Source organism: Rhipicephalus sanguineus, chromosome 2 (assembly GCF_013339695.2).
Source record: "Rhipicephalus sanguineus isolate Rsan-2018 chromosome 2, BIME_Rsan_1.4, whole genome shotgun sequence".
In the NCBI taxonomy this organism is placed as follows: domain Eukaryota; kingdom Metazoa; phylum Arthropoda; class Arachnida; order Ixodida; family Ixodidae; genus Rhipicephalus; species Rhipicephalus sanguineus.
This window is the reverse complement of record NC_051177.1, coordinates 187018288-187162466: the sequence shown is the minus strand read 5'-3', so window position 1 is coordinate 187162466 and position 144179 is coordinate 187018288. Positions and strand designations below refer to the sequence as shown.

The 144179-nt window shown below is 45.6% G+C and overlaps 2 protein-coding genes across 4 annotated transcripts in view; both read right to left on the bottom strand.

Annotated features, from left to right (window-relative positions):
• Positions 1-47676: 47676 nt before the first annotated feature.
• LOC119383925 (uncharacterized) lies at positions 47677-121435 on the bottom strand. Of its 3 annotated transcripts, XM_037652199.2 has the most exons (11): positions 121196-121430; positions 119011-119065; positions 111497-111609; positions 108018-108057; positions 103793-104806; positions 94369-94616; positions 90364-90421; positions 66102-66319; positions 51049-51139; positions 50200-50347; positions 47677-48057 (listed from the first exon to the last, which is right to left on the bottom strand). In XM_037652199.2, the coding sequence occupies exons 1-11, from the start codon at positions 121323-121325 to the stop codon at positions 47836-47838; spliced, it is 2337 nt and encodes a 778-aa protein (XP_037508127.1). In that variant the 5' UTR covers positions 121326-121430; the 3' UTR covers positions 47677-47835. The 3 variants fall into 3 exon arrangements, with proteins under 3 accessions (XP_037508127.1, XP_037508128.1, XP_037508126.1); XM_037652200.2 differs by lacking the exon at positions 66102-66319 and having other exon boundaries at positions 47851-48057; positions 121196-121427; XM_037652198.2 differs by lacking the exons at positions 47677-48057; positions 50200-50347; positions 51049-51139 and adding an exon at positions 60450-62001 and having other exon boundaries at positions 121196-121435.
• A 22518-nt stretch (positions 121436-143953) lies between these two features.
• LOC119383924 (N-alpha-acetyltransferase 40) overlaps positions 143954-144179 on the bottom strand; it is a 14825-nt gene continuing 14599 nt past the window's right edge. Inside the window, exon 4 of the mRNA XM_037652195.2 lies at positions 143954-144179. This exon is cut by the window's right edge and continues 1573 nt beyond it. The gene's annotated coding sequence lies outside the window, so the exon portion shown is untranslated.

Sequence of the window (144179 nt, the reverse complement as noted above, 5' to 3'; positions counted from 1 at the left end):
AATGTGTTTGTTCTTTTTCTGGCATCATTGCAGTGTTGAGACATATCTTTGCAGTAAGTTAGGCATTGTGTCCAAATCCATCACTGTGCCAGCCTGGCACTTAATTATGTATGCATGGGTCCCTTATTTCCATTCTGTGCTCCAAGCCCTTTCCTTCACCCATTACTGTAGAACTGTGGCATTTAGGTGTTTCATCTGGCAACGCTAATTGTTGTTACATTTTGTGCCATTTCTTCGAGTACCCATGCCAGTATTTAGTGCATTAAGTGAATGAAGGAACATGTTATGCTGCTGCGCAGCTGCACACTGAGCAGAACAATGAGATGCAGAGCCATGAGAGAAAATATAGAGAACATTGTCACGGTACAACGCGAACACAAGACAGTGAAAAGTTCTACAAGAGTAGGACAGCTTCTTGACACAAAAAAATGGCAGGCACAAACATGTCTAACAAGACAGAAACTTGGGCTAGTTGGTTGTCCTTCATGATGAACCAGCAGCGCAACCACACACGGACAGAGGAAAGGTACACGAAACACAGCACTCTGTTGTGTGCCTTCTTTCCTATGTCCGTGTGTAGTTGTACTGCCGGTTCATCATGAAGGACGAACATGATGTCTTCGGCAAAATCCCAAAGACCCACTAGACATTGATGTTCATTGATGTCCCCATTGTCTTTCTCACCTGCAGAGCACACGCGTCAATACATATACAATAGGGTGCATCGTAAGAGTTTTTCACCTATATGCTCTGTTGTTGGAGTAATAGGGCATTGTGTGAACAAAATAATGAATGTAAAAATAAAATCACCCTAATATGTATGCCACATTCTTTATTGCTCAATTCTCAACCTCCAAGTGTTGCACTTCAGCACCTGTGCACATAATGGCCCCCTAAAGGATCTCGGCAGTAGTTTCTCTGAAATGGTTTTGAAAGCTGTTATTGGATCAGATTAAGAACTGAATCTCATGAACGTATCCTTTCAAAACAAATAAGGGGGCAGTCCACTTGTTATTTTCTAGCCAGCTACCTTAGCAATTTGGCCTTGAACGTGTGCCCTTTCCTTGCAGTTGTGTCCCAAACAGCAGTCAGTGGCCTATCGGTTATCAGTAAAAATTTTCGTTATGAACAGTCTTACAAGTTCAGTAATGCAGCATTGTAATGGATGTATCGTTCTGACATATAGTTTATGCATTCAAAACTCTTCCGTTGAAATTTCTAACCAGTTTCTCTATCAGTAATGACCACAATTGCTATGCAACTCTCGGTACCATCATCTGCATGCATGGATTGATGCATTCTGCAATGCTTTAATCATGCATCTTATCACTGGCCCTGTGATCTCACAAGTCACCTGTGTCCTTCTCTAGACAGCAACAGCTATAAATATTTTGCACAACTTAACCAGTTTTTTTTTCCAAACAGCATGACTTACCTCTATTTGCACAGTCAGTAAGCCTGAACACACAGTGCACACTTTTGTAGTTTGACATATTTTATTTTCAATTACAAACAAAAGTGTGCAACAATGTATACACCAATACAGCGTTTGTAAACTAATAAGTGAATCTTACACTTTTACAGAAACAAGGTAAAAAAACAACTGCGAAAGAGGTGATCAAATAATTGAACAGAACGATTGTTGTTTTTCTACGCTTTAGGCGTTTCAGGCCTTCTCATCTGACTATAATTAATTGATAATGACCTAGCTTGAGTTTCAGCACGCCTATACATAGAAAAAACTCTAGTTTCTTGCAGAGTGCAAGTCAATACATACATGGAAAATTGCACCACATAAATGGCAGGAGCTACCTAAATGCCTTCAATTATAATAACTTTACTTAAACACAATAATATAACACAGAATTGACTAGAGTAACAAAGAAGTATTGCAAGTAAGTGGGCCTTGATCAACGTCATATACGTAGCCTTGGAAACAGACGAAGGGCTTGAGTTGTGCTTCCTGCCTGTTTCTGGCACTTAATTTGCAATATATGAGTAGAATACACAGTGAAAAAGTTCTGTTCTATATCATGAGCTGTGTAGTACACGTAGGTACTATGATTTATCACAAATGTATGACTAAACTAGATACCCTCTATATTAGTAGGCCTGACGTTTGAGGACGCAGCTTTTCTGCAGGTAGTGGCTAATAAAATTTCAAAACATGGGTATCAGCTGTGCATGAACGACAAGTGATATGCTAATACAATGCCCTAATAAATAAGACTTTTCATAGTACATGCATCAGAAATAATATGATGACTGTGTATGTTATACTCCGAGGAAAACTACAAAATGAACAATGAATATGTATATATGAATACACACACATACATACAGTTATTATTGCACATGTCTGCGACAGATTCCAATGCTAGTGTACCTGCTACTCAGGTATCCTCAAACGAGAGAGCACTGAAAAGTACGTGAACATAAAACAAACTTAAATGTCTCTAAAATTTGTGAAAATTCAGCTAGCCAGCAGCCTTATCTAGCCAGCCTAACAATGTAACAAAAAACACACAAGCGAAATAAAGCTGCACACAAAAGAACATAAGTTAGGCATTGTCCTTGAGCTTGTCGAGAATCTTCAGCAGTTTACTGCTTGCCCAGCAACGTGGAAAACTCTCTTCCTTGAGCAGCAAACTCTGAATTAGTCCCAATGTTTGGGCGAAAGCGGACGGGTAGGCAACATCCTTTATGTAATGTACGGTCAAACACAAGAAAAGTGCCTTTTCAAGCGTGCAGTCATCTTTCAGGGTAACGCGCTCGTCCTCAGCACAAAAAATAAGCTTTGTTGCCGACCTCCAAACAATCATGGGCCCTGGCAACCCATGAACATCTGCAAGATACTGAAAAAAAAGTAATAAAAACTAATATATGTTTTATGTTCTGCACAGCACATCTTTATACAAAAAGCTAACAATTGAGAGGTAGTGGATGGATAAATGCCAGCACTAAAATATTGCAAGCTTTAGATGCAAAACCGTGCATAAATTGAAATTTTGATGGGCGTGGTTTGTGCCACAGTAAGTAAAGCAGTTTCAGCAACCCCGATACGCAGCTATAGGTGCCACTGCTTGAAATTTTCCTAATGCATTCAAAGCAGCCACAAGTACAATGTCAGATCTCACAAGTGTATAAGCAAGCGTTTCTTTGTGTTTCGCACGCAATGTTCATATCATATATCTGTTCCATGAAAATTGGTAAAAACAGCAGCCAAATGAGTGTACTGAGACCATAAGTTATGGAAGGCAGAGCCTTGGCTTGCTTCAATAGTAGGCTGAAATGGAGGCCTGAAGCCACTTCTCAATGATGACATATCACAGGTGGTGACAGATAGCATGTGTGTTGGGCATGTCCTTTTGCACTAAACTTGAGTGCTGTAGTGTGACGCTCACAGGGCAAACCTGGAAATACCTGGTTTCTGTTTCTGTTGGGGGAAATGGAAGTACCACAGGACAATCAAAAAGGCCCGAATGGATTGCCTACATTGACTTACATGATTGCTTATGTGTGTACGCCTTTGTACATACAGATGTACTTGAACTATCTTAAACTATTTTAAACAAAGGAATTGACTGGGCCCTATTTAATGGCAGAAAAGGAACTCTGCTACAAACAAGGTGGACGTAGCGACAGAGTCCATATTGAAAAAACTAAGGGCCATGTCCACACTAGGATACATAGCAGTTCCCAGTCATCACGTAAGGTGGCTACACATGTAAGGTGGCTACACATAGGCTAGTATCAATATTCTTTGCAGCACTAAGGAAACAAATTCTACATGGATGTTCTAATACTGAAATTTGACATATAATCTTTCGTTGAGTGAATGATACAAATTACATTCAAAGTCAATGTCAGAGTACTTTAGCAGACTCAAAGGGCCCACTTTGTGTAAACAGATGCATGCAGTGAATGGTGCTGTTGTATATAGACTAATATCACAACTTTGCAGGTCCTTTCGGCTGTCAATGCACACGTCTGAGAGTGGTGCCACCACCTGCTTATTGAATATTGTCTTTCCTTCATTGAAATTAAAGCTCTTTTGCAAAAAAAAAAAACATTCGTGTATTCAAAAGTATTTTGTGTTTGCATATAGCATAATTGGGTGTAAAATTACCCTGAATATCTCCTTTCAACGTGGTCTTGACAAACATGTATTTGTCGTCTGGTCAGACATAGAATAGCTTTTTTTTTTCATATGCTGCGCCAAAAATTGCTGCATAATTGTGACAAAACTGTCATGCGAAAGAAAATTCTTCAATGGAATGAGCTAGCTATAGACTTAATTGTAATTTATCAACTCTCCACCAGAAACAAATATCTAAGTTATATCTGTTGCAGTACCTAAGCGCAGATAAATAGTTGCATTGTTTACGAACGTTTTACTCTCGTAAAACGTTCGTAAACATGTTTTACGATAGTCATGCACGTACAATACTGATTCCGTTTTTGAGCAAGATATGAGAGATAGATCCGCTTCAGGTGCACAATTGTAGATGCTGCTTGATATCTTTCTTGATTCGCGAACCACATAATAGTGAGCAACAGTGTTTCGCTTTCTGACAATTTGCGACCTTCATGCATTTCGAAGAAAAGGTCCGAGCAACAGGCTCTTACGATGCGCCTTTCACAAATCTATAGAGAGTCGTCAGGAGCGGTGCTTTGTTTCTAGCAGCACAACACAAGATTGGGAGCATCGAAATAAACTCACCCAGTCGTGCATGGTTCACGGGGCAGTGCAGTGCCCGCAGTAGGAGCACCAGGCATCTTGATGTGGCACGCCTGGTTCCCCTGGCTGGCGGCTGTACGCGAGCAATCGGATGCACTCACAGTCACATCGCACTCACATGTGCCATCATAACTGTACGCTCCTCTCTGAATGCCTTTGACGTCGGTCGAGGTGTACATCCCACGCAGCAGGGCCTGATCGGCACTGCCGAAACGTTGAAGCACGCCAAGACGATCGCGGGACCGAATTCTCAACGAAAACAGAGAGACCACGCAAGGAGCGGGCGCAAAAGAGACAGACACCGATCGACGCACATGGGAGAGAGAACTGTAGGGGGAATAAGTCAGCAGCGTGAGCAGGGAGAGAACGCGATCAAAGGTGAAAACTTCCTTCGCACGTTGAGTTTGTAGACGATCGGCCAAGGTCAAGGAGGCGCTGGCTGTATATCAGCTGTATCTCGAGTTCACCGGCCGCATTCGGCGCCAACACAGGAAACACTACACGACGTCAACGTGGACTTCGAGCCTTGAGCACGCTCGCTCGGCGCTGTTGGTATAAGTTTCCCTCTCGCTTCTCGCCGCGGCGCCGATCTCAATTTCCCGCACAAAACAACGGGCCCTGTATAAGCGTTGCGTCCGCTCGAGCCATTTTCGCGTCAGTAAACACCGGGCTCCATATAAGCGTTGCGTCCGCTCGCGGCCGCATATAGCGGGCCCAGCCCGTCACCGCAGAACTTGTCACGCTTAATGGCGATTGAAGGGCCGCTTATATGGAGTACCTTGTGGTGGAATAAAAATGGGCCGTTTATGTGCCGGACGTTATACGGGACTTGAATAAGAGTGTACTCTCCTCGCGCACGCGCGCAGATACTGTGACGTGTCGCCTGACGGCGCTAGTAGTATAGAAAGCCACGCGCTCCTGTGATCGCTCTCAAAAAGATTGCGACTGCACTAGGCCCATTATAGCGCATATCTTCCTCCATCCTGACAGAACGCCATGGTTGACACAGGCGCAGATATTACAGAAATTTAAAACCAGCCGAACACCTGTCTTTTAATATCAAATTGGCGTTCTGCAGACTACTGCCGAGCAAAATGATATCATCAGTCGATATCATTTGACGGGAATGTCGAAGAATCATGGTGCCATACCTTTAACACGATGGAAGAAAGTGGCGAAATATTTTCATCACCCTCCCTTTCCATGCTTTTCGATAAGTATGCCTCTACTAGCGGTCCAAGCACAAACTTCCTTTGACCAGATCAGAGCCGACGAAACGTATAACTATTTTATTTTCTTTATGTTGTGTGCCCGCCATTAGCTCATTATTACGTGGTTAACCTTCTGGGTGGGGCCTACGGCATTTCTGTGTAACGTCATGCGAGGACAAACACAAGAAATATTAAAGCATTTCTACGCCTGTGAAACATAAGTAAACAGTGGCGCTGGCACCACTTGCCGAACGCGGTATGATTTCGTTCTTCAAGTTTTTCTTTCATTCAGCTTTCTTTCTTATTTATTTCTCTCTGTATTCTCCTCTCCCCTCCTTTCCCTCCTCCAGCCCTCACATCACTCCTCCTTTCCCTGAATTCTCTCTCCAAGCCCTTGATGTACTCTACTATACATCGCTATGCAGTGCTTTACCCTCTCACCTTCTCTTCAAATTCCTCCTCTCCCTCGCATCACAGCCCCTCCCACTCCCTTTCTTGTCCCACCCCTTTTGTAAGCTACATTGTGCATGCCTATGCTATGCTAGGAACTGCTTAGCCATGCCCGCTGTGTGTGGCGCCTACCAACCGAGTTTTGGCAAAGGACAACGACGCTATTTCAAGTTTAAACAGCCGCGCTGTTAGAAACCGAATCTCCGAATCTCAACAAATCATGAGGTGGAAATTAAGACTGCGTACTAAACACTACATTATTAAGTGCGGATCACTTTAGGGGCCGGGCTGTCATATGCTGTCATCGCTTGGCGTAACGCAGGCAAAACCACGTATAAAAACTAGAAAAAAGAGGAAGCAAGCGAGAAACAGAAAGGGAGAGAAAGAACGGGAAAAAGTCAACATAGAAATAGAAATAAATAGAAATAAAGAGAAAAAAAGACAGAAAAAACTGAAACAGGAAAAAGAAAGAGGAAACCGAGAAGAAACAGGCTCGGCACCACTAGTGCGAGGCTGCCTAATTTTTTTATACCATAAAGCAATCAAAGCTTGTTCTGAATATCCGGGCAGTGTCTTGTATTGATGTGATTAAATAATGAAGTCTCACCGAGCACATTGCTTGTGGCTACTAATAGCAGCTGAAAAAAAATTGGCGAAGCTTCCACTGAGCCGCGCGCAAGGTTTGGAACAGCGAAACTGGGCGATTCTGAAGACTAGGTTGTTTCTAGGCCTTAGCTATAGGCGATGCATGCTGTTTCTAGCTTCCTTCTAGGTCGTTGCAAGGCTTTAGCTAGGTGATTCTAGGTTGTTTCTACGTTGATTCTCAGCATGGAGAGGTTCGAGTTGAACCACAGACAGTCCCCGACACGACACGGATGTCCAAACTCCAGAGAGAGCAACTCGCGCTGAAACCAAACGTTCGCACCTCTCATAGATTTACGGACACGTCGTCGTTGGCGTAGGCATTCCGTCGCTTCGGGGTCTTCTCGCAGCTGCCGTTGCCTTTCCCTTTCCCCAGTATTGTCTCTTTGTACGCACTCGGGGTCATCGGCTCGCCGCCGTCACTTCGCAGCCGTTTCTTGGACTAACTGCTGCCTCCTTCATTTACAGTGGACCCGTGGAGAGTGGTGGGATTTACCTCGTTTCTGTGGCACATACTAGTGGATGATTCCTTGGGCTAACTGTTGCTTTCTTCATTTTTAGTGGAGCAGAAGTGAGTAGTGTGATTTGCCCAATTTCTGTGGCACATACCCGTTTATGATGATGATAGTTTTCTGGCAGGCCGCACACACAAATTACGACTACCTTAAACGGCTTCGCCGTTAATAACAGATAAGCCTAGGCATATTAACTTTTTGACTTGCAGTATAATGCTGTTGGTTGATTTGTGCGCATATGCGTTCGTCAATGTTTTCGCAGGAAGCGTTTTGTAGCGTCAGCTACACTTGCCTAGCCGGAGCCGATTTCGCGTGGATCGTCGTAAGCCGTTCTGCGCATGCGCGAGGATCAGTGATGTCACACAGCTGGCTCACCGGAGCCGGCATCTCATGCGCCCTCCGTCACCGCCGCGCGCGTCTCGCCGCTGCTTGTCTGCGCGTTCGGCAGGAGTGGCGTCGTAGCCGTGGCAGACAAACTGGCGCCGACGCGTGCGCGGACTCCGCCACCGCCGCGCGCGACTCGCAGCCGCCGGTCTGTGCTTTCCAGAGGAGTGACGTCGTAGCCTTGGCAGACGTATTGGCGCCATAGCGCGCAGCTATTCGCCTTCGCTGTGCAGTCGCCGTCTGACACTGCGCTAGAGCCGCTTGATAGCGCCTCTGACTGGCGTTTGCAGGTGGGTAACATCATGGAGAAGGAGAGCGCAAATGCTGCTCAACGGCGCAGAAGAGCCGAGAAGCTTATCTCATCGGATCCCGAAGTAGTTGCCTAGCAATTAGCGGTTCAGCATACGAAGAATTAACAGAAGAAGGCTAATAATCTTAAACATTACGGAAAGCTAAGAATATTCAGCTGAAACTTTGGCTAACGCTACGTATATCTTGGCATAGCCGAGCTAAGCCACTGCAATTTTTTTCAATGACTTGTGGCAAGCCAACGCTACATTTTACATCCATTGCATGATAAGCATGGCAAACTTCTGATTGTGGAGTCAGGTAAGTTTGATCCAACGGTGCTCCGATTTAGCCATGCGAGTTCGGCCCAACTACAATACTCAACACACCGCGCTCATTGTCTCACACAAGCGGGGAATCAACAGCGTGTAATACTATTCGCTTTGGAAGAAAAAAAATTGAGGAGCCCTTGCCATATCGGGAAATGGGGGCAAGCGAAGCACGGCGTGTCCATGCCTGTCCTACTGCTTTCTTTTTACTTTCTTTCTTTCTTTCCGTCTTCGCTTCTTTCTTTTTTGTTTTCTTTCGTTTTTTTCTTATTTTCGTTATGCCTTTCTTTCATCATTATTTCCTTCCTTTCTTTCCCTCTTTCATTTTTTCTTTCTTTCTTTTTTCTTCCTTTCTGTCCACATTATTTCCTTTTTCTTCATTTCTTTCTTCCTTTGCTTTTTTTTTATTTCTCTCTTTTTCTTTTCTTTCTTTCGTTCTTTGTTGTTTCCTTCCTTCTTTACTTCATCTTTTTTCTTTCTTTCTTTCTTCCTTTTTTTCCTGTTTTCTTTCCCTCTTTCTTTCTTTCCTTCGTTCCTGCTTTCTTTCTTTTAGATGCAAAGCATCTATTGCTCGGGGGTATGTCCCTCGGCGTCGGCCTGGTAGTCCGCACTCACACTACGCATGCGCAACTCTCCTCCTTCCCTCTCTCCAACAGCTGCGCGTTACTCTCCCCACTCCTCTACCAGCACCTGCTTGCGCTTCTCCTGCGTTCTCGCTTCTGCTCTCACGGCGCATGCGCTACTCTCCTCCTCTAGTCTTCTTTCCTTCAAAAGTTAGAGCGCTGCGCGCGTTCAGTCCAGCGCTTGCTTCGGTTGACTCCTCTGAAATGCGGGTTCGACATGCCGAAATTCTCTCCTGCGCAGCACCGCGATGAGCGCCAGCGCATGCGCGTCCCCTCCCCCTCTATATCCTCTCCTACGCTGCCCCCCTCTCGCGCGCCTGTCGACCGCGTTCCCCGCTCGCGCCCTGTGAGAATTAACGGCCAAGCTAGAGGGAAGACACGACGCGCATAGTGTTCCTCTTCGCGTTCTACGACGCGAAGTCGGTAGCATGCCCGAGGTCGGTAGCATGCCCGACGAATGCCAACGGAACGCGATCGTGCAAGTGCTCCGGCTTCGCATCGCCTCATGGTCCCCTTTAGCGGGAGATGGAGTAATTTTTTTTCTTTCTTTCCTTCCATGTTGCTTTCTTTCTTGCTTGCTTGCTTTCTCTTTCTTTTCTTCTTGCTATGTTCTTTCCTTCCATTCTTTCTTGCTTGATTTCTCTTTCTCTGTTTTTTTCTTTCCTCCTTTCTGCCTTTATTTATTTCTTTCGTTCCTACTTTCTTCCTTTCTTTCTCTTTTTCCTTCTTTCTTTCCTTCTTTCGTTTTTCATTCCGTTTCTCTTTCTCTTTATTTCCTTCTTTCTTTTTGTCTTTATCTCTTTCCATTTTTATTTCTTTCTTTTTCTCTCTCTTTCTTTTATTTCCACGCATTGCGCAGTGCTCCTTCCTAGCTGTTTCCTTCCTCCATGCCTAGAATCAGACCTTAGCCCACATGCTTCGCAGCGCAACGCTTCAGTTGCTAAAGGCAACTACGGCGCTCATTCGCTCCTATCCAGGCAACAATGCAACGCGGGAAAATGAAACGACAAGTCACTTCGACAAAAGATCCTATTGCCATATTGGAAACGGCTGTTCGACGACAAGCTCACGATCGAGAGAACATCAATTATTCGTTGAGGGCGCATACAAATGCACATGCGCCACTAACCGGGGAGTCATTTATAGCAGCGCAAATGCGGTTACCGCCGCTAGATAAAAATATGTCACTAAATGTGGGTGCAATGGATGATGGAATACAAATACCGGTGCAGTGACTATAAAAACAATTCCATCGTGATTAGTGGCTGTTCAGTGATGCTAAAAATTCGAAGAGCGTCATGAAATTGTGAATGCTTATGTCTGCCGTTTCGAAGTTCACGTTCATCTGTTTCATTGCTTTTTTTACGTACAGCAGCCAGAAAAACCTTCATATGGCCGCGAAAAGAAACTAATCTCCGACGACGTCAGAAAACCCAGTGCCACTATTACCCTTCGTGCATGGAGACCGCTTAGTCCACTCTCAATTTCTTCGGAACTTCTCAATAGCTAAAAGTCATTCAATGAAAGCGTCTTGTGATATCCTTGCAAGAATCGTCCGGCATGCAACTCCCATAAAGTTTTTACAGCGAAGTTGTATACCTCTAGCCGCCAACGGTTCCCTCTCCGTGGTCAGAAAAACGCGTGGGCAAAAAACGAAATGTCTGACGCCTAAACCACCAACAAACGCTCGCACTCGCGTGCTCCTCTGCTAACAGATGCGCACGCTCCTTGCATCTTCACTGAGGAAGGCCACTCGGAGAGGTGGACAGGCATGCCAACAAACGCGTTCGCTGTAGACTCGTGCACAACTGCAGCGCCACAACTAAATTTAGATCTCTGGTTGGTTTAGGGGCCCTTTAGCAAATCAATGCCAACGGCGTATGTTTCTTTCCAACCAGGTATACAGCAAAAAGCTCAGTATTTGTTTCAATAATGAAAAAAGTCACAGTTTCACCGCAAGGGTGAAGCAATGAATGCGATAGCAACAAATTGTAGTGTTACACAAAGTGAGGCTGGCAGCTAACTGTTTTGTATCCGATCTCGCGTAACTACAAAACGCTGGTGTAAGAGAATACGGCCGCTCCAAGGAGAGATGCTTTCCGCATAGTCACTTCGCGTTGAGAGCGCAGTACGTAGAAGCGTATACGAGCAGCGCGCCCCGCTGTGATGGCTTTCGAGATAGCGCGTGCGCCAGCGATCGCGACCGCGCCCTGACATTCAAAGTTGCTCCTCGCGCGACATCCCCCCCACCGCCCTCGCGTCTTTTAAAGCTCGTTAAAGATGGGCGGGGCGTTTCCTGTCTGCTTCGACGGCAGGCCTCACGAGCGGGTGATGTTATCGCATGCACCCTCCAAGCGACGGAAATGGGCCGGCTCGTTTGAACTCTGCTTCAGCCGCGTTCGTCGCCCCCACTCGCGCGCTTTTACGCGCGGTAGAACATAGAATGCGCGGGGAATCTTATCATATACCGGAAGGTCATGACGGCGACGGCAAAAACCCGTCGAGACTGTCCATGTAATTGTTATCGCAATAAAACAGAAAACAAGCATCAAAACCGCATGCTCGATGATAAGGTACATGCGAACGATACGTAAGGTGCCTGAAACCTAATCTTTACCAGGAACGCGCCTCCTACACGTTCTCGGTAAAGATTAGGTTGCAGCTGCTTTGCACTTCACGCGAAGGCTTCAAATGACATCAAACGGCCCTTCCTTCTCCTTACGTGTGTTTCCCGCTTTTATATATAAAATTAGACCCGTCCGCCAACTCATTCAGTTCATTCTAACACTGCCACGGGTATACCGCAGAAATTAAACATCATAAGAACAGCGTGAATACCACGGGTATACCGCAGAAATTAAACATCATAAGAACAGCGTGAATACAATGCTCGAAGAAAGGAACAAATTCTTCTTCCTAAAAATAATTGTGGAACCAATCACGGTCTACCACAGCAACTACAAAGTGGTTATCATTACCATTACCCTAAAGTAATAATTTAACATACCCCCCCCCCCCCCCGTCAGAATTTGGAGATTTGGGGATACAGCTTCTCTGGATATCCATGTTCGCAGGGCGGGACTTTAACAAGTAGGTCGGTTTTTGTGCTTTACACGAGGGAAAATGCTTCAAGAAACCCAGAGTCTGTTTTGCTTGCAACCTTGTTCAGACGTTCCACATTAGTTCTCCAAGTAGTTTGACAGGTGTCTTCCTTTGCTTTTTTGAATCGAATTTCACTGCCTTGAACTTCTTCGCAATAGCTTCAGAGGCGTTTTGTTTCCGGAGAGATTCCGGTAGCAATACAAGCGCTTCTTCCTTGTCAGATTAAAGTGTAATCAGTCTGTTGTCCTACAACCATGTGGGTGGGGAGCCAAGATGGAGGCACAGCCAGAGAAAACGCCCTAATGAGCAAGGTCCGGGCCCAGACTGCCCAGTGGCCCGGAGAGCGCAAGTGCGTCAAGCCAAGGTACGCTCTTCGCGGTCCTCTTCTTCTCGGCAGCCGCCAGTGTCCCTACACTGTGTTATCCCCCCTCCGAAGACAGCGGTGTGTACAGGGGTGAGGTCTGTCGTCTTCGCCCAAAAGCGATGGATTTCGTGTCTGTCAGCAAGAGCTGTCCACTAGTGTTGGTTCCGGCAGGGCACATACCACCGATTCGCACTCGCCGAGCACTCCGTGACCCACTGCGCAATGGCGGCAGCATCTAAGCGTCATCCTTATCATCCTTACCGCCATTCTTGTCCGCGTGCCCCAAGCTCTTCCCAGGCCTTCTCTCGTCTTTCTCGAGTAGCCTGGGCGATTTCAACTTTCTTAAGATGCTCGTGTCGTCCCCTGCCAGCCGTTTCCTCTGTTCGCGGTTGCTGTCGTCATCGCCGTTGCACTAAGTGGCCATGACAGCCTTTTCCCGTGGTTCGCGCCACATCCGACGCCTTCCAGCAACCCTGGATGAGTTCGAGGTCTTCTGGAGGATGCAGCCGCAGTAGTGGCCCTCAGTGTCTTCAGTTTTTTCCGTCCCATCGCTTTCAGTTTCTTCCGCCTTCGCTTCTTTTCCGCTCGTTTCTCTGCTTGCCAACGCATTCTTCATGAGGAGCTCCCCGTTATCACGTCGCTTCATGACGAAACTGTGGTTAACAGCATTGGTGTCTTCGTCCTCTTCTTCAGCCGGCTCATTTCCGTCAACGCCTCCATCCTTTTCCTCACCGTCTGCCTTGTTCTCTTCCTTCTCTTTCTCTTCCTCACCCCCATCCTTCTCGATGTCTTCCTTTTGGTCACGTTCCATATCTGCGGCTGTCTCATCACTGGTACCTTCATCCTCCACGATATCGTCTCCTATATCCTCGGAGTCGCCGTCGGCTGCTCCTTTCCAGTTTTCAGCGCCGTCATCACCTGCTGCGTTCTCCTCGTATCTATCCTCCTCAACGACCTCCCCTTCGCTATTCTGGGACTGCCGACATTTTTGTTCACCACGCTGGGACTCCCCTACCTTCTCTTCGCAGTGCTAAGACTCACTGGCCTCTTCTTCAACGATCTCCTCGTCCACTTCCGCGTATTCCTTGCTGCTCTCCGCTCTCCTCGCCCTCGTCACCGCCGCTAACCTCGCCACCCACCGGTGCCTCCTCGTCGCACGCGTTCTCCGCGTCAGTACCATCATCCGCATTCTCCTTGACGTCCTCCTCGGTGTGTTTCTCTGCCTCGGATGTCTCAGTCTCAGAAGGCATAGAAAACCCCTCGGCAGCGCTGTTGTGGTTCTCGTCGTCCACCTTCTGGTCGACCCCGTCATTCGTGATTCGCGGGTCGGAAGCCCGCGAATCACGCGGGCTTCCGCTTCGAGGAAAGTGGTGGTTGCTGAGTCGAGCCTTTTGAGCTTGTCGTGCCCACTCGGGATCCATCGGTCGCGGGAGGACCACGTTGGGCGCCAGTGTGCGAGCAAAGTAAGATACCCCGTGCAGACGCAGAAAACACCTTTAATTGCCAAGCTGCAGGCCCCGACTGCCCACTGTACCGGTGGGCGCCCCACAGCCGAGCGCGTTCTTCGTTATTCACTTGTTCCCAGCGTACGCCAGCGCACTCACAACCTAAACGCCACATGTTTGAATGGTAGTTTTCGTGTCTTCTTGTGGAGTGCGTTGTTTAAAACACGGCCAACAAAGTTTGTCAGTGACTAAAGCAGTCATCAAAGCTTGCAAAACGGAGAATCGCCAGCACATGTATACAAAGCGCATTTAATAGTTCTTGTGAGCACCAAATAGCATATAGCCTATTGCAACTGACTGAACGCCTCAAATCATCAGGTTATCCGTCTTCCGTCATCACAGCCGTGTGCGAAACACTGCTACAAAAAACGAAAGAAAAACTGATGAGAAAGAAAAATAAAGAACGTTTCACGTGATGCCATACATTAATAGGATATCGCAAAACCTGAAGAAAGTAGCCAACAGGCATCTTTTAAACCTCGTGTTTAATGACAGCTATACACCACTAACTAAAACGACAGCTATACACCACTAACTACGAAGCGTAATTCACTAAGTGCATGCCCGATGTTACACCACATGCTTGAACGGTAGCTTACGTGCCTTCTTGTGGAGCACGTTGTTTATGGCGCAGCCAACCAAGCATGTAATTGACTAAGGCAAGCATCTAAGCTTGCAAAAAGGGGTATCGCCAGCACATGTATACAAAGTGAAACGCAGTCATATTAGCTCGCAAAAAGGGGAACCGACAGCACATGTATGTAAAGCGCATTTAATAGATCTTGTGAGCACCAAATGAAATAATATCCTATTGCGACTGACCGAATGCCTTAAATCATCCTGTTATCCGTCTTCCGTCATCACAGCTGTGTGTGAAGCACTGCTACAAAAAATAAAATGGTCGGGAAGAGAAGCTGTTCAGAAGGAAAAAGTAAAAAGAACGTTTCACGTGATACCACCCGTTCATACGATACCGCACAACGTGAAAAAGTAGCCCACAGGCATCTTCTTAAGCTCATGTTTTCTGCTCCTTGTAAGGTTTGGGTGCTTTGTAATGCCATGAAAAATTGAATTCACTATGTGCACGTCTGATGTTTATCAGATACCATTAAGTTGTGGGAGAGGTCACATTAGACAAACTGGACAATGTTCTAAGGAAAGGGCAAGCCAGAATAAGAACAATGTAAAAAACAGGTATGGTAGCCACTTAGCTGCGGTATGTAAAATATTCGCATGCACAGATGGGTACCTACCCGACACCGTACAACGTAAATAAAATTTATCCGGAGCTGGAATTAAGGACAGTGTGCGATGCATGTAATGGCGTCATGGCAATCAGACACGTGATGGCGGGATGCCCCGCCTCTCTCGCCGATCCCGACCGGGAATGGGAGAAGTGGATGCGGCTCATCAAGAGCGACGAACTGGACGATCAATTAAGGGCTGTCCAGAAGGCCCACGACGCCGCCACCCGTCTCGGACTGGTGGTGCCGACGTGGACGCGGCCCGCCTCGGCCTAAAAAACCGAGCTTCAGGACTGTTTATGATAAAGTTATTCAATCAATCAATCAATCAACCACGTTCAATGACACCATAGATATATGAAGTTAATAAAAAAAATTACACCATCTCCCGCTAAAGGGGACCATGAGGCGATGCGAAGCCGGAGCACTTGCACGATCGCGTTCCGTTGGCGTTCGTTGGGCATGCTATACTCGCGGAAAACTTTTCTTGGCAACGAAGCGAAGGCTACAGAGCCGAATCGCGAGTATCGTACCACTCGTGAGTGTAGTCCCACAATTGTGTCCGTATTTTCTGCGTGAGGTATCAAAAATACTCCTTTATTTTCTACATATGCCGCTTTCAGACAGGACGCAGCTCACACCAGCGATACGCCACGCGGTGTTCTGTCTACCTTGGCACCTAAAGTGCTTAACTTGTTCTTTGCGGAAATTAACACCTTCGAAATCATACGGAGCTGCAACCTTTCTTTTAGGCAGTGAGTGAAACCATGCACATGTGGAAGAACAGCAAATATCTTGCGCTGTTCTTATCAGCTATGGCATGATCATCTACGGCACCTTAATTTTCTTAACTAATTTCTCGCAGACCTTTGACATTAAATCCCGCGGGAAGCGTGCTCGTCCCAGTTTCTGCACCTGCCCAGAAAAACGTGTTTTGACTAGATGAGGAAAGTATTTTTTCAGCGCTGAGCTGAAACAGGAGACTGCAATGGCATTTTTGACAGAAGGCAACTTCGGTGAAGTTTTACAGCGAAAGCTGTTATGAGATCATTTCAACGGCCGTTTTTGGCGCCGTAGTCGTCCGCCGCCGCCGTCGCCGCCGGTGTCCGTAACCACTATCGCTCTAAATAAGAAAAAATTTCCAGGATGGAACGGGGTTCGAACCTGGGCCCTCTGCGTGGGAGCCCAGTGTTGTACCTCAAAGCCATGCCGGTGCTTGGAACTGCCTTGCAAGAAGACGCTATACAGGCTTCATGTCCAGAAGGAACCGCATTAACATATGTAATTTAGTGTGGTAGAAGAGTGAAATTACAACCACGCACCACACAACGCGAATTCTGTAACCAGGCGTCACACAATGCGAATTGCGCAACGAGTGGGCTGTTGGATGCTTCCAACCCATTACAAGGGGTTCTGCAATAATTCTTCATCGTCATCAGGCACAGCACCAACAAAGCGCATAATGGCTTACATGTTTTTAGCGGGTACCACGGCTCTCCTTTGAATGACGAAAAATGGCATAGTGGCTGTTTCCCTACTTCACAGAAATAATGATGAGTTATAGCGTAGTGGGTTCCTCGCAAGTGCACTTGCGTTGGTTGCCTAGGAAGCCCATAAGCCCATCATCCATTTCCTCAGGGTCTCAATAAAGTTCTTCCCTCCTTTCTCTGTCTCTCTTTCTCACGTCAACGTATGTTATATTGCATGATGGGAGAGTGAAATAGCGACCGGGCGTCACATAATGCGAATTACGTAACTGGTGAGCCGTTTAAAGCTTCCAACCCATTACAAGGGCTGAGCCATAATTCTTCATCGTCATCAGTCGTCACGTAAACAAAGTGCACATAATGCCTTACAGATGTGTAGCTGGAACCTCGCTTCTGCGCACAATGATGAATAATGGCGTTGTAGGTGCTTCCCAACTTCACAAATATTTTGATTTATAGCGTATTGTGTACGTTGCTAGTGTACTTGTATTGTAGCCCCAAGAGAGTTTACAACGGGCTCTAGAAATGCCGCTCTTCCAGCTTTCGCTGTGACTGTGCTGCGCTTTCCGCGCAGGCCTGGCGTTTTTATTTCATTAATGTTAGATGTTCGAGAGAAATACTTTGTCATGAAACGGGCAGTTTAGTTCTGAAGAGATTCAAGTTTGTTGAGGTGTGCGCTTGAGGGCTCCAAACTTGTGAAGCTTAGTCACGTTTAGAGCAGACCAGTGTATTGTAGGCTAACAAATTAATAAAAGCTATGCACCACCTTGCCCAGTACAAAGTTTTCTTTAACTGCCTTATAACAGTATAATGAGCATGCGCTTATAGATAGGGTGGTGTTCTATTCCAACAGAACTGATCGAATAACGAAACACTTACCGATCTTCTGCCTGTTGTCACCAATCGGGCGCTTGCATTCGGCTGCGAACAAGTATCAGAGCGAAACTCAGTGAGTACAACCGAAGATTCGTGTATTGAAAACAAACATTGCGGAATTATATTTTAAGGTTTCGCTTGAAAAATTCCGACTTTATTGCAACGTACGCTCTAGCAAGGGTATTGATGTTAAATTTCAACCAACTGGAGTTTCACTGCGTGCCCTTAAACGCAAGAACATAGCTGTTTTCGCATCAAACCTCATCGAAGTGCGGCTGCCGTCACCCTTTAGTGAAGTGACGCCACCCTTCTTCGCGAACACGTTAATAACGCTTGCGAGGTGTCAGGCATGCTACAAGAGCACTGTATGTATTGCGATAAATTCGGCTATTATAACCCACCTCGAGTGTGTATTTCAGGCAGAAACTACAAGTCCACATTGCGCTAACTTGAATAACAATGTCTCTTACCTAACGATCAACGGTGTGAACAATGCATATGACAGTTTACATTCGATTTTTTACAAGTCAACGAGAATAAGGAACGTACTATGCCTCTTATACCGCATAGTCGCCTCCATCCTACGAAATCGTCGTGGTTCACGCGGGCGTAGACTTTGAGAAGTTTATAAGAAGCCAAAAAGCTGTCTTTGAATTTCAGAGTTGCATAATACAGACTACTACTCAGCAAGAATAGCAGTCTCCGTCGATATCGTTTGATCGAAACCGTATTCAGCGCGATGCATAAAATTGTCCATGTCGAACAGTCATAGGCGTCATACCTTTAATTTGTTGATAGGAGGAAGTAGCGAGGTATCTTCATGACCCTTTCGTTCAGTCGCTTCCGATAAGTATGTCTCTACAAGCGGCGCAAGCTGCTACTTCCTTTGACCTGATCAGAGCCGACACAAAGTATGACTATTCCGATTTTTTTATGGTGCGTGTGCGCCATTAGCTCATTATTAAGTGGTAAACTTCTGGGTGTAGACCACGGCGTTTTTGTGTAACGCCATTCGACGAAAAACGCAAGAAAAATTCGAGCCAGTTCTACGCCTGCGAAATCTGAGTAGACTGTGGAGCTGCCAAGCAAGCGCCGCCATCTGGCGTACGCGGTATGAGTTCTTTCTTCAACTTCTTTCTTTCAACAGCGAAGCTCTTCAGCAAATCGTTCCTTATGAGTCGATCGCAGCAAACCATCATCATCTTAATGGGTATGTGCCACTGTGCGGCTACCTGAGAACGAGTACAGAGAGAGAGAGAGAGAGAAACAGAGAGACGGAAAGAAAGATATAATGAAAGAGAAAAGTTCTTGCCGAAAAGAAATTCTTCACGAGGTGGGATTCGAACCCTCGTAGCCTCGATCCGAAGGCGAGCGTCCTAACCACCCGGCTATCCAGGCACGCTAGCAGAGCATAGCATAGCCTTGTATAGTCTAGTGTAGCAAAGGGGTAGCTTCGTTCATGTCCAGGTAACAATGCAATGAGGCAATTTTAAATCACAAGTCTCCTCGATAAAAGGTAACATTGTTATAACAGACACGGCTGATCACCGGCAAGCCCACGATCGTGAGAACATCGATTATTGGCAAACGGCGCTTACAAATTCGCATGTAGCCGGCGCACATTCGAGGACCGCAGTTCCTAGCGCTCATGTGCGCCATGTTTTTTGCGTGCGAAGTCGCCGAGTTGTGTGATTGGTAACAAGGATCACTTGAAAAATATTTTCCTCCGTATAGCTACAGCATTTGCTCGCCATGTTGCAAAAGGTTAGTGGTTCCCACCCGTGCTTGCGTTGCCAGTGACGTAAGATTAACCACACGCGGAACGGACCTAAATGCGCACGAAACATTTGCACGCTATAGAGCCCCCTTTCAGCGGTAGACTCATCCGGCTGGTGTACAAGGCGAAAAGCGTCGCATATGCAGCTTACACCGCAGAGAACCTCCCGCGCGATTTGTTAAAGCATGGAAGAATTCTTCACAGTGGGAAAAAGTTATGCGTTATAAAAGTTCATCAATCAGTTACGGGACTGCTATGTTGAAAGAAAATTTATAACTAAGCTCAGTTGTTGTTTTCACCGTCAGCTGCCCTCAGTGTCTTCCACAGTACAGTTGTATCTGCAATCGACTACTCACACAGATCCAAGGCCTGGACAAGTGAGAACAATGACTGCATACAGATGCCTGCGCAACAGAATGGTAAGCCGACGCTGCAGTTACTTGTCTGCTGATATGAAAACGGCAATGTAATGAAATTCGGATGATTTATTCAGAATTAATCGCATAATGCGACCACAAGGCTCGATTTTTCTAGAGTCTGTGGTGACATTTCCACTACCTTGAATTTTTGAACGCGTAGCAAACTTTAATTACGTAGGCGTCACTGTCTTTCAACTCATGAAAATGCGACCGCCCTCAACGTGTAGAGAATCAGCACCTCCGTGCTCAGCTTAGGTCGTTTAACGTTGCCGCTGCAGATTTTGATAATTGCTTTTCGTTAGTATATTCTTACATCAGTGTACACTTTCTAAGGAATCTTTCTTGAATATGCAATTTTATTTCGGGGAAGTTAGTGTCCATTAGAGCGGAGTCACATATTGACATTTGTAGAATGACTTTTAAACACGCCGCCATCCTACAGAAAGAATACACGTAATGGCTGAACGAAGGACAATGCGCCCGTATTTTCATTTTATTTTACAGGATTCTTGTTAATGTTTATTTGTCGCAAAAAATATACACACATTGGCGTTAGTATATACAGAAGGAGGTCCCATAGCACAAGGCTGAAAGGGGACCTCCTGTCAGAAAATTACATGTTCATAAGTGCAACAAAATGGCAACTAAAAAGCGTTAAGTAATTATTGATAGTAATAAAAACAATGCAAACATGCAATAAAAAATGCCAGCAGAAATGGTAACAAACAACGTTCAGTAATTATACATAGGTATGAAAAGAACCAAACATACAAAAAATGGCAGTAGAATAGGGAACAAAATGACGTTGATTAATGATACATAGCTATTTGTTGCTGTTGTGCTGCTACCACGGACAAAATTTGTTTGCCGTGTTGTGCCGTGCTACCTGAGGAATTGTAGTTAAAAAACACGAACTTTCAAATAATTTTTACCTTACGCATCGCGCACCAACACGACATCTGGAACTTTTTGACACGCTAAGTGAAGTTCCAAGGCATTTAACCCGACCAAGAGAGCCGTTCAACGGATCAAACTGCTTGCTTTTACGTATAATACTACTAGTGGCGTAGTGATAGCGTAAGGGTTCTTCGTAAGGGTTCTAACTAACTGCGTATGGGTTCTCAAGTTTTCGTGCCGTAATGTGGCTATCTCGCAGAAGCAAGATGTGTGGTCGTTCATTCTATAAAAACACATAATGACAATGTAATAAGGATGCTGATTTCAAACGATAACGTAAAGATTCACGATGCCCTTTTCACGTGTAGTTTAGCCGTTTTGATTGCGTCATCATTTCTATAGCGACTCAACGTGAAACCTGTCTGGGCGTCCTTCTGTAAATTCAGGAATTCATCGTCATAGAGAAACAAATGTATATAAATTATAATTAGGGGAATGTTTTCAAATTTCTGCGATGTGAGGGGTAAGCCTAGTTCAGCCCATAGCTGCCTTACTGCGCAGCTGCTCACACGAACACAGCAAAGACGAAGGAAACGAGGCACGCGCGCTCACATTTCTTCTACAGTATTTTCTGTCCGACAATCTTGAAACATATATATCTGATGCCTGCAACGCTTACCAAGTGTCTTCAAAATCATTGCAATTGCAGCGAGCCCCACCAATGCTCGCAGCAAAAACATGCGCTCGCTCCGATTGAACCTGAAAGAACAGATGTATCGCCGCATAGTTGTCATGAAGAAAGTTCGAAACTGTACAAAATGAGCATTTTATTAGTCGACAAAAGAAGCCGCACAGATTACAATGCGAGTGTCGGGTACGGTCGCCCACCCACAATAGTCGATCAGCCAGCGAAATTTTACACAGACGTTTGCTACAAGAGGCAAACCACTATACAGCGTCATCGCCTTCGCTTTCGTTAAGTTCCAGACCGAACTCGGCGCTCGAGCCGTGCGCAGAATCTTGATTAGAACATTCAGAACCTCATGCAGGCTAGAATAAATTTAGGTAGCCGAGCGCGAAGCGACATAACATATAAATGTTCCGGCACCAGAGGAAATGGCGCGGGAGCCATACGCAAGCGTCAGTAAACCTGTACTTTCTCTGTTTCACTTTGCTATATATATATATATATATATATATATATATATATATATATATATATATATATATATATATATATATATATATATATATATATATATATATATATATATATATATGTGTATAATGGGCAGGTTCGGCAACGTGTTAGCGTGGGATTTATGATTGTTAAATCGTAATCGGAAAGGGCCCTCTGTCTGTCCGATATACTGCCTGTTGCACACCGTATACATTCAAGCACATAAATTACATTTTTAGTGTCATAGTCGAAGTCACCTTTAATTTTGAACCGAAATTTTGAAGACGCACTGGTGACTTGTTGGGAAGTGCATCTGAAAGAACAGATGTATCGCCGCATTGTTGTCATGAATCAATCATAAATCCCACGCTAACACGTTGCCGAACCTGCCGATTTCAAAACATGTGCATCTCCCCGGTCACTCTTTTAATAACCTTAAGGTGACGTTACTTGAGTCTCGATTTCACTCAAATCACTCAAGAGTCACCATCAGTGACCGAACTTATCCTGCGAGTTTTCTTATTCTGCAGCACTGTTCCGGGGACGTGATACTTGGGATGGACTTCCTAAGTGAACACGGTGCCGTAATAGACCTGAGATCTGAGTCCAGAACGCTATCCTCAGAAGAAGCTCTGCCACCCCCCACGACGCCAAGAAACCACACCTTAAGTGTGCTCGACCGAGCAGGTCACCATAACACCTCTCTCCACCGTCATTATTTCCGTCTGCACCGAAAGAGCCACCGACTTGGAAGGCGTCATTGTGAGTAACCAGCACCTGTTGGTCAATCAAGACGTTTGCGTCGCAAGAGGAATAGCCGAGCTTCGTGGAGGAAAAACAAAGGTGATGCTCACGAATTTCGGCTACAAATACAAGCACGTGAACAAGGGTATGACAGTCGCCTTCATTGAAGAAATTGTGGAAGCCAGCAATGCCTTCACCCTCGCAGATTTAACCGAAGCTTCCGCGAAAACGCCAGGGCCGGAACCTGCTTTTGACGTCAACCCAAGTCTTCCTCAGCGCAAGCAAGAACAGATAAAATCCCTGTTCCAACGATACAAGGACTGCTTCTCGTCCTCATCATGAATTCGACAAAGTCCGGTGGCGAAACACCGAATTATAACGGAGGAAAGTGCGAGGCCCCTCCGTCAGAGCCCCTACAGAGTTTCGACTCGAGAGCGCGACGCGATAAAGAAACAAGTCGACGAGATGCTACGCGACAACATCATCCAGCCGTCCAGGAGCCCGTGGGCGTCAGCCGTGGTGTTAGTGAAGAAGAAGGACGGGACACTGCGCTTCTGCGTTGATTGCCGGCGCCTGATTAAAATTACAAAGAGGGACGTGTACCCCCTCCCACGGATAGACGACATCCTGGATCGACTTCACAACACGACGTACTTTTCGTCGATGGACCTCAAGACCGGCTATTGGCAGATCGAAGTAGACGAAAGAGACCGAGAAAAGACCGCTTTCATAACACCCGACGGCCTCTTTGAGTTCATGGTCATGCCTTTCAGTCTTTGCTCGGCACCTGCGACGTTCCAGCGCGTCGCGGACACCGTGCTGGCCGGATTGAAGTGGCAGACGTGTCTTGTGTATCTGGACGACGTCGTCGTGTTTTCCTCGACCTTCGACGAGCATCTCCGGCGGCTTGAGGCAGTACTTCAAGCAATCAAAACCTCTGAACTGACCTGAAACCAGAAAAGTGCTGATTCGCGTACGACGAGCTCTTGTTTCTGGGTCATGTGATCAGCAAGTCTGGAGTGCGCCCCGACCCACGGAAACCAGCTGTCATCGCCGACTTCGCGCCACCCACCGACAAGAAGGCCGTGCGCCGATTTATCGGCTTATGCGCCTATTAGAGACGCTTCGTCAAAACCTTTTCACGGATCGCCGAACCACTGACGCTTCTCACGTAGACTAACGTGGAATTCAGGTGGGAATTGACGCAAGTGCAAGCTTTTCAAGAACTTAAACGACGCCTGCAGACGCCACCCATACTTGCGCATTTCGACGATTGCGCCGATACGGAAATACACACCGACGCAAGCAGCGCAGGACTCGGTGAAGCAGTCAATGCGATAAGTACTCGCCGTAATGTTACATGAACGAGGGCTAGCAGCTAACTCTTTTTGCTCCGATCTCACTTAACTCTACAAAACGCTGGTGTATGGCAATACGGCCGCTCCCGGGAGAAAAGCGGTTTTCGGTCAGGTTGCCGTATCAGCGGTCGGAGCGCGAAGCAGTAAGAACACAGCGCTCACAGCGCGTAGAAGGCATACGAGCCGTTCGCTGGGGGATGTCTGCCGAAATAGCGCGCGTGCCAGCGCTCTCTACCGCGCCCTTATAGTCAAAGTTCACAGTTGCTGCTCGAGTTACGCAGTCGCTCTCCCCAGACATCCCTTCCTGCTCCTTTGCCCAGCAATTGACGGGCGGGGCGTTTCCTTCTGATTGAGGAGCAATCGACGGCAGGCCTCGCACTTGGGTTGATGTTATTCCGTGTGACGGAGATGGCCAGCTTGTTTCATCTCTGCTTTAGATGTACGTTCCTTGCCAACGCTCGCGAGCTTTTACTCGCGGGTAGAACATACAATGCGCGGAGCGATGTTATCGATTTAGAGTTTATACGGAACATGACGGCGACGGTGAAAACCTGTCCTTAGTGTCCATACAATTGCTAACGCAATAAAATATCCACGAAAAACCGTCGAAGCGGGCTCGCCTTCTTCTTGGAAAGCTGCATCGTCTCCGCTGAAAAGAGTGCGTTCGTTGGAAGAATAATATAATCCGGCGCCTTTTCCATTGGTCTCGTTCTCGCCTTCAATACCCTTCTTACAGGGGACATCTCCTCGCCACTTATTTCTTCATAAAGCACGCGTACAATGTCAGCACTGTTTGCCGCTCATAAGTCGATCCTGCAGACGGGACGGCGCGGCACGGTACGTCGTACAAAGCTTCTTTCTCGGCTCTCCCCCTGCCTGGTCTTTTCGCTGGGCAATTATCAACGGAAAGCAAACGGCTTCCATTGGGGCAGCTCGCTCCCACGCTGGCGCCCACGAGTTCCGAGTACGCGACCGTTCTCAGAGGTCGGCTTCGGGATTATAGCCCGAACGGGTGGGAAAATGAGGAGAGCAAGCATCTCCTGCTTGACCCCCAAGCGCTTTAGGCGCGCCGACGGCAAAGAAGGGTTGAGACGCAACAATGCACGGTCCGAACGCGGGAACGCGAGGACACGCAAATTGTCTTTCCGGAACCGTCTTGACGACAGTCACCGGGGGTTCGACTCGATGAGCGTGAGAAACGGAGCGAGTGCCTCAGGTGTGCGATACAGATGTATTGCAACCGTGGGAACTCCTGAGAGCGTGGGGTAAAGAGAGAGCCATGATGGGAAAGAGTGCCAAAACGCCTGTTTAAAATGTAAAGGCGCTGCTGTCGAGATTAGGGACAGCCCAGTAGGGAGCGGCTTAATCTGAGGATAAGCAGATTGGATAACAGAATGTCGAGGCGGACCACCAGTGGCCACCTCCCCTTTTTCTTTGTTACCGCAAGGTACTTAAGACTGGACGGAATTCGTTTCCCTTCAGTCTAGGCTGTAATCACTCAACTGATCGATCAGTAAGACTCCGTACGATGCAACTTTCGTCTGGGCCGTAACCACTCGGTGGTCGAACAGTGAGACTCGGTTCTTCGTATGTAGTAACAGTGTTCTAGGCTCTAACTTAAGAAAAGTTAAGTAGAAGAGTAAGATGCTGTTGATGTCTATGTTATCATCAGTGTGCTTCGGCAAGATGTACATATGACTAAATATTTGGCTACAATATACCTTCAAGTTTTTATTACCTCCAACCTGCCTCCTGCTTCATCGACGTCGATCATCTCCTTGACGGGACTTTAACCCACATCAAGGAGAAAACGAACAAGAAAAAAACATAACTGGCGCAGTCTGACAGAGATCGGCGAGCTCTACAGCACCATACACTGGACCAGCCCTGAGAAGACCGAGGAGCAAGGCATCCAACAGCCACCAGCGGCAACGTCGAGACGATCCCACAGCAGTCAACTCCGGCGCCGTGGAGGAGATCCAGGAACGACGGAGCATTCAGCAAAGGGTGAGCAGGATTTCTTGCGTCTTTCTCAAGTTGGCACGGCAGTTTATGTGTAGAGCACATGGTGAGAACACGTGGGGGTGCTGAAACAATGGAGTCTAACGGAGATGAGGGTATGAGTGTGGCGGATATGGATCGGAATCGAGAGCCATCAAATAATGGTAGTCTAAATTCTGATAAATCAGCTGAGGCAAGAGTGCCTACTCAGAGGCAAGAATCGATGCAGCAGGCATCTCAGGTTTTGCCGAATTCAAGTGAGACGAGAACGCTCGAACTTGAAATCCAAAGGCTCAATCTCCAGATTGAGTACGAAAAGCTATTGCAAACTAGAATGAACGCGGAACGTCTCAATGGCACGTTGTCCAACTCTGGGTCGGAGACGGGTGATCAGAGGCGATGGTGTTTCGATTCTGTCCAGCAATGTGCAAAAGTGCTGAAAGGGTTCCGCCTGCCGAGTGACGCGGATGTGCCATTATGGTTTGAGGAGGTAGAAAAACTGTTTGCTACTTACCAAGTACCGTATGAGAGTCGCGTGCATTTGGTTATACCAGCACTAGCTGAACGAGTTCGTTACCTACTGCGTAACCTCAACCCTGAAGAGAGTGCAGATTACGAGGCAGTTAAAGCAGCAGTACTGACGGAACTGAAGCTTTCTCCGGCAGAGTATCTGCAGAGGTTTGAACGTGCAGTAAAGCGAAAGGAAGAGACGTGGGCGCAGTTCGCGTCACGGGTGAAAACTTATTTCTCATACTACCTTCAAGTGAGAGAGGCCGACACGGTAGAAGTGATGGCCGAACTCATGGTTGCTGACCGTATAAAATCGGGACTAAGTACGGAGGGTCTAGAGTATGTGAGATTAAGGGAAGGCGAGGGATGGCTTAGGCCAACTGAGATCGCTAAAGTGCTCCAAACTTTCGAGCAAGCGAAAGGGGAAGGGCGTGCTTCAAAGCAACCAACTGTAGAAATGGGGCAAAAGCCGGCGACACGAGTAGAGAAAGGGGCCCTGAAATGCCACTCATGTCACGGCTCAGGCCATTTCGCTAAAGAGTGCCCGAAGGCTAGTGATAAGGAGAGCAACCCCAAGAAGGCTACCGAGCCAAAGCGGAAGGTACAAAAGGTAATATTAGCCGACGATTCGGAAATTGAAATACCCAATGGAGTACTTAGCGCAAAGGTGAAGTCTCTGAAACACGAGGGTCAAGGCACAAATAAACTGCAGTTAATTCCTGTATCATGTGCAGGTATAGCCGCAGATGCGATTTTGGATACGGGGAGTGAGATAACCGTCATTCGGGAGAGTCTGCTTCCGCGTAGTCTAATAGAGTCGTGTGGCAAGGTGAGATTGGTGTCTGCTTTTGGTAAAACGATCGAGGCAAGGCTAGCTACGTTGCCGGTCAAATTAAATAGCCCGCGAGAGGTTACGGAGCCTCAGAGCGTCGACCTACTCTGCGCGTTAACCGATGAGCTCGTCGAGGGCACAGATTGTTTGTTGACCGAGGAAGATTGTAAACTTTTGTTGAAGGCCAGCAGCCCTCTGGCACCCTGTCGAGCACCGGCCGAGCCTGCTCATGAGGCAGAACAAGCAGTAGAAAAACCAAAAGTAGTGGCCTGCAATCTTACCTTGGAGGAAAAAGGCGTTTTCGGGGGAAGAGGCGCAAATTGATGAAGAAAGGGAGGCGTCGTTAGGCCAAAGAGAAGAGTTCCGCAACTGCAGTTGGGTGACACTACGCTAAAAAAATGTTGGGATGATGCTCGTAGTGGGAAATCCGGCATGTTCATTTCAGACGGACTATTATACCACTGCGACTCAATAGCAGGCACTCGAGTGAGTCAGCTAGTTGTCCCCAAAGATAAGCGTACTGAGGTAATGCACTTAGCCCATGAGTCACTATGTGGGGGGCATCTAGGGCTAAAGAAAACAAAAGCTCGCATTAGGTATAACTTCTTTTGGCCGGGTATGGCGAAGGAGATATTAGAGCATTGTCGTTCGTGCCATGAATGTCAAATTCGCTCAGACAGGCGTCGCACGGATAGGGTGCCTATAACTCCGCTCGCTAGACCCGAACACCCTTTCCAAATTGTCAATGTAGATGTCATCGGACCCCTGGACACACCGTCAGCGAGAGGGCATAAGTACGCGCTGTGCTTAGTGGACCTTTGCACGAGGTGGCCAGAGGTGGTCCCACTGCGCTCTTTGACAGCTAAGGCGACTTGTGATGCACTGATTGAGATCTTCAGTCGCACAGGCGTTCCGGAGATGATCTGCTCCGATCAAGGCACTAATTTTAAATCTCAGCTCACGCAAACGATGCTGGAGAAATTAGGCTGCACACCAAGATTCTCAACCCCAGAACACCCAGAGAGTAATGGAGTTGTAGAGAGGTGGAACCGAGTACTGAAAAACATGTTGTATCATGTCATTCAGAGAGACTCCAAGAATTGGGACAAATTGATCCCAATGGTTTTATGGGCTTATCGGGAAGTTCCCCATGAGGTAACCGGAGTAGCTCCGTTTCGTCTATTGTATGGAAGGAATCCCACGGGACCGCTTCTAATAATGCAGAGGACGTGGACGGGAGAAATGCCGGTGCCCGCAACATTGAGAGAAAACCCCGCTAAGTATTTACAGCAACTCAAGGAGCAGCTCGAGACTGCCGCTAATATTGCTGAGCTAATGAGTGCAACTCATCAGGAGAGTTACGCCAGTGCGTATAATCGCAGCACCAGGCTCAAAGCTTTTGACGTGGGCGACCAAGTTGTGGTTTTCGACAATGATCGGAATTGTAAGATGTCACCTAAATGGCTAGGCCCATTCACAGTGGTTGGACGTGAGCGCGAACATTCTTACCGCGTTGAAACATCTGAGGGAAAGGTGAAAAGTGTCCACGCCTACAACATTCGACCTTACTATGCAAGGGTCAGTCATATTGGGGTCGTCTTCGATGAGGACCATGATTTTGGGGAGGTGGAATATGCTCCACAACCAACCACTATAAAGCGGGAAGAGCTAGTGCTAACGAGCGAGAAGGTTGCTCACCTTGATGCTGACGCGCAGGCGGAAGTACAGGCGGTGTTCCAAAGACATTGCACACTCTTTGACGGCACCCCGAGTATAGCGAAGGTAGACGAACATAAGATAGAAATAGAACCGGGCCACCAGCCAAAAAAGGTGTTTCCTTACCGGGTGCCGGAACTACTAAAGAAGGAAGTCAGCCGGCAAGTTGACGAACATTTGACTTGGAAGTTGATCTACCCCACGGAGAGTGAGTTCGCACACCCGGTGGTATGCGTCGCAAAAAAAGATGGGACTATCCGCATGTGTGTGGACTACAGGGCGTTAAATGCCGTCACCAAAGCGGATGCGTTCCCTATGATGAATCCTCAGGAATTGATTTTCCGAGTAGGCAGAGCGCAGTTCATTACGGTAGTGGACCTTAGGCGCGGGTACTGGCAGGTACCGATGGAAGAAGAGAGTCAGAAATTCACCGCGTTTGTAACGCATGAGGGTCAGTACGCGTGGAAAGTGATGCCTTTCGGGCTAAAAAATTCCGCGGCAACCTTTCAAAGAATGGTGAATAAACTCTTTTCGCAACATCAAATGTATGCCACGGCATACCTTGATGATATTGCTATTTTTTCTAGCACTTGGGAGGAGCACTTAAAGCATCTCGACATTATTCTTAAGGTCTTAGATAAGGCGGGACTGAAAGCCAGTCCGGAGAAGTGTCAGATTGCGCAATCCCACATACATTACCTGGGGCACATTGTCGGTTCAGGGACACATGCACCAGACCCTGAAAAAATAGCAGCGATTAAGAACCTGGTACCACCGCGCACCAAAAAGGAACTACGCAGTCTGTTAGGACTTTGCGGCTACTATCGCGAGTACGTCCGAGGATACGCAGAGGTGACGAGCCCGCTCACGCTGTTAACAAAGAAAGCGGTACCTAATAAGATACCCTGGCCGGAGGAAGCCCAGACGGCATTTGAGATTCTCAAACAATCTTTGTGCGAGGCCGTGGCGCTTAACACTCCAGAGCCATCTCAGCCCTACTGGCTTTTCACAGACGCATCAGCTACGGCGGCGGGAGCATGTTTGGCGCAAATGTCAGCCGAGGGGCAAGAGAAGCCTATCGCCTTTGCAAGATAGATTTACCAGCGCAAAAAAGACAGGACATTTAGGAAGGACACACACACATAGCGCTGCACTCACAACTGATTTATTACTTCGAACGCAGGGCCTTTTTGTAGGCACGCGTCGAAACAACAGAAAGATAACATCGAGAAAAGAAACGGTGGGAACCACGTGACACTGCTTGCCGAAAAGACAATCTACCGACGGTAACCGCGCAGTCGAAAAATTGTTACGCTACAAGGTACGCCCCCGATATGAAAGAAGCGACACTATAATTGATCTTAAAACCAACCGGCAAGCCAGAAAAGCCAAGGCAGCCACACAAGAAAGATAAAAAAAGGTATAAAACGTTAAAAACTAAAATGAAATATAAGAAATGTGTAGAACACATGGTAAAAACTATTGTGTAAAGGACAGGGTAAAAACTATTAAAAAGGTAAGCGCCGTAGGTACCTGACTTCCTTATTTGAGAGGGAAATGGAAGGCCTGCTGACACATTTGTCACCCACCTTTTTAATAGTTATTACCCTGTCCTTTACACAATAGTTTTTACCATGTGTTCTACACATTTCTTATATTTCATTTTAGTTTTTAACGTTTTATACCTTTTTTATCTTTCTTGTGTGGCTGCCTTGGCTTTTCTGGCTTGCCGGTTGGTTTTAAGATCAATTATAGTGTCGCTTCTTTCATATCGGGGGCGTACCTTGTAGCGTAACAATTTTTCGACTGCGCGGTTACCGTCGGTAGATTGTCTTTTCGGCAAGCAGTGTCACGTGGTTCCCACCGTTTCTTTTCTCGATGTTATCTTTCTGTTGCTTCGACGCGTGCCTACAAAAAGGCCCTGCGTTCGAAGTAATAAATCAGTTTTGAGTGCAGCGCTATGTGTGTGTGTCCTTCCTAAATGTCCTGTCTTTTTTGCGCTGGTAAATCTATCTTGATCATGAACCAACTCGCCCAAGCAGCCGTTTTAGCGCCTTTGCAAGCCACCGCTTCTCACCGACCCAGATGCGCTGGTCGACCATTGAGAGGGAAGCGTTCGCAATAATATGGGCCTTAAAGAAGTTTGACTACTGGCTTTTCGGTGCCATAGTAAACGTCGTTTCCGACCACAATCCGCTGTCGTACCTTACAACTTCGACTCCGCACGGGGCGAAATTGACAAGATGGGCGCTGGCTTTACAGCGATATCATGTATCAGTACAACATCGGAAGGGCGTATGTAACGGTAATGCTGATGCATTATCAAGGCTCCAGAATAGTTTATGGAAGCCATCAGAATAACAGTGCCATGCCAACTGGGGGGGACGTGAATGTTCCTGTCCACTTGCTGCTGTATATTGTGGACTGTGTGATTGTGAATTCAAGAAACAGACACTAGTGATCATACTGCTTGAAGCAGCAATGGTGTGTTTGATTGTTTAGCATGTACTTGTATACATTTCTTGTATTCTCTTGTCGTGTTGTCTCGCAATTGTGTTTGATGTTTGTGTAGACTGTTGTATGGTTAGAAAGTCCAGTGACCTAATCGCGGCAGTGATTTATCGTACCACTGAGCGTAGAACAGCCCAGCGTACTCTTTAGGGGGGACGTGTTATGTTTGCCGCTCATAAGTCGATCCTGCAGACGGGACGGCGCGGCACGGTACGTCGTACAAAGCTTCTTTCTCGGCTCTCCCCCTGCCTGGTCTTTTCGCTGGGCAATTATCAACGGAAAGCAAACGGCTTCCATTGGGGCAGCTCGCTCCCACGCTGGCGCCCACGAGTTCCGAGTACGCGACCGTTCTCAGAGGTCGGCTTCGGGATTATAGCCCGAACGGGTGGGAAAATGAGGAGAGCAAGCATCTCCTGCTTGACCCCCAAGCGCTTTAGGCGCGCCGACGGCAAAGAAGGGTTGAGACGCAACAATGCACGGTCCGAACGCGGTAACGCGAGGACACGCAAATTGTCTTTCCGGAACCGTCTTGACGACAGTCACCGGGGGTTCGACTCGATGAGCGTGAGAAACGGAGCGAGTGCCTCAGGTGTGCGATACAGATGTATTGCAACCGTGGGAACTCCTGAGAGCGTGGGGTAAAGAGAGAGCCATGATGGGAAAGAGTGCCAAAACGCCTGTTTAAAATGTAAAGGCGCTGCTGTCGAGATTAGGGACAGCCCAGTAGGGAGCGGCTTAATCTGAGGATAAGCAGATTGGATAACAGAATGTCGAGGCGGACCACCAGTGGCCACCTCCCCTTTTTCTTTGTTACCGCAAGGTACTTAAGACTGGACGGAATTCGTTTCCCTTCAGTCTAGGCTGTAATCACTCAACTGATCGATCAGTAAGACTCCGTACGATGCAACTTTCGTCTGGGCCGTAACCACTCGGTGGTCGAACAGTGAGACTCGGTTCTTCGTATGTAGTAACAGTGTTCTAGGCTCTAACTTAAGAAAAGTTAAGTAGAAGAGTAAGATGCTGTTGATGTCTATGTTATCATCAGTGTGCTTCGGCAAGATGTACATATGACTGTAAATATTTCGCTACAATATACCTTCAAGTTTTTATTACCTCCAACCTGCCTCCTGCTTCATCGACGTCGATCATCTCCTTGACGGGACTTCAATCCACATCAAGGAGAAAACGAACAAGAAAAAAACATAACTAGCACTAATCGTTGAACCTATCATGATTTCGCGCTTGTCGGCTAGAGTCTATTATATATCTACATGCGCGGTCGCAAACGCACGAAATGGAGCGAAATCAGTTAATCGCGCACGATAGTCGTGCGAGAGGAGCAAGAGCGGGTGGGCGGCTGCATGGCAAAGCAGTGTGGGAGACAAACCAGAACTGTTATTTCTCGTACGCGGACCAGTCGAGAGTATGTACCCTGATGATGTCACGTGAATCACTGTTCTGGCATCACGAAGTGCACCAAAAAGACAAGAAACGCCAAGAGAGTATAACGCGCTCGTTGTTTTTGATTTTTTTTTTGTTGTATTTTCAGAGACTGTTAGGGCCCTTTATAAAAACAGGGCGTGCAAACACGGACACAGGAGAGTAGTCAAGACACCAGAAACAGTCCATTTCGGCAGAGCGCATTCAGTGATGCGAAAAAGTGGTGAGCCGTGATGTCACCTCGCTCTTGACCACGTCGCCACACCGAACCCGCCAGCACATTCCTAGCGTAAGAAGAGAGTGGACAAAATGCACAGAAACAGGAACTTTTCAAGTCTGAATTTGCATATGAATGTGTCCCAGATGTTTGAGAACGATGTCGGGAATGCGTACCAACCTTACAGCTGCGTTAGACGAGGGCCCGCATTGAACCTAAATCGATGGCTAACAGGATCGAAAGACATGTGCACCGAAAATCGGATATCTGAGGGCTGTGTTCGTTGCATTGAAGCGCATTCCGTCCCTATCATTTGTGTCTAGAATGTTTGAAAGCTTCGTGATGTCATCATGGCGCTGCAGAACAAGAACCGGAAACAGGGGGCGCGCTTCTCGCCGAGCTCCCGCTATTCAGCGGCCGCTGAAATGCACAGTTCATTACATGGACACATCGAGAAGAGCTCGTCCGGCGAAGTGCTGTATTTTATTTCCATGTTCCCCATTCGAATTAAAAGAAAAGACTAACGGCGGCGCGCCGCAATTATTGCGCGGTGGCGGCGGCGGCGTGATCTTTCTTGGGACTTCGGCGGCGGCGCGAGCGGCGTGACCAAAAAAGGCGGCGGCGGCGGCGCACACCTCTACCTATGCCTCTACTTACAACGTGCCGAAGAAGTTCGACAGCTCGCCCGCCTGCGCATCAAGACCCAGCAGCGCACCGACAGCCGTCGCTGCAATCTTCGACGACGCTTCGTGGAGTACCAGCCCGGCGACCGTGTCTAGGTCTGGACGCCAATACGACGACGCGGGCTGAGCGAGAAGATTCTTCGACGATACTTCGGACCGTACAGGGTACTTCGACGTCTCGGCGCACTCGACTACGAGGTTGTCCCCGACGGCATCACAAACTCTCAGAGGCGCCGAGCTCGACCCGAGGTCGTGCATGTGGTGCGCCTCAAACCGTACAATGCTCGTTAACGCACCTGAGGACTCTAATGTTTGCTTGCTTTATAAGTTATCTTTAGTATTGCATGTATTCATGTTCTGTTTTTAAGCATCGGAACGATGCTTTTTCAGAGGGGGGCATTGCCGCGCGTCTTATTTTTCATGAGTTGAAGCTTCACCCACAAAGCCTGTGGGCAACGCGCTGCGCAGGCCGCACAGCGATGTGTAAGAATCTTCGCGATTGTTTTAGAACGTTCCATTAAGATTGCGCGCCGCACGCGAATGTTCCCGCTTTGTCGTGAGATAACGCCGCCACTAGCGATATCGCTGGAAAGTTCGATAGCGCCTGTATAAAACCCGACGAGCTTGACCGCTTGTTAGTTGATCGACGGACGCCGCTTTGTTCGCCGCAATCCGTGCTCATTGTGCATCGCTTGTAAAGTGACTATTTCGTTTTTTGGCACAAGTTCGCCAAATAAAAGACTCGTTCTTATCCTGCTGACTTCTGCCTTCGTCCACGTCACGACCACGTGACAATATATAGCAAGCTGTCTGATGCCTCCAATGAAATGCGGCCGCCGTGGCCGGATTTCGATCATGCGTGTTAGCCTGTGCGGCGTAGTGTTACCTGTGTGGAATGTCATGCGAGTTCTTGTGCTTAGAGTAAATTATCTTTGTTTTCTAGAGCGTCTCGTGTCTTCAACGACGGTTCAGACAACATCTTCAATAGGTAATCTGCGCTTGTCTCGTTTTTTATCGACCCTGTTTTAGCCTATACGCTGTAAACCAATGTCATGAGTCACCAACAAGGCCGATCGATCACCGTGATTAATTAAATAGACCGCACTCACCATGGAGCATAACCTGCGCCTGCCATCTTCGTCAGCTTCATCTGCCGACACAGATGACGATGATGATGTCCTCTTCGTGTGGCTCGTATCCACACTATGGGGTTGACCGAGAATCGTTAGTACGGAATTTTCAATAATACTTTTAATAATACATAACGATTAAAGCGAAAATACATACAAAGCAGACAGTGCAATAATTGTGTGCTTGTGCAATCAGACAAGACAGCAGACTATCTTCTTCCTTTTTTTGCTTTTCTCTCTCTTTTCTTTAACTCCCTTTTTCCTTTCCCTTCAGGTCTGTCGAGATAAGAAGGATTACGAGGTCCTGGTCACCATTCCCGATTTTGATTAAACTTACTCTAGGCGCACGTTTCGGACCAAGAACAATCAATTTGCACGTAGTTTTGCGAGAAAAAATATACTATTAGCCAAAGCATCATGTACAAATTTTGGCCACAAAGAACACTTACCCGCCAATTTCTCAATTTCTGAAATTTGAGCCCACATAGGGAAGGAACGATGCCCTTCTTTGTCGCAATATTTATTCATCAAATAACAAGTAAAATTCAGTCTTATGAGTAGAGACTAGATTTTAGGCAAATGCCTTGCGCTCCTATGCGCGCCACATTCATATATGAGCATGAATTAGTGGTTAAAAGAGATTTTATAGTGTTTTTATAGTGCTATAAATGTCTATCTTGGGCGATCGTGCCTAAATGCACGGAAATGCCTATAAATACCTGTATCAAAATTGGCGCTTATATTAACACTATTTAGCCTCAAGTATCGATGCCAAGTGCAGTTTGAGACAGTTTTTAATGTTACCGGGCAATATTATCTGTTCGGAACTGTATGGCGTTCAACCTACTCCTCTTGTTCAACCAACTCCCGGAAAACAAAAGCCAAGGCACAGTTCCTGAAGGCACGCTCTCGCGTGCACTCGTCCAAGGAGAACTTGCCGTACGTACCCATTCCGCCAGAGCCCATCGTCACACGTTGGCGGACATAGCTAGAAACTGCTTAGTATTACAACTGCCACTTTTCAGCCATCAAGGTCGGCATTAACGGCTGTTCAAGTGACGAAAGTGCTGCAGTCAGAAAGGCTCAAGCTGCCCTCTCTGTGGATAACCTACGAAGTTGATAACCTGCAAGATAAGGTGCAAAAAAAATTGGCGAAGCTTTCACTAAGCCGCGCAAGGCTTGAAACAGCAAAACTGGACAATTCTGAAGACTAATCTGGATGCTTTGAGGTTGTTTCTAGTCCTTAGCTAGGTGATGCCGGTTGTTTCTAGGTTGCTTATAGGTGGTTACTAGGCTTTAGCTAGGCGATGCCCGGTTATTTCTGCGTTGAATCTCGGCGCATAGAGGTTTGAGTTAAACCACATACAGTCATAGACACGACACGGATTTCCAAACTCCAGAGACAGAACCTCGCGCTGAAACCCAGCGTTCGCACCTCTCAGATCTACGGGCTGCTTATTCTAGCTGTAGCGAGGCAGAGCTTGGTTGTAGCTAGGTTGTCGGGGGTCGGCAGCTTGTCGAGCTCAGTCTTTGGCATAGCTTCTTTCCCCATACCCATTTGATGACGATAGTTTTCTTCTCCATTCTTAGTGGACCAGTGCTCAGTAGTGGGATTTACCCAATTTTTCAGGCACATACACGTTTATGTTTATGATAGTTTCGCGCAGGCCGCGCGGCACAAACCCGCAGACCGCACAAAAAAAAAAAACGCCAGGCCTGCGCAGAAAGCGCAGCACAGTCGCAGCGAAAGCTGGAAGCGCGGCATTTCTAGAGCCCGCTCTAACTCCCTTGTAGCTACTAATACAAGTACACTAGCAACGTGCCCACTACGCCACGAATCATAATTTTTGTGTAGTTGGGAAGCACCCACCACGACATTATTCGTCATTCTACGAAGAAGCGAGGTACCATCTTTGAGGCATTATATGCACTTTTTTCATGCGATGGCTGATGACGATGAAGAATTATGGCTGAGTCCTTTGTAATGGGTTGGAAGCTCTAAACGACCCACTAGTTACGTAATTCGCATTCTGTGACGCCCAGTCGTTATTTAACTCTCGCACCACTCTTTATAACATACGTTAACGTGAGAAAGAGAGAAAGAGGGAATTAACTTTATTGAGACCCTGAAGAAATGGATCATGGCAGCCTCATGGGCTTCCTTGGCAACCAATAAAAGCGCACTTGCGAGGAATCTATTACGCTATAAATCATCATAATGTTTGTGAAGTAGGGAAGCAGCCACTATGCAATTTTTCATCAGTTTTTTGCTAAACACCTGCGAGGGATTATGTGCAGTTTGTTGATGCTGTGGCTGATGACGATGAATTATGACTCAGCCCTTTGTAATGGGTTGGAAGCTTTAAACGACCCACTAGTTGTGTAATTCGCATTGTGTGACGCCCGGTCGCTGTTTAACTCTCCACGCTCTATAACATACGTTAACGTGAGAAATAAAGAGAGAGGTAACTAACTTTATTGAGACCCTGAGGAAATGGATCATGGGAGTCTTATAGGCTTCCTTGGCCATAGAGTTTTCTAAAATCAACTAGAGGGGACTCTGGCGCTGCGATCGTTCAGCCACCATGGGAATGATGGGTAGTACATGGATTTGCCTAGTCTTGGTACTTGGCTTCAAACGCACTTGTGGCTTCAAGCGCACTTGCGGATTTCTTTATTGCTGTGTTTTGGTTTTCTTTCGGATAAAAGAATGGGTCGTTGTGAACTTCGTGACCCGATTTGAATTGGTGAGCCTAAAAAAAGTTAAAGTGGTGAAGTGTAACTGCTGAACTTTGTTTTGCGACAAAGCAGATGCAGGCAACGCGGATCCAAACGGAGCCGAAAGAACGAAGTTTAGACAAATCCGTGTACTACCCATCATTCCCAGGCTGGCTGAAGCGCCAGGCGTTGCAGCTCCCATAGACACTAGCGCCAGAGTTCCCTCTAGAGTATCTATATGAAACTCTATGTCCTTGGCAACTAATAGAAGTGCGCTTGCAAGGAACCCACTGCGCTATAAATCATCATAACTTTTGTGAAGTAGGGAAGCAGCCACTATGCAATTTTTCGTCATTCTGCGGAGAACCGTGGTACCCGCTAAACACCTGTAAGGCACTATCTGCACTTTGTTGATGCTGTGGCTGATGACGATGGAGAATTAAGGCAGAGCCTTTTGTAATGGGTTGGAAGCATTCCACAACCCCCTTGTTGCGTAATTCGCATTGTGTGACGCTTGGTTACAGAATTCGCGTTGTGCGACGCCTGCTTGTTATTTTGCTCTTCTACCACACTGCATTACATAGGTAAATGTGGTACCTTCCCGACATGAAGCCTGTATAGGGTCTTCTTACAAAACAGTGTCAAGCACTCGCATGGCTCTGAGGTTGAATACTGGGCTCCCACGCAGAGGGCCCAAGTTCGAACCTCGTTCATTTCGCGCGATAGTGGTTACGTACACCGGCGGCGGCGGACAACTACGGCGCCAAAAACGGCCCTTGTTGTGATCTCATAACAGCTTTCGCTGTAATACGGCTAGCATTCACAACTTCGCAGTTAAAATAGAGTATACCTGACTCCTTTCGGTGAGTCCTGGCTTGCCACGTATATGACTATCTTTAAAGAGTCACGTTAATTCTCTTATGGATCGCACGACTCTCCGAAGAGAGCATAATGACCTCCAATGAGAGTTGACGTTTTTCTTTAAAGGGAGTCATTACGCGGCAAGCAAGAACTCTCAAAAAGGAGTCAAAGGACTTTTTTATTGCGATATATGGACGCTTTCGGCGGATTTTAGTTTTAGCCGTCGTCGTGACGTGCCGTATGTATCTATATATATATATATATATATATATATATATATATATATATATATATATATATATAATATATATATATTATATACATATATATATATATATATATATATATATATATATATATATATATATATATATATATATATATATATATATATATATATATATATATATACACTGTTACGTGTTGTTGTAGCCAACTGGATGAAGAGGAAGAAAGCCATATGGTATGGGCAGGCATACTGTAGGAAGACGAGGAGGATGAAGTGAAGCTGATGCGCCTGTCGCCGGTTCACGAATCCCCCTTGTGGGTATGAGCCAAGATCTAGGCGACAAGACAAGACAAGACATTGAGGAAAAGAATCATAGAACCACCTCTTCGAAAGCTGGGCCTGGAAGTATCAGAGCCGGTTATACTTTCTTTTGGGGCCACCACTCTGGGATACAGCCACAGGGATGTTTTCTTCACCATTGAGGAATTCATTCGACAGTCTAAAAAAATATCTATCTAAATGCTGCCTGAGTTAAATATTTAATTACCAGTAATTGAAACATCAATTCATTAGATTAGTTAATAATAGCTCCTACGAACGACCTCCTTAAGATAATATTAGTAAAATTCACCCTCTAGTCGGCCAATCCCTTGCATTGGGTATGAGCCATGCACAGAGGACAACAACAACAACAACAACGACGGTGCCATGTTTGTGTTTGAAATATAGTGTTCTTTTCTGTTGTGTGGACGTCGTGTGGTTTCAGCGTTGCAGTTGGTGGCAGCGGTGGGATACAAAGACTGGACGGACTGAAGGATGAACTGGTGAGCGCGATGAAGGAAGCACTGGAGGAACCAGACCGTCGGCAGCTAGCTAGGTTCGAAGAGGTGCTTCGCAAGTTGACGTCAAAGAAAGAACTGACCCACGCTCTAGTTGATGTTTGTCAGACGGTGGAACCTCAGGAGCAAATAATTTCTGAAGAACAACAGGTGAGCCTGCATAGCAAACAAAGAGGTGCCCGTGTACTGCAGATTGCCGAGGTCCAGGACAGCAAGGAAGTGCTGAATGCCGCCGATCCTGTGCTTGCGGTAGCCGCCGACTGCGATTCTACTGATGTGATCATGCAGCAACGGCGTAGTCGTCTGCACGTTAACGAAAAGAAAAACAAGGACAAAGATGAAGATGAAAGAACAGAACAGAAAAAGCAAGACGTCTGCGCAACTTCAACAGAAGGCAACCCTGGCGTGGAAGAAATACAAGTTACGAGGCATGTGAAACAAACCAACACCATCTCCAGTATGGACGAGTGTGGAACGCGTCCAAGTTAGCTGCTGTTCACCCTGCAGCTGTCAGCAAAATGAGATCAGGCACATCTGCTGTTATGAACTGGTCACCGGCATCCACTCAATCGTCTGGTACAGTTATGGGTGATCTATCGCATCCTGGCACGTCAAGAGAGGATAATCATGAAAATGCGGACTCTCCTGAACCACTCGCAGCAGACAGTGCGCAAGTTTCACCCAATATGTCGGGATCTCAAGCGCGTATTAGAAGGAGCACTCGTAAGAAGAAGACACCGCAGAAGTTCAAGGACTATATTAGGTAGCAACTTTTTTTTTTTTCGCAAAAGGGGATATGTCGTATAAGGCGTCACTGCCGACTACGGCGCCAGGAGATGGCACGTGCTCGGCGGCCGCCTCAGCGAAGACGACGAAGAGGAAATAAAGAATGAGGAACGAATGTTTCCTTTGATGTGCCTTAATTGATATGCACGACACAACATGCACTGCGACAAGAAGCTCGTAAGCGTGCCAAAGGTTCCCAATGAATCTTCGCCCGACGAGAAACCTGTGGCCTTCGCGATAGCGGCGACGACCCCTATGAACGCCAACAGAAGGCGTTTTGGCTAAAGCACTCTTATCACCAATCCGACTCGCTGCATACGTCAAGACAGCACTGAAGACAATGCGAAGCGCCGTCAGCAAAGGTCGTACTCTCGAACATCGGGCTGTGATCATCATCATTGCCGTGGTGGTTGTTGGTTCCCAACGAATCAGTCAGCGAAAAAATAGAGCAGGCCGCCGAACTGTCCAGCTTCCAGAGAGCACATCGGTAATGGTCAAGTTTCTTGTCTCCTGCGTCTAATCCTGCCTCAACACCGCAAGGCGATGTTCTGCCAGTTTGGTCATGTAAGCGACACCGACCAGCCTGTCAACGTCCTGTGCCAGAACAACCTCGAAGGCGTGCGCTGCAGCAATACACAGAGGTGGTCAGGACATCTTCCGCCTCCTTGCAGACACCCCCCCCCCCCGCTTCTACCCCGGTGGAAAGTGTTACATGTTGAATGTGGTAGAGGATCGCAGCCACAGTTGCTGGTGTGGCACTGGAAAAGGAGGAAACGAGGAGCAAGAAGATGGAATCATGGTGGCCGATCTTAGTTCTTAAAGTGCTTACAAGGCAGTGATATCCTCTTCGTTGCAGAAGCGCGAACACGACGCGGTGGACACTGTCACCAACGGTCTGTCCATGGACTCAACGTCATCAGTTACATACAGCAAGGTGGCTCTACACCGCAAGGAAAGACCACTGCGCGTGACTGTCCCGTCAAAGCGCGCATTTTTGAACTGCGATCTCCTCATGCGCCATTAATGCGGTCATTAATGCGGTCATTTGCTCAAGTGAAGTGTCAACCTCCTGAGGACGGGTACAACATTATCTTACCAGCTGCTCCGCCACCAATTATCGCCTCTTTCCCCTCCCCCTCCCCCGGTGGAAAGATGTTACGTGTTGTTGTAGCCAACTGGATGAAGAGGAAGAAAGCCATATAGTATGGGCAGGCGTACTGTAGGAAGACGAGGAGGATGAAATGAAGCTGAGGCGACGGTACCATGTTTGTGTTTGAAATATAGTGTTCTTTTCTGTTGGGTGGACGTCGTGTGGTTTCAGCGTTGCAATATATATATATATATATATATATAAACCAAAAATAAAAATATTTAGAAGAAACACATTCTGAAGCTCGCTACGACCCCTCGCTCCGCAGCCTTAGACAATTACGCCATGCGTCAATTTTTTTTCTCTTTCATGCTATTTATTACATATGTGCGTAATTAGCATACATAGCGAACAAAGTACTCAAGGCAGCCTCTAAAAGCATACAGGCGTTACACAGAAAGCAGTATAAAATAACTGTGTCCTAAAATGGTATTACAGCAGTATATATTTCATGAAGAGTGGATACCAGTCCGGTTGAAACTGTAATTGTTGATAAAAATCTTTTAGCTGAAGAGCTATTTGAATGATGAAATGCAACCGCGATGATACCATGTGTTCTGCATGCCTGTCTAGCATGCGACTTTTCCATAAACTGTGCATACCCATTAGTAATTGAGCATGTCAACATGCGTGTTCGTTCGCCAGGATACTAACGGCATAATACAAACGAATGCGGCGATGGGTGAAACGCAGGGGACGCCATACGTGGCGAAATTAAAATTATCCGAGACGCGGGCCATGCTGCATCGTTGCCCGCACTGCGTTTGCGTCGTATCGCTGGCGAACCACGCTAATTTTCCATTTTAGGGTTGTAGCACCGCGCCACTCGTGGCTAGTTGGCCAGGAAAAAAGAAGAGCGTTCCGTGGTTCGTGGTGGCGCGAGCTATTGGGAACGCTTTGGCCCTTGTAGGCGACAGGAGGGAAGAAACGAGACGGCTGAACCAGAATCACAGCATGTATCTTACACCGTGACCAGAATCCTAAGGCTAAAATTACGGCGCAAACGCACAAGACACTCACGAAGAAAAGAAACGTACGACACAAGTGTTGACTAATACCCCTGTCACACGGGGCAACTTAAGTGCACTTTGAGGGAGTGGACTTCGCCGCTAGTGCCATTCGCACGCTGTCACACGGGAACGTTTAGTGACACTCGCTGCAAAGCGCACTCGCCGGCGAGTGCGTTCGCCAAACTCACTTCGCCGAGACGGAGTGTCTAGCCTCTTCGCCTTTAAGAGTTGAACGCGATAGCGAAATCCGGCCCCTAGTGCGCACTTCAACCACTAAGTGCACACTTATTAATGTGTATTGTTACACACACACACACGCACGCACGCGCGCGAATTTTACAGGCTTTCGATCTAAAGCAAGAGTCGCATGGCCTCCAAGATATGCGCCGCGCGCCGGCCCTCTCGGAAGCCATGAAAAGGCGAGACATATTTCTCACAATGCCTCACAGATGGCAGCACATTATCTAGCGTTTGCTGCGTTGGCTTGATATGTTTTCCTCTAGATGGACATAGTTGTCCATTTTTAGAGCTGTTTGAAAGTTCGTGTGTGTATTTAGCGGCGATGGCTGCACTATCCCGGCGTTTTTCGACGTAGTTTGATGGCCTCGCGAATGCGCCTACCGTATGGGCTCGTTTTCGTCGTGACACCTGCCGAACAAAATACGTCGAGACTCCTTTCACTACATGACATTTATGTAGTGTTTTTGTCCGAAGCAGCTGCAAGCAACATCGTGGCTTTGTGGTAAGACACCTGCTTGCCACGCGAACGGCCCGGGTTCGATCCTCATTGGGACCGAAAATTTTATCGTTTATTTTATTTGCTACTTTCTCGATTTTTCGCTCACGGATGATTTTTCGCTCACAACCAACGGTGCCGACGCCGACAGCGGAATTTCTGCGACACGAGCTCTCTAACGCTACCGCGTTAATAAATAAGTTATTATCCGAAGCTGAGTTCATAGCATTTTTGAACTATCGTTTTCTTTATTAGGAATATTCTTATGCATTAAAACATACTATAATACAAAAAACTACTTTGCTATTCTCGTTCTCGGGCAGTTTACAGCCCCGACCGCCAGGGGCGTGCCCAGCAGCGCACGCCGTGCAATGGCTGCAGCCGCCGCGTTTGTACGTAAATTTTATTTTAAGGGCTGGTTATAGCTGTAACACAGTATTACTTAAGAAACATTGCCTGAAATAACAAATACCTGTTGTGCTACTTCAGTACCCATCGCCATTACAATAATTTCCAAAGTGCACTTCCTTTTCTCGTGTAGCAGCGCGCTGCCAAAGTGCCATTCTGGGGGCGTAAGTGCACTCGCTCAAAATGACACTAAACTTGCCAGTGTGACCGGGGTATAACAACTGCTTTATTCTTTCTTACGACAATGCATATATAAGCCCAAGGCAACCTTACCGCACATGCGCAAACAATAGCTCTAAACCAAAACGTGTAACAAGGACGATAGTGTATTAAATACGCCAAGACATGAAATCATATTCAGATGGGTGCAGGGACAAAGAAGTAAATGAGTAAGGACAAGGAAGTGCGTTTTCGCTGTAATTTTAGCCTCAGGAATATGTACCAACTACACCCAAATGAAGTTTTATTTCAGTGACCAGAATCGACGGTCGCAGGGAACGCGAGCCGTGAGCTCATGTGCCACTGCCAAGCGCCGTATTCATTTTCTTCTCTTGAGGTCGCGCGCTCTCCGGTTTCGTTCGGCGCCCAAAGGAGGGCGCTGCAGGGTCTTAGAATAACGCGAGCGCGAGAGCGGCTTCCGTTCTGCGCATGCGTCCTGACGGCTCGCAGATTTCTTGGGTCCCCAATTCTAAAGCTCTCGTGTTTTGCCGGAGTTGGGATGTGCGTCTCCGACTTGTACTTTGACATACAGGACGTGGTCGACCGTACTCGCGCTAGTATCTCTTGAGGGGGAATTTTGTACGTCTTGTGCTATCACCGCAAGGTTTGCGTTGAAGGTATAGACCGCACGAAGGTCACTTTGTTCGCTGCAGCGGCCGCGTTTGCGAAAGGAGTGAGCTGCTAGCTTGAAGGGCCAAAGTACAGGCAGAGAGAGAACTCTTCATTGAAAAGCAGAGAATCGCTGACTTGCTACTCTGCGTCCTGTGTATACCTGTGCGTTCTTTTCGTACGTCCTTCTTAGTGTTTGAGCAGCGAGCTGTGACAGTTGTTAGTTGGCACTCACCTTGTGTGTTTTCTTTTCTTGCGTCTTTCGTGCTTGAACAGCCCGCAGCAAGTTTCTAGCTGCTTGCCGTTCTTCACTGTGACATTCCAATTTCTTGCTATCGCATTGATTGCTTCGCCTTGCGGCGAAACTGACTTTTTTTAAGGCATTAAATTTTCGGTGTGAGTGAGAATCCAACCCCCGCCATCTGCGTCGCAAGCAGGTGTTCTACCAGGGGGGTGAAACTTCCTATACCATCCATGGAACGCATTATTCGCTGGCAGCGCCGGACGAACGCCTGGTGTTTGGGGGCGGTACTAAAACATGGCGGCGCATTGCTGACACGCACTGGGGGACGCCATCTTGATGAGGACTGAGGAGTGGTTGGGGGGGGGGGGGGTCGATTTAGCACCAAATTCAATTGGGATGCACCAGAAAGCCAAATTGAGCGAGTGGAAGGTATTCAGATGGCGAGCACGCGAGCTTCTTCCAGTTGCGCAACCCGCCACATGATCAAAACGGCAATCGTTGCGTTCTGATGGATGAAGGTTTACCCATCCACCTACTTTTGCACCACTTATTCTAAGTAAGACTGTTTTTGTTTAACGTCTACACATGAATTAGACAAGAATAAAGAGCAGAGTTTGTTTGAATGATTTATTGCCTAAACATACCATTCATACAGTAAAAGCACAATTTGAATATTTTACGCTACTGCTGCAACCGCATCCTGATATGCCGTGCAAGCGTAGAAAAACAGAGAGCAGCATGCAGATCGTACCTTTCGTCCGCCGGGATCCTAAAGAATTTTATGCCGGTGTGGCGTGAAGAATTTCGACACCCTCAGCACAGCACGATTTGTGATAACGGCGCGAATCCATTCATGCGTCTGTTTCGCTGAAGCTTGCAAGGGTTTCGCCAGTTTCCTTGAAACAAACCTTACGGTGGTAAAAGCGGCCTTTGGGACGCCGTAGGCCGTAGCACACATGGGCGCGCAACAAGAAACGCCCCTTTTTCGCCGTGAGAGATAGGATGGCGCAGTTCCCGTTTTACACTCCGGGTGGCGCTCGAATTTTCGCAACCTCGAACTGCAACCTTTAGATTCACTTGCGTATTAAAAACTCCGGAGTTAATAAGTAACCTGGTAATTACTATAAAATGGAACAACAACGTTCATTTATGTTCGTATGTAGTACAGCCCCCAAACATTAGGATCGCTGCGGTCACGGGACAGAAAAACCGCGAAGTTTCATCCCCCTGGTTCTACCACGGAGCCGTGATAATGCTTGGGGTAGCTTCGTAAGAAAACGCTATATGAATGTCATGTAGTGGCAGCAGTCGCCTTAACGCATGTGATATTGCGCGGCAGAATCTTTGAATCGCACCAGGCGTCAAAAGATGTGAATTGCGCGACAAGTGCTGGGCTTACCCACCCATCACAAGGTGTGCAGTTAGATATGTGTGTGTGGCACCTTAAGGACGAGTAGCGGGTACATCGCCAATTTGCAAGAGGAAAGATTGTGGAGTATTGGGCACTTCGCAGCTGTACTTGCAGTAGGCATTCTAGGATATTTTGAATCGGCCAGTGTTACGCGCACAAGCGTTCCTTTCCTTGCGGCACAGTTGAAGGCGATGCGCACGGGGCCCGATTACGCTGTGGCGTTCTACTCTTGAAGGCGAAGCTCAGGCGTCCTCCAAGCTTTTTACCTTCTCTATTGCTGGCGTGACGAGAGTGGTTGCGCGGGAGGACGTCCTTTGATACGAATTAATTTTCTTCAGTTCTAACATGAGTATTTTAGTACGTCTTGCCTGCCGAAATGCATGTTGAAAACTAAACACGTGTTTCGTAGGCTAAAATCCAATATCCGAGGTAGATAATCTGCTTGAAAAATAAAAAGTCAGTTTCGCTGCAGGGGTGAAGCAATGAATGCAGGGGTGAAGCAATGAATGCGGTAGTAACCAACTGGAATGTTATACGAAGTGAGACTTGCAGCTCGCTCGTTTAGCATGCGACTTGGCGTAGCGAAACAAAACGGTGGCGTTGGGAAGCTCAGCCGCTGTAGCGAGCGAAGCGACCTTCAGTCTGTCTATAGCTTTAACGCAAACTCTGCGATGAAAGCACGCGTATAAGAGTATGAGCCGCCTGCTGGTCCATTCTAAATCTATACGGCGCGCGTGACCGCGGGCGACCACGTCCTGCCAGTCAAAGTACGCATTTATTGCCGGAGCCATGCAGCCCTGCGTCCATGCAGCCCTCCGTCCGGCACACTCCTATGTGCCTTTCGCGCAATGGAGACGGCCGGTGCGTTTCATCTCTACGCGAGACGCTTCCACCCGCACGCAGAACGTGCGATGCGCAGGGCGATGCTATGGATTTAGACCTTATGGGACACATCACGGCGACGGCAACATTCGCCTGGAGTGTCCACATAACTGCTACCGCAATAATAACCGCACGAAACGGTAGGGAGGGATAGCCTTCCAGTGCTTTCGTACTTCATGGACGACTCCCTTCACTCCATGAAGGGAGTCGGCTGTGAAGCACGACTCCCTTCACTAAATTCGTTAAGGCTGTAATCATGTTTAATACTACACTGTGAGCGGCAAATTGACGTCAACGTCCCACAGCCCAACGACATTTATTAAATTCAGTATATTACAGAAGTGAGACAGTATGCAGCACTGTTGGCGTGTCATTTCTTTTATCTATGTAACACGTCTCAAAGTATGCTTCGATTGTGGCGCCAGAGAAACGCTGCTAAGATTGGTGACATTCTTAAGAAATGTGAAAAGTTCTGATAAGTGACGTGAACAACGTAGGTAAGGCTGTTCGCCCAAACAGTGTGTAATAAGCAGCCACACTTTTCTCCCATCCTTCATTTAATCTATGGTGCATCCGCAGTCTCTGATGACAAGGCACTCATCAATGCAGACCGCGTGGCCGTATTTCACTCTGGAAAACACTTCTGTCTTTACATTTTTTTTTATCTTCAGCAGCTTCGGTGGGTGCGCGTTGTCAGGTAGATCCACACATTCACCTGCGTCCATCCTTACACAGACCCTTGGAACCGAATACATACTTCTGCGTCGCGTTGAGGTAACCTGAAAGAAAAATACGCAAATAATGACACTGAAGATTTAATTCCTGTCCGTTGTAATTCTTGTTCTCCACTATTCATTCTTCACAACATCAAAACAATTCAAAAGAGATCTCTTATTTTAAAGACTGTTTACAGACTTAATACTTGCGCCCCTTGTGCGGAATCTTTACCTCCAGAACAATAATGGTCTTCTTGCATGGATTTCCTTTCTCTAGCCTTGTTCGAACCAAGGCATCGGAACTTGATTATTGCGATAGCAGTTACATGGATAATTCAGGCGCATTTTTGCTGTTCCCGTGAGGTTGAATATATAGTCCAAATCAATGGCACCGCCCCGGGCGTCGTATGTTCTGTGTGAGTGAAAGCTTTCGAGGCGAGAGCTCCCGACAATCGCTGCTCTAGAAGAGAAGCCGTCACGCGAAAGGCGTCACGCGAAAGGATAGAGGAGTAGCAGGGGGGTGGAGCGGAGCTCCATGCCTTCGGCCGGAAACGCGTACTTTTACTTTGACCGACCGGACGTGGTCCTCCGCAGCCGAGCGTGTCGTATCTTTAGAGGCAATCAGTAAACGGTTCGCACCATCGCACGTGTTATGCTCTCATCGCAAAATTCACGTTGAAGCCATAGACAGCACGAAAATCACTTCGTTCGCTGCAGCGGCCGCGTTTTTTAAAGGAGTGACCTTCTAGCCTTACTTCGGATAAAATTATAACCTGTTGCTATCGGTTCGGCCTTTTGGCAAAACTGTGGCTTTCTTTTTTTACATTATTTAGTGATGCGAAAGCATCAAATATGGCTTGTTCAGCAAAAATACCGGCGCCTGCAGCAGCGAAAGGGCACCTAAATTACCAATGGCGGCGACGCCACGACACGTGTGTGCCTCGAAGGAGCAATGCGGGGGAAGAGGAACACTTGCATCAGCGATGAGGTGTTACACGAGGCGAAAGGGTATCGCCATAACGCCACGTCACCCTCGATCTCGCAAGCCTGTGTCATCCGCGCATTCCTTGTAAGCGCAAGCTCTCAAAACTGCGTTCTAGTTTCGCCTCGATGACCGCTATAAGGGAAATTTATGTCAGAATAAATTCGAAACTGAAAAGCGTCGGCCGTAGGGAGCTTGAAACGTACGACCCCGCACTCTGAAGTCGAACATTTTACCCTATGGCGTCCGAGAAAAGAAACCTCGAAATAAACAATGTTATGCAGCTCGCGTCAACACGGAGCCCGTTGTAACACAGGCAGACGACGGTCGCTGCCCACCGGTGGTTCTGTGACGTCTACTGGACATATCAAATCAGATCGGTCGCCGGTGCTACGTATAATGGAACAATGCTACGTAGGATGGAAAGGGGAAGTAGAAAACTCGTTCCGGTGCGCCGCTGCGATCTGTAGCGATTGACATGTTTAAAGTGTTGTAATAAATCACACGCTTGGCGCACACAGCTTAAATCGGTCTGCGAATGATCCCCAAGACTTGTTTTACAGGCTCAACGCATTTGCATAAAATTGCGATAACCGTTTCCGGGTCCATTTAATAATTTCGCTTTCAGTCCTCATAAGAAAAGCTTAGGTGTCCTCGTATATCTATCTATCTATCTATCTATCTATCTATCTATCTATCTATCTATCTATCTATCTATCTATCTATCTATCTATCTATCTATCTATCTATCTATCTATCTATCTATCTATCTATCTATCTGTCTGTCTGTCTGTCTGTCTGTCTGTCTGTCTGTCTGTCTGTCTGTCTGTCTGTCTGTCTGTCTGTCTGTCTGTCTGTCTGTCTGTCTGTCTGTCTGTCTGTCTGTCTGTCTGTCTGTCTGTCTGTCTATCTATCTATCTATCTATCTATCTATCTATCTATCTATCTATTATTCGTTGCCTGCGTCAGGCATTACTTCGCTGCACCGCTCCTAGACGGTGCAGCGCCTCAATCATGGTAAAGCACCTTGTCCTCGGTATGAAGGGGCTTTATATCAATCAGGAGCGCGGAGTAACAAGCTATGGCGCAATGGGTTAAGTACGCACAGCAAGACACATGAAGTAACCCTAAAATGCTCAGAAGCGCAAATGCGCTTTTCAAGACGGCCAGAATATGGCAAACGGCTCACGTTACAAAGAAGAAAGAAGACTTCAAAGACGCACCCCTTTCTCGGCACACTTGCGTGTCCGGAAAGTCGAGCTCCCAGAAGTTTTCGGGCGTCGCCGGAGGAGCGTGGTGGGCCCGGTGGCGGGAACACTTGCGCAGCAGCTCCTTACGCTGCGCTTCGGGTAGGTCCAGCCGCCCGTAGAACTGCGAAAGCGCAGCGTGCTCTTACAGTGCATCTCATGGAAGTGATTGTTTTAAATAATTGAGAGTTTTATAGGCTAGCTCGCCTGAGTACTTCGCAAAAATACCTGCTCATCCGACATATGGACTGCAGTAGCAAAGCTGCTGTAGCGCCAACTTTGATGCGTAGCTTTACCGGGGTGAAATCACGAACCTACTGCAGAGATAGGCCATACTCTACACGAAAGAATGTAAGCTTGGCCGTGTAGATACTCAATTCAGCTTTACAGCGCACACATTACACAGTTATGTAGGCGGCCTCAAGTGGAGTAATATTTAAGAGCGGGAAATATCATGATCCACCAGTAGCACAAAGCTCCAAAGAAAATCCACAGGGATTTGTCAGCAAGATATACACCCAGTTGCCGAAAATTTTGTAAAGATTTCCCCTCTCACTTAGTGCTACAAGAAAAAATTCGCAAAGCATAAAACGCATATTTCTGCAACCCATAAAGGAGCGTCAATGTAGGGAGGGGAGTGAAGGAAGATCCTTCTCGAGAAGTGAGTATCTACAAGACCGAGCGCTTATAGGACAGGGTACCTTCTCTCCCCCTTAGAAAAACCAATGGGTGCCCACCGGCACTGAGAATCGAACCCGGTACCTCCCACATTAGAGGCGGACGCTCCAACCTGTCGACCAGCGCTCCAAACCAGAGAGGACTCACCTCTTCGCACTCCTTGCAGTCGTGTGCCGGTAGCCGCTGCCGATCCGCCTTCTTCCGCACAGGGCTGCTGTGATACTTGAACGACGACTCCCTGCAAGGATAGTCACGTGTTATGTCTCCTCCGACTAGGATTACAACCGAACGTGCTGCACGTCACGCGCAAGGGATGGGAAATGCAGACAAGAACGGCAGAGGGCTAGGTGAGGTGATGAAATTGGGAAATTTGCAGGCATAAAATGAAATGAGCTCGCAAAGGCGTATTGGCGATCATTGGGAGATGTATCCGTCCGTCTGTGAGAATGAAAATAGATTGATGATCATTATGTCGATTGTGATGATGGCGATGATGACGCGATACGAATACCAGGACATGGCATCTGGACTCCTTCAGTTTTAGTTGTATGCACTCGGGCCCGCGGTCTCGGAGCCGGCGGCCAGCGATGACAATGACAAACGACACAGGACAAGACAAAGAGAACGTTCTTGTGTAGGTCTGGGTGTAGTTATAAATCCTGTGCTTAATGCAGCTCCACTACCGTGAAAGCTGAGGAAGTGCGTAGCACGGGCCACCCAGCGATTCCCGTTCGTACATTTCTCACTGCTCTGTTTACCAAAGCATTGATGATGTCAATGATTTGGGTAAGCATGTACGGTTTCACCGGCACGAGCAGAATCTTGTTGGGAAATTCGCAAACTTAGTGTGCGACATGCGCTGTACTTATTGCTGCGCTTTATCGACTTCCTGCTTGTTACAGCAGTCGAGATACGTGTCGTCTGTAGCGAGTTCCATCAGGTTGTTACCCCCTTCCGATGTAGCGCTGGAGAAGTGCCGGTGAGAGAAATCGTGCGCTCTGCGAGGCGGTGGCGCCATCTCTTGCGCGGCGCAAGAGTCACCCGCATGTTTCCGAAGCGTTTTTAGCGATTTTAAGTCAATTATTGGGATTACTTCTTGGTTATATCTCTGTTAATTCTATTATTTTAGACCTCGTTCGTTTATTTTAATTCGGTTTTGAGCATTGCTAGCCTCGTTTTAGGCCTGTATCGACTACTTGAATGTGAGCGTGATGAAGCCACACGAGATTCATGGTTGGACGACACGCCGGGCCTACTCACTTAGAAATACTGATCGGCTGCTTAAAATTTGTCACAGCAGTGGCCTTAGAGATGCAATACTTTACGGTAAACGAACCTGTTCTGATTGCTTTCGCTGGAAACTTATTAAGGCGAAAGCCTTAGATGCCTCATCAAATGCGAAAATTGGCCGTCTGCGGTGGCGTCGGCATCAACACGAGTGATGCAAAAAATCATCCCGTGATGACATCGCCATATGACGTCATGGTGACGTCACAAATCGCAAAAATCTGTGCCGTCATCATGACATCACCGTGACGTCCCTATGATGCCACATAGCGTGACGTCATCGCAAGACATCGTCGCTTCTTCGAAGGTAGGCCGATCACGGAGGCAGTGTAAAAGCAGGTGCAGAAAGCTTTCAAAAGAGGTCAGGGGAGGATCAATACACCGGCTGAGAAGAAAAAAGGAGGTGGCTTTCGTCGTCTTAGGCGAATGCATATGTGAGTTATCTTTCTACCATTCACAGAGTCCTGCCAAAGAATATCTTCTTTAAAGTTCTAGATCACGGAGACAGCTCTGCGGTATCCCCAAGCAAGAGGCGACGTCTTCTTTCTCCGCGATCGTGATCGCTTCGACAATATTCCCATCCCTTGCAGTTCTTAATTGGGTCATTGCATGACCATGGAAAGACAAAAATTGTCAACCACACACCTCGTAGGACGAAGCTGCGGAGGAAACAGGTTTCTCGGAAAGCTTCGCTCTTTTAAAAGGTTCGTACCGGTCCAGGATTCAAACCACGTACAAAAAAAAATCCGGCAGATCCCACGCACCGTGGGAATCGATGTAATGCGAAGCAACCAGCAGAGAGTTGCATACATCGCCTTGTTTCTCTCCGAGGAAAATGAAATCATTTACGTCACGCCATCTAGTTCACTATATATCCCATGTTTGTCACGCATGCATGTATGTACAATCTTTTATGTAATGAAACGTATGTTCTGGTAGGTATATACAATGCATGACCAGTCATTTATGCTCGTCGTACACTTACGTCACGCAATACCAGTTAGAGCACTGCACGGGCCCGGGCCGACCCGAAAGCCCGGGCCCGGCCCGGCACGCGGGCTGGGCCGGGCCGTATGAAGCGTTTTCCGACGGGCCAGGGCCGGGCTCGGGCTTGAAAGTGCGGGCCTGGGCCGGGCCTGGGCTTGAAGCCGCGGGCCTGGGCCGGGCCCGGGCTTGAGGCTGCGGGCCGGGCCGGACTCGGGCCGGCCCGCAGTCTACACTTAAATAAATTTTGTTGCTATGTTTTATTTTCACTATACTGTTATTGCAATGACTTGCCATGTGCCATATAGAAAACATTTCATCTGGTACTACGTGCCCAAACCACGATATGATTACGAGGCACGCTGTAGAAGGGACCGGATTAATTTCGACCACCTGGAGTTCTTTAACATGCACCTAAAGATAAATACACGGGTGTTTTTGCATTTCGCCCCCATCAAAATGCGGCCGCCGTGGCCGCGGGAATCGCACCCGCGTCCTCGGACTTCACAGCGAAACAGCTTAACCGCTGAGCTACCACCGCCGCCAAAGCAACATTTCGATGCATGTACACTCCCGATTTTCCGTCCGATCGCCCGCTACAGAGCGCAAGGCACCATTAATAATCATCATCAACAAGTAACATCCTCTAGCGGGCCCGGGCCGGAGCTGGTCATGAACAAGCGCGCCCTGGATAAGTTTAGTAATGAACGCCCGGGCCTGGGCCGGGCCCGGGCTTGGAACCACGGGCTTGGGCCGGGCTCGGGCTTGGTTCGGTCATGTACGTCCGGGCCGGGCCCGGGCTGGGGCTTCAGAAAGCGGGCCCGGGCCGGGCCTGGGCCGAAAAATCAGGCCCGTGCAGTGCTCTAATACTTTTGGTGTATATCAAGCCAGAGAAACGGCCGCGAGCGCACCGTGAGCGTGGCATGTAAATCATGCTGGACATGAAGTGCATGTCATGATTGTGACGTCACCACTTGCCATTAGTATTCATCATACAGTCGCGTCGCGCAATACCAATATTGGTGTATGTCAAGCTAGCGAAACAGCCGCGAACAGACCATGAGCGTGGCATGCAAATCAAGCCCTCCACGACATGCATGTCATAATTTTCACGTTATCAACTATCAGTTATGTTCGTCATACAGTAACGTCACAAAATACCAGTTTTGGGGTATACCAAGCTAGCGAACCGGCCGCAAGCGCACAATGAGCATGTCATTTAAATCATGCCCTACATGACATGAGGTCATGATTTCCATGTTACCACCAGTCATTAATGTTCGTCGTACAGACACGTCATGCAATACCAACTTTGGTGTATATCAAGCCAGCTAAACAGCCGCGAGCGCACCATGAGCATGACATGTAAATCAGGGCCTATATGACATGCATATCATCGTTTTCATGTTACGTCCTGCCATTTGTGTTCGTGATATAGTCACGTCACGAAATACCAGTTTTGGGGTATACCAAGCTACCGAACCGGCCGCTAGCGTACCATGAGCGTGGAATGTAAATCATGCTCTACATGACATTCATATCATAACTGTCATGTTACCACCTGTCATTTATGTTGGTCGTACAGTCACGGCACACAATACCAATTTCGGTGTATATGAAGCTCGCGAAACGGCCGCAAGCGGACCATGAGCGTGGCATGTAAATTATGCCCTACACGACATGCATGTCATGATTGTGATGTTACCACCTGTCATTTATGTTCGTCGTACAGTGACGCCACGCAATATCAGTTTTATTGCATATCAAGCCAGCGAATCGGCCACTAGCGCACCGTGAGCGTGGCTAGTAAATCATGCTCTAGATGACATTCATGTCATGATTGTCATGTTACCACCTGTCATTTGTGTTCATCATACAGTCACGTCCCGAAATATCAATTTTGGGGTATACCAAGCTAGCGAACCGGCCGCTAGGGCATCATGAGCGCGGCTAGTAAATCATGCTCGACATGACATTCATGTCATGATTGTCATGTTACCACCTATCATTTATGTACATAATACAGTCACGTCACGAAATATCAATTATGTGGTATACCAAGCTAGCGAACCGGCCGCTAGGGCACCATGAGCGCGGCTTTTAAGTCATGCTCTACATGACATTCATGTCATGATTGTCATGTCACCACCTATTATTTATGTTCGTCATACAGGCACGTCACGCACTACCAATTTTTGTGTAGATCAAGCTAGCGAAACGGCCGCGAGCGGACCATGAGCATGGCACGTAAATCATGCTGTACATGACATGCATGTCATGGTTTTCATGTTACCACCTGTGGTTTATGTTCTTCATACAGTCACGTCGTGGAATACCAGATTTGGTACATGTCAAGATAGCGAAACCGCCGCAAGCGCACCATGAGCGGGGCATGTATGTCATGGAGTAAATGACATACGTCATGATTTTCATGTTACCACATGTCATTTATGTTCGCCATACAGAAATGTCTCGTCGTATCAATTTTAGTATAGATCCGTGTAATTAAACGGCCGCGAGCGCCCGGAGACCATGTCATGTAAATCACGCTGTACATGACATGCGTGTCATGATTTTCATGATAGGACCTGTCACTTATGTTTGTCATGCGCTCTTGTCACGTCATACCAGTTTTGGTATATATCAAATCAAATTAACGAAACGGCCGCAAGAGCACCAACACTGTGGCACGTAAATCATGTCATGATTTTCATGTTATGACCTGCCATTTACGTTCGTCATACAGTCATGTTATGCCATACCAATTTTGGTATACATACCATTAACCAAACGGCCAGGAGACCACAAAGTCGTAGGCGGCTACAGATGGATGGATGGATGGATGGATGGATGGATGGATGTATACGCTCAAAGTCGCGGAAGTTCGCTAAGAAATGCTTCGCATTTAAAAACCTTTCCGGGGATTTCGCTCTAACCATCGAGTAGCAGATCGCAGTGCGAGGGCAGTTCCATCGGCAACTCGAACCAGGGACCATTATTACGGCCATCCAATTCTGCGGAAGCCCTTCAGTTAGAATAACGTTCACGAAAGGGAAAATATGTCATTCATCAGTTTCGAAGCACTGAGTTACGTAGGAGCTTACAGGTTGCTGACTTCCACACAGGGAGGTGCTATCATCACCATACCATTAGACTCCTACAGATCTACCGTCGGGCAGACGGGCGCGACGACGAGCAATCATATGGGAGAAAGTACGTGATGGCAAGCGGTAGTTCCTACTATTTCCGCACGGCGCCCTCCTAATTACATCGTCCGCACTCGCAAATGCATACGGAAAAGCCCCCTTCCGTGCGCAAAATTCCAACTCTTTGTGAGGGAAAGCCAACTTCTTGGGGCGTTTCGCGCTCCCTGATGCATGAGGTGTTCTGGCTGTTCTTTTCGATGCAGCCGTATATTTTCGTATCCATTGGCGTCAAAGCAATGTGTTCGAAAAATAGTCCACTACAACGGATAATTAAATTTATCTGAGTTCGATATAGTCCGCCTTGACAGTATGCTGTCAAATAAATATTACAGTGGTATTTCGTTGGGTCCTACCTGGCACACAGCCATCGTAGCAACGGGGCGCGTTATCTGGGCTGATGATGCCGCAAGCACCGTACTCGGCAGAGCTGTTTTGACCTGTTGGGACGTACCACATGGCAATTCGCAACTGTGTTCACTTGTACCCTGCTCAAGAATGCTTTAAAGCGAAGCTGTATACGGCTATGGTTCCGTGTATTATTCCTAAGCGTGAGCAAAAACGTATGTGTCATACAAGTTCGGCGAACTCCACCACCGTTCCACTAAAGATGAAGAAGGGAACACACGGGCGCCCAACGCCAATTAACACCCGTGTCACACAGGCACTCTTGAAAGGCCATCCAGCCGATGGCTTTCGCCACAACTCTATCAACTCAATGGAGTTGTGGTGCGTATACGGTAGCCCTGAACGGCCGCTGGATAAGTCAGACGCGAAAATTATGTGGCTCTGTGGAACTCTATTCTCATTTTCTTGTCACTGAAATTAAATAAAATAAATCCACTTAAAAGCACAAATCTGTCTCATTTTTGTTTGAACAATTTAATTAAGTGTTCATATGTTGCTTTGCATATACGCTTAGACAAAGGGGTGGTGCCATCAAATTTCGAGGCTATAACAAGCCTGTTGTGGGTTTCCTCTGTGTGCAAGGACACTCCACACGAAGGGTCGGACACAGCAAACGTTTAGAATATATTTTAATTCACTTCCAAAATGTACTTAAATGCCCATTCTCCCGATCAAGACCCATCGCTAGCGCGCCAACTCTGACGTAGCTGTATAGGAGGGGCAACAAAAGTTGTAGTGACGTCACACCAGATCTGCTGTAGTGACGCGAGTGACCTCCGGACCTCCGCGACGTACGTACCGGCTGTAGTGAACTAGAATATATTCTAGTTCACTATAGCACCGGCAAACCATCGGTTGCTGCATCACTCGCCGAGTCTCGATCGCTTCCTGGCTAAGTGCGTCACAGACTTGCGTAGTCACGCGACCAAGCCCCCTACACTTCTACGTCACTGCCCAACCTCGGCGCCCAGAAACCGAAAGTTGTCCACATCAAAAGGCGGTATTAAATTATTTAGCGAGAGTACATGAATCTTGGTGCGTGCATCATGCTTCCTGGAGCTGTAGGAAACGCTTCCACAGCAAAGAACGCGCAAGCCACAAATCTGGTGGAACCACCCCATTAAGTTGAGCAGCGAAACTGTGGCAACGCTTGCGCCGCTCAATGTGGCTACCACATACTCTTTATCTGCCATCTACAGATCTACCAGCCCTGCCGGCCGCAGTTCAATAAATGCACTTTCTCCAAAAGATGTCTTTCGGTCTCCCTGCCCACCGTCATATAAGGCTAGCAGTAAGGCCTCTAGAACCAAACAGGCGACCATAGGATTTGGTATCGTTATATTTGAAATACAAATGCGTAACCACACAGGGACAGCGCTTCTGGTGCCCCTGTGTACATTTACGCGTTCGTATTTCAAGTATCGTGCATCACCAACTAGCCCAATCAGCCATTCGTCAAACTTATTTCGTTACTTAGGACGTATGTAGGCCTAAAAAACAACGCCGTTTACAGGTCACGGGACGTTTGCGATGCTCGGGGCGTTGTGGTTCTTAAAGATGTAACACGCCACGGGGCGCGTGTGTAATTTGCAATGCTTGCAGGTGTTGATTCGTTTACACGCCTTGGGACGCTAAAAGGTATCTGCACGTTTGCAGCACCCGGCCGGCTTACAGTATTTGGGACGTTTAGTGGTCTCGGTAAGCTTACGGGAAAATGTAGCGACTGCGGAATTCAGCATACTTGCAATACTCCAGTTGTTCACAGTTCTCGGGCATTTTGCAGGCTAAACTGCCCTACTCGTGACATTTGTGGGTCTTGAACAGCTACAGAACTTTACACGCTTGCAAGTATATGGTGATTTACGGGCCACGAGCAGTTTGTTGAACATAAAACAAACACTTGCAGCTTTCACGAAGTTCCGACCACAAGGCATTTTGTCAGACCATCGATGCTTACAGGTTTTCAGACGTTAGCGGGACTTAGAACGTTTATATAAATTAGGCTACTTACTGCCACACTGTTAACGCAGTCGCCGGGCAGGTTTCAGGGACTGACATATCTGTCCCCCCAAACGAGCCACCAGAGCGCACGCACAGCCTTCATTTTTATGAAAGGGAACACGCGAGCGCGTGGCGAATAGCCAAGCACCGCACATGTGGCGCGGCGCAGTGGCGAAATGTGAACATAAAAGGGAACAGCGGTGCCATTCCTTCTATTGCCGGCACGCCGTCTTACAGTTTTCGTTTTTATTGCGATAGCAATTATATGGAGTCCCGACTGGTTTTTGCCGTCGCCGTCATGTCCCGTATAAAGTCCAAATTGATAAGATCCCCCTCGCGCATCGTATGTTCTACTGCGGGTAAAAGCAGCGGGAGCGACGAACGCGGCCGAAGCAGAGGTCAAACGAGCCGGCCCATTTCCGTCGCTCGGAGGGCGCATGCGATAACATTACCACGCTCGGGAGGCTTGCCGTCGAAGACAGGAAACGCCCCGCCCGTCTTGAACGAGCATGAAAAGACGCGAGGGGGGGTGGAGTTTTGATTCTAAAGGCGCGGTCGCCATCACCGGCGCGCGCACTATCTCGGGGGCCATCAGCTGGTGGCTCGCATACCCCTTCTACATGCTGCGCTCTCAACGCGAAGTGACTATGCGGAAAGAGCATCTCTCCCTGCAGCGGCCGTATTCTGTTACACCAGCGTTTTGTAGTTACGCGATATCGGATACAAAAGACTTAGCTGCCAGCCTCACTTCGTATAGCACTACAATTTGTTGCTATCGCATTCATTGTTTCGCCCTTGCGGTGAAACTGGCTTTTCTTTTACCACTGAATGATATTGCGATGCAACAATCCTCACCGAAAACAATCCTTGTTCGCTGGAATGTTCCAACAAAAGATTGATATCAAAAAGAAAGCGTAAAATAAAGAAAAATACACTCGTGACGGGGGTGTAAGCAGTAGAAGGAACGACATCACTCTCTCCTTTTATTTTCATATTTCGCCACTGCGCCGCGCCACATTTGCGGTACGAGGCTGTCTGCCACGCGCTCGCGTGTTCACTTTCATAAAAATGACGGCTGTACAATTAGTTCTAAGTCCTATGGTGCGCCAGCCGCGGTTGTGGTCCTAAGACCAGAAACCACAGTTCACGAAACAAATAAAAAACAGTAACTTCAGGCTGATACATAAACTTTAATTTGTATGCATACGTCGGCTAGCTACACTGTCATAAAAACAGTAGGGTTTCGCAAATCTCGGGAAACATTACAGACATGCACCAAAGGTATGAGCACGTATCGTACAGGATGAATAACAACACTGCATATGTCCTTTCGATTCAACGGGCTAGTTCTTCAGCCAGAAGTCTTCGTCGTTGCTTAAAGCATTTTCAAAGAAGTAACTTTTTCCGGAGCTGCAGCGCTTGGCTGAGGAGGGTTCCCTCATTCCGTAGAAGGGCTGGTTACATTTCCCTTGCCCGCCACTAGCGAACTGTCCCGTCTCCCCATCGCCTATGTCCGGCTTATATAGGCATCCACCTGGGTTCGAGATGTTTTGGTCTGAGTCAGCGCAAGGAAAGCTTGGGAAAGCGCTGAATCCTTATCGTACCTTCGGCACCGCCGACGTTGTGCTGCCTCGTTGTGCACACAAGCACAGCGTTTGCGTAAAACCGGGAGCTCTAGAACGTTCTACAAGCTCCTGGTCCGCTCGGCCAGTGTTTGCTGCGTGCTCTTAGCGTAGCGCACGCGCTCGGTCGATGCTTCCGTTGGGTGATGCAATTCCACGTTGGCTTTAGGTGGTGTGCGCTTTATTTGGTGTACGCGCACTTTTGTGACGTCTACAGCGGAGACGCTTAAAGCATTCCACACTCTTTTTGGACTTAAGTGGAGCAAGCGTTTGCCAATGGCGCCTCATTTGACTCACTGAAGTGGGTCACCTTCAGGAATTTGAAAGAACTGGGAGTTTGAACGGTGACCGTTGATGCCCATGGTATCTGGGATGCCGGTTGGATATAGTCTGCCAATGGGACCTGGGCCGACGGGACACAATTGAAAACCTTGAGGACCAGAAATGACTGAAGTGCTTGGCAGGAACGTGCAATATTGGATGCCCGTGCCACCTTGATTCCCGGTGGGGCCTCCTATTCCGTTGTGTGTATGACTGACTGACTGAAAGAGGTCCCTCTGTACACGTGAATGGTCTAATGGAAATGGGGCGCCCATCTGGGTTTGCATAATAGGGAAGCTTGTGAGACCTGGGCCAAATGTAGATGGGCCACCTTGAGGACTTGAAAGGCCTGAGGGACTTGCGATACCCGTGGGTCCTCCAATGCCCAAGGACCCATGCTTAACTGTGGAAAGAGGGAGAGTCGTGTAACCGATGTCTGCGGGATCTTTCTTGTCCACAGAATTTAGGAGGCCCGTCGTATCTTGCTTTTTTATTAGCCCTTGGTTGCCCATGAGAGCTTGATTGCTGGCAAAATCTGGATAGGCTGAATCAAATGGAACGCTAGCAGGACCTGAAACGCCTAAAGGACTTGGTAAGGCTGTGCAATGTTGGATGCCCATGGCAGCTCGTTTTCTTGTCACAGCTCGTCCCCTTGTGGCAGCTCGTTTTCTTGTGGAACCCCCTTTGCGCTCGGAAGCTTGCTTGCCTGCAAGATTTGGGCCAACAGTCAGTGGATCAGTCCAAGTACTTGAAAGGTCTAAATGACTTGGAAAGCCCGTGTGCTGGGAAGCCCACGGGTGCGACTGTCCATCAGTGGTTGTCTGCTCCACAATAGAGCTGTTGCTTGGCTTCTTGCCATGTGGTAGTGCAGCGGCGCTTTGGATCGGCGGGTACCGAAGTCTTTTTTTCCAACGAGGTCGTGATCGTTGTAGCCACAACAGACGTGATCTCGAAGAAGTTTCCTGGCCGAGTGCATGCTCTGAGGCCTAAGTGCCACATGCTGCCGAACCACTGGGATGAAAACCGGAGCATGCAGTCTGTCAAGTTTCCGCCATTATCACTACCAGGTTTAATGGTGCGCTGCTGGCATTCATCCTCAACCTGAGAAATGCCCATACACCGATGAAGACCCTCGAAGGCATCTCGCGTCAAAGTGATGAAGATATAGGCACCACCAGAGACCGGCACGTGGACCATGACCCTCACGATGTCTGAAGGCGCCAATCGGACCAGCGTTCCCTTGATAGCCTCGACTTTCGATCCACTTTTCAATTCTTGCAAGCATACAAGAAGAAACAACAAAGTAAGATGTAGGAATAGACAGCCCCACACAGAATCAATTGAAGAGCACTGAAGACAGACAGGCATGTTCTCGCCAGGATCAGTTTTGACCATCTGGCACGCTTTGTGTTGGAAAGAAGCACCGAATCAGCTTTACTTCAAAAATATTTTGTTATATTGCAATATTAAATTGAGCATTAGATAATAAAATGCAGGTCAAGCTTCCATTCGTTCAGTTTGAGGTACCACAGATTTCAGAAGTACTTTCCCACATTTGAGCAGTTCAGGGAAACAAAAGTGCTCATGAAGTTTTCGAGTTAGACAGGCTATCGCATTTAGGATGCACAGTGCTTCATATTTACCGATAAGAACCTAACAAGGTCTGAGAAGAAGCCACGAAGATCTAGAACAATATGATGAACTGGTGCAATAACGTATCTTATACTCTGTTCCAGAAGTTCCGTGCAGCACTGTGGAAGCTACAGGCCTTCTCAACCAATCAGGAGGGCGAGCACATCTAAGTGTATCCTTCCGCGCCCTGTGGTCTGCTAGCGGCGAGCGCTGCAGCGAAAGCGGCAAGAGCGTCTCGGGACACTGTGCAACTGCGCAGTGAGATGAGCTGTAATTGTGAAAGCGGTTAAATATTCTCCTCGGCACCGTAAAACGCGCGTCTTCGAGATACTTGCACGATATCGCACAGGTGAACCAGGCGCCGCCATTTTGACTAAGGAGTGACCAAATCTGCCACCGCGGACTAATCACAACCCAAGACTGGGTCCTCCGCGGCGCTGTGGACGCTCGGGCTGTGCGGACTACTCATAAAAATTTAGACAGTGTCTTACCATTCCTTCGTACTTTATAAGTAAAAACATAACACGTACGAGCCACAACAGCGTTATTTCTTTCGTCATTTGCATCTTATAACACGTACAAGCAAGAACTCTTTCTTCAGTATCATGGAGCCACAAAAATTGTTTTATCCAGAAAATGATACAAAATCGTCACACAAATCACAGCTACAACACGCAGAGAAGCCTTCAAGTAAAAATCCTCCGACGAGACCGCTTGCAAAAGTCATGAGGACAAACAACGGGCTACGTATATGGGGCACTACATCTCGCTTCGCAACAACCTGCGCTCGAGGGTCGTGTAGCCTTGGCTCTGCTGCACGGAACTTCTGGAACAGAGTATAGTTTTGTAACTCCACCTAACTCTTTGTCGTCCTCAGCCACGATTCCCATCTCTTGGTATCCATTCCATCGCTCTAACTGTTCGTCTGTTATCTATCCTTCTGATGACGTGACCTGCCAAGGTCCATTTTTTTTCTCTGATTCCTTAGGATATCAGCTACCTTTGTTTGTTCTCTGATAAACTCTGCTATCTTCCTATCTCTTAGTGTGACTCCCATCATTCTTCATCCCATTGCAAGTTTCCGCCACGTATGTTTAACTGGCAAAGTTTAATGCTTGTATAGTTTCGCTTTAGTGACAGTGGTAAGTTGCCGGTTATGAGTTGACAATGTCCACAGTACTAAATGCATTTCACATTTTGGATGGCCTCAAGTGCTAATTTAGTATCAGTGTAGTTTAAAATGTTCCTTGCCTTTAGTGCCTTTTTAAAGGGACCCTGACACAGTTTTGATGAATTTGTACAAATGCATTTAGCCAGTAAATAAATTCCTAAAGGTCATTTGCAGACCAATTTAAGCTGTGTGCGTCAAGTGTGTAATTTGCTACAAGACTTTAAATATGCAAATCACTACAGATCGCAGCAGCTCAGCCGAACGAGTTTTCAACTTTCCGCTTCCTTTCTAGGTAAAAATCTTCCGTATACATAGGACTGGCATAGGACTGGCAGACGGGGCGATGTCTAAATGAACGATTGAAAGAACATGCGCGAAATGTAAAGAAAACGGCACATGATGGTTGGTTGGCAATGCACTGCAGTTCTTGTGGCTGTGAACCTCTTTTTGCACAGTGTACTGTTGTCACAGAAGTGGTGACAGGCTCACTCATGAGATTATAGAGGCAAAAAGATATCTTCAGTAGGTTCAGCCTGTGTCAGAACCCCATCTGTACACCTTTCAGATAAACAGTCGTGCTTTCTTAGAAAGTAGTGTGTGCAAGTGCGACCGTGATGAGCACAGTATACACATGAGTGGTGTTCAATAAACCTTTCTCGGTAGCTAGCGCCCGTATGTTGTCTCGTGTCTTTTTTTGTGTGTGTCTGTGTTTCCTGTGCTACAAATCGTTTCACCGGCAACCACTCTGATTGGATATGTTCAGCCAACGTCACTGAAACTCCAGGTTGGACAGTGAACGTCTTCTGCCTGTGTTACAATGTGTTCCGTGTTGAGGTGAGCTGCACAGCAGTGTTTATCTCGGGGCTTCTTTTCTTGCACACCATGAATTACCCTAGCTGCGTTGTCTGCTACAAATCTAGTCACTGACGACTTGTAAAGCTGCGACATGTAAGGCATGTGGCGAGCAGAATCATTGCAGCAAGTGTTGGGCTCTCGCTATCCACTCAACGCCAGGATCCATGTGTTTGCAGCTGTAACTTCCCCCCTGAAGACACAACCATATCGCCCGAGTTTATGCTTATCGGCGAGCGTTCTGAAATACTTCTTGTTTGTCCGCATGCTAGGAGTTTGCAGATTATTGGCGTACAGGAAAATAAAATGGGAACGGCTGGTAGTGTAGCGGCACCTAGCAGGGCTGACCTCAGCACTTCTCAGATCTCAATCACTTTGTGATGCGCTTTGTCTCTGGCAAGCGCGTTGCCGTCGCCAGCCACAGCTGCGTGTTCGGCAAATCAAGGAGAAAACACAGTGCTGAGAAAGAGGGTCACATATAATTGCCCATAGCTGCCTTAATATAAGGTGCTTTGCTTACTTTATGGTGCTGTAGCCTAAACGCTTACAAAATTTCAAAAACCGTTTCAGGGTCCCTTAGAGAAAACTCTTTTTTGCATAATGTTGCATTGCACGCGTGGTGCCTCCCTCTATGAGTGGAAGTATGAACCATGTTGACAGCCGTGTGAGAGTGTCTGCCAAAACGAGCGTCGCTCACATCAACACTTCGAGATAACATTTGAGCCGCATCCACACTTTGGCATGTCATTTTCTGAAACGACCACCACCAGGCTGCCACATCGCTTAAGCTGGCATTATGAATTCGTTTACACACTACAAAGAAGGTCGGTCACTGAGATGCCATCTTCTGTTAAAGACGCGGCCAATTTCAAGTCCTACCCCACAGCAACTTCCCGGCAGCTTTTCAACAGGGGCATCTGCGATTCTCTAGCAAGTGACGTCAGACACAGAGCAAGAGGCAGCAACTACAAACAGCCATTACGATTCTGTCACCAAACACAACTTCTGTTTTTGAGTGAGACCAACATTTAGAAAACATATGATAGATTATTATGCAGCAAACTGGGTCATTTCAAAATACTTTGCCAACATAGCAGCCATATGTTCACACTCTTTTGGCAAATATAAATATGAATGATAAAGCCAGCCTGTCCTTTTTCTTTTGTACCACTATTTCTTGCCCTTAAAGTTCTACTCTAACTGGTTATCCGACTTAAATCTCCACATTATAAAGCAGTTCACTTAAGTGCAACTAAGCACACAACTACTTTCAGGCCCGTAGCCAGGAATGTTTTTTTTTTGGGGGGGGGGGGGGGGGGGGGGGGCCACTTGCTGAAAACCTTGACTATTTGAGAAAAACACCTCTTTTTATTATTTATTTTTGGTAGAAACACGTACTTCATCAAAATTTCGGGGGAAGGGGCTTGGCCACCCCCCCCCCCTGGCTACAGGCCTGACTACTTTGTACATTTGCAAATGTATAGTTACTCAGTATCTGCAAGTGGGCCCGGAAAAATGTGAGAAATTATTCCTAAACAGCTACGCATGGCATTATAAATTAAAAGAATTGGCACTGGCTTCAAGGGCACCAGAAATGCTTCTATAAAAGCTGAATAATCCACCGAAATCCAACAACCACCAGCTTAAGCAATTGCATGCGTTAAGCCTGTCACCTCAAAACTTCCCCCGCTTAATCTCCCTTGCAAAATTTGCACACACCACCTAGTCTGGGTACGATGAACTCGAAGTCACCACTGCTGAGCGAGACCTCTGCATAGCCAGTAAGATGCACGGGACCAAGGTACATGTTTGAACAGCCAAAGCTGATGGACCCGGGGACTCGACTGCCAACACCGGATGCTACAGTCGGAGGCGCAACACTGACGACGTCGGTAGACGATAAAGAAGCCCAGGAAATGGCAGAGCCAGAGCTCTGACTGCATATTGCAAGCACATACGTGGACCACATTTCAGTATTACTTCCTCCTGCAACAAGAAAGCTGCAGTAATTCATAGCTCGCAAAGAACAAGCTGCTTTAGTGTATTACTTATCTGTTTAAGAATGTACAACATATCTGTAGTATGACATGTATGTTCATTTATGTTATTTGTTTTATCACTTTTTTTATTATAATGCTTTCTTGGGGCACTTACTGTTGCATATTTTTTCTTTGATCTCAACATGTTATGCTGCCATGCACAGAGGTCAATGGACTTAGTTGAGCCACTTTTAGTCGAGAAACCTTTCTTTCAAAAGGAAAATAAAACTGAACTGAATTATGCTGCATACTGCACCTGCTCTTCATCACTCCACACTCCCTGAATTTCCAGACTGAGCCGAAAAGCAAGAAGACAACACATCTGAGAGGAATGCCAAACAGTGCGCACAATAAAGAAGGAAAGTCACTCGGGGACCTTGCTTAAATTTAAACATCTTCCACAGACACCTGTCTGATTGGATGGATAAATTTTCAATGCCGAACTGGCACCAGCCACAGTTTAAGATGTAATAATATTCGGGGTTTACGTGCCAAACCACGATATGCCTCCATCAAAAATGCGCAGTTCAGGAAGCAGCGTCATTTCTTCTCCAACTTTGGTTTCACCTTTCTATCATGTCGCAAAGGCCATGAGCATACACAGTGGGCAGCATCCCCAGCAACCAATCAGGCAGGGACGGGGGGTGGTTTGAATGTACCACCACTCAAGCACTCAAGGAGGTGCCTCCTTGCCAAGTTTGTCTCTGTGTCTATCAGAGAGGTGCCATAGAAATCGATTACCAGGTCATGCTTCCCAGAGTGCTCAGCAAGAGCGTTCTGCTGTGCTTCAAGTTTCCACATGTCTTTCTTATGCTGGTAGATTTTGTCATAAAAGTTCTTGCTTTCATGGATGTACCTGGCGGTATTATTTTAAACTGTGGCTGGTACCAGTTCAACATCAAGAACTTGTGTTGCTGCTTGTGTTGGAAGGTTATGCTCATTTCCATGGTAGGACACAGTCTCGCTACACTTTCAATAATTTAATTCCCAACGCACCCTTTCCAGTGTCTCCAGCAGCACAGAGTTCTTGTTGCAGAACCACAAAGAAACTGGTGAGCAACATGGGTGTTCTCGCAAGCTTCTGTGCTTGAAAAATGCACCAATCATCTCAAAGCTCTCGCTACCACAGACCCATTCGCTCACTACTGCCGTAGATGCTATCTGTGGCCTCCAGACAGAGCATCCGGGTATTGTGCTGCCAGACTGGTTTGAATAGTGCCACTGGGCAAAATTTCAGTTTGTTAAACCTCTGCCTCCTAAACTATTTTCGAAGAAACATTTCCAAACTAAAAATTTTTTAGTGCTCTGTGCAATCAATGCAATAAAATAACACAAGAAATGAGTTTCAATATTTTCAATAGCAGAACATCGACAAAAATATCGATTATGTATAGGAGAGAGATGGCTTCATTGGATGGCTTGAAGATGGGACATATTACCATGACGACCGCAGCTAGTCCACTACAGCGGGCATGAAAGATGTGTGGACATATGTACTTAGCTCACACAAGCAAGGCAAAAGGTTACGGAAGCCCTAATCAACAATGAAACAAAAGCCTGCCTGCTGCAACATGCCTGGTAAGAAGCAAGGAATGTTTGGCATTAAAACTCGCATCGGAAAGCAATGTAGCCAGCTGTTGGTCACAGTAGTACAATGGGTGCCAAGGGAAAGTAAATGCAGATGAGGTCCCTAAATAGTTCTAGGTGGTGCAACAAAATGCAATCTATTGACACAAGATGGGGAGACATTATCGTTTATGAGTAAGGACTGATTAATAGACTTGATGGTAGTGATGAAGAAAGACCAAAGTACAAAAAGATGGTTGATCCCTCTGTCATAGGTATAACACGAAAGTGAAACGTGTCGTCACAGAAGTAGTTGATTGCTTTAGTGCACTGGTATATCAGAGCTTGTGTAATGTCTATTGTTGTTTGGCAGATGTAGCACCACCTGATGTGGACGCACTCACGTTGACGCCTAGTGGCACATCTCCGTACCGACGACTAACACCCATGATCATGATTTAACCCTTGCGGTAGCTTAAGTTCTTAACATACACGTGGACACCGCATATGGTGAATCCCGCGAAAATATGGCATCAACAAGCACATAATAAACACTGATACTCGATATGCACTCCTCCAAAGCATCGTGAAGCGCAAGGAGAAACGCTATGCGCATTGTGTCTTCCCTCTAGCCTGGCAGTTACTCCTCACAGGCCGAGCGGGCAACGTGGTGCGACAGCCAGGCAAGCGTCAGAGAGCTATTTTTCGATATGGACAGTGATCGAAGCAACATTTTGATTTTTGGAGCAGATTCTAAAGCAGAAAAAATGGTGCTTTGGAGCGGGCGTAAGTGTTCTCTGAGCAGAAAAAATGCTACTTTGAAAATATGCAGAAAAATGCTATTGGTGTTTTCCGAGCAGATGGCAAAATATTTCAAACAAATCCTAAGGTTAAAAGCATCGTTTAAGCACCTCATAAATATTAATATTTATTATTAAACATATTGCACATACAATAATCACTTCAAATTGCAAAAATCTAATAATTAGGCAGATGAATGGTCATTGAACACAAAGTAATATGAGCAACATATATTTAAAATACTAGTGCTTGTGGCAGAAATGATATAAAAGTGATAAACCTAAGCACCAAATTACAAAAATAGCCAGCATTGAAAATTTCAAAAATAAAACAAGCTAAATGAGCTATACACTCAAAATGCCAGTTCTTGTGGCATAAATGAGGTCAAAGCTGATAAAGTGGTAAATGTAATGAGTCACCCATCAAGGTCGTCACAGCAGCAGTTAGTAATCAGTATGATATCGAACTAATCTCACCTGCATTTCACTAAAACAGTCTGCTTGTCAGGTACAAATATACACCTAAATCGGATATATATCGACAGTGCCAATACATGTACCATTGTCAATATGCTAGTATACAGCTAGTACACATGCTGCGTACTAGATGATAGTATACAGCTTGTTTTTGTTTTTGTTATGACTCGCTGGATGGTCACATGGTTAAAGTTCATTGTTTTCAGTTCCCCAGTGCCATTTTGGAGCAGGCTCAGAGCAGTTACTTACAAATATTACACTTTGGAGCAGCATGAAGCAGCATTTCTCTCTTTGAGCAGTATGGAGCAATTGGAGCAGCACTTCGATCACTGTATGGATGGACACTATGAGCGAGGCTGGCGCTGAAGCCACCACCTCGCGGTGTGTTCAATTATACTTCCATTGGAAACGCTCCGAGTGGGACGGTCGCAGCAACGGCGCGTTTTTTTGTTTTGTTTTTCGAGCCTGGTGGCACACATGTCACCACCCCGTTATAAAGGGGACGCTCATAGTATCCATCCATCCATCCATGCAAGAGCACTGTGAGAGGAAAGTGTCAAATGTAGTCTCTGCGTTCATGTAGCCTCTGTTATGTGTTTTGCGCTAGATCAGTGGGCTAAACGCCCGCCAGCCGTCGTCGCGGAGCGAGAGGTCATGGGTTCAACTCCTGTCAACGGAACTTTTTCTTAGTTTCTTTTCTTTGCCGTTTGATGGCGTTCATTTTGCTGACGTATTTCCGTGATGGAAATACGTCATGAAAGTCTTGGTGGACCCCGGCATAAAACACTTTCGTGTTAAATTAAGGCAGCTTCGCATAGAGGTGCCAAGCCTAAAGGAAGTGCACAGTGGGCGGCCTTCTTTGTCTCTCTTTAGTTTCCTCTTTCTTGTGTCCTCTGTTTCTTTTTTTTTTCTCTCATCCCTCTGTTTTTTCCATGTCGTCTTTGCTTCTGTTTATTTGTATTTCTCTCCATGTATTTCTTTGTCGTTCTTGCTCCTTATATCTTTCTCTTTCTTGCCCTTCTTCCTCTCTCTATTTCTTGCTTCCTTTTTCTTTCTATCTCTTTCTCTCTCTTACTTTCTCTTTCTTCCCTTTCTTCCTCTCTACCTCTTTCTTTCTATGCAATGCTTTACTCTCTCCCCTCCTCCTTTCCCTCCTCCTCACCCACACTTCTCTTTCCAGCCACCTTCCTATCCTATACCACAGTCCTTCAATACTTTTTCTAGTCACGAAACTTCGCCATCACGCTATGGGGGAGCTCGATATGGTGCGAAAAGCTGCCGTGCCACAGCACCACCATCGCTTAGAGGCCACTCTTCTCCCGGTTGATCCAGAGAGACCGCAGATGCGGCCAGCACAAGCTGAAAGTGTGCACGTGTACACTGTATCTGTGGTTGCTTTTTGGATAAGGGCCAAGTTCAGATATTGTACAGTTGAAGCGGCATGTTCACATGACGATGCCGTTTCGGTGCTGTGTACCAAGATGCCGTTTCGGCTACAAGGACACTACTGAAAAGGTATCGTTATTTTGCACGCCAAGTGTTCATGGGCAGTTGAAGAACTGGAAGCAAGTCATAACGCAGCAAGAAATGGACAACTTCAGCATCGATTCGAAGCATGTGTGTGTGTGTGTGTGTGTGTGTGCGAGGTGCTTTGATTCAACGGACATCATCCATAAGGACGATTTCACGATAAATGGTGACCCCGTATGGTTGCTGAGAGACAAACCGCGCCTCAAACCTAACACCATTTCCCGTGTGTTCCACGCAGAGTGTCGGAACGGAACGAAAACCGAAAACGAAAAACGAAAAAAACGATATTTTTGACCGGAACAAAAACGTAACCGAAACTTTATCTATTATTTCGTTCCGGAGTAGAACCGTAATTTTTTCAATCGTTTTTCGGTTCACGAGAAAACTTCGCAATCCGGAACAACTGAGGTCATGCAGTGTGAGCATGTCTCAGGGTACAGTATTAGAGCGTACCTCAGGCAGGAATTCCAACGTAAAGATATGTTGAAATTGTCCAAAAAACGAAAATAGTGGCAACCAGACATGTTTATGTTAACGCAAGTGGACTTTTGCGCCCCTGTCACGCAGGCCAGCGGAGACAGGGCATTGTCGGCGCTGAAGTTTGTTACAGCGACAGCTGTTATGAGATCACAAAAGCCTATTTTGGTGCAAGATGGTAAGTTGGGCCAGTTGGATTACGTTCATAATTGAAAATTTTGTTGAAGCACACCAAAAAACAGATGGACAGAAGAGGCTGACAAGGACAGCGCTTGCTCTCACAACTGAAGTTTTATTGGTCAGAAAAAGGTATTTAAAGCGGTTACATGGCTCTTCGCGCATGTGCAACAGAACAGGGTGCAACAGAAACCACTCGTATCGGGATTACATAATAGTCGCTGTTATTTGTCATTTAATATATTTTGCAAATACTAAGTGTCGAGATACGCGTATTCTTTATCGTGCAGAACAATCGTAGCTTGGCTAACACAATCATGTCCCCTCTTTCGAATGTGGTAAGATTCCACTATCTCACGTGTTAGCTGATCCTTGTGCCGAAATATTATTTCTGTTTCTTTGAACACGGGGTAACATCCGCAGTTTCTACAGTGATCTGCAAGATGAGAGTTGCCTGATGCGTATGAGTATCCTGAGGGGGATAGTGAAATCTTGTATTATGTCAGCTTTGCAGAAATCGTGTGGGCATCTAATCAGTGAAAGTTTCAAGAGTCAGGTGGAAAAATTCCAAAAAGCAGGTTACCCGAAACAGTTAATTTTCTCAGTGTGCACGGTCCTAGCCAGAGAAATAGAGGGCAAAAAAAACAAAGATCCAGTTCGGAGACAAATAAGCGAGGGAAAATGGCTGTCATTCCATACGTACACAAGTTGGCACACAACCTAAAGCACATTGGAAATAGATACAGCGTAGACGTGAAGTTTTCGGCAAAAACCAAACTAGCAAGCATGTGTCCACGCGTTAATAAGCCCATAGGTTCGAAAGCTTGCTCCGTAAAACACAGAAACATGTTCGTGAAGTGCGTAAAGGGAGTGGTATATATGACACCTTTTTCTTGTGGAAAAGTCTACATAGGCCAGTCGGGAAGATGCGTGAACGACTGCCTTAGAGAACACCATGCATCTGTTAAGGCATCAGGCAACTCTCATCTTGCAGATCACTGTAGAAACTGCGGATGTTACCCCGTGTTTAAAGAAACAGAAATAATATTTCGGCACAAGGATCAGCTAACACGTGAGATAGTGGAATCTTACCACATCCGAAAGAGGGGACATGATTGTGTTAGCCAAGCTACGATTGTTCTGCACGATAAAGAATACGCGTATCTCGACACTTGGCATTTGCAAAATATATTAAATGACAAATAACAGCGACTATTATGTAATCCCGATACGAGTGGTTTCTGTTGCACCCTGTTCTGTTGCACATGCGCGAAGAGCCATGTAACCGCTTTAAATACCTTTTTTCTGACCAATAAAACTTCAGTTGTGAGAGCAAGCGCTGTCCTTGTCAGCCTCTTCTGTCCGTCTGTTTTTTGGTGCACTTCAACAAAATTTCCTATTTTGGTGCCATAACTGTCCGCCGCCGCCGGTGACAGTAACCGCCATCGCGTGAAATAAGAAAAAAAATGAAATGAGAAACAAATTTCTAGCATCTGATGTGATTTCAACCCACGCATGAAACGCTGGTGCTTGTAACTCCTTCGCAAAAATACTCTATACAGGCGTCATGACGCGCAAGGAATCATGTTAACGTATGTAATATATAGCGTGGCAGAAGAGTAGAAAACAATCTGGCGTCACACAATGCGAATTGCAATGAGTCGGCCGTTGAATGCTTCCAAGGGCTCAGCCATAATTCTTTATTGTCATTAGCCACAGCACAAAGTGCACATAATGCCTTACAGTGTAGCGGGTACCACAATTCTCCGAAGAATGACGTAAAATGGCATAGTGGGTGCTTCGCTACTTCAGAAAAATTATTTATGGCGTAGTGGGTACCTAGCATGTGTACTCGTATCAGTTGCCCCAAGAGACTCTACCATGGGCTCTACAAAGTCCGCTCTTCCAGCTTTCGCTGTGACTGTGCTGCGGGTTCCGCGCAGGCCTGGCGATCTTTTTATCAGAACAGTGGTCTCACACATCATAGAGTGCAGTCAATGATGTGCTCACTCCCTTGACACAAAGCACTGAGCCCACTAAAAAAAATCGTAATTGACTTTTGAGAAAATAAATACTATACTGCAGTGGCTTGTGCTAGTTGGTAGGAATTTGTGGTACAGTTCCTTCCGCTTCTCTGAAGAACGTGGTTTACCCTTGTCCCACTTTCTTATCGAATGTTTTTTTTATGATTACACAAACTTAAAATTTTTGGATACAAAGAAAAACCGTTACGAACCGTTACGGAACACATTTTTTTCGTTCCGGAACAGAAACGGAACGGAACTTTTTGCGGTGGAACGAAACTAAAACCGAAACGAAAAACATTTCGTTCAAACACCCTGGTTCCACGGCCTGCCAGCCTACTTTACGAATTGGAAGTCACTACCACGGACAGTTTGAATGCCAATGAAACCACTAAAATGACCTCGAGAGCCATAGTGTGCAAGAAGGGTTTCGAGCAGTGATAAACAGGCCATTAGCTACTTGTAACAAAAAAAAAAGGTGCAAGATTTCTGTTTCAATGTCTTTTGAGCTCTACGCTACTCCAGTGCTGAGTGAAGGTGAAAAGTATCTGTAATTTCTCATTAGCATTTGCACGGCTGCATTGCCTCCAAAGGAAGATCGCGATTACAATCCTATTAAGTGTCCTGGTTTGCCAAGGAAGTACGGCAGCGAATGCAAACGTGCGTCAATCCTCGTCACCCTGCTCGTGAAACATAGAGATTAAGAAGCACAATGTGAAGTCAGGGGGACATCTTAATATATGTGGTTTTCACTGGGGATATTAATAACAAAAATCGCGTTAGAAAACTGTGTCGCACAATTGGACTGATACGCACGAAAACTAGCAAAGCTTTCGAGGCCTGAAAACGACAACAGTTCCCATCAAGCAAGCGTTTCACTGACAGCTACGATCTGCTGATGTATCTGTTCCAAACAGATTACCAGCAAATGCAAGCTCACGTCCCAGAACATTTTCTGTTACGTAAAATTAGTCCGTAAACACTGCTGGAACGACACGCGTGCAATCGGAAGTTCGGGAAATAACAGTGCACGACCTTGAGCTCAGGTTGTCATGTATTTAATGGTAACGCCGCTGATGTCTCACTCTTTGTAGAGCACATCACAGAAAAGTCAGATTTTTTTTTAAGGACTGTTGGGCCAACTAAAGACAAATTTCGCAGTAACAAAAGTTCTATGCATGTCGTTTACTGGCACACTGAGCCGCCAGCTGAATTTGAGATTGTTTACTTTTTGTATGCGCCTTATCTTCCGTAAGAAAACATTCACAGAAGTTCCAAGTTTAGTTTTTATAATTGCTATGACAAAATAGAATGTAAATATCGTCTAAAAAGAGCGGGGCTTTCGGCTGCGACGTACCAGAGAAGAAAATATGCAAGCGTAGCCTACGGCGGTCACTCCCCTAGCGACTGCCGCTAGCTTCATATTAAACTGAGGTGGCAATTTCATGACGAGAAAAGCTATTGAGGGACTATGACTGTACTATACAAGGCTATGCTATGCTCTGCTAGCGTGCCTGGATAGCCGAGTGGTTAGGATGCTCAGCTTCGGATCGTGGGTACGCAGGTTCGAATCCCGCCTCGCAAAGAAATTTTTTTCACCAAGAATTACTCTTTTTTTCTCTCTCTCTCTGTTTCTTTCTCTTCTGTTCTGGTTCTCTCACCCATCAGAGTTATTCTGTTCCACGCCGGAGAAATCGGGCACACATGTTTTGGCAGCGAAGCAGAAGATGAAAATGACTGAGAGGAAGAAGAGGACGAAGAGAGCGAGTGCCAATTCATGATGATGATATTTTCTGCCCGCACTAACCGGCGCAATGAAAAGCTTAAAGAGCTCTGCTCTTGAAACTTCATGCTCCCGCACCACGTGAACTGGCAATTATAAAAGAGAGGTGCAGGGACAGAGAGGACAGCTCATGTCATAGATGCACAAGCACAGATTCACAAGACAACAGACTGTTGAACAACAAGAGGGGTTAATATTTCAATGTTTAGCATCCCATTCACGAGATGTATGTGTGGTTGGCAAGAAGAGAAGAGGTAAACAAGGATATCGGATTTGTTGCTTGGATAATGCCAACAGATTTACAAGAGTGTGCATTATTTTCTCTAACAGGCACTCTGGTGCTGCGCTCATTACCTGAGAACTTTCCAAAATTTGCAATGTACATCTGGGGTTGACACTCTGCAAGAATAGTGAATCGATCAGCAGTGTCTGAGCAAAGGATGTTGCTGAAGCCAACATTCTAACAACAATAATATCTGGGGTTTTGCATGCCAAAATTAAGATATGATCACGCGGCACGCCGTAGTGGAGCCCTCTGGAAATTTTGAACATCTTGTGTTCTTTAGCGTGCACTGACATCGCACAGTACATGGGGCTCCAACCTTTCACCTCCATCGATATGTAATCGCGGTGACCGGGATCAAACCCACGACTTTCGGTTCAGCAGCCAAGCAATGTAACTACTACAGCACCGAGGAAGGCAACATTTCAACAAAGGTGCTTGTCTACGTCACAGGTTCTTCGCTAAGATCTGATACCCAGACGAAGTGAAAGCTCAGACATCAGTAACCTAGCCTATCATGCCAAGCGTAATGACTTCCAACGCTGGATTGGTTTGACATTTGTTTAAATAAACCTTCCTAAGCAGATCTGAAGCACTGTTAGGCCAAATGGAAGGCTAAAGCTGAGAAGCTATGCACAATGTCGGTGCAAAGTGCAACACATATCAGGCTGTAAGTGTCAAGTGACGGCCTGATATTGCACATTTGTGCAAATGGATTGTGGTTGCTTGGAATGCAGTACTTGCAGAGATGGTTTGCAGCAGTGTGTCGGAACGGAACAAAAACCGAAAACGAAAAATGAAAAAAAAAAACGACATTTTTGACCGGAACGAAAACGTAACCCCAACTTTATCTGCTATTTCGTTCCGGAGTGAAACCGAAATTTTTTCAATCGTTTCTCACTTCACGAGAAAACTTCTCCATCCGGAACAGCTAAACTCACGCAATGTGAGCATATCTCAGGGTACAGTATTAGCACGTATCTCAGGCAGGAATTCCAAAGCAAAGATATGTTGAAATTGTGCAAGAAATGAAAACAGTGGCAACCAGAGATGTTTATATTAACGCAAGTGGACTTTTGCGTGCCTGTCACGCAGGCCAAAGTGCAAAGGGCATTGTCGGCGCTGAAGTTTTTTACAGCGAAAGCTGTTATGAGATCACAACAGCTGATTTTGGCACCATAGTTGTCCACTGCCGCCGCCGGTGTCCGTGACCGCTATCGCGTGAAATAAGAAAAAATTAAATGAGAAACAAATTCCTAGGATCAGATGGGATTTTAGCCCACGCCCTCTGTATGGCAGTTGGGTCTTCCACTAGAGCTGTGCGCGGGCCGTATTTCCGAGCCCGAGCCCAGCCCGGGCCCGCTGACTTTGTCAAAGGCCCCCCCCCCCCCCCCCCCGAGCCCGACGGCAAAGGGCTGAGAGCCCGCCCGGCCCGATGTATGAAAACACAATCCAAATTGTGGTGCAAAAACAGCAAGCAGTCCAACGATTCCGGCTTCAACGAAGTGCGGCGCTTTTGCATTATGTAGCCCGCCGAACTGAAGTTACGTTCGCTGCTTGCACTCGTCGCTGGAATTGCTAATATCCTTTTGCCAGCCTGGCAAGCTTGGGATATCTCTGCTGCTTGTTTTTCCGGAAGACTAAAATTTAGATGGACAGGAAGGCGATTCCATAGAGCGATAATCGGAGAGCTCCTCTTTTGTAACTGCCACATTCTCACCACTGTCACTCCACTCGCTGAACAACTGCAAGCATTGCTTTTTTGTGGCAGGTTCTTCCTCACAATTCCCGCTCATTCTCTATATTTCGGGCTTGAGTCGGGCTTTGCGCCGGGCCCGAGCCTGTCCCGATAAATCTCTAAGTAGCCCGAGCCCGGCCCGGGCCGGGCCCGAGGTGAAAATACGTCGGCCCACCTGAGCCCGGCCCGCAGGCCGGGTCGGACTTTCGGGCTACCCGGAGCCCGTGGACACCTCTATCTTCCACCACGGTGCCACGCTGGTGCTTGTAACTCCTTCGCAAAAATACTTTTACAGGCGTCATGTCGGGGAAGGAATCATGTTAACGTATGTAATATAGCATGGCAGAAGAATAAAATAACCAGTCACCACACAATGCTAATAGCGCAAAGAGTGTGTGGTTTATTGCTTCCCACCAGTGTTGCGGAAATGCCACTCCAGAAATGAAATGACTCCCGAATCATTCCACATTTTCACAACCCCAGGATGGAATGGGAATGAAATGGGGACAATGCTTGGAGGAATGGAATGAGAATAGAATTATGCATTTTTCCGGAAATAGACCACGTTTTCGTCTACGTGCTGTTTTTCAAACTTCAAACATTGTAAGTCAGAGCCTCGAATTTAACAATAAGACATAGCATACCTGTGCACAGGCGAACACAGAAAGTTCTCCTCACCCCATCCATGCTTGCCAGGCGCGCTTCACAAGCGTGATTGCTCACGAGCTGTGCGGCCCAGTGTTCCGTATTCGATGCAAAGGCACAAGGTGCCCGAGCGGTGCACTGTTACAATTGATACCAGCAGGTCTAGAGGGTTTTGTTCCCCATTAACCAGATCTTACGCTTTCTCCATATTCACGACCGCTCCATATGCGTGGCAAAACTGCTTAGTCTTCTTGAACACTACTTTTGCCAGCATAAAAATACGTTACGTCGTCATTTTAGGTCGATTCCACGAAAGATCAAAAAAGGGTGTATATTTGATGTTTCCGATTTTCCTGATAATTTTGTATGTTGTGCACATATGACTGCACAGCACGAAATCGCAGTTCGTTTTCAAATAAAAATTTTTTTCAACACAGCAAAATTCGACAAGTGTCGCCGGTTGACGACGACCATTCTACGAAGAGTGTGTTTTCGTAACTTCGGAACCATGCTGGCAGCTACTCAAGCTATATATTACAAATACCTTTCTTTTTAGCGGAAGTAGAAGTAAAGAGGAAATAGCTCTTATCATTTCATAGAATTCTGAGCAAATTATGTATTTTTAAAAATTCACGAAAAACGCTGCGTTTTTGAAAATCAGTCAAGTTTGGGACGCTATGGCTACTTCTGTGAACATCTTAGCTTGTTCATATTTGCAGTATGAATAGGCCTTTATGTGAATAATGAACCTCTGCATTTGTATTTCTCTAATAATTTTCAAAGTAGTAAATTTTCATGCTCGAAACACCAAAAAGAGAAAAGTGCTCCTCAATTCGAAAATCTATAATAAAAAAACCCCAATCTCAATTTTGTTCAAAGTCCCCCAAAATGTTCTCAAAGGACTGCAGAATGATATTATGAAAAAACATGTTGCATCATTTTTATTAGAACAAAAGCAGAAAATGTCAAACATTGTGTTTCCAGAGCGTGGTGGCTACTGCGTAAAGGACACCTCTAGTAACAAGAAACTACAGTAACACGTCTTTTTTCTTCTCTGAGCTTCGCTAAACAACAGTAATCTATTGTCGGAAAGTGGGAACTGTTTCGTAAAGAAAAAAAGATCGTTCCAGTTAAATGCCATTGCGACACCACTTATATTCCTTGTCAACGGGCGGCACGGACATTTTCATTCCTCTGGATAATTTTTTTTTTGAGTAAATGCGCTTATATAAAAGCAACGAAGCTAAACGCGAAATTTGTGTAGCCGAGTCGATCATGCATTGTAAGAATGTGAGAAATCGCAAATGGCGACAGTTGTGAACGGCGAGTACCGCAGTGCAACCTAAGCACACCAGCCACACATTGTTTGCCAGGCTTTGTCGCTATGCACGAGAAAAAGCTGGGGTGTCGATTGCGTTGGTTACACGATACTTTTTTCACCGCTCGTCGCTCTCCCGCCCGGTCTCTGGGTCTGCACCGTGCGGATCGTGTGGCCCGCGCTACAAGCACTCGTGTAAACGGAGTAGCATGCGTTAGGCGGACAGGTGCAAAGGGCGGCGCGATGGACGCCCGCCTGAGCAGACGACAGCAACGAGTACGGCTGTGCCAGTCAGCCAAACACCACCTGAGATAGAAGTTAAGCATCCAAATTGTGCTTCACTTTGGTGCAATCACTGTCCACGCTCTGAAGGTGGTTATGGGTAGGCGTTATAGCCATGGCCGAGATTTTGTACGGACTGCCTCATGGTGCACAAAAAGAAAATTCCGCTGCAGCAGAATTTTCGTTATGTAGAAGATATCGGATCGAGTCTCTTTTGCGGAGGGTCATGAAGTAGGATGCGCGCTCAATTCAAGAGGGAAACCAGATCTGCCAGCACTGCTTCAAGAGATATAAGGAGATGCAAACAAGCAAACAAAACGTATTTTGCCGTGGCCAGAAGTGCTGCCACCAATCTTCACGTAATCGATTCTTTTTAAACTCTGCATTGTTCACATAAGGTTTGACAACGTACACATTTGGGCCAACAAAAACAACACCTCTTGGTGACCGCTCTCCAGAAATTCATTTCCATTCATGAAGAGACCTTGGCTTTTATACCAATCTCTCAATTCTGGCACAGCACATCATCATAAGAGACGCATGGAGGGAATGCGTTCTTTAGCACTCAAGATATGAATTATACTCAACTGAAATCGATGAAAGAAAAGGAGGCTACAACTGAAAGTGCATACTGTGGACTGAGGGATGTCTAACACTGGCGTGAAGTCGCAAACCACGCGAATGCATTTAATTGGAACGATCTTTTTCTTTACAAAACAGTTCCCAATTTCCGACCATAGAACATTACTGTTGTTTAGCGAAGCTCAGAGAAGAAAAAAGATGTGTTACTGTATTTTCTTGTTACTAGAGATGTCCTTTACGCAGTAGCCACCACGCGCTGGAAACACAATGTCTGATATTTTCTGTTTTTGTTCTAATAAAAATGATGCCACATGTTTTTTCATAATATCATTCTGCTGTCCTTTGAGAACATTTTGGGGGACTTTGAACAAAATTGAGATTGGGGTTTTTTTATTATAGATTTTCGAATTGAGGAGCACTTTTCTCTTTTTGGTGTTTCGAGCATGAAAATTTACTACTTTGAAAATTATTAGAGAAATACAAATGCAGAGGTTCATTATTCACATAAAGGCCTATTCATACTGCAAATATGAACAAGCTAAGATGTTCACAGAAGTAGCCATAGCGTCCCAAATTTGACTGATTTTCAAAACCGCGTTGTTTTTCGTGAATTTTTAAAAATACATAATTTGCTCAGAATTCCATGAAATGATAAGAACTATTTCCTCTTTACTTCTACTTCCGCTAAAAAGAAAGTTATTTGTAATATATAGCTTGAGTAGCTGCCAGCATGGTTCCGAAGTTACGAAAACACACTCTTTGTAAAATGGTCGTCGTCAACCGGCGACACTTGTCGAATTTTCCTGTGTTGAAAAAAATTTTTATTTGAAAACGAACTGCGATTTCGTGCTGTGCAGTCATATGTGCACCACATACAAAATTACCAGGAAAATCGGAAACATCAAATATACACCGTTTTTTGATCTTTCGTGGAATCGACCTTTAACATTAACACATTTAGGATTAAACAATATTAAAACATCACCATTCGTTCAAACATGCTGGCCATGCAAATACTATAGGTAGCGGGAGAACTGCCCCTATGGGAATTAGTAGGGTGGTTGTACTGCACGAGATACGTCATCCCTCGACCTTGCATGGTAACGTGCGTTGCGCACTTTTGCAATTCTTGATGCATCTGATGACATCGGCTTCATGGGGCGTTCATTCTTAACTCGATAAAACTATCAAGATGCCTTTCCTACGTTGAGGAATTACAGGAATGTAATTGAACTTCCCAGCCATTGCTGGAGTGGGAATGGGCTAGGTTTTCTCATTCCGAGGAATTGGAAGGAATGTAACTGCGGCAAGTTCTAATTCCCCGGAATGGAATTGCAATGGAATGGAGGTGCCCATTCCGCAACACTGCTTCCCACCCACTGCAAAGTGCTCAGCCATAATTCTTTATCATAATCAGCCACAGAACAAAGTGCACATAATGCCTTACAGATGTGTAGCGGGTACCACGATTCTCTGAAGAATGACAAAAAATGGCGTAGTGGGAACTTCGCTACTTCAGAAAAATTATGATGATTTGTGGCGTAGTGGGTACCTTGCATGTGTACTTGTATTAGTTGCCCCAAGAGACTCTACAACGGACTCCACAAAGTCTGCTCTTCCAGCTTTCGTTGTGACTGTGCTGCGTGTTCCGTGCAGGCCTGGCGATCTTTTTATCAGAACAGCCGTCTCGCATATCAGAGAGTACACTTGCGATCTCAGAAGCAGCACATCGAGTGCACTCTCTGATGTGCTGCTTCTGAGATCACACTCACTCCCCTGCCACAAAGCACTGAGCCCACTAAAAAAATTCCTATTTGTCTTTTGAGAAAATAAATAATATGACTTTGAAATTAATACTGGTTTGTGCTAGCTGGTAGGAATTTGTGGTACAGTTACTTCTGCTCCTTTGAAGAACGTGTTTCACCCTTGTCCCACTTTCTTAAGAGGAGGGCAAGTAACTACATCACAAATCCAATGTTCTTTATGATTACCCAGGGCTTAAAGTCTCTCTTCATTGGAGGGGGGGCCCCCATAAAGCGGATATATATAACAAACGCGGTGCGCGCTGGCATTCCGAATAATAACGCAGGATTTCTAGATATATCGGTCAAGATCCACTTTCGCGTCGTATGATCCAATTTCGGGCAAAAATGTGATACGTATGAAAACGCATTATTTCCGAGGGATGTTGGCCGGGAATAAAACAAAAATGTATTGAGCTGAAAAACGTATTGTGCAGAACTGTATCAACGAGATTCCACTGTATATAATAATATATGCTATAGATTAAGCGTTAAGAGAGGTGTTTGCGATGATCACAGTGCAGTGAAGCCAACTGTCTCTTCAACTGAACAAATGCTTATGAATGCTACACAAATATATTTCGGGCATTTATTCAACGTGTCAATCCAATCAAGCATTAAATGAAATTATTTTGGGAACGATTCTTCAATATTAACACGTGATATACAGGCTTAAAGATATGTCAACTCAAAGTAAGTAACATTAGTTGACTCACTCGATTCAGAACCTCAGGCACGGCAATGCTATATTTTATTTTCGCTACCCCTTGCCTAATAAAGTGGGCAAATTATATACGTCTCTGTAATTACATACTTGTGATGCACAACTAAAAGAATGAAAATTGAGTGGCAGGCTAAACAGACCATAGTGAACCATTACTGATGCACGAGCAGGTAGCTTCACACTCCGGTGCCTTGTGAAACAGTATGCTGCGCCAAGACGCTCTTTCGAACAGGGTGGTGAACCGTGGTTTCAGGAGGCGTTGCCCGTGCTGTTCAGTGTCTCAGCGAATTGCATTCAGCAGTACGACGATACCTGTTTTCTTCCGTTTTGCTAACACCCCGTCAACCAAACGTTCGCGATTAATAAATCATTATTCGGGAAATTGCAGAGTATAATTTCCCCGCACAAAGCACTACTGCCAAAAAATTCAACTCCAGCACTTGTGAATGGGTACCGCAGTGCCACTGTCGGACTGCCGAGGGGGGGCTGGGCCCCTCCTTAAAAAATGGAGGGGGGGCCGGGCCCCCCCGGGCCCCCCCTGACTTTAAGCCCTGTGATTACCTTAACTTCAAAATTTGCATACAAAAAAAAACCCTTACGAACCGTTACGGAACATTTTTTTTTTTCGTTCCAGAACAGAAACGGAACTTTTTGTGGTAGAACGAAACTAAAACCGAAACGAAAAACATTTCGTTCCGAGACCCTGGTTTGCAGGAGCTTCACAAAAATGTAGCATCCCCTATAGCCCTACGCAAGAGAAGACCGAAATTCTGTGCAGCACTGATGACTGTGGCTCCAGCAACAGTGGCAGTAAGCACAATGCCAGTGAGGGAATAGTGCCAGTACAAAGTTTCAGCGTGTTAGGTATTCCGGTACGCAATGGTGCCTTCACAATACTGGGTGACAATAGTAGCAACATATCAGGACACTTTATCTGACTGCAATGACTTAAACAAGGGTATATATTCCTGAAGTGTTCTACTCGAAAAAAAACATTTTTAAAGCCAATGCATTCCCAATTACACTATCGCCTAAAGTTTCCAGAAGCAGTGAAGTATAAGACACTTGATTACCACAATAGTACTTTAGTGTTTGCTTAATTTATGTCACTCTGCACCACCAGACGGCACCACCACTATGGCCACTCACATTTACACCTCTCATAGCCCAGTAATCGACAAACACCGAGAAGTTATTGCATAAACTATACTGTCCATGAATTCAAAACAAATTCTGTTTGGCTTCGTAAATGTGCTCTGTAACACTATATAGCTTCACCCTGTCAAATGTGCATGCAGTATGTGAGGAGATTTCTTGTTTCACATGCTGCACACATGATGAGTGCAGAAGAAGGATGAATCAAGGTGACTGTGTACCAGGGCTGGGCAGAGATACTCGGGAAAGTATTCCGGAATACAGATATCGAAATACGTGGACCGGAAGCCTAAAATACAGATACTGAGATACATTTGCCTTTAGCGTAACGGGATATTTCGAAGATACTTTTTGCAATATGACGAAAAAAATTATTCCGGAATACAGATAGAGCAATACAGGTAGTAGTAGAATACTTCTTTTTTATTTCAAGGATGCTCGTACTCCGCAAAGGACATTTATGTTGACGATTGTGTTGTTTATGCTAATATAACTGAACACTCTCATCAAGTTAGACTCAATGATGCGTTGCACTCAATTAGTGTATGGTGTGAAATATGGGGTCTGAAGCTTAATACTTCGAAGACGGCAAGTTTTACATATATCAACAAAAAAGAACCCTTAGAATTTGTTTGTACTACAGTAGAACCCCGCTGTTACGTTCCTCACTGCTGCGCTTTCCCGGCTGTTACGTCGTTTTCCGCCGGTCCCGGCATAGCTCCCATAGGATACAATGTATTGGGAACCCCGCTGTTACATCGTAACTGTCGGACCGTTCCCGTATGATACGTCGTGAAGTGCGCTCGGAGCCGACCGAGTGACTACCAAAGAGAGCAGCCATGGTGCATTTTCACGCAGCTTGGCCTCGTTTGACCGCAATATTAGCCGCATGAGAGGCGCAAGCAACAGAATCTTTCAATTGATGCAAAGAAAAGCATGGCCTTCGAGATTCAAATTGCAAAGATGGCGTCTATGACGTAACTGCTCGCGAAAGCAAGGCCTTCGAGATTGGCATTTACCATTGACAAAAGCATAGCCTTTGAGATTTGTACTGCACAAACATGGCGTGTATGACGTAATTGCTTGCGAAAGCAAGGCCTTCGAGATTGGCATTCGCTTCTGCCATCGCGTTGGTGTAGACTCATCATCATCGTTATTTGTCGGAGAACGGGAGGAGTTCGAGCTGGTTGGAGCTCGCATGGTCGTGCGTGCGGTTCGCGGTCGGACTCGCCGCGCCGGTCGCGATTGCGTGTGCTTAGTTCTTTCATGCCTACAGCTGTTGGGTGTTAAAAAAATCACATACGTTGATTACATTTCTATGGATGAGGCCGTCCTAAGCTCCGCGTTTCTATCCATCGACTAGATCGCGGCTGAGCAGCCAATTTTCGTGCTGCTCGTAAGAATTGAAATAAAATTCTGTACCACTAAATATTTTGCCGTTTTTCCTGTTTTTCGGCTCTTACGTTTCCCGTCTCTTACGTTTATTTCCTACGGTCCCTTCAAAAACGTATCAGCGGGGTTCTACTGTATTAATAATGCTTACATTAAAAAACCCAGCAAGTGAAGTATTTAGGTGTTACCCTCACAAACAATTCAAGTTGGGAACCCCATATAGGAAACGTCTGCAACAACCCGCTGAAAAAGCTGGAATTTTCGAAACGTAAATTGCGCCGTACCTCATCGACCGTAAAATTAACATCGTACAAAGCTCTCGTCAGACCAAAATTAGAATATGCGGATCTGATCTGGAGCCTGCATCAAAAATACTTAACCAAGAAAATAGAAAGCGTGCAAAATTTAGCATTGAGGTTCATATACATCGCATATTCGCGTTCTTCAAGCGTGTCCCTTCCTCGCGACAAAATTGGAGAAACTCTCACATCGCAGAACTGTAACTCGCATCACATTTTTATATCAGCTGTACCACGGTCACTACAAAATACCGCGAGAAAGTCACTTAAGTGAGCCCGCCATGCGGTCTGGTCGTACAAACCACAATAAAACAATTAAGCAACCGTTTAGTAATATTAACACCCATCAATATTATCTTTTTCCCCATGCAATTTCACTATGGAATAAATTACCAGAGGAAGTAGTTAACGCTAACACTTCAGAATCCTTCGTTCAGCTTTTAAGTAACCTTTCCTTTGACCTGTAAAATTATTTTACTACTGTGTCGCAGTGAAGGTAGCTGCTTCTTGCGTTCGCTTTTTCATCTGATGCATAGTCTTATGTGTTGCATAGCCTTATTTATACATTTCCCTGATGTGTTGAATTGCTGTATGTACATGTTTTTTCTTACTGTTACGTGCCGAATTGCAAAACACATTTTTTTGCTTATTGATTGTAAACATGTATTGGGCAATGTACGTTGGCCACAGTTGTAATTATTGTTGTTGGTATTGATTCTGTGTATTCATGTACCCACTCCTGCTTGGGCCCGAGTAGGGCCTGCAGTATTTGTAAATAAATAAAATAAAAAAATAAGTGCAGCATCATGGTGTAAATAAAGTTGCAGTGCATTGAAACTATTAGTTTATTTATTTATTACAGTACCCTCAGCGCCCTTAAGGCATCACAAAGGGGGGGGGGGGGGGGCGTGGCTTCCCAAGTGCATAATTAGTAATATTGACATAATTACACATATCAATCGCAATAAAAAAGTACAGTATTTCGCAGCAACAGTAACAAGCATTGGGCACCGAAATCGACATGCTTGATGACAACTAAATGAGGTATGCTAGAAATAGCATAGTTTAAGCAAATCACTCGAATCACTAATGAACACCAGTGAATTGAGAAAAAGTATACATTTACTTTGCACATAAGATCGGCTTTGCCGAGTAGGTTGCTGTGTGAGTTTCTGACGCAGGCTGTATTCTAGACAGCGTCGATTCGGCCGCAGCACAAGACTCGCGAAAGAAAGTCTATCTAGCGCTCCAGACGGGCACAAGTTCGTGTTGTAGTGAATAAATACCGCCTTCATAGCCAGATAGCCCCGGAGTGCGGCGACATCTCTTCTCGGGCCATCAAGATACCGAAACACTTCCTCCCTCACGTGGGTTGTTCTGACCGCTCAGAAGCCCAAGTCGGTCCCCATCTTCGGAATCCTCAGCCGTCTGGCCCGGTCGGCGCCGGGTCAGACGGCTGAGGATTCCGCTGCCCATATAGGCCGGTCATAATTACATATCCGCAATGGAGCCCAATATGTCGAAACTGCACAATCCAAAAATTGGCTTCCTAAAATCACGTTGTTTGGGGGTGAGAGGGTGTAGGCCCTACCAAGTCGCTCCTGCAAGCTCTCTAAACAGACGCGGAAACAGGGACAGCTGCTCAGAGAGCCCCATCAGAAACTACAGCAAGCACTCGTCGCCTAGGCTGAAAGAGTCACTCTTCAATAAAGCTGTCACCAACACCGATGCCACCAGCACCCATTTCAGCAAGCCGCAACAGGCGAAGTCGCCTCCGGCGGTGGGGGAGCCTGATACCACAAAAGACCGTTTCGCACTTGTGATCACTTAGGAACGCACCCTGACACGCTGGAGAGGTGGCTGAAAGCGCGATAAAGATAGCTATCTTCTAGTCACTTCCGCCGCGACTATGGGAACTGCTTTTAGAAGTGCCGTCGCTTTGAGAACTGAACGCACGTGAAGCATTGCAAAGCCTCTGTTCCAAGGCGGTATCCGCGCGGGGGGTCACGAAGTAATGGCTTGCCGCCCGAAAAAAAACTAGGCGAGCTGCACTGGCCTTGAGAGACATTGACTTGCGTCGACAGAGGCTGACAACACTGCCTCCGCGAGTCTACCGTCTGCGGCGTCGCGCGCTTTACCACATGGACCATTCTGTGCTTGGGGGGAAACCATCGCCGCTCTTTCTGTAGGCGACCGACAGCGCGCCTTTGCTTGTCTTGGCACAAAAACGAAAATGAAACAAAAGCCGTCATACCCCCTTGGAAACACGCATAAACTCATTTTCGACAAAAATAAAAGGTAACAAGACACCCGTGTCCTGCATTGTATCGCGATACAAGCGATACATCGTAAAAGTATTTCACTACTGAGATACAAATACAGTCAACTGCCGATTTTTCGGACTCCCTAGGGACCGCGAAATCGTCCGAAAAATCGGGCAGTCCGAAAAAACAAATTCATGCTTTTTTATTCCGCTTAAGTGGTCAAATCGCCACAGCCACGTCCGAAATAGCTTTAATGCCTCCCAGTACAATTATCAGGCATTTCAGTGCGCGCCCAGGCTCTCGCAAATACATTCGGTACCTGCCGCGAACCCTGCTTAACTACGTACGTGCCAACCGCCACTTTTACATCTCGTGATGAGCGCCGCTGATAACAGCAAAGCGCGGAATAGATTACGGCTATCTCGCATGAAGCGTTTCTAAACGATGACGCGGAACACAAAGACTGTGGCGGAGGAGCGGACGACTCGTCCGGCATTCCCCGATGCGTGTGCGCATATGCGCACACACATCGCCGCTGATACGCAGCATTTGCTGCCGTATCAAGCCGATCGTTTCTAGTTGTGTGCAGTACATCGCCAACTAAACTGACACCGTCACTTTACTGTTGCTGTATCGTACGCACGCATTTATCATGAAAGGGTTCGTGATGCGCACTTAGTTCTTGACCGCACACGGGCGCGGCAATGGCGAGCTGGTTTCGTCCGCGAAGGCAACGCGTCTATGCGGCGCACTTAGCGGTCTCGCACAAAGAGGCAGCAGGAATGGCGGCGCGGCGCATTTGGGCTCTCGCCTATTAAATGCGTGCAGTACGCATGCAACTGCGCTAGGCCACGTGCACTACCGAGCAGTTAACTGAAGATGCTTATCGTAAGGGTTGTCAGCGATTAAGTCGTACCGGCGCGTTTGCCAGCTGCCGCCATCACGCCTCCGTGCATTTCCGCTGCTTATCCGTAACATCGCCGCACGGCGCCGCGATAGCGGCCCCTTTGAATTTCTGGTCTGCTTCACCCCATAACGCTCCGGCATTGCGGCAAAGCTGACTTTCGGACTCTGCTACTGTCTCAAACAGATCGACTCGCAATAGCGCTGATTCGAACCTACGAGATGATAGACGCGGCAGAGGTGGGGGCTTCAAATAATGCCTTGCGGACCTGCAATTCGGGCAGAAAGTCCGAAAAATCGGACACCGAAGAGTTTCAGCGTCCGAAATTTAGGACGTTCTTATACATTGACGTCTATGGGGCTGGTGACGGTGCCGCGATAGTGTCCGAATTTTCGAGCATGTCCGGAAAATCGGGCGTCCGAAAAATCGGCAGTTGACTGTACATTTTTCAGATGTATCTCGATACAGAAATACAGATACTCAAAAGTATCTCTGAAATACTATCGCGATACTCTTGTATCGCGATACTGCCCAGCCCTGCTGTGTACTATAAGGTACAACCTAACAAAGCCAACAGATAGTGAAGCCAAGGAAAGAATAGGCGGCATTATTTGTGGTTTTTTAATTGAAGGGTAGTAATTATGACATAATGGGGAATGAAGTAATGTGGACAAAAATACCAGCTAGCCGCCGGTTGGGACCGAACCTACCCTGTTTGAATAACGCATTCAATGCTCTCAAAACTGAGCTATTGAAGCAACCGTTACTCCATCCGCTTTATGGGACATTTCTGCACGTGTAATCGCGGAAATGTTAGCCAGTGCCACTTGTAGCCCTGGCGGCAAATGTGGAGCACCCTTTATTGCCAGATGGCATCAGGTAGCAGGCAATGTTTCGCGAGTGCCTGTATGTTGAAAATAAGGTAGTAGATTTCAAAGTATTTCTGCAGTTCTTTAATCTTTTTTTCTCTTTATAATACCTTTTCAAACATCACTGGGTTTTGGCATTTGGATACATTAGAATACATATGCTGTCCTTGTTCATCTACGACTTATATTCATAAGTCTCTCAAGCAGGCGGTAACCAAATCACATTATGCCACAAAACGACCAAACCTAAGGAGCAGCCAGCCTTTCCTCTGCCGATGCTTGTTGAGCGTGCTAGAAATAGTTGCTACTTGATGTGTTACTTATGCATTGTGTTTACTAACTTTGATTAAAATACTTATGCGAATGGTTTGTATGCAGGTCAAGCAAATATTTATGTGTGTTTCACTAACTACATTATTTACATTATACCTAACCTGCTTTTGTTCCCAAGATATTGCAATTGTTTTATATAATTTAATTTCTAAAAAAAGTCCCATTGCTCTCTGTCTTAGTATCATAATCGTGAATTTATTCTAATTCTGACACTTTGAGCAAATGTGGCATCAGTGAATAGCATGCAGATGGGAACGCAATATAGTGACCTTGTTAACGTGACGCACTTCAGCAGAATAGTACAAAGCCTCTGGTGCGTGGTGGATTGTTGCTCGAGGACCATCAAGCAAACACTTGTAATAATAACTGTTGGGGTTTTACGTCCCGAAACCACGTCGTGGACAGGATTCAATCTCTCAACCTTCGGGTCAGCAGCCGTGCAGCATAACCGCTAAACCATCGAGGTGGGTCAAAGAGTTATCAACAAAGTACAAAAAACAAAAAAGTTATGCACTCACGCTTGGCTGCTGCTGCTGGCTTCTTCAGCATGACTGGCCTCAACAGCCTTGTCCAAATCTGGGACAGTGATGGGCAGACGTGAATTCTACGGTGTACCACTTATGCCACTAATAACACTGAACGGAAAAGCCTACTCTACATTTCATTGTATTCCTTCACATTTCTGTATTTCCTGCATTGCGATATTTCCAATGAATCGCTCACCCCTGCCTCAATTCTAGCATACAGATGGGCATCATTCCCTTAAATAAAATATATAAGTATAACCAGCATGTTCTGCCAGTACTGACATGGAAGTCAAAAACACCCGGTTTAGCAAAAAAGCTAAACAATGCGCTACAAATAACAACATTAAAATTTAAAATTACGAGCAATTAGAGAGGCAGGGTAATGGAAGTACAGATTAGAGAGTGAGTGTAGGCCAGTGGCATAGCGAGGGGGTGTTTTTATTTATTTATTTATTTATTTATTTATTTATTTATTTATTTAAACATACTGCGGACCAACATTCTGGTCCAAGCAGGAGTGGCAAAAGAAAACATCAAGTGAATGGTTACAGCAAAAACAAGAATACATGACTTTGTTGCAAACAAAAGAACACTATCATTCTTACGATAAAAGAGGCATCACGTCTGTGCAACAACAAGATTACAACATATGGGAACGCTAGACACCAACAAGATAATTTTCCAGTGAAGTAGCAAAAAAAAAAAAAAGAAAAGACGAACATGAGAACGCTAAAAGAGGCATCACGTCTGTGAAACAACATTATGACATTTTGGGACGCTAGACACCAAAAAGATAATTTTCCAGTGACGTAACAAAATTTTCAGCGGTAAAAATCTCCTGAGGCAGTGAATTCCAATCTGTGACTGTTCTAGGAAAGTAACTATGTTTGTAGGCATTAGTTCGTGCAAATATGGGCGCCAATGATCGGTCATGCTTACGACGGGTTGTCCTAGCAGTAGCTGGTTGGACACAACATGGTACATTTATTGTAATTTTTCCTGACATAATTTTATGTAAAAACGTTAAACGGCTCAACTTTCTTCTTGTTTCTAACAAAGGAATCTTGTGTAACTGCATTAGTGAACTAGGCGAGTCGAGTCTTCTATACTTGTTAAAAATAAATCTGATCGCCTTACGTTGCACTTTTTCAAGAAGCATAATGTCCTTTTTTGTAAAAGGATCCCATATGACTGCAGCATATTCGAGCTTAGATAAAATGAAAGTTTTATATGCCAAAAGCTTTACGCTTGAGGGAGCATGTTTTAATTTTCTTTTTAAAAACCATAATTTACGGATCGCTTTTGTGCAAATGTCTGTTATGTGTGGTGTCCAAGTAAGGTTGCAGCTGAGAGTAATGCCTAAATATTTATATTTATCTACTTGTAACACTGGACAGTCATGAAGAATATAGGAGAAGATGACCGGCTGTTTCTTCCTCGTAATGCGTAGCAGAACAGTTTTCTCGGAATTCAGCACCATATCCCACCTACTACACCAATCATCTATTGCCATTAGCGCTGTCTGTAAAATGTTTTGATCAGCCGTAGAGGATATATTTTTGAACAAAATACAGTCGTCTGCAAATAATCTAATGCCTACATCCTGGGGTACAACATCGACCAAGTCATTCACATAGATTAGAAATAATAGTGGACCCAGGACACTTCCTTGGGGAACACCAGAACTGACATGGAGCACCGCTGACTCAGAGTTTTTATTGCAACAAACTGCACACGATTAGAAAGGTAAGCAGCTATCCACTGGATAATGAACCTTGGTAGCCCTATTTGCTGCAGTTTGTACAACAACTTCCCATGAGGCACTTTATCAAATGCCTTGCTGAAATCTAAGAACAGTACATCGACTTGTCCTGCAAGATCCAAAACGCATGAAAAATCATGAACGGTTGTGATAAGCTGTGTAATCATGGATAATCCTTTACGGAAACCATGTTGATGGCATGTGAGGATTTTTTTGTTTGCTAAAAAATTGTTTATATATTTAGCTACTACATGTTCAAGCAGTTTACAGCAGGAACAGGTAATAGAAACTGGCCTGTAGTTCGAAACCAGTAACCGGTCACCTTTTTTGTGTATAGGTACAACCCTTGCTTTAAGCCAATCAGTCGGAACCTTACCAGTAGTAATAGACTGGCTGAAGAGGTTAGCTAATGGTTGTGATAACTGCTCAGCGTAACGTCTAAGAAAAGCATTCGGAATTCCATCAGGCCCTACAGATTTTTTATTGCTCAAATTAAGCAGCATGTTCATTATACCCTCACACGTTATTACTAAATCACACTCCGAGTCAGTAAAGTGTCCAGTAGGCCCTTCCCCATCGGACTCAGAGAAAACCGACTGAAAATAATTATTAAATGTATCACAGATAGCCCTGGGTTCTGTTATAAGCGGTTCAAACTTCTCCCCAAAATTTTAACTTTTTTGTGTGTGTATTATATGTGCACACATATAAACACAAGCAAGAACATACAGAAACCGGGTTTACTCATTGTCATTGTACATCCTTGATCGTGGAAGAAGACTGAGTTTGACACTCTTGCACTGTACCTGATGCACACAACTAACGTCTCTGCAATGTTGTGTGCCTGGCTTTCTGTCATGCCCTCTCCTTCTGTTTATCTTTCTTGCTAGTGCCTTTGTGAAGTTCTTTTTGTGTGTGTGTACTTTGGACTATGTAAGTGCATCTGAATTCAGGCTGCTGCATACACACAGTAAGGGGTAAAAATACGATCGATGCACAAGAAATTCACTCGTCAGCCAGTCAAACTATGCCAATGTGTCGCACAACACGACGGGCCTCAATAAATCTCTCAAAATATTGGAATTTTCTTGTTTGTTTGTTTTTTTTGGTAAGGGTATATGCGAGTTGATTTCTATTGAAATTCATGTTTACTAATGCCGGAAATGTTTCGCTTGCTGTTAGGGGCTGAAAAATCGCACAGTGTGCCTGCTGCCATGCTTGTGAAAACGCTGCATTGTCGGTATTATCGGGTGGGGCAACGAACAGCTTTCGGAGTTCTGCAGCAGAAAAGGTCCAATGGACCTCTTCCAAGTCTGAACAGCGCCTCCAGTGGAGGTCGCCAAAATCGAAACTGCTTCTCCACGACCTCCAGTGTTGTGTGCTGTGCACTGGTAGACAATATCGGGGGCCTGGATTCACACTTCTTTTTTTTTTCGAATAATTTGCAAGCTTGCGATGCTAGGTCTCGCTCGGTTCAATCCTGTCGCCGCACTGTGACCACCAAAAACATGGCACGCATCTCGTCACCGCCATCGCACATTCGCAGACTGCCCACCCCGAAAAGGTCCACAGATGACAAGGCCCATTCAAACACTGTGAAGCACGTTTCCAGGTAAAGGTCACAGTTGGATAAGCTGTAGTTGCTGGGAAACTGCAACGGTAGCATACAAAGCAGGTAGTGATGTCACTACACTTAAAGAGCGTTTGAAGAAGTTATCAGCATCGTTTCAATGTTTTGGTACAGAGCTTTTATTTGTATTTCTGTCAATCTTTAATGTGTACCTATATCTAAGCACACAGGTCTCTAGTATTACGGCTCCATCGAAGTGCAGCTTCTGTGGCTGAGATTCAATCCCACGACCATGTCATATATTTTAGTACTTTCAAACAAGCATCACATCATCCGTGAGACATTAGTGCAGTACATTGCGACAGCTCTATTGATGAAAGCGTAAGTGACAGCGATGTTGACAATGAGTTCAATTCTTTAAGCAAACAGGATAGCAATAACAGTGAGCTCGAATGCTAAAAATGTGGTGATGAGACAGTTGCTAGCTACCATAAATGGTAATTTTAGACTTAGTTTCGTATCTTGAGTAAGTTACTGAATTGTTTCATTGCATAAAGGAATTAACTCAACATGGTTCCATCAATACGATAGAAGTAAGCCCCTGTAGGGGGTCGGGACAGAATAAAACTACTCAAAGAATGTCACCTAAAGGACTGTGTCTAACCTTTCTTGATTTCAGTGGCAGCGCCACCATTTTGCAGAGGACCCGTAGAGCCCAAAGCCTTGGCCGTAACTGGCACCTTGAAGTCTCGCAGAAGTTCAGGCTCAACAAATGTCTCATCCAGGTCGATCCGCTTACTCTGCGTCGACAACAGCGAGTCATCCACACGAGTCTGTGACAGTTCCTTTTTCACTGATATGCTGGATGACCTGGTTGCTGGCACCGTACTGCGGTTGACCGACAGAAAGTACCTGTAAGACAGTGAACAAGAAGCATCAGGTAGCACCGGATAGTGTCCAGAAGAGCATTCTGACATGCTACTGTTCACCTCTTCGTGCTTGCAAAATGAGTGGCACAAACTGGGACATACTCATACAGGCGCCACCATCATCCCGTCTTTTTTGTTATGTTTGGAGTGTTGACATGGAAGAATTATAATAATTGTTGGGGTTTAACATCCCAAAACGATATCATTATGAGAGATGCCATAGTGGAGGGCGCCGGAAGTTTCGACCACCTGGAGTTAACATGCACATAAATCTAAGTACACGGACCTCAAGCATGTTCGCCTCCATCGAAAATGGGGCCGCTGCGGCCGGCATTCGATCCAGCAACCTTCAAGTTAGCAGTCGAGCACTATGGCCCCTAGACCACTGTGGCAGGGTTGACATGTAAAAAGGAGTTCATTTCGAAAGATAAAACGTCCACTCACAGAAAAAAAATTTGGACATACAAAGGTGCAATGTCCAGCACCTGTTCATGTTCGTTTTTATGTGAGTTGATGTCTTCTTTTGAAGTGTGCTGCTTCTTCCATCTTCTAGCTCTCCGCCTAAGTTTCTATTGTTTATGTCCTGATTTGCAACTCTGATTAGAGCTAGATTTCAACATACCTGCAACACTTTTTGCAGGTGTTTTGCAGGTGTTTTGCAGCTGCAAGGGGCCCTGCAGCACTTTTTCAGCATGGTCAGAAAACGATCGGTAGTCGAGGCTGCCGAGAACACGCGAGCCAAACATTATAGTGCAGCACGCAGCCTGGGACTCGCAAGAAATTCTCAACGTCAGCTAAATATCACTTCCTCTTCTCTCGAGAAATGATGGTATTTACTCAAAATGACTGCGTCATTGACTCAAGTTCCACGCCATTTTCTGATTTGAACATGGCACGCTCAGTAGTTACTGTAGCCGCCGAGAGAGGCCACCACTTGCTCGCGCGCGCGATTGCACTGAAAGTACATTGCGCGTTCGAAGCAAAGAAAAAGAAAAGAAAAAGTGCTCAAGGTTACGAGGCACGCGTGACGCACCTTCTTCCCTCGTGCCATCCCTCCCTGCTTAGCTTCCAGCGCTTTCGTCAGCACGAGAGAAGAGAGAAAGCAATTACAGCGTGCGACAAATCTTTGTAACTCCGCTCGTAGTGGACGGATTATAAAAATTTTTGAGGAGGTCGATTCATGAGGCAATAAGCTCCTTTAGGGAAGCCATTACATGGCTACTTAGAAAAGTGTTGCAGGGCCCCTGTAAAACCATGCGCAACACGAAAGACCAGACCTTCAAAAGATGACGCATGCAGCACACTGTGCGTTGCCTCTTTAGGTCCTCGTCCTCTGTACCGTACGTGGTTTTAATTGCTCATAACCACCAGGCCCAAGCCCCCCCTTGCACATTTTGCCAATTAGCCCAACAACAAGTATCCTTCAGCTGATATCCCAGGCTTACAAACCGTAACAATGCACAAGCAAGCCTCAGAGCACCCTGAATATTTGAACAGCTTTTTCTACAGCCAGGTTCACTTTTATTTCTACTCTGTCCTGACACGTCATGATGTCACGACACAAGATGGTCAGGTGGAAGCAGGACATTCCGACATTTCAACGCTTCATTCAACTCACTGAATCGTCTGCTATGGGATTAAATCAGCGTTCGCAAGGAGCAGCAGCATAAGAGGTGTCCAAGCAAGATGAGACAAGTGCTAAATACATAACATTCTGCGGCTGTGTGACAACCTTCAATCAAACACCATGTAAACAAACTCCTACCATTAACCCTTTCAAACGCCACCTATGAAGAACTGTCTGTAAGTGCGTCAAACCGAAACAATGTTATTTCAAGGCACTCGATATTATATTGCAACAAAAATAATGCCGTAATACGTTAATTTACGTGTGTTACAATCACCCTTCCTGATTACTTTGTAATTAAATATCTATTTATTCAGAAGTCATTCACGCTCTGTTTTTGCATAAATAGAATTAATCTCAGGCTAGAAATATAGTGCAAATTCATTTTCGGTCCAGTCCATGTTGAGCAAAGAAAAATTATACTTTTGACGTGAGTCGCGGGAAGCTGCACGTTGAACGACTCGTCGAACATGGTAGTGCTTTCAGCAAAGCGATTGTACGCAACAGTGCGCTGCAAAATGAAGTTAAATGAAGACAAATTTATAATGCAGAATGTTCAATTCATCCAAAGCTCAATGTATCTTGCTCTTTTTTAGCCCCTAGTCGATAGAAATAGCAAGAACAAGTGGTGTACACAATTGTGTACATAGCGTCTCAAATCATTAATGTAAATGGTATTAAGAACCCAGACACAGCGCATTACCAAATATAATGGAGTAAATCTAGAAGGCTCTATGCCAACATCAGTATGCAACAAATGTATGCCTCTAGTGAATAATGGATATTTTTGTGTCACGTGTAACTTCGTTATAAAGTCTTTGTGAAGTCTGCCCGGTCAAACAAAAAAAAAAGGACTCTTATGCACGTTGCATATATGCTTCTAATGCCATCCACAACAGACATCCGCCTCCAACTACGAGGCTTGAATAGAAAAACAAATGCTTTTTATTTACATGGTGCATCATGGTTATGACTACCGTAAAATTCCGAGCACACACCCCCTCCAATTTCACTGCTAATTTCAAGTTTCTAAGCCATTCTTGGAAAGTGTCGCCACCCCCCCCCCTCCTGCTCCACACCCCAATCACGCACTGCATCCATGCAACACTGGCTTGCTTGAATCGCATCCAAATAATTTTGTTTAGCAACCCAATCTCTTAATAAGCGTCTGAACTTTTGTAAAAATTTGATTTTTTTTGCCGCATAACGATAGAACTTTGAACTTGGCACAAGACACCCATGATGATTTTGTGGGTCCCACGAGCAAAAGCATGGCCTTTGAGATCTGTATTCCAAAAGTGTACCTGTCACAGCGTACTTAGCAAAAATAAGGCCTCGGATATCTAAGTTTGTTGCTTAGAGCTGTAGGATTTGCTCATCGTCGGGGATGCTTCTATGCCATGCTTCCCGCGGTCTGATCACGTTGCCATTGTGATTCTAGTGTTTGTGAATCATCGTTGTAATGTGCCGCGCCACGAACGAGAGCGAGGTGATGTCTGAGAAAGCCCACATGCACTCCATATTTTTCCTGCGGGTAAACTTTCCTGCAGCTAGCTTTAATTTAGGTGCCGTTCTGGACAAGCGCCTCCCTTCACTTTGCCAGTAATTTTGACTTGTTGGGGAAGGGTGGGAGGGAACGGGGATTGCTCAGAATTTCAAGGTATAATGAAACAAGAGAACAGTTCACCAGATGTACATAGAGTGTTCTGTTCATCAAAAGAGGGAAATGCAGTACTATAACCACACACACCGTTTTAAAGGTACGTAAACATGCCAAGACTGGGCAGACACTAAGTTGCTTTGCTTAACCTTTTCAGGTTCAGTGATTCCAATAGGTGACATTCATAATGCTTGGTGCTCCGGCAACACCGGGCGCATCTGCCAGTTTCTGTTGGGCGGTGTCGTGGAATCATCTGCCAGCGTCTCCATAATAAGAAACCACAGAGTGGCTGCGCCGCAGTCGTTGGCAAAGCTTTCAGACCAAGAAAATGCACCTGTTTCTCTTGTCATCCAGCGCCGAACGGTCAGCAGACCTTGCTGTGCTGCCACAAATTGACGAGAACCCAATATCGGAGCTCTGCGTGCTTAAAAACTTATCCGGACGGCAGCTACAAGAGGTGCACTGCTTCGCAAAGCCGAACCGGCCTAACTGCTGTTCTCTAGTGGCGTGCACTTCCGATCTGAGGTAGGTGTCCAAGAATAGTGTTCGTACCAGAGATGTGAATGTCAAACTTCGAAGATAACCTTGAACTCCAATACATCTCCATTGTATTTCCCACTCATAAACACTCGTCAGATTATCGAGACCACGTTGTCTCTGTGCGACATGTGCAGCGCTGTGCTGCTTTCCTCGGCTCATTTCTTCAGCCACAGGTATCTCTACACCCTCCACAGTTGCATGTGTCGAAGTTTTTTCGAAATAAACAACGCATGGACATGTACATGAGTAGTGCGTCGCAAACCAAACAAAAATACCGATCGCGTGTTTCAACTGCATACAAAGAGAGCGGCCGAAGTGTAATCCTCTTTTACTGCAGACTGGTTGTTTATAATGCCTGTTGTGGGCGTAATTTATTGTGCGGAGTTAGTAAATTGTCATTCTGGTTTTCTTGAACGCTATTCGCCGCGAGATCGGGCTACAGGTGGCAGCACCGTCGCTGCACTAGTGTGGATAGGCTGTTGTCGGCGCGTATACAACAGCACTTCGTTGTGAGCGATTTGACCTGATTTCCGGCAAGCAATATGCGTTGACTGCAGCTTTCAGGTAATGTGTGCACTCTTCATTCCCGAATTAACGCACGAAGTGCACCGAACGTTACTATTACTTGTGAGAGAAGCGCATTCTGCCAACAAACAGGTTGCTCGCCTTCGGCAACAGTCGGCGCTTTCGCAACGAATGACGTTTTCTTGTTGTTGTTTTTTTGTACATGTTTAGCTTGTGTTCCACCTAGTACTCACTGCTGTAGTGCGACTGAATTAACTATTTACTTCTTGTTCATCTGGATACCAACCAACAAAGAGAAAGCTCATATTCCTGCACGATGAGTTCAAATAGCAGTATGTGCACTGCGTGCTCAAATATTCATCCGCATTTCATATTCAGTTCTCCATGAAATGTAGGACAGTTGATGGGTTTACTGAGGAAAGCCAGACAGCGCTTTAGCGCTACGGAGACTAACACGCACACGCTTGTTTTTATTCCAGTAACAGTACACAAAGGTACATGTACAGCACGGAACCTTCTTCGATTGATTACTTGCACGACAGTAATGGAACAGCGGCCCGGTTATTTCCCGGGACCAAAGTAAGTTTTTTCATGCGAATAATGTCCGCTGCCTTCCGTCAATCTACTATAACAACGCAACACAAGCGCCTAAGATAATGTAAAGGAAAAAAGATGCGACTTCGCGTGAAATTACTACGACATAAATGTAAAGTGCGCCGTTTGGATTAATTTTGACCATCAAGACTCTTTATTTTAATCTAAGTACACGGGTGTCTTTGTATACATTTCGCCACAAGTTATAATTGCGCAAGGCAACTCAGTTTTGCGATTTCCGTCATTCCATTTTCTGTTCTGTTTTGGGGACAATTTACGTACCGAAGTGTCGGACGTGACTTGACAGAAATATTTCTCTGCAGTGGGACCAGGACTGTATACAATTAAAACTAGTCAAATAACCTATAAACGACAGTCCTGAAGTTATACACATAACCACAACGCGCAAGGGCATGAGAGCCCTTTTTCTTTTTACCACCGAGCCGCTAAAAGGCTATATTCACATGAGATTTAATACTTCTCATCTTTAGGACAACGCCAAGTGCACTTTGCAATGCGCTTGGACCACAGAGTGGCACGTACACTGATATGAATCTCGTGAACGGAGGGTACAACGACCACACACAGCACTCTCGACAGGTGCACTCAATGATCTTATTACAGTACATATACAGCCGATCAAGGCCAAATGCTTCTTTACATCGTGTTAGGCATACATACTAGCGGTTAAAGTTGCACTGACGCAACGGAACAAACCGCCTTTTGAGAATCTGCGTGACGTACGCGCACATGCAAACACAACGGGGCTAGCAGACGACGCATGGAGCAATCCACATTAGGCGCGGTTCAGCCAGAAGCTGCCAGGCGGCGACTCCGCTCGATCTCATGGCCAATACGTGTGCATTCATTAACGTATCTTTTTAAAATATTGCGCTCCTTGCCTTCGCATGCCATGGAGGCTTGCATAACTGCGCGCTATTGCGAACAGCATGAGAGCGCCCATGATCAGCGGAAAGGTGAGTGCGATGATCGACCAAACAAACAGCTCCATCTACTGTACGGCTTCGTAACTCTTAGCTCCATGTTCGCAGTGCACGCTGACCAAAGAAAGCAAAAGAAAAATAAAAGGGGAGGGATAAGGGGGTGTAAAGCGAAAGGCAGACGTGGCATGCGGACTATGTACTTCAGTGCACACTGCCTTGCGAAGTTTGCAAAGGGATGCCTGTTGGAATCTTCCGATCAAGTCTCATGTGGCGGCACTGATTTACCGCAGACACGTGCAGCAGCGTCTGCGGCACTGCCTACACATGTTTATATACGTAAATTATTGCTTTCGTCAATCTGCAACACCGACAAGCTAATGTTGATCAATCATACTCTCTCGCGCATGTGTGACAGCAGACTCTTAAAATGCTTATATCGTAATATATTGTTCTGCAAGCCTAGCTTATGTTGCAGGCAAGCAACTAAATTGCACGGAGAAATAAGAACTGGGGTTGAAGAACACTTTTGTCCATGCCGGTCATTTCAATACCAAGGCACAGTGCAGATCTTGTTGATGAAACAAGTTAACGTCGGTACATTCTTTTTCTTCGTTCAGGTGACTGATAAATTTGATTAAAAATAGTGTTATCTTGTTCCCAGCATTCTCAGCGCTCCCTCATTGCCCGAACAGCGCACGAAGCATTGGAAAGTCATTGCAGAACGAAGATAAAAAACCTGTAGCTAGCACCTGAGCGGCTGCGATATGTGACTGCTTTTGTTTTCGCACCCAACAAAACATGGCAGATTTAGCTTATGGGATTGTCGACAGAGGGCGCTGTACATTTTGAATATCCCCAACTGGAATCGATTTTCTAGGTCGGTCAGCAACCACTTAGCAAAAAGAAAGCGTTCCTCAAAAACTCACATTTAGATTGCACTTTACATATGGTGCCAAACTGATACCCACAACAAAGCGACGTCACGTGTGAACGAAGAAATTAGAGAAGAAGCGATCACGCTGTTCCTGCATTCCGCTGAGGCAGGTTCTTTCACCGTGCAGGGATAGGGTATTTATCTTAGCTCTGTGTCAAAAATTTGAATTTCGGCTGTTGAGCATTATGCTATTCCATCTAAATAATTTTCAAAATAATAAATTGAGTGAAAATAATCGAAATAATATTAAATGATCATTAAAACTCTTCATTGAAAAGTGTGAGCAAAGATATTTTTTTTTCATTTTTTTGGACTACCATGATCATGTGCATCTCAAAATATAAAGTCCAGTTGCTTACATTGAAGATAATTAATCTGGGCCTGAAAGGGTTCAGTCATACAAATCCACATATGGGCTGCCTAAAGTTGAGTTTTATCGAGTGTAAATTCTTAAGCAGAAGTACTTCAATAATTTTGAAGTGATACTGAACGAAGCTTTTGCTGCTGAAATTTTCAGCTTAATTGAAAGCTTGCGTGCTGAAATTGATTAATGCAACCTTGTTTTCAGGCATAAACTACAGGAAAATAATGAATTTAATGCGTTTTCCATAAAGTGTTGCATCTAGCAACTGCACCATGAACTAAAGGCGGTGACGTTTAACGTCCCCGGAAACAGGTGTGCCAACCATGCCAGCCATTGCCCACATCTCTTAACCTGCTCTGCTCCCACTATGCTTCCTAGAACAGTATGAAGGGCAGCGGCAGCGAAAAATGCTCCCCGGTGGGGCACGTCTCAGCGCTTTTGCGGAAGTGGGAAATAAAGAAGACGTGAAAAGAAAGGGAAGTAGCCGGACACGAAGGCGTGCACAGTGCTTCCACCATGGGGACGCTTGGCATCGCGGCCGTCGATGCGCAGCTCCTCGCAGACTGGCGTGCAGCCGCTGGGTGCTAGCAATCCTCTAAAAATGCAGCCAACTGTCCAAAAATATGTGAAATGAACTCAGCTTATCAAGATAGTCACCTCTTGAAAGTGGAATATAAATGTTTTCGTCACTTTTTCCTATTTTTGCTCAGCATCCTTTCAGGTCCGGGGTTTTACCTATGTGCCAAAACCTCCATATGATTATGAGGCACACTGTTGCGGGAGATTCTGGACTAATTTTGACCACATGGGGTTCTTCAACATGCACCTAATCCTAAGCACTACATGGGTGCTCTTCCATTTCACTCTCATCGAAATGCGACCACTGTGGATGGAAATCAAACCAGTGTCTTCAAGCTTAGCAGCACATCGCATGTGCCACTAAGCAAACAGGGCAGGTACAATTTTCATATCAAATGTGAATCAAACTGTAGAAGTTCTCCCATTCGTACTCAAAATTTATAAACCTTGCACACCCCTTCATAAGGAAGCGCAGGATTTCACTTCTATTGGTACTCCAATTGGCTTATTCTCAAGAAAATTACATCCAGACCTTTCAACTTCACAGTTTTGGTCAAGATTCGAGGCAAACTTCGATTCATGCTAGCATCAGTGCAACGCCAGTGCAAGGTTGTCACGGCCTGATCATCAGTGTGCTGACAAAGCCACTGATGGGTGATTTAAGTAGTAACACTGAATATTTAAGCTTGGACTAAGACACAGACAAGAAAGGGGACTGACACCAGCACATACTATCAACTGAAAGCTTTACAATGTCAAACAACATCTATACTCAAGCAGGCCATGTGTACCTGTCGCACATAGTCAGCGCTGGTGCTGTTCTGCCTTCTTGTCAGTGTCTTAGTTTTTACTTAAATTTTCAGAGATGCATATGCACCAACTAGTTAGTCTTTCAGTCATACTGCAATAATGTCACATTTAAAGGTTCACTTACAAGCACATTTCAACTTCCCAGTTTTCTTTTCACACACTCTATGAGCCGCAATTTGTGGAGCCACAGCTCAGTACATAATTGCAATATTTCCTTATTAATAAGCCGATGTGGCTTGCACAGGGAGCTCATGGCAATTTCGTTTTTAGCCCACAGAATTTTAAAAATCAAAAGCTAATCAATGAGCATTTGCTCATTAGCAGCCAATTATCTCATCAATTGTCACCTATGGCTGCCAATGCTGATGACATGTATGCAAATGGACACCCATTTCGCTTTATAACCAGCTCCGTGAATACCATTACTTAATATTGAAGCATCTGGTGTTATGGAGAATGGTAGACCTGGCTAATTGATAATGGTTCATTGCTTCCGCAGGGTCTGCAAGACAACACTACGCCCGCATGAAATGCACATATACACGACACCATCGAGCAACAACAAAGTTCACTAAGACGCACCTGTCAGACAGCTTGGTCTGCTTCTTTCGCTTTGCTCGACTCGTGGGCTGGACCATGAACACTTCGTCCGGCTCGGTCGGTGATGCACACCGTTTCCTCAACAGCGAAAGTTTGCCACCACCTGGTTGCACTGGCTTGGGAAGCGAGACATCGTCACACACGGTCACGTCACACGCTGTCACATCACTGACAGGTGGGCTCGAGGGGTGCACCTCTTTCACGGCATAACTTGCAAAAGGGTCCGACACACTCTTCGGTGCAGCAAACGTATCCAGCAGACTGGGCGACTTGTCGCCGTCATCCGCCGCGGCCTGCAAGCGGCGACACGGCATTTCTGATAAGGGTCGTGCGGGAGTCACGGTTGACACGGCATTGGATGGTGGCACCTCGTCGATGTCCCACTTCCCATGTGGTGATGCAGGGCGAGCGACTCTGTCCTGTTGGAGAAGACTCGGAGACCCCTCTGAGTCTGCATCGGTGAGTTTGTCTTCCCGTTCGTCTATAACTAGCATGCTCGCTTCGCTGTCAGTTAATTCAGCATCCATTTCTTCTTCCTTCACGCAATCATTTAGCCTTTTCTCGTTTGGAACTTGCGTCGGCTCCACAGCTCCCCTCGACCGAGTGGAATCCTCCTTGCTGTCTTCCTCTGCAACTGCTGAAAGCAGCGGCTGGTACGTTGCGATTTCGGCGTAAGCACAGCCGTCGTAGAGTTCGCATTCCAGTGTCTCTGGTACAGTCTGCACCGTAGCAGGTGGTGGAAGATCCTGGCCTTTGTCATCTGCCGCAACCATGCACCCGACTGCCTCCGGGGCTTCCTTGTACTCGAAAGAGCTCTCGGCGCTGGTAGGAGAGGGAGGCACAAGGCAGCTCGTGTGCCTCGGCGAGTCCTCTTGCAGAATCGAATCCCACGGTTTGGGACTAACTGTGCCGTTGAGAAGCTGCTGTCTGCACTCACTCGACATGCCGTTCTTGGCTGCTCGTAGTGAAGAGCCGTTCACTATGGGGCTGGCATTTCTGCTCGTGAGGAAGAAGTCATGGAAACAGTGATTTCACATGCTCACAGGTTAGGGCAATCGTGAACAAGAATGACAAATCAAGTAATTCTAGGAACAACAAAATACCTTTCTACAACGTCGGAAAAGGATTAATGTAAAATGTCGGCCAATTGATGAAGGTACTCATAAATGAAAAAGCGGGTTTTAATGAATTTTCGCCAGAGGTCATAAGCACGAGTTAGCCAAGGCCATGATTTTCAGTCTCCCACATGTTTTGACATACCCTTTAGTGCCAAATATTATAAAATATCTAGCTTCACTGCTATTATCATGTTTACAACAATGGTATGTTCTGCCCAAGTCACACAAGAAAATTGCACATTATTCAGTGCAAATGGCATACAATCGTAATATTCGTTTATTGTCACACGGAAATACGAATGACATTTAGTCAAAACAATTTCAATCAAATGAGTCTATCGAAGTAATTCTCATTCAATTTGGGACTGAAAGCAGTATCAATGTTCGGAACACACCAAAGAGATTGCCTAAGGCTCTGTTTTTTTCTAATATCTCTGTATATAAATAGCTCATTTAATTTCAAAAGAAACTGTCACTTTGATGCCAAGCTCAAACATTCAGTTCACTTAATAGCATTCGACAGAAATGACATCACTAGTTTCATTAACGCTTTCACTTGGGCCAGTTGATACAAACTTGTAACTTCATTTATGGCTGCGCTAAAAACGCGAACAGAAGAGACGAAATGCACCCGTTGTGTGTACGTCTCTTCTGTTGTCCGTGTTTTTAATGCAGCCATCAATGAAATAGTTTCATTAGCTAGTCATTTTAACAATAAATACATAGTCAACTACAGTTGTGAAAAACTAAACAAAAGTGCCAGTACTGTTCAGCTTACCGAGATTTTAGCTCTACCATGTCTGTTCGCTGAGGCGCACAACTGTTTTCAGAGCTGGAACCCGAGCACATAGAGGCCTCACCTTATTCTCAAGGTATGCAAACAAGGTCACCAGGCTGACTGTCTGCCCATAGCTAACGTACAAATAAAGACTGCAAATGTGGTCAAGTTTACATACAGTACTCAACTTGAAAATAAAAACTTGCATAGTCGGAAAAAAGGATGGCACAAAAGGAAAACAAGGATGAGCACGTGCTCACAGTGAAAGCTTTAAGAATTGCACATTGCAAACGTGCACAGCAATCCCACCTCCTTTTTCTAAGGAAAAATAATGCATCAACCATGCTTGCAGATATCTGCATGAAAGTTACATACAGCAGATTATCGATCATTTGAAACCTGCTCATTAGAACTGAGATAATTTGAACAGCCTGGCTTGCCCCAGCACAGATGTGCTTGAGTAGAGCAAAAATTATCTCGAAATCAAATTGTAAGGACTGCCCAAGAGTTATTTTAAACAAAGCTTATCTAGCCTTGACTGTAAAAGTATGGAGAAGAGGACGCCTTTCTAAGACGAAAGACTTAAGGAGGGGGAAGAGGGCTTCCGACATAAGGAGCCTTATTACTTAGGTTACATTTTGAAAACTTCTGTGTATGTATTTTCGTGGGCTTATATCCAATATGAACTCAGTTTTTATGTATACCATACCGTTAATTTTTATGTTTATTCACAAAAACTTTATTTGATCATGGTTCTTAATGAACTGGCTGTTTTGATCCTGCTAAATGAAATGTCACTGAATGCTACAGATATCAAAAAGCACAATAAGGGTAATTTTACAGCTCTAGCTTTCTTAGAACCAAAGTTATAAAGCTTTAAAGTTCCCATCTGAATGACTGGGAAAGGGCACTTTTATTTCTTTTCTTTTTTTTTATTTCTTAACTTGCCAAAGTGATATCTGGCCCCCTGTTGCACTCACTAACACTCAGTTTTTCAGCGAGGCAAAGAATTATCAAAATTGAGTCTGCCAAAGCTGAGAAAAGCTTGTCAGAAGATTAAGTTTATCAAGAAACGAAACAGAGAAAACAGCAACTAACAGAACGCCATCGGTTGTTGATTCGATATAAAATGCAGTTATGGCTGAAACAATGATCTAGCATACATGAAAATTGGTGAGGTTATGCATCAGTAGTGGAAGAATCCAAAAATAAAATTTCTGAAACCCCAATATTTTTCTAAATTTTTGGTCCCAAAACGCAGCTTTCCCCCTGTGTCTATTACATAGCCCCTTGAGCGAAACGGGACGGGAGAATGAAGTGGTGGAAAAACCCATGTGGCCTACGCCCCTAATGGCATCATCACGTGAAGTCACGTGTTCGAAATTTGTGAAGTCATCAGCTGACATCTTTGCTTGGCCAAAGGTAGGCCCGATAACTGAGGGGCCCCCTTACGAGAAAGATACAGCTGCTCTTAACACAATCAAAATAAAGCAGTGGCGTAAATCCAGGAAAATCGCAAGGGGGGACACACACCTGGCAACGATGGTCATTTTGTTTTTGAAATATGCTTTAGTTTTAATTAAATAGCAATTAAAGTGATGCTTTCAAATGAAATTTAGAAAAAGAAACGAGCATGTGCAGCCAATAGCATACGCGTACGTTGCATGGCGAAGTCGGTTTCTAAGCGTAACTCGTAGGTAGGCTCTAGCATATTTTTAGATATGTCGTACGGGTTGGACCATGAAGTAAAAATGTTAGCGTATTCTTGTGACAACGTGTAAAGGTACAGTTTTTTTTAACTTCGCCTCGATTCGCCGACCGTGTATACCTGTCAGAAATAGCCTCCCACCATTTACCCCTAGAATCTTTCTTGTAAAGCATTTTTATGCTCACCAGTGATTTTCTTAAAGTAACACAATCATAGTCGAGCAGTTGCACTTACACTTCATTGCGAATGGCTTCCAAGAAATCGTAGAGATGAATAACGGTAGATGATCAAGGATTTTTTGTTTACTTCGCACTTCAAAGCCCAGCATAATAAACGATTGCGGAACATAAGAACTAACTTCGGAAAGCTCGTACATGAGAGCTAGTGAAGGACGTCAGATTTCAGAATTGCTTTTACGGAGAGTGTGCAACCCTTACTGCCAAGAAATCCAAATATTATATTTTAAGAATAAATCTCAAGGGGGGACACTTGCAAGGGGCGTCCCCCCCAGCCTGAACACAAGGGGGATAGGACCCCCCTGACACCCCCCCCCCCATTATTTACGCCACTGAAATAAAGCTATAGCAAGGAATGCACTCCTACCTTCCACGAAGCTCTTTCTCTTGCGTAGCGTTTTTTTCCTCTGAAAACACAGTGAAATAAGTGAGGGAAAAGCATAGCACAACTGCTACAAAGACCTCATCAAAACAACGTCATCAGCATCCTCTTTGAGCACCCACAGGGACATCAATGTAACTCAAAACGTCATTGCTTGTTATTTACTTTATCGACTCATGCAGCGTGGCAATTTAGAACAGTGCACAGCACCAAAATGACACACACCAGAAATGGGTGAACATGGCCAGAGCATAAACCACTGATGCGTCAACTGCTGTGAAAAGCTCGTTAACTCGGATTTCATGGCACTGGAAAAACCCTCCGAATTAAGTGAATGCCGAATTATCGAAAGTATCAAGAAAAGAATAAATAAATGTTTAATACATCATTTCACTTTCATTTTCTTGAGGAATACACAAATTCATTAATTATATTGCATAACAGCAGTGCAACAGCCACATTTTTCGTCATTTGCGAATTCATTCACAATGTGAATGTGGCTCAAGAACCTCGAGTCTTAATCCGAAACGTGCTCTGAACCCATTCCTTATTACGTATAACAATGCGATTGTAGATGATGACCACGCCTCTCTGAAAGCCAGTGGCCGTTTCGGACGTCCGCGAGCGCCGTTTTCGCTCCTTTGCATCGCATATTTGCGGCACTTAGCGCTCGGCACGTTCCGCAGTTCGTCCGAATTAACCGGGTTGCGGCCAAATATCACCGAATTAATAAGAGTTTGATCCCATTAAGCAATAAACATGCTTGCCGGAACCAGAGAACAGGTCCTAATTATCAGATTTTCTGAATGAACGAGTGTCGAATTAATGAGCTTTTACTGTATCACAAACACAGATATAATGAAGTAAACAAGATTGTCTTGCCACTAGTATATCTATAACAATTATCAGATAGAACCAGGATATTTTCTTGCCAGACAGACTTACAGCAACTGGTTGTACAGAGTGCATTGAATGGCTATTAAAGGTATCTGTATATGAGTTTACAATGACTGGAAGGTCTGTGGTTGCAGTGATGAAGCAAAAATAAACAGAATACTAAACTGGCCAGTAGGTTCCCGATGAAGGAGTGCAGAGAAATGAAAATGTCTCGGTTAAATTAAAGTAGCCTTCGTTAGGCCCCCTGCAAATTTTGTTCATGCACTGAAAGTTGCCAGGTGATGTCTGGGAAGCATTCTACAGAAATAATTTTTCAAGTCAGTTGGAAAAAATGAAAGTGCGTGTTACCATATTGTCAAGTGGAGAAACATAAGGTCAGAGACCCGCTCTCCCATTGCCTTAGAGGGCCAGTAAACAACCTCACAGTTCAAAATGTCTGATGAAGCGATAAGTGCGCACTTGTACGATGTGAACATGTTGCCGCAAGAATTTCACGAATAAGTGCTGTAATAAGGAAATTACAGGGTATAGAAATACCCACTTCAAGTTTCTCGCTCGTCCTTACCACCCCTCAGTAGCAAAGAGGAGTAGGCGTAGCCCGTCGTCATGACTATGCCCACTTCGTCAACGTAACATGGCGTCAGCAATTATGTCATCATCACAGCCAATGACCGAGCGAGGCTTCCTCCACGTATCACTCGTGTCAGAGCGGCGCTAGGTCATCCTAGCGGCACAGTGAAGGAGCGCGATAAATGCGTGGCCAAAATCACATCACTGCAGGGCCAAGGTGCCATTTTGTAGTGCAGAGGACCAATCAATGAAGTCGGTGCTACGTAAAGTTGCCCATGGACAAGATTAGTACGTCACTTCGTGTATGAGGAGGACTGGAAAGGCGCTGGAAAAGGGTGCCGAAGCTGTCTTTCGAAACTGAGCATTTGCGCGGCGCACAGTGCTGTGATATTCATAAAATGTGATTGCCACGGCTTTCTGCACGAATTGGTGAGTTTGTTTGGGAGATATAAAAAAAAAGTCGGAGCTTGTTTACTGACCCTTTACCTAGCATATGAAGTTTAATCTTGAATTAATTTTTGTACACCACACAGCCATCCAATGGACCATTGTTATAAAAGTTCTCACAAGGCAGCTGAAAAGTAATTAATGTACTACAGAGAAGTGACAGACAGCCGTGTGCAAACAGGGATAAAGCACTGTAAGATTGGGTTATTTAATTAAGCATGAACTCATTTGGACTGATCACTAAACAAACCGCACTCTAAAGTCTTCCACTGCAAATGCCTCTTATGGACAGCTTGACACTGTTACGCTTGCGATCTGTTTCATAGATGTCAGCACCTTCGCTCATTGAAGGGCAAAAAAATCATTGGAGAACTTGACAAATTTTCAAGCTGCAGAGACAAGAATACATGTCTGCACTGCATCTGGCATCTTTACTAAGGAGTGCCTTCTACTTCACATGCAACAACATTATTCCTGCCACTCGAGCTACAGTTCACTGAACTGGCCAGGGCCCTGAAGCAGCCAACACTCCGTGGAGATGACCAACAGCACACGGCATTATTTATTTACAGAACCTGCCGAATTTCACTTCTTCCCTCTGATCTCAACTAGATGCGACCTGCTCTGTCCCCTTCAAAAATTAATGAACACTTTTCCAGCATTATGTTCATCGTAACAACATTACATGCTCCTACCAGTTGTACTCCTACAGCTTACAATGAAGCCAGATTACTTTCAAGTTTAGAATGAGAGAAAGCTGAGCTAGTTTGCAGGCATTCATCATAGAGGAAAGTTTTTTTCATCTTTGAACTCGTATGTTGGTGGTGTTTACAACACACTAATCAAACTTTCCAAGGATACCAGTAAGCTTCTGACATCACTGTGACGTAGGTCGCATTGAAACTTACAGCAATGAGAAGTAATTAAAAAAGAAAAGTTAGTGCATTTGACGTTTCGACGAGGAAACTTGCCTTTGTAGGGACAGTGACATGTTCCCTTGTCGGAATGTTTGCTCCAGTAACAATTCTTGCTCGACAGCTTCTCATGACTTCGACCCTCCATTCTTACCCTGAACTCTAGCCCTGTTTAGGTATGTCAACACGGTTATGACAGTGAAGAATGCAGCAATCAAAGTGGCAAAGCCTGAACACCTTATTGGGTGAACATGTGCCCAGCAAGGCAAGTAACACTTACAGCCCAATGATAGTGGCAAGCATAGTCGTTGGTTGTCAATAATACGATCGCTGGCAGAACACATCTTTTTTACATGAGAGAACATTCCAGGATTATTGCTGGCACGTCCACAAGTTCCAGAGTAGACTCAGCTCACTCGCGTGAAATCTTATCAGAGCATTCAAAAAGCACTTGTGAAGGTTCCCATACATTCTGGCATGACCAGCACTGAGCAATAGCATTTTTAATGTTTAGCCAGTGACACATAGTCACAACGAAAAGAAAGACAAGCACATGTGTCAATTATTCTGCAAGTGAGAACAAAAGCAGCCATCTCGAGAGAGCCCTGAAGGGCCCTCGTAGACAGCCAGGCTTACCAAGCAGCCTGATCTTGGTCTCCAGCTTGTCGATCACCTGCTGGTTGCTGGCCTTGTAGCGCTCAAAGGTGTCCTTGAAAGAAGCACAACGCTGGCAGGAAACATTGCGCAACCTGTTCGAAGGAGACCACCGTCACTTCTTAGAGCTGGAACTACTGGATAGCAAAACCCACTGTGTTAGTGTACATCAATGTATGAGCAGCATTCAAGCCTAAACACTAGAAGCCACATTGTGAGCTAAAAGCATGAGAAAAGCATGCACAAGTTGCCCATATGAGAAAGCAGGGCTTACTAGAGTGAAAAGTACAAAAAAAATAAAAATAAAACAAAAGATAACAGATTTAAAGGTACAGGCTTCCCCGAAATTTCTGGCACACAACCTGTACTAGTACAGAATATAGTAAAAATATCATAAAGGCACGATATCAGATTGAGATGCTCGATGCATTTCACCATGGGCACATGGGCCCTCACTATACTCCATTTCATACACCAGGTGCAACGCTACGGAAGCTAGCGAGACTTCTTGCAGTAGATGCGTTCGCGCCAAGAAACAGTTCAATGAATTTACCACCCGTAATGTGACTTTTTTCCCTCCTAAGGCTGTATAATAAAAGAAGATGATTTGTGCCCAAGAAATAAACGCACCCCGTTATTTACTGTGCTGTCGACAGTTTGTTCTGCATCGTTTAGCGTCTTCTTTTTTTTGTATCGTGGCCTCCGCGATTAGCACTGGCAGCGCGCTGCACGAACTAATCACGGAGGCCAAGCAAAATACACGCGGATTTACACATTTTGCTGGCCGAACTACTTGCATAGCTTCCACAGCGTTGCACCTGATGTATGAAACGGAGTATAGCTGTGCAATAAAAGCCTCGGAGTATGCATAGTAAAAACCTGCGCAGACTGATCTACAGACCGTGACCAGTAGAATGCGATCTACTAATGAATACACGACTATGACTGGGTCGCTTTGTGAGGACATAGACGTTGTTTCAAGCCCTCTCCACAAACGATAGACCTTAAGACTTGACGCAGAAATGTCACCGGCGCACTTATCACGATCACCTCTAGCAAGTATGCTTTTTAAAACATTGCACTGGTGCACTGCAACATTTTTTTTTGTTTTCGACTATTGACAGAACTGGATTTCAAATTTGATGAGACAAACCTTGCAATTAGATGTGTTGATTTTTTAGTTATTTTAAAGACAATCCAAATTTGCTAAAGTTCTTTATGTGTTTGCTAAAAATTTGTTGTACCAAATTTGTGGCAAAAATCTACTTTGTTCAGGGGCATAGCCAGAAATTTTTTTCGGGGGGGGGGGGGGGGGGTTCAATCATACATTATGTGTCTTCGTGCGTCCGTTTGTATGTGTGCGTGCATATATACGCAAGCAAAACTGAAATTTTTCGGGGGGGGGGGGGTTGAACCCCCCTTGGCTACCTCCCTGACTTTGTTAATCCAGAAGATAAATACGTTCGTTTCAATGGAAGCAGGGGGCAGTAACAACAGGGGTTTGCTATATTGCGAAATTCATTATAGCAAGGACTGACTCTAGAGGCAAGTGCAAACACATACAGTGTTCACAGATTGAAACGTGACATCAAAGCTTTTAGTTTAAAGGGGTCATGAAGCACCCCTTGGGCTTGTTGAAAAAACACATCCTGCGGAAAGCTGACACGGCTATGAACTGCTCTGCCAAATATTACAGTTGTGCGCGCCGCGTAATGGCCACAAGCGGAGCGCGAAGTTGCCGTTTCCCCAGGCACCCTCTTTTCAAACAGAGGCCGGTACTCACTCTCGTCGGTGGGCGGGGCGTCTGTCCGTTTACGTCGCGGATCTGTCCCTTTACGTCGCAAGAGACATAGCATGCTTATTGGCCGATAGCCGACGTAAATCGAGAGCGGCGTTCGGATCAGATGCACTTCTTGCCGCGGGGTGCCGCCACTTGCCGGCGCCGCACTCCTCAGTACACGGTAATCGCACTCACGCAAGCGAATCACAGCGGGAGAGCGATCGCGTTTCATGACGCACGCTGACGTAATTAACTTCTTTCCCCCGTGCCATCCCTCCCTGTCTAGCTTCCAGTGCGCTCGTCGGCACGAGAAAAGAGAGAAAGCGCTGGGAGCGTGCACCAAACCCCCGTAACTTCGCTGAGAAATTTTTGCAGCAATCGATTCGGGAGGCAGTACACTCCGATACTGAGGTCATTACTTGGAAAAGTGGTTCATGACCCCTTTAACGTGTGATTTGCGCAATTACTCCAAATAACTGCATCACAGTGCTACAAATCTGGCCGATAAAGGTAACTTTGACTCTGATCTACGAATTCGAGTCAAAATTATGCCTATATGACACGATGACGGCGGAAACAAAAGCATCTGCCTTACTTAGCCCTAAATTGTTGCTTTCCCATCCGTGAACACGGTATATTTGTTTCTAGCATTCTCATCACATCAATGTCGTTTTTACAACTTAGTGGCCCATTTGCATTGCAAACATCTTTTTTTTAAGTATCCGCTTTTCTGCGCACAATTAAAGAGCGGAATGCTTGGCATGCAAGTGACTTCCCATCTAAAGTCATCACATTCTAACGTGTTACATCCTTCTCTGTATCATAAGCTCACATCAGCTGCATATGTCTTCACGAATTCATGTACTTTCATTACAGAAAGAAATTGCTTCTCTTTGCTAAAAAAAAAAGAAAAGAAAACTTGCTAATACAGTGTTTCTGTAACTGCATGAGATTTTTTTCTGGCTATATATAATATTTCCAATGACAGCTCCTAAGACATTGCCATAGTGTCCAGTAAACTGGTGTATTTACGAACAAACCTCCTGGTAAAGACACTTAGAAGCTGCAGTGTTCCCATGCAATTGTAAAGACAGCAGGTGCACTGTCCACTTGATGGAGAGCAGTGGCATAGGCACAAATTTATTTCAGTGGGGGCACAGCCTTATTCCGAAGCGGGGCAGCGCAGGCAAGTGCGGTCGAGTGTCATTTGTGCTTTCTGCATATGCCATGGCAGAAGGAAACAAAGTGATTTTTATGCCAAGCATGGGGAATTGGGGAGATGTTGGGAAGAACGTGCTCATTGGGAACACCAGCAGCAGAGTAGAGAGATGGAGGAAAAGTTGGAATTCGGAGAAAACGGCCCCCACTCTTCAACATCCGCTCGCTGTTTCATCTAAAAGAAAAAAACGCAAATCTACCGATGACAATCCCAAGTAATAAGGAATTCTCTTGATTGAAGGTGAGTAGTTATTACTTCGGAAACTGGATACAAGTCGTCTTTCCAGCAGTTTTCCATTAGCAGATGAATCTGTTCCCATGAAGTAAATAAACATAGCGATAGAATGTTTGAGGCAGAACCTCTCCATAGAAGGGCATTGCCTGCTCATGCATTCCGTGATAGGGTGACACGGGCAACTGCCACGGTGAGTACCCAGGCGCGCTCTACATAATATTTCCACACCTGGGGCAACCTGTTCACATCTGTGGCGTAATCGGTATTTCTAATGATGACTTAAATATTTCACCGGTAATGTGCAAATAGAAAATGCATTATTTATGGCCTGATTAGAGTCGGCATCGCGTGTACCATCACAAACGCTTCTCAGTCACCAGCCATCCCCGAGCAGTGGAGCCACAGCGAACGCATGGAGAACTAGGACCGAGACACAGTTTCAGCGCCGTGCAGCAGTATGTGCCTTTTTTTTATGTAGCCGCCACGGTCGTTCTCATCACGCGTTTAACAAGAGTCTGAAAGTTGTTCAGCAGCAGCAGCAGTTTGCGGCACTGTAGGCACTACAACTATGATGTGAAAAGTGCTCCGCTGGCAGGGATGTGGCTCTTCCAACGAGGGCATGAGGGCTTTAAGGATCTTTAAAGGGGTACTGACATAACAATTGTGGTCTGGCGTTTTTTTGCTGCAATATGTTGCTGGAGGACTATTAGTCCTATCCCGGCACCTCTCTTGCTGTAGCGCGCGACAGATAATTCATTACGGCCTGGTTATTGCGGACCAGTCTCAGTTTCGGTTTGGGAGAGCTCCAAGAACAACTAACGCCATCTAGCATGTGAAATGCACACAGCACTGTTACGCACTTCCGTGCTGCCTGCATCATCTGCTCACATTCTTTCACATGCGGCATGTGCAGCGTGATGTCATTGCCATCATCGCCATCATTGTCACCTGGTGGCAAAGACTTTCTTGAAGCTTCCACACGTTCGCTGCAGGCACGAACTCACGAGAAGCCGCCAAATAAGTAGCCTAGCGCCTCAAGCGTGGCAAATGCACAATGGTGACTATGACGTCATGATTTAGCTGGGCATGTCGGAGCTCAGCCTCAGTGGTGACACCACGGAAGTTTGGGGTTACCTTCGGGTCACTTGAGAGGATGTCAATGTCACGAGGTGCGGCTTATCGCACTGGATCGGGCATGCAAAGTTCAAGATTCATATAATTTACCTTCAAAGCTTTATTCGCTCTTGAGATTTGGTAGATGATATACGGGTGTTCACGAGAATCGATCCCGTACTCAGCCGCGAAATTTTATGTCAGTACCCATTTAAATGTTTCAAGAATTTTCACAGCAAACGTCAGTGTAATAACTTGCAAGTACTATCGTTACAGCATGGTCTACACATTGCACTTGTCTTTTTGCAATGCCTGAGCCTGGTGGGGAGTCCTTTATGCTAAGCTGCATTGAAAAAGCACGATTCTGGAATAATAATAATACTAATAACTGTTAGGGTTTTACATCCCAAAACTGCGATATGATGAGACGCCGTAGTGGAGGACTCCGGAAATTTTGACCACCTGGTGTTCTTTAACATGAACCTAAATCTAAGTACACCGGCCCCTAGCATTTCTCCTCCATCGAAATGCGGCCGCTACGGCCCGAATTCGATCCTGCGATCTTTGGGTCAGCAGTCGAGCACCAAACCCACTAGACCACTGTGGTGGGTCGCAATTCTGGAATACCACGACCACACGAAACATTACAGTGAGAACCACTTTGGCAAGTCACAAGACGAAATAAACAAGAGCTCAAAGTTCTGTCACTACATTCCTTGTCAAAAGAGAAAGGTTTTAACTCTTCTGTCAATGATTGCTTTTATGCAAACGTACATGTAGTTGTTTAATCCTCCTAACATTTTAAATATACCAAAATTGTGTTTTCTGTAAGCTGTGCCCAACTGCAGTTGTTAAACCCTTCGAGTGTTATAGGTCTTATCCTATTGTTCCTATTTCATAACGTCTGTGTCGGTCGAGCAAATGTAGCCCAATAAGTGTTGAGTAACAAGTGCAATGTTTACACAACTGAAATTTGCCCTATGAATTTCTTTCAGCTAAAGTTCATTTATTTGAGCGAATTATATTCAATATCGCAAAGGCAGGAAACTCCTGGCAACTTCACTCCTGCCAATAATGCACTACCTTCATAACTGCTGACTGTCTTCACATGTAATTCATAGTGAAGAATGGCTGAAATCCTAGAATCAAAATATTTCTCACCTGCTGGCAAAAGGTAAGGGGCAAAAAGACAGTATTATGCCAACATGTATAATGTACTGCACGCATTTATGAAACCAAAGTGCCATCTGAAACTATTTTCTTGCAACAAACCTGTACACTTCAGAAAAGTGCTCAGTTGGGAATTTTGTGTGCAAGCCATACACCACTATTCTCAATTAAGAAAATAGATGAGAAAACATACATTTAAAAAAAAGACCCAAGTTTGAAAGGCTTCTGCAGCAACATGTAATTGTAGTATTTAAAAGTAATCAGCCAGATAATTAAAGGGACACTAAAGGCAAATATTAAGTCGACCTTGATTGTTGAAATAGCGGTCCAGAAACCTCGTAGTGCTACTTTTATGCCAAGGAAGTGCTTATTTTGAAATAAAATCACGTTTTAGTGGTCCGCATCGTGTTAGCGCACTTCAAATCACCCGCCTGAAAGCAGTCTTTCTCACGTCACTGTTGCCGTGCCCAACGTTGCCCACCTTTACTGCGCGGCGGCGTGCACTGGTGGCGTGCACCATTCAGGCATCCGGCAACATCACAGGCATGCGGCATTTTGTCGAACTTTCAGTCAAAGTGACTTTCACGACCGTGCAAAACACATGCGGCAGTACTCGATACCGAAACTACCACTGAGACGCGACCGCGTGAGCGAAGCCAGGCGCCGGGCGAAGCGCAGTTCGGCAAAAACAGAACCTTTGAACCACGCGCGCCATTCCCCATAGCAACGCCAAAGAGGTTCTTTTTTCCATGAATCAAACAGAAACGGACAAGCAGCATTTTATTACGTCTCTTGATGCACGGAAGGTTCTTTTCTTATTGCAGCCAGTTTGATTACGAGTGATTATTTGTAGTCGGACTCTCTCACGTCATCGGGAACATTTCCAAAATGTCCCGCTTGCGGCACTCATCGTGTGATAAATTTAGCTTAATTTCTCGGTAAGTAGGGCACTGCTGTTGATAATATCGCCGTTTTAGATGTCATACATTGAGCTTTCACTCTGACATAAATTGCTATTTGCCTTTAGTGTCCCTTTAAGCATTGTTATCCTTCTAATGGTACACTAAGTGTACTAAAGTAGCTAGACATAATACGTCGCAAAATGAACCAGTTTCACATAATGTGCCATGCAAAAATAGCTTCAACGACTAAGCAATGATACTTACCCCTATCAGCGCAGGCCTTCAAAACGTGCTTGAAATGGTGCAAAATGCAATGACAGAAACACAACAACCAATGCTTGGTGCTTGAGAATGACAGGAGGAAAGTATTTCCTTTCTTTTTGTTCCTCCATGTCTGCACACCTTATCGTAGAGAATAATGTGCCTTCACCACCAGAAATACTGCCCACTGAGTCATATTTGCTCCTTGCATGATGATGTTACCTACGTACCAACAACTTTTCAATGTTGCAGAAACATAACCGGACATCAAAATGGCGGCAAATTAAGACAATTAAAAAATACTATTTCAGTACAGTAGCATAAATGTGATACTAAAACGCCAGACCTGGCGACACCAACAATCCTGGCATCGTCACACACAGCAAGATACAACTAGCTCACCTAAAAATAAGGCTACATATCGTAATGTTTATAAAAGTTTAGACAAGAAGGACTGCCGCATGTTTTGGCAATTGCAGACATGGCGTAAACCAGTGTATCACATTAATATGCCACACTTGGTTTACAACAGACTGGCTTACAAATATATGAATTATCGTGAATTATGAAGCTTGGAGGCTAGCCTCAAATTTTTTTGTAAGATTTAGTGTTTCAACTTTCATTTAAGACAACAATAAAAAAATTTGGCATAAATTACTACTTCAAGGAAAAAAAATGCCCTTATACTTCATGTATAAGGGCCTTTTTGATGTGGTTGCCTAGACAAGCCTACAGGTATCCTCATGTCATTCGATTAGTCGTCTGTGAAGGAAAAGAAAATACCACAAAACTAAAAAACAATCAAATTGCCACTCACTCTTTTTCTTTCTCGGAGACCAGCGCAGTCAGCGACAAGACTTGCTTCTGTAGGCCTGAAAATGGTCAGAAGAGATTCGGGACTGCATTCAGAACTGTGGACATGTCACTCTGCATATGACACAAACTGACATAAATATAAAATAATCGATAAATCGGGCCTAAAAGGGGGCATTAATATGATGAACTGTTTCACTTGTATTGGCAGACTACCCTTCTGCAATGCCGAAAAGGTGTTGCCATGAAGAAACCCTTGGCAAGCAAGAAAAGATGCAAAAACAGTAGCTTCTGCACCAGCCCGTCATGTCATCAAGCATCTGCTCAGGCCAAGTTAGCTAGCAAGCCTAAAGGAGTACTGACACGAATAATAAATATTTTTGGATTGTTGTTCTAAATAAAAAAACGCTGGTGTCGATAACCCTAAAAGGAGTATTGTGGTGCCTGGGAATGCATCGAATATAATTTTTTAATACCACTACCTTAAAAAAACGTTTTCGGTTTCAATATCAACGGGGCGGCTTCACAACGATTTGTAAACACTGTCTGACATCGTGGGAAGACGGCAATTCTCGTGACATACTAGCAGCAGCTATGCCATCTGCTGCCAGTCGCACATGGTGAAAGTAAACAATGATGAGTGAATTGTCGTCCCGCTACTCCGAAAGCAATTTCTCATATTTAGGCTACACGCAGGACACAGATTTCGCAAACTCAATGGAACTGTGTTGACTTGTCGTGAGTATGTCCATTGTGGTGGGCCTGGCTTGCAGATGCTGGGCGACGGAAACCTTAAAATCGAAGCGACATATTTTATATATGTCGTCCGACCCCGGTGTGGGGAGAGCGCTAACACTGCCTACCAAAGAAACGAAAAATGTCCCTTTTGCAATGCCTCAAAATCGTGGCAGTACTGCTTTAAAGAGGTTCTACAGAGCCAGAATGGCTAATACATGCACACACAAAAATGAATAACAGGAAGAATAAAGACTGCAATTCATGTCACATCTTGTGCCAGAACTGGGCTAAATAAGCGAAGGAGCACTGACTTTTTGGCTAGTTGGTTTTCCATCACCGATCAATTAAGCGCACGCAAAAAAGGAGAAAGGGAGGTGAGGACAACACAAGTGCTTGTGTTGTCGTCACCTCCCTTTGTCCTTGTTTGCGCGCACTGAAGTGATCGTTAAATAAGCCATGCCATCCATGCTGCTGGGTATGACCAACACTGAAATTCAGCCCTCAGTACAATTCCTGAACACCAAATGAATGGAGAATGAAATGAATAGTCACAAAATATTTTGTGAAGTGCCGCTTCTTGTACAGTATAATTGAAATTATCCAACGAACGTGCATGGGAGAAGGCTAACTTGAAGCATGCAATTAACTGCGAGGAATGGAGCAGAGAAAGTGCAGACATTTATCTAAATTGAGGTCATTACTTTTGTCGAGCGCACCAAAAAAAAAAAAAAATGAGGACACTTTGGTTGCATGTATAGTCCTTCAACAAACATTCTTTGTGGAAAGTATGCATAGTCAGCCCGTCTTGAACAGTCCCACTTTAAGCGAGTTCTTGCAACTTGGAAAACGTGCTCGTTCCTAAGGATAACTCGCCGAACAACTCGAAACACTCACTCAGCAAGTGCCCCTGGCAGGCTGGTACCCTGACCATCCCTGTCGTCGTAATGATGCGATAAGGACCACATAGCCAACAGCGCCAAGCTTACACAGGGGCTACAGCACATTGAAGCTAAAGACATTGCTTTAAATCACATAGCTACATTTTCGTTTCCTTTTTTCTAACGGCCATACACGGGCGTGTGCGCGAAAGTTCCTGTGCGCTGTGTAAAACGATGGAAAGCATTTAGTCCAGCCCTACTTTGTTTTCCTCAATATTCTTAGCCGCTGTCGTAGAGGCAGGAAAAGAGACGCGCAAGCATCAGTTGGACGAGAGGTACAAATGTTGAGTTGACGAAAGGTAAACACAGAACGCGGCTACCCAATGCGCCGGCGCTTTTCACATACTTTCACATATGCCCGAATGTGGTCTATTCCGCCGTACGGCATCAGCATTCATAAAATAAGAATGGTTTAAGCGCCCCTACGATTACTGGCCTCTCTGGACGGCTATGACGTAACAATGCCCGTTGAAAGTTTCGCGTGAGCCGAGACGACGACAACATTGTCATTACCTTCAGTTGCGCTGATGTGTGCGCTGTACACTCGCTGAAGCAGCTCTTTGATGGACGGCTCACCGCATGCTTGAACCCCACGGCGTCCAGGCGAAGAGGCGGCATCGAATAGCTCCATTGCTGCTGGCATTGTTATGTCATGTTTACTCGAACAGCCAGCAACACACAAATTCACTACACAAAATCACGCGCCAAGGACGCGAACGGATAGACTTGGATGCGCTTGGATCGGTGGGTGGATGGATGCTATCTGCGCCATTTCTTTCACTTCAAAAGTGAAATATCTAGGGACTTTAGTCTGTGCCACCAATCTCGAGGGAAAAGAAACATTTTTTTTTGTTTTAGGTCAATTAAAACAACCATAAATACACAGCCCAACTCTCCGCGCCTTACGGCAGACTGACCTTATTTGTCCCATTAATTATTTTTGTCCTTTATCCCCATGTTTAACCCTACTTTCAGCCTGCTAACGGCGAGCTAATTATATTGTCACGTGGTCGTGACGTCGACGAAGACAACAGTCAGTACGTCCGAGATGAAACTGTTTATTTCGCCGAACTTGTGGCCGAGAAACTGAGAACTAGAACTACAGCAATACACGCTGTATAATGATAGCGGCGAACAGGGCTTCGTCCGTCGATCAACTGACAAGCGGTGATGCGCGCCGGCATTTAAAGACCAACTCCGGCGATTTTTTGGCCATGTAAAAGTAATGGTGCTTTAATGTTCCTGAGACGCTCCTGTTACGGGCCCGATAGCAGAAATACTCGGCAAATTGGAGAATAATTTTAAATAAGCAAAAAACGCAACACCGAAACCGAAACCCAACCGGTCTACGTATGACGTAGACGTTGGTACAAACGAACCGGAAGTCGTACAAGGCATGCCGGTCACGCCGGCGCGGAGTATGAACACTGTGACAGCCGGGACGACCAGCGAAGCGCCGGCCAAACCAACGCTGTCTGTCGCCTTCTGCACAGCAGACGCTCGCTGTAGCGGCCGAAGTACCGAAGTTAGCGGTGCATGGAGGAAGGAATACTAAGGAGAGGCAAGTGTGGCGGAAGTGACGTCAGATTTATGGGGCAAACAAACCGGTATGGGGCAAACAAAACAGCAGACGACCCACGGCGTGCTCTCCGCGGTGGTTCGTTTCTGCCCAGATTTGTAGTCCCGGCGTAAACTTTGCGTATTGTGCCGTTCGCACGCAGTAAAATATGTTGCAAGCAGACGTTTACCAGGCTGTTTGTGCGTGGCAGGCCCAAGCGCTGCGTGCTGAAATTCTTCGTGGAGCGTTTTTGTGCAACATTACAGAATACCGGTACGTGCCGTGATCAAAAACGTTCAGCTGGGCGTTAGGCCTTCCCTTTCTCGAAGCCCGATTTGTCGATCTATTGCCGGATTAGCGGTTCTTTGTTCGATCGTGTATATGGAGTGAGCGTAGTAGCTATTCGGCGCAACGCCCTATAGTTGACGTAACTTCACGTCGAAAAGAGGACACCTCTGTATTGTATACGTGATCGTGCACGTAAAGTTTGTAATTTCAGTACGCACACAACAAGCACGCAGCGAGCGCACGCCGCACAACACATACATCACGTAGTCCGATAACAACAACATAAGTTTATTGCCCTTTCGTTGAACGACACAGCCTCTAAAAACGTACGATGCCTTAGGCGCATGTCATGTACGGTGCGTCGGATGCCAAAAACAAAAGTTCACGTGTGTTCTTAGTTGACAAAATGAGTAAGAAGCAACAGAGCGCACATCCGAGAGCTTCGCATGCAAATGCCATGTATTAGTGATCAGCAATGAAGCGAACGTGTACGCACACATGAAAAGTGACACCCGGTACTGCCCGCAGTGCATGCGATTTGCACCGGGTATGCGCAACAGCTGGGCGTTGCGTAGCTTTCCTACAGAACACACACGAGATCAGCATGCGTGAATCGACTGCGCCGCGACGCCGCTCGCACGGCGAAAAAAAAAAAGGCTCGAATCGCGCATGCGCTTGCAAACGACGCGACGGAAATCGCGAAATGTTTCGCTGCTCCTTCGCTAGGAGGCGATGCGGGTATTTGCGATGTGGAGGCTTCACGAATGTGACGTCAGCTCCTCTCCTTAGTTTTCTTTCCTCCATAGCGGTGCCCTCGGCTGCGTCACTTCCGCCGCCTTCCCAATACTGACGTCACAGACGCAATGTTGCCAATAATTGTGGACGTTTGCCATAGAGTTTGCATGGCGTTTGCAGACAATCTTTAAAATTCATTTGCGAAAAATCTGCGCATGTCTCAAGCCTGTAATTTGGCATAAATGACGGAAACGTGCAAAGGAACGTATCCAGCGAATTTCATTGTGATCCATCGACCTCGAAAAACCGCCGGAGTTGGCCAAGAAAGCCTTAAAGGAGTACTGACACGATTTTGAAGTGCAACAAAACGGACGTTTTTGGTTTCCTTGGCATGTGGTGTTAACGCTCTCCCCACACCGCATCCGGGAAACACGTATAAATATTTAAGTTTGATTTTTAAAGTTTTCATCTCCCAGCATCTGCAAGGCAGCTTCACCGCATGGAGAGCCCTGTGACGTTTCAAGTCGGCTCACTTGGTTTGCGAAATCTGGGTCCTGCATGCAGCCTAAATCCCAGAAATCGCTGTCGGAGGCACTAGACGACAGTTCACTCATCATGAACCACGTTCGACTGACAGCAAAGGACAGCAGGTGCATATTTCGTGGGTTGCTGTCTGTCCGTGACGTCACGGGCCGACTTGACACGTCACTATGAAGCCGCCCTCTCGAAACCGAAACCGAAACTGCTGGTTGAAAGAAGTGGTATTAAAAATACATGCAATGCATCCCCAGGCATCAAGACACTCTTTTTAGGGTTATCGACACCCGTGCTTTCATTTAGAGCAACAATCCGAAAAATTTTTAAATTCATGTCAGTACTCCTTTAAATGCCACATCAAATGCGAAGTTAGACCATCGGCGTCCCGCGGCATCGGGGACGAGTGATGCAGACACGGAGGAAGGGAAGCATAGAGTTTCATATAATACTTATAGTTAATTTTAGGAAACTCTATGAAGGAAAGAACTGATGAAAGAGATCACCATCATGTGATGACGCCACCATATGACATCACGATGACGTCACAGATAGCGAAAACTTTTGATGTCATTATGACGTCACGTGACGTCACCACATGACATCATACCTTCGTCCATGCCTTCATCAAAGATCAAAGGTACACGGAGGCAATGCAAAACCAGGTGACGTGCCTCCGATCTTGGAGGCAGTGCACAACCACGTTAGGTGCAGAAAGCTTTCGAAGGGTGGCGGGGCAGAATAAATACATCTAGAGTCACTAGAAAAATTTTCCAGTGACTCTAAGTGCATGTAAAGTCACTGGAACGGGAAAAGTACGACCGTCCTGCCCGCCGCCATATTTCGTCCAGCGCGGCCGAAGCTGCGGCGGCGTGGTGTTAATTTCACGCGGAGTAACGCATGTTTTGCGCATATTGCATGTGCTTTTGTAGCCCTGAATGAAGCTTACTGTTGTTCTCCAACTGATTAGGAAAGAAATTGCGGCAGTTTTCACTTGCCTACACGTGCACGCACGCATACTAACGCGATACAGAAATGTGAACTGCGCGGCATTACGCGCTCGGCTGTTAGCATTAATTAATAATATCTGGGGTTTAACGTCCCAAAACCACGCTATGATTATGAGAGACGCCGTAGTGGAGGGCTCCGGAAATTTCGACCTCCTGGGGTTCTTTTTAATTGCAAAGCATCTCTTAGCGAACTTCTGCGACTTTGAACGTATCTATCTATCTATCTATCTATCTATCTATCTATCTATCTATCTATCTATCTATCTATCTATCTATCTATCTATCTATCTATCTATCTATCTATCTATCTATCTATCTATCTACCCATGTAACACAAAACCTCTAAAAGACGTCTCGAAACGGCTACGGACGGCTATAGACGTCTTGGTTTACGAGAAGATCAAGAATAGACATTTTTGTAAAATAAAGCACTTGCCTCTCAAATATGTCTGCGTACTGTTTGTTACCGTTTTCAACAGCTACGACATAGCCAGAGCGTATTCTGCCAAAGAAGTCCACAACGTCTACTTTGAGACATTTTTAGACATTCTGGGGGAAAGTGCGCGCGCAACGACTATATAAATGATTCTTCAAATGTTTTGTCCACGAGCGCAAAGACGCCAAAACGGCATGTCTAAAGAGCGGTGACTGTCGCTTTAGTGAAAGAAGAGACGCAGAAAACAAAGCCCTCAAAATAATTGGTTTCGCTCCGCAAGGCGCGTTTCTATCAGTAGTTTGGTAAGTATATTCTTTTCAAGCCAAGGCGGCTAAGGCCGCGCAACGCTCGCGCAACAGCGAACGACAACAGAAGCAAACGCAGGCAAGCCAGGCAAGCATGCTACTGATGCTACGCAGTCGGAGACTCGAAACGGGTGTTGTCGAAGCGCGCATGTTTACCCCTGCATTCAAGAACATCTTTTCACTCGGCGCTCCACCTTGACTCAACGTCGATGGCAGATACACATATTGGCAGGAATGTTCACTAAATATTGAGCAATAGGTGGGATTATTTTGTGAGAACCGTTGTGTCTTTTCTGTTGAATGGTGACGCTGTGCTCAGCTCGGTCAAGTGAAGGGTGAGGCTTGTTTCAGAATACTTGTTCCTTCCTCCCCCTTTCCTCTCTTCCTCCACTAGTTCGCGCCAGCCGCCAGTTCGCGGCGGCAGTGGCGGCTCGATCGGCACCAGAGCTAGGCGACGGCCGGCGGTGATTTGCGTTTTGTGTAGCGTTGTCAGCTTTTGTTTGTGAAACGGGCTGTTTGGCATCAAGTAACGGTGATCATACTGTCTGTCGCATATTTTCCATCAGTGTTTGGTGAAACAAGCTTTACTGTGCTTTTTGCGACGGTACGTTCGTTTCAAGAAGCGATTGTTCTGTGCACCACCTTCGTTGCAGCCAGACAAACAAACAGCTAAGAACGTGTGCACGTTCGGATAGAGTGCTTTTTTCGGTAAGTGCAGCTGACCTTTCGTCGTTTTTACTGAAAGGTTTTAGCATTGTGATTAAACTGTGAACAGTTCTTTGCTAAGTTGAACCGCGTGGTCGAACGCGAAACTATAGTATACGCGCCGGTGCGAATCGTAAGCCAGACTGACTCGCCCTATTTTGAGTAATTATGTTTTGCGCGTTACAGCTCGTGGCTCCACGCACGCACGCTAGTGACAGGCCGACGTAGTTTAGGCAAGCATGCTTACAACTACGCCGGCCTGTCGCTGACAAAGTGCAAAGCTTCTACCGTAGGCGCCTCGCCTGTAGGTGTGGTTGTGATTGATTGTCGTTTCTTAATACATGACAGCATTTTATCATATCTGTAATTGGAAATGTTTCTTTAGAGTGACTTGATGATCTGTTATTTGTTGTAAATCCTGCGTAGCTTACTTGCTTTCTCTGTATGCAGCTTTTCTTCACTGCTGTTTGTGCAAGATATTGGGCCCGAGACCACGCCAGCTAATGCGGAAGCCAGTGCAGTTTCTTTGACGAGACTTGGAGTGCATTCATGCAGAATTTTATTTACGTCGCTGCCGTGCCACTCAGCTTCACCTTGTGCGGTCACCTTCCGACGTGTTTTGTGCCACATTTGGTTGTGCTTCATTCATTAATAAAGCCGATTTGACAACATCATGGGATAATTTATTGTTGCGGAGAAGCGCGATTATTTATCTGCGCGTCATCCGCTAAACGTCATTTATGTAGTACAGTATACGTGTTGATCCCCTGCGTACGTGTTCAAATTTATTATAAACCGATGTCTTTTACATGAAAATTGGATATGTATGGTGTGCTGAAGTAGCCAATAATTCACGCGGCATATATGAGCGACCGCAACAACTTGATTCGGTCCGCAATAAACGCGAGTAAACTCAGCGTCGAAAACTTATATATGCAACAGTAGGGACATGCGTGGGTGAACGGGTATGTACGTATGTTAGTGATCTTGCTTGATTGTTTGGTCACTTGCTCGACGACTGACATAGGAAGTGTGAGAAAAACAGAAAGTGCTCTCGCGGGAGCTCTTTCGGTCCCTTCAATCGCTGTCAGGCTGCCGACCAAACATCTGCAAAGACAGCTATATTAGTTTACATTTCGAAAGTCCAAAATTTCGAAAACGGCGAAAAAACAAGAACGTCTATAAAACGTCTTATCTTGGTCTTTTCAAAACGTCTTCTAAAGACGTCAACTAGCGGGACATTAGCACAGCTATCAGACGTCGGATAGACGTCTACGGCTACGGGAATGTCTTGACCAAGACGTCTATTAGCCCTTTTTGATAGCCGTTCAAGACGTCTTTTAGACGGGAAATAGCTTCTTTTGTGTTACATGGGTATCTATCTATCTATCTATCTATCTATCTATCTATCTATCTATCTATCTATCTATCTATCTATCTATCTATCTATCTATCTATCTATCTATCTAATGGGATGTACACCAAATTCGGTATGGCATAACATGACTGTATGACGAATATGAATTACATGTGATAACATGAAAATAATGACATGCATGCCATGTACGGCATGATTTACATATATATATCACGCTCATAGTACGCTCGCGGCCGCTTCGCTAGCGTGATACACATCAAAATTGGTATGGCGTGCGCGTGACAAGAGTGTATGACGAACATAAGTTAGTGGTTATAACGTGCAAATGACGAGAGGCATGCCATGTAAAACATGATTTAAATGACATGGTCTCGGGGCGCTCGCGGTCGTTTAATGAAATTCATATATACCAAAATTGATATGACGAGATATTTCTGTATGACGAAGGTTAGTAACAGGTGGTGTAAATTAATCATGCGATTATATGACATGCGTGCCATTATTTTGATATTAGCACCTGTTATTTATGTTCGTCATACAGTCACGTCACGCAATACCAATTTTGTTGCATATCAAGCAAGCGAACCGGCGGCGACAGCATCATGAGCATGACATGTAAATCATGCCTTACATGCCATGCGTGCCATTATTTTCATGTTACCACCTGTTATTTATGTTCGTCATACAGTCACGTCACGCAATACCAATCTGTAGCAGTCAGTTTTCATGGCCCGCTTTTTTTTTTGGGGGGGGGGGGGGGGGGGCACTTCCTGAAAACCTTGACTATTTGAGAAACACACCGGTTCTCATTATTATTTATGATAAAAACACCTACTTCACCAAATTTAGGCCTACGCGGGCCTGTTAAGGGCGTCAATTTTGCGCCACGAGCTGCCTGGCAATGTTATTGTGCATGAACCTTCTGCGGCAACCGCACGAAAATTGCGATGAGTCTCGATCGGAGAATGGACATGTATACACTTTGGAAGTGAATTAAGATATATATATATTCTAAACGTTTGCTGTGTCCGACCGTTCGTGTACGTGGAGTGTCCTTAGAGCAAACCCACAACTAGGCTTGTTATATAGCCTCGAAATTTGATGACACGCGCCCCTTTAACTTCGTGTAGACCAAAATTGGCATGGCAGGACGTAGGAAGGGCTGACGAATATAACTGACTGATCATAACGAAAATCCTGTCGCGTACATCGTCAAAACCTTTCGTCCAGACACGGGCAGCGATATGCGGGTAACCGCAGGTGATTGACAGTTTATATCTACCCAGGAACGCCGAGAACAGACATTGGTAATTTAAATGCGAAAGCGTTCGAGAAACCGACATCGGCAGCCTTCACCCGACGAATGAAATGTATAAAAATCCAGGATTGCAGCAGGAATCCAGCCCAAGCATTCTGCGTGGCTGTCAGGTATTCTACCATAGAGCCAAACTATGTCTTGAAGCTGCTCTGGAAAAAGACCCTATGTAGGCGTAATGTCGCTGGTTGCGATGCTCTGGCAATCTAATTTTGTAACAATTGCAATAAACGTTACATATATACTCTTGTGGTACAGGCGTCATGTCGGGTTAACGTCACTTATGTCTCTCGCAAGCTATATTCAAGCGTTGATCGACCCCGCAGGAATATGCTAACGCATATTCACATCATCCCACCGTAGCGTGCACTTCGTTTCGATAAAACTGACGTCTCTGCTCTTGTCCAACCATAAGCTACCCAGTGTAGTCGACGTGCCTGGTAAGCCCACGATGTGCACACTACTCCACTACATGTTCTACAAAAACACGTTGATCCAACGCGTAACGCTTGGCTGAAATCGATTCCCACAAGGCGTGGGATCTGCCGAATTTTTGGCTTTCTCTTCTCTTTTCCTTATTTTTAAAGCCCCTCCATGCGTTTTCCGCCGGCTAGCGGCAGCAGACGCGATGGAGGAGCTTTACTTATTTTGCGTGTTCAATATGATCATGCGTCCTGGCATCATGGAAAATGAAACTTCGCGCTTACAGGGAACAAAAACATAGCCTTTGAGACCTGTAACAAAGACTCAGAGATAACCATTTGCCGAGACATGTGTTTATAAACCACTTATTTTACAGATGTTTAAGCACCAAGATATAATAACATTTTAATAATAAAATATTTTGTTTGCATTTCTTTTGTCTAATTGGATAGTAAGGTTACACATGCGGAGTGATTCGCAACTGCGTACTGAAACTTTTCCTCTGAAACCGCTTTCACGGGCTTCCTTTTCCTCTTCGCTCTTTTCTCAGCGTTCTTGCGAACGGCGACATGGTGAGTCGCGCTGTTTTGAATCATATTTAATTATATACACGCTCTTTATAACTGAAATATTTATAGATTGAGAATTCTGAGATACTGTTCTTTAATTTGCTTGCTGTTTCGGCCATCGATGACTTATCTGGCGCCTTGATATTCCCAGGCTGCTCACAAGACGTTCCGGATTAAACAGAAGCTCGCCAAGAAGCTCAAGCAAAACCGGCCGATTCCTCAGTGGATCAGGATGAAGACCGGTAACACCATCCGGTAAGTCCTTTAACGCGTCTTGGTTTTGTCTTTGCATAACTTGTCGACACCTGTAGGGGCTCCGATACCTTTGCTTGCCGTTAGTCATCGTTGGCGGCTATGTTGTGCTGGTCGACACCATGCCTTACGTAAACCACACGAGTTCAGTACGCTGAGCGATGTTCGTTGCGATCATTAGCTGTGCGTCGTAGAAGAAAAGAAAAACGGAATGACAGGGAGGTTAGCTGTGCGTCGTAGCCAACCAAATCGCGTTAAGCGCGTGCGTGTTGTGATTCATTCGGACCTTCAGTGTCGCGTTGGCGCGCTGCTTTGAAAGCACACTAGTTGTCAGGAGTGACTGCCTGAAGGGCTGCGTTTCCTACATTGTTGATGCAACGTTCGTTTTTCTGATTTCATGGTAACCCAACTACGCAATATCCTACCGCCGATCGCCTGCATGTCTTTACACACCGTTCTATTTGTAACTGCTTTCGCTACACTAGTCGCCCACCGTATTATCCGGAGAACAATCTCTTCCAAGCTTGAAGGACACTCTTGTTTTACTACAAGGGGTGTTCAAATGAAAAGGTACGAAACGACACTGTGGGTACAAATGAAGACTTTATTCAAAGTACAGACTATGTGCCTGATCACAACGATCCCATTGATGAACGAGCCGAAGGATTCCTTGTTCCCTGAATTCCTGTGGCCGTGATGAGAGCCAGTCCATCATAGCATCCTTGAGCTCGTCGTCCTAGTTGAAGCGCTTCTCTTTTAGGTGTTTTCTCAGGGGACCACAAGCTTGGAAATCCTAGGCGATGAATGGTGGCCGGTTTAACACCTTTCACTGTCAGAAATTGGATAACAGCCTGCTACTCCTCAATCGCCAAATTTTGTAATGTGAACGCCATCCTGTCCTCACACCGCACTGCCGTGTCATTTGAACGGCGCTCTTTGTAAGAGGCTCTACTCTCCACTGCGCATGCGGGGGCACCCGCATGCTCCAATCTACGGCAGGGACTCCAATCGTATCTCTAGATGTCTCGCTGCATTCTCCCATAGCGGCATAGGCATTTATGTAAGCGGTCATGTCATTACGATGTTTCGTAGCTTTTCGTTTTAACACCCCTTGCATAATGCCTCGTTTGTAGTTAAACCACGCATTCCAAAATCTAGACTTCCCTCAAACAGCACTAGTATTTGTGAACTCGTGACAATGTCCTACATGCCTTATGCTTGTCCTGTACCCATTGTACGCCGTTCTCATAGTGAATTGTATTGCGAGACAGACAAAACGATGAGGGCTATCCTGCGACTAGCACCTTATTAAGAATGTGTGAAGTTTAGGTGTTTAAACAAATTCGGCTGATCTTACGCCTTGTGGGAATCCGTTTCATGCGAAACAATCAGTGAGTAATTGCTTATGCTGCATTTTTTGTCTTTGAGCCAAAGGTAACGAGGCGGATTGATGTGTTTTTCTAAGCGTAGTAGTTGTGTGCCCGTCGTGGCTTTACCAGGCACATAGACTACACTGGCATTTAAAGGGTAACTTATGGTATGACGTGACGTCCGCACTCAGTTTACAGCACTAACATCAGTATTATCTAAATGAGGTGCACTTGACGGTGCGATGATGAGAATATCATCCATAACTTTCGTTAGCGTATTCCTCCGGGGTGGAGCTATGCTTGAATATAGCTTGCTGAATCTTAGAAGTACGAATGTAATGTTTATTAGACTTCTATAAAAGCGGAGCCGACAATGGGACCACAGTTGACGTTAACCCGGCATGACCCCTGTGTCATATACATAATATAAATATGTAATGTTTATTGCTTTGTTGTAAAATTGGATAGCAGCACTGCAACCACCATTGACGTTGCACCGATGTTACACCTGCATAAGGTCTTTTTCCAAAGTAGTTTCGAGATGTCGCATGGCTCTGTGCTAGAATACCAGACTACCATGCAGAATGCTTGGGCTCGATTCCTGTTGGGATCCTGATTTTTATTCTTTGCATGCGTCGGGTCAAAGCTGCCAATGTCACTTTTTCTTCACGCTCTCACATTTAAATTACCGATATCTGTTCTCGCTGTTCCTGGGAAGATGTATAAACTGTCAATCTCCTGTGGCGCATAGACTACCATGCAGAATGCTTGGGCTCGATTCCTGTTGGGATCCTGATTTTTATTCTTTGCATGCGTCGGGTCAAAGCTGCCAATGTCACTTTTTCTTCACGCTCTCACATTTAAATTACCGATATCTGTTCTCGCTGTTCCTGGGAAGATGTATAAACTGTCAATCTCCTGTGGCGCATACCTGCTTACCGTATACGGGTATGTGCCACATGTGTCTGGAGGAAAGGGCTTGACAACTTACGCAACGTGATTTTCACGTTATTCATGTCATGACCAGATAGTCATAGTATTCGTCAAGCCCTCTCATTCTCCCATGCTAATGTTGGTCTACACCAAGATAAGGAGGCAATCACGAAAACACCCAGACGTAGGCGGCTAGATAGATAGATAGCAGGGCTGGGCAGTATCGCGATACAAGAATATCGCGATAGTATTTCAGAGATACATTTGAGTATCTGTATTTCTGTATCGAGATACATTTGAAAAATGTATTTGTATCTCAGTAGTGGAATACATTTACAATGTATCGTTTGTATCGTGATACAACGCAGGACACGGGTATCCCGTTACATTTTTTTTTTGTCGGGAATGAGTTGAGGCGTGTTTCCAAGGGGGCAATGACGTCTTTTTTTTTTTTATTGTGCCAAGACAAGCAAAGGCGCGCTGCCGGTCGCCGACAGAAAGGGCGCCGATGGTTTCCCCTCATGCGCAGAATGGCCCATGTGGTAAAGTGCGCGACGCCACAGACGGCAGAATCGCGGAGGCAGTGTTGTCGGCCTCTGCCGACGAAAGTCGCTGTCTTTCAAGGCCAGTGCAGCACGCCTAATTTTTTTCGGGTGGCAAGCCATTACTTCGTGACCCTCCCGCGCAGATGCCGCCTTGCAACCGAGGGTTTGCAATGCTTCGTGTGCGTTCAGTTCTCAAAGCGGCGGCACTTCGAAAAGCAGTTCCCGTAGTCGCGGCGGAAGTGACTAGAAGATGGCTATCTTTGTCGCACTTTCAGCCACCTCTCCAGCGTGTTGGGGTGCGTTCCTAATTGATCACAAGCGTGAAACTGTCTTTTGTGGTACCAGGCTCCCCCACCGTCGGAGCCGACTTCGCCTGTGGCGGCTTGCTGAAATGGGTGCTGGTAGCGTCGGTGGTGGTGATAGCTTTACTGAAGAGTGACCCTTTCGGCCCAGGCGATGAGTGCTTGCTGTAGTTTCTGATGGAGCGCTCTGAGCAGCTGTACCTGTTTCCACGTCTTTTTAGAAAGCTGGCAGGAGCGACTTGGGAGGGCTTAAACTCTCTCACCCCCAAACAACGTGATTTTAGGAAGCCAATGTATGAATTGTGCAGTTTTGACGTATTGGGTTCCATTGCGCGTAGGTAATTATGGCCAGCGGAATCCTCAGCCGTCTGACTTGGCGCTGACCGGACCAGACGGCTGAGGATACGAGGATAGAGACCGACTTCAGCTTCTGAGCTGACAGAACAACCCACGTGAGGGCGGAAGTGCTTCGGTATCCAGATGACCCGAGAAGAGATATCGCCACGCTGCAGGGCTATCCGGCTATGAAGGCGGAATCTATTCACTATAATACGAATTTGTGCTCGTCTGCAGCGGTAGAGAGACATTTATTCTTTCGCGAGTCTTGTGCTGAGGTCGAACCGACGCTGTCTAGAAGACAGCCTATTTGAGAGGCTCACACAGCAACCTTCTCAGCAAAGCAGATCTTATGTGCAAAATGTGTGCATACTTTTTTCAATTCACTGGAGTTCATTAGTGATTCGAGTGATTTGCTTAGACTGTGCTATTTCTAGCTTAGCTCATTTTGTTGTCACCAAGTATGTCGATTTTGGTGTTTAATGCTTGTTACTCTTGCTATGAAATAGCGTACTTTTTTATTGCAATTGATACGTGTAACTATGTCATTATTACTAATTATGTACTTTGTAACCCCCTCCCTCTGCAATGTCTTATTGGCGCTGAGGGTACTGTAATAAATTAATAAATAAATAAATAAACTGAAAGTATCAATGCGTTGCAACTTTACTAAGAACATTATGGTGCACTTATAGATGTCTTTGCGGAGTATGAGCATCCTTGAAATAAAAAAAAAGGTATTCCAGTATCTGTATTGCTGTATCTGTATTCCGGAATACTTTTGTCGTCCTATTGCGAAAGTATCTCCGAAATATCCCGTTACGCTAAAGGCAAATGTATCTCAGTATCTGTATTTTAGGCTTCCAGTCCATGTATTTCGATATCTGTATTCCGGAATACTTTTCCGAGTATCTCTGCCCAGCCCTGATAGATAGATAGATAGATAGATAGATAGATAGATAGATAGATAGATAGATAGATAGATAGATAGATAGATAGATAGATAGATAGATAGATAGATAGATAGATAGATAGATAGATAGATAGATAGATAGATAGATAGATAGATAGATAGATAGATAGATAGATAGATAGATAGATAGATAGATAGATAGATAGATAGATAGATAGATAGATAGATAGATAGATAGATAGATAGATAGATAGATAGATAGATAGATAGATAGATAGATAGATAGATAGATAGATAGATAGATAGATAGATAGATAGATAGATAGATAGATAGATAGATAGATAGATAGATAGATAGATAGATAGATAGATAGATAGATAGATAGATAGATAGATAGATAGATAGATAGATAGATAGATAGATAGATAGATAGATAGATAGATAGATAGATAGATAGATAGATAGATAGATAGATAGATAGATAGATAGATAGATAGAGATAGATAGATAGATAGATAGATAGATAGATAGATAGATAGATAGATAGATAGATAGATAGATAGATAGATAGATAGATAGATAGATAGATAGATAGATAGATAGATAGATAGATAGATAGATAGATAGATAGATAGATAGATAGATAGATGATAGATAGATAGATAGATAGATAGATAGATAGATAGATAGATAGATAGATAGATAGATAGATAGATAGATAGATAGATAGATAGATAGATAGATAGATAGATAGATAGATAGATAGATAGATAGATAGATAGATAGATACCGTATTTTCCGGTGTATAAGTCGCACCTTTGTATAAGACGCACCCCCTACTTTTTACGACTTTCGAAAGAAAAAATGATATATAAGACGCACCTTTGTATAAGACGCATCTATTTTTAACTCAGTCGACATGATAAAACACGACCCACGCAGATGTATGATAATAATAATATCTGGGATTTAACGTCCCAAAACCACGATATGATTATGAGAGACGCCGTAGTGGAGGGCTCCGGAAATTTCGACCACCTGGGGTTCTTTAACGTGCACCTAAATCTAAGCACACGAGCCTCAAACATTTTCGCCTCCATCGAAAATGCAGCCACCGCGGCCGGGATTCGATCCCGCGACCTTCGGGTCAGCAGTCGAGCGCCATAACCACTAGACCACCGTGGCGGGGCAACCCACGCAGAGTACATTGATTGCGAAATGCGTAGTCACGCACGGCACTGAATATCTGTAAGCAGCAGTTTTATTAAGGCGCAGAAAACCACTATTTATTCTACTGGATTTGAAGCCACATCCTCCGGCACACTGTCAAAAGTTCCGCCTCGGTTGGCAGCATCGCTGGGTTGCCGTTGTTAGCCTCTGAGTAACTTTTACGCAGCATTGTAAGCACCTTGAAGCACATCGTTGGAACTGCCTGTGCTATGGTGGCTACCATACCTTTAGGGCATTACCAGACTTGGCGAGAACACATAAACAACGAACGCGCCGCACGGTTATCACACGATCGTCGGATACCACCTACACACGCATACAAAACGTAAATGGCGACCGGAAGCTGGAAGCTGCGACTACTGCTGGACTGCAGCGGCGTCTCACACGGAAACTGATGATGATGATAATGAAGTGGTACTTTCGCTTTTGTAATATTGTGATATTGTGGGCGCTACAACGTTACAATGGACCGTTGTGGTGCTCTTTTTTATTTATTGCCTCAGTTCTGTGGGCATAATTCTTTGTTTAAGAACAAACAATTCAAACAGTACAATGAGGCACGCGACAGTGGTGGCTTTTATTGCGGCCGTAATCTCCGTGGGTGCCGCGCTGCTTGAACAGCAAGTAGCTGACATCTAAGATCGCAGCCGCTTCATTGTTACAACAAAATTAGATATATTTTTACGAATGCTCTAGAGCTCAGTTTATCGTACTCATAAATTAAATATAAACAAATTGGTCTCGCAGAATCACGTGACTTTTTGCGTATATAAGACGCACCGTTGTATAAGACGCACCAGCGAAAATCTAGGAAAAAAGGTGCGTCTTATACACCGGAAAATACGGTAGATAGATAGATAGATAGATAGATAGATAGATAGATAGATAGATAGATAGATAGATAGATAGATAGATAGATAGATAGATAGAAATGCTCAAGTGCCTTGGGTTCGCTAAGCAATGCTTTGCATTTAAAATTTTTAGAACCTGTCAAGTACGAGTGGAGTTGCAGGGATTTCTCGCAAGCTTTATGCGCTTTCTCTCTCATTTCGTACCAGCTAGTGTGCTGAAAGCTATGCAGGAAGGGGATGACAACGGGGCAAGGATCTACGTCCGTTTGTCAGCGCACTTCGTGACCTTGAGCACTTAAAATTTTTTTTTCTTCAAATGCGCGGCTTACTTTCGGCGTGATTGCGAGCAGGCACGTGGCAGCATCCCGCGACGGTCGTGGACTTTTGGCTTATGGCTTGGTCATTTGAGTTTATGGCATCATTTGAAAAGAGAAGAGGGTACGATTTCTAGCTGACTTTAAGAATTGATTTTAAATTGCAGGCTGCGAGCTGCGGTATAATGTTTGGCTTGCATGTTCTTAGGAGCCTCGACTACCGGTCGTTTTCTGACCATGCTGAAAAAGTGTTGCAGGGCCCCTTTAAATACCTCAGAAATGTCACTTTTATAAATGCAGGAAAACAAGTTCGTGTGGGCATGGTTATCGGTTCCGATTGTTGCATTTATGACACAACATTTTGTTGAAAAATAATTTGCAAAAGTTTATGCAAGACCATGTACTGTACACCTGTGGACACTGGCATGCCCTTATGCAATTTTTCCAGCAAACTACTGCTCTGTATGACACGCTTGTGGGATTCGTTCATGTCATGCCTATTTGTGCAAGCTTTGTGGCATTGGCAGAACCACCAGCTTCCGCTAATTCTTTGTGAAGTTTGCCAATGCAAGCTTGTCAGTGTCTGACTACCCTTCTTGAAAGTCTAACAGTGACACCGGGAAGCATCTGCTTCAATAAGTTACTTTTACACACAGCTGTGTGTAGGTGATATTTGCAACTTGGAAGCCGCATGTAACACTTGACTATTTGTGTAAAGGTAAATTATTAATGAATGCTAGAACAGCCACGGTAGAGGCTAGTTGTTTGTACAGGGTTGACCTCACGTAAGGTGAAAACCTCATTAGTGTTCAAGGCGGTAGAACTAGAATGCTTATTCTACTTCACGAGGGAGGTGTACATTATACGACACCTAATCATGGTGTCGTTAAACACAATAGTGATTTTTCAAATTATGTACTGAGACACATCAGCTTCTATGAAGTATTGAATAGGTGTTCACATTAGATGTGGACAACCGTGTACATATAGTTGAATTTTGCAGCACGCTCAAAAACAGTGCAGGTAGCACAAGTCAACAGGACAGGAGCAAAATTCAGCCATACCTAATGAAGCTAAAATGCATTTTACAAAAGATGGTGCTCAGGGCAAGCACTGCTTTCCTGCTGTTTTCTTTTTTTCAATATGTTGAGATCTTTACGGATTAATTGACAGGTGTGCATTTTGTTTAAAATGCCCGAATGGTTTCCTGGCCGCCTTGTGATTTTCTTGTCCTCTTGCAGCTACAACGCCAAGAGGCGTCACTGGCGTCGTACCAAGCTCAAGCTGTAAGGTGGCGCCCAGAGCGGCCAAGTGTCGGGGGACTGTGATCCGTGTTCTCATCGTGCGTCACTCTCATCGCAACCGTGATGCTGCCACCTGGATTGTCTTGATTGGAAGTAAAGTGCTTGAACTTGGCTCATCATAACCACGGTGTCCTTTATCTGTGTGTTGTATATCTGTTGGGCACATCCAGCAACCTTGCTAAAACTGGTCCGACGCATTAGTTAAGACTCATTCACACCTGCGACTTGGTGGTCACACAACCAAGTTAGGCGCAAAGCAACTGCTTTGGCTCAGTCGTGCAACTGCAGTTACAAACCTCTGAACCAATCAAATGTGCAGGGACAGGACGTCAGCTTATCTTAAGTGGCAGTGGCAATGTGAGCAGACGTGAATTCTGTGTGGCAACAGGTATAGGTCTCACGCAGGTGTTAACATTGATCACCTTGAATCGCTTTTTGGTCGCCATTTGCAAATGCTCGCGCTACCGTTGCTAGTCGCAGGTGCTGTTGAGCCTTTATGGTGCTTGGCTGCCGACCAAAAAGTCTCGAATTTAATCTCTGCTGCAGCATTCATGTTTTGATGGAGGCGAAATGCTAGGGGGCCCAGGCATTGTGCTATGTTGGTGCATGTTAAACCCCAGGTGGTCAAAATTATCTGAAGCCCTGCACTGCAGCGTGCTTTGTAATTGTATCTTGGCTCTGGCCTGTAAACCCTCAGAAATTATGCTAAAACTTTTGAAAATTATGTATGCAGTTCAGCTAGTACAACTAGAGCAAATCATTTGCAGCACAATTTCACAGAGGCACCTTGTATCAAGGAAGCTATGGTCTATTAGACGTTGCCCTTCTCTTGAGCCGTGCTTTTTGCCTCCTCAACTTTTTCAGGCAGTTGGGGCTAAGCTCTGGTTTCTGCGATTTCCGCATGCTGATGGATGATCGTGGCATAGAGTTTCCTAAAATGACCTAGAGGGAACTCTGGCGCTGCGATCGTTCAGCCACCATGGGAATGATGGGTAGTACACGGATTTGCCTAGTCTTGGTGCTTGTGGGCTTCGAACGCACTTGTGGCTTTGTTTATTGCTATGTTTCGGTTTTCTTTCGGATAAAAGAATGGATCGTTGTGAACTTCGTGACCAGATTTGAATCGGTTAGGCTAAAGAAGTTAAAGTGGTGAAGTGGAACTGCTGACTTTTGCTGAACTTCGTTTTGCGACAAAGCGGATGCAGGCGACGCGGAGCCAAACGGAGCCGAAAGAACGAAGTTTAGACAAATCCGTGTACTACCCATGATTTCCATGCTGGCTGAAGCGCGATGCATTGCAGCTCCCATAGACACTAGCGCCAGAGTTCCCTCTAGTAAGTATTGTAGGAAACTCTATGGATCGTGGAGACCATGATCCATACAAAGTGCTCTACAAAGTGTCGCCACCTGGTTGCCCACATTCGGTACAAACGTCAACAGGCCAATCAGATGTACATGTGAGTGCCGTTGTGAACTGCCACATATGTAGAAGTGGTAGAAAAGTTGGTGTGGCAGCACCACTGCTAGCTGCAACAATGTGCCTGTTACATTAGAATAATTTTTGCATTTTATGTGGGGAGCTTAAATCTGTTATCTAAAAGATTTGCCCTAACAGCACAGTCGGTTTGTATGCAATCATAAACTGTTTCAGGACCCCTTTTTAAAAACTTGGAAACAATGGCTGTCTTGACGAGGAACGTCAAGGGGCCAAAATCTAAGCAAGCGCAAGCTCGGGTTGTGTGGCTACCACTAATGCTGTGGCTTGCTTTCTTGGCTGCTTCATCATTGTCTCGTCTTGTTCACTACAGATGTTATTAAATTAGTACTAGTCCACCAAAAATTCCCTGCGTCACAGTAACCCGTGGGCACATCTAAAAGTGCATCATTGTACCACTTCTGATCAGGCATGAACTATGGGATGCTTGGACAGCTCTGGTGTACAGTGATGCACTGGGTGAGTTGTTTCTACGGGCAAGGTAAAAAGTACTGGGGGGTTCCACAAAAGTTTTATCCCATTTATAACACAAGTGAATGTAGTGCATTTGAAGTACAGGCCATGTACCTATGCTATGGAAACTAGCCTTGGCAAACATTAAGTGTCTGTGTATTTGTAGGACAAAGTACTTCACAACGTGCTGGGTTTGATCTCCAAGAAATGCAACATGTGCAGCAATGGTAGCCCACTTTCAAGTGGCAACGATGACCAGAAGTGTGCCTTCTTGGTCTTCATACCTTGAACCTAGTTATCAACATGCTGAATAACAAGTGACATGCTTGTTTGGCACCAACAGCTAGGTAAGGAAGAAATGCAGGACATAAACCACGAAGAGAGGCAAGCAGAGGCAGAGAGCATGGTGCAACAGGGGGCATGTTTTTTTTACAATGACATCAGCTGGCTGCACCAAGTGAGCAAGATAGCGGAGTCTGCTGCTGTCGATTTTATTGCCTGGTTTTTTTTTTTATGTACATCCAAGTTCAATACCTGAACAGAGATGACTGCCCTTTTGAAATCATACTTTGTTTCCTATTGTGAGCCTATTTTCCACTGCAGTGGCACAGATGGCCTTTCTGAGTCATATATTAATTGGTTGGTAGGTTAGTGGGTTCGTCCCAGAGTGACTCAAGCTATGAAAGATGCCCTAGTGGAGGACTCTGTGCAATTTTGACCACCGCAGATTTCTTAACATGCATTGAAATCGCGCAGCACAGGGCGCTCTAGCATCATGCCTCCTGAAAATGCAACTGCTGCGGATGGGACTGAACCCACGTTCGGTAAGCAACCAAGCACCGTAACCACTGAACCACCATGGTGGCGAATAGTTTAATGAATTAGTGCACTTAATGATGCTTCCAATACTTGAAAGTGTAAATTCAACATTGCACTGCTGTTCAGTAGCAGTCCTAAGTACAATTCCTGGAACGAAACAAATGTTTCCGCTACTACAGCGTTGGCTGTTCGAAATCGCCGCTGCCAGTGTCTGCACGGGCCAGTGGCCGTTGCAGCTATCGTGCACACTTAGGTAAAAAAGGGTTTGAGCTGGAGTTGAACCCAGGCATTCTGTGTGGCAGTCGAATGTTCTACTTCAGAGCTTGGAACTTCTTCAGAAAAAGATTCTACACAGATGTCATGTCTGGTGACGAATCACATTGACAGATATATTGTAGTATCGCGTAGATGAGAATCTCGCTAGGTGTCGCACCATGTGAATTTCCTAACAAGTCGGTTGGTTAAAGGGGAAAAAAAGACTGGATTGGGCAATCACAGTTTGATCCCTGCTGAATTTGAAGACCGATGTGGGAGTTCAAAAGTGAACACAAATCACTTTTTTTTTTTGCAAAAAACAGCGGCTGCAGCCGTAGGGTTTCTTGAGATGCTGAGCGAATATGATGTCATCTTCGCTATGGCGCGTCATCTGCAGCAGCAGCACAGCCTCCACGATTACTAGCTCCGGCAATGGTGTGGATGGAGCTAGTCACGGGGGCCACGGTTGAAGATGCAAAACACTTGTTCACATTGCAATTGGCTGTTTGTTATTGTGGCAGATATTGTAATCCAGCTGTAGAGCTTTCAGCGTCTCTGTACTTACTTGAGCCTCGGGTGCTTAAACAGCGCTCTCATAGTTAAGATCAGTGAGCGGCGGGCATGTTCCGTCATTGTGACTCCGTCAAAGGTACCGAAGGTGATGTTCATTTCCACGCCCACATGTTCGGCGCGCTCACACAGGCGGAGCAAGACAAAGTTTTCTTTTGAGCCTTTTAAAGCTTCTGCAACAACCTCTACGACATTGTCGACAATAACGTCGGTCCTCGTAAACCACGAAGTTTTACCAAATTCTAAAACCACTTCAGCTTCCCACCCATTACCACGAAGGGCTCAGCCATAATTCATCGAAGGGCTCAGCCATAATTCATCATCATCAGCCACAGCATTGGCAAAGTGTGCAGCTACGTAGGTGTGCTATTGCCTTCAGACATGTAATGGGTGCTTTGCCACTTTGCCAAATGACAATTATGGCCTAGTGGTACCTTCAAACTGTACTTGGAGTAGGTGCCCTAAGAGAGTCTACAACGAGCTCTACGACAGCTGTTCCTCCAGCTTTTGCTGCGACTGTGCTGTGTAGGCCTGGCGTTTTTTTTCCTTGGTGAAGACCAGTGTTGGCAGTAACATGTTACAAGTAACGGCATTACTGATAACTCGTTACTTTTTTCGCTAACTTAGTAACGTGCTCGTTAACATTTCAGAACCGTAACGGGTAACATACTTACATTAACATTTCTCGGCAGCATGAGGTGTTACGTAACTTGTTACTTTTTATTCCGATTATCCTCGAAGTTTTACACAAAACTCCTTTGTCTTGTAGGCGCCACTTTCGCAGAGCTCGACCTGACAATTTTTGAGGCAATTATGCAGGTTAAAGGGGAAAGACTATATGTGTGCAAATATTTTAACAGCAAAACTGTTTAGCAAATCGTTCCTTGCGAGTCGATCGCAGAAAACTACCATTATCTTAACGGGTATGTGCCACTGCGCGGCTACATGCAAACGTGTTGAGAGAAACAGACAGACAGCCGGAAAGAAAGAAAAGAAATTCTTCACGAGGTGGATTTCAAAACAACGTACCCTCGATCCGAAGGCGAGCGTGCTAACCATTCGGCTATCCAGGCATGCTAGCAGGCCGTAGCATAGCCTTGTATAGTGTAGCTAGGGGATGGGAAAGGGAAGTGAGCGGGAGGAAGAGGGGAGAGAGTAAAGCATAGCACAGAAAGGATTAGAATGAAATGCAGAAAGAGAGAGACGTAGAGAGCATCAACGAAGGAGCGAGAAGTAGAGAGAGAAAAAAAAGAAAGAGGAAGCAAGCATCACGTCATCTAGCGACCAGATACCGCAACACCTGGCCAAGCCGTGCATGCGCAGTAGCTAAGCCAGGCCCTCCGACGGAGACATCGCGTGCAACCTCCGCTCTATAGTGCATAGTCTGGCTGCGTACCCCCGAGGAGGGAGTCGCGCATCTCGAAGCTAGACGTGTCGGTCGACTGGGAGTATGAGCGGCGACGGGTCAGTGCTTCGCTGTCCGCAGTTTGCGCAGCTTAGTGCAAACTGCCCGCATTTTTTTCCCTGGAACTAAGCCCTTTAAGCACTTATTTATTTATTTATGGCTACAATAATTGAGCATCTATTTGTTAGTAGAAGCACACTGCCTTAATTACTGCAAATTTGCCGAGAGTTGAGTGACATTTTCTTTGTAAGCATAGATGAACAAATATATTGTGCTTAATGTCACACTGAGATAAATGGCTTCACCATGTGCCGCAGAGTTAGACGTCATCACGTGTAACTCTACAGGCAACTTCTTTGGCCACTATAATATTGCTGGGGTCAGGCACATTTGTGCAAAGCATTCTCATTAAATTAGTTGATGTAACATCGTTGTTCAGGCTAAAAGTATTATGCGAAATATAAATATGAGCTTTATAACACTGCTGCTGTATGTTCTGCAGCGAAGACGCTCTGATTCAAATTTTTGACCATGGACCAACGGCGCAAGTAACGTGCGTTACATTTTTTTCTGTTACGGGAACAAGTTTCATTGTGGAGTGGGGGGGGGGCGGTAACACGTTCCTATTTTGTTAGCGTAATGAGTAACATATTTAGTTACTTTTTTTTCAGTTAACGCCTACAACACTTCTCATGACAACAGTAGTAACAAAAGCAGGCAAAACACATGCATATTATATGAAAGGTACTTCATTCAAAGCTGTACATGAATGGTACACAGATAACAGTTGTTGCTTACAAGTGCAGTGTCCCATTTTTGGAAAGATGTCTTTTTATTGACAATGAACGAAAAAAGCACTGTGCTGTCTTTGTGGAAGACAATGTATTTACATA

Bases quoted from the DNA above. Each gene is read 5' to 3' on its own strand.
- LOC119383925 (XM_037652198.2), bottom strand. From the start codon at position 121,325: ATGCCAGCAGCAATGGAGCTATTCGATGCCGCCTCTTCGCCTGGACGC. The intron at 108,058-111,496 runs GTAAGCCTGGCT...CTGTGTTTTCAG, and splicing joins GACCAAGATCAGGCTGCTTG to AGGAAAAAAACGCTACGCAA. The intron at 104,807-108,017 runs GTAGGAGTGCAT...CCTCACGAGCAG, and splicing joins GAGAAAGAGCTTCGTGGAAG to AAATGCCAGCCCCATAGTGA.